The 144,179-nt window shown below is 41.8% G+C and overlaps 4 protein-coding genes, 2 long non-coding RNA genes and 3 other non-coding genes across 17 annotated transcripts; 4 read left to right on the forward strand and 5 right to left on the reverse strand.

Annotated features, from left to right (window-relative positions):
* Positions 1 to 5,548: 5,548 nt before the first annotated feature.
* PDIA4 (protein disulfide isomerase family A member 4) lies at positions 5,549 to 40,125 on the reverse strand. Of its 2 annotated transcripts, none has more exons than XM_061586385.1 (10): positions 39,975 to 40,125; positions 33,669 to 33,849; positions 27,892 to 28,097; positions 19,744 to 19,882; positions 18,646 to 18,851; positions 16,747 to 16,905; positions 8,487 to 8,638; positions 7,292 to 7,448; positions 6,851 to 7,084; positions 5,549 to 6,193 (listed from the first exon to the last, which is right to left on the reverse strand). In XM_061586385.1, exons 1-10 carry the CDS (start codon positions 40,033 to 40,035, stop codon positions 5,778 to 5,780), a joined length of 1,911 nt encoding a protein of 636 aa, XP_061442369.1. In that variant the 5' UTR covers positions 40,036 to 40,125; the 3' UTR covers positions 5,549 to 5,777. The 2 variants fall into 2 exon arrangements, with proteins under 2 accessions (XP_061442369.1, XP_061442368.1); XM_061586384.1 differs by lacking the exon at positions 39,975 to 40,125 and adding an exon at positions 37,072 to 37,576.
* LOC133365076 (uncharacterized) lies at positions 37,665 to 45,990 on the forward strand. Of its 3 annotated transcripts, XR_009758105.1 has the most exons (4): positions 37,665 to 37,762; positions 38,530 to 38,735; positions 40,875 to 41,056; positions 45,823 to 45,990. It is a non-coding gene; the product is annotated as an uncharacterized LOC133365076 (long non-coding RNA). The 3 variants fall into 3 exon arrangements; XR_009758104.1 differs by lacking the exons at positions 37,665 to 37,762; positions 38,530 to 38,735 and adding an exon at positions 39,637 to 39,873; XR_009758103.1 differs by lacking the exons at positions 37,665 to 37,762; positions 38,530 to 38,735 and adding an exon at positions 40,012 to 40,169.
* On the forward strand, positions 41,243 to 41,314 carry TRNAA-CGC (transfer RNA alanine (anticodon CGC)). The gene has a single exon. It is a non-coding gene; the product is annotated as a tRNA-Ala (tRNA).
* On the reverse strand, positions 41,682 to 41,752 carry TRNAG-GCC (transfer RNA glycine (anticodon GCC)). The gene has a single exon. It is a non-coding gene; the product is annotated as a tRNA-Gly (tRNA).
* A 10,060-nt stretch (positions 45,991 to 56,050) lies between the features above and the next one.
* Positions 56,051 to 64,621, reverse strand: LOC133365175 (uncharacterized). Its single transcript, XR_009758119.1, has 3 exons — positions 64,284 to 64,621; positions 57,626 to 57,822; positions 56,051 to 56,706 (listed from the first exon to the last, which is right to left on the reverse strand). It is a non-coding gene; the product is annotated as an uncharacterized LOC133365175 (long non-coding RNA).
* LOC133365706 (small Cajal body-specific RNA 13) lies at positions 56,808 to 57,081 on the reverse strand. The gene has a single exon (XR_009758298.1). It is a non-coding gene; the product is annotated as a small Cajal body-specific RNA 13 (non-coding RNA).
* Positions 64,622 to 64,732: 111 nt separating the features above from the next.
* On the forward strand, positions 64,733 to 72,395 carry GLRX5 (glutaredoxin 5). Its single transcript, XM_061586674.1, has 2 exons — positions 64,733 to 65,176; positions 70,189 to 72,395. The coding sequence occupies exons 1-2, from the start codon at positions 64,870 to 64,872 to the stop codon at positions 70,365 to 70,367; spliced, it is 486 nt and encodes a 161-aa protein (XP_061442658.1). The 5' UTR covers positions 64,733 to 64,869; the 3' UTR covers positions 70,368 to 72,395.
* Positions 72,396 to 74,912: 2,517 nt separating this feature from the next.
* On the forward strand, positions 74,913 to 110,716 carry PIGA (phosphatidylinositol glycan anchor biosynthesis class A). Of its 6 annotated transcripts, XM_061586151.1 has the most exons (7): positions 74,926 to 74,974; positions 78,429 to 78,531; positions 97,068 to 97,851; positions 99,587 to 99,719; positions 101,462 to 101,594; positions 104,172 to 104,378; positions 105,138 to 110,716. In XM_061586151.1, exons 3-7 carry the CDS (start codon positions 97,131 to 97,133, stop codon positions 105,384 to 105,386), a joined length of 1,443 nt encoding a protein of 480 aa, XP_061442135.1. In that variant the 5' UTR covers positions 74,926 to 74,974; positions 78,429 to 78,531; positions 97,068 to 97,130; the 3' UTR covers positions 105,387 to 110,716. The 6 variants fall into 6 exon arrangements, with proteins under 6 accessions (XP_061442137.1, XP_061442135.1, XP_061442138.1 ...); XM_061586153.1 differs by lacking the exon at positions 78,429 to 78,531 and having other exon boundaries at positions 74,913 to 74,974; XM_061586154.1 differs by lacking the exons at positions 74,926 to 74,974; positions 78,429 to 78,531 and adding an exon at positions 95,565 to 95,585.
* LOC133364993 (carbohydrate sulfotransferase 14-like) lies at positions 83,074 to 95,211 on the reverse strand. The gene is given in 3 exon segments (XM_061586157.1): positions 83,074 to 84,704; positions 84,706 to 86,261; positions 94,818 to 95,211. Coding segments are annotated over 2 exon segments (1,098 nt in total). The 5' UTR covers positions 85,356 to 86,261; positions 94,818 to 95,211; the 3' UTR covers positions 83,074 to 84,256.
* Positions 110,717 to 144,179: the final 33,463 nt, after the last annotated feature.

The raw sequence follows: 144,179 nt of genomic DNA on the forward strand, positions 1-144,179 counted from the left end.
GCATCATCTGCATATAGTAGTAACGGGCAGGATGTAGAGGCAATTTTAGGAATATGAAAATCATTGGAGAGACACTGTACTGCCAGGTCATTTAGATATAAATTGAAAAGGAGAGGTGCTAAAATGCAGCCTTGTCTGACCCCTGTGAATGTATGGATGGGGTTTGACAGGCCGCCGTCATTACCGCAGCAAACTCAGAGGGAAGTGTTCTGATGTAATTTGTATATCAGGAAAAGAAGTCTTTTATCGATAGTGGTATTTATTAATTTGTGCCAAAGTTTGTCCCGGGGTATGGAGTCAAATGCGGCCTTTAAATCTATAAAGGCAGCATGGAGACCAGGACTGTTATGTTTGTTATATTTTTCAGCAAGATGTTGCAAGATTATACAATGATTCAAAGTGGAGCAACCTTTCCGGAATCCTGCTTGCTCTAAGCCCAGAATGTTTTGGTCATCAAGCCATGACTGAAGTTTTGTTTTCAGATGTGAGGCGTATAGATTTCCAATAATGGAAAGCAGACTAATCGGGCGGTAATTGGAGGGGTCTTGCCTGTCTCCTTTTTTGTAGATGGGTATAATGGTAGCTTCTTGCCACAATATTGGAAAATGACCCGATTTATTAAAGTTGGTAAAAAGCTTTGCTAGGAGGGGGGCCCACCAATCCTGGTTATCTTGCAGAAGTTCAGCAGGGATGTTATCTGGGCCTGGTGCTTTACCCTTCTTAAGGTCCGCAATCAAATCCCTTATTTCGGCTTGATTGACAGGCGGCCAATCCGGAAGAAGGGAAAGTTCAAAGGACAAAGAATTTATTGGATTGGTTGGGTGTTTAATCCGATACAAAGAGGTGAAATCACTTTCCCATGTCTGAGGAGAAATAGCGTGCACGGCTATGGGGTGGGATCTAAAGGCCTTCGTAATAATAGACCAAAATCTCTCCGAGTTATTCTGTCTTGATGCAACAATGAGATTGTTCCATTCCTCTTTGAGTGCTTGTTGTTTTTTACGGGCAAGTGTTGTCTTGTACAGTCTCTTGGCTGATGGGAGACGGGTCCAACATCTGGAAGGCTATCGATTCCTTACCACTACACTAAATGATTTAGGACCAGGATAGCAAAAAAATCACCTGCTGCCAAATACCTACCAGGACAACAAGCTCCTCAGGCAAGGTCCTGCTGTCTCATCCCACAAGAGGGCCAGCTCTGTCCAGGCTTTGAAATCTGTTCTTCTAGGAAGTTTGCTCAGCCTCCTTGTTTGTCTGTGCTTAGGCATCAGGTTAAGTCAGTATGCTCACTCTCTCTGTATTTGATGTTATTACTGTGGCTTCTTGCTAATGTTACAGTTTGTTTCTGTGGGTGGTTTGATTTGTTGTTTGTATCTATTGCCACAAACAAATGCATATGCCAATGTAAAAACATGCCTAGAACCCAGGGACAAACTAGGTATCCCTTCTGCTATGTTTTACATACCTTTAAAAACATGCACGTTTTTCCTATAGCTTCTGAAGCAGCCCTCAGCTTAGCCTCCTTGCTGGCACTAAGCTAGCTTTTTATCTCCAGCACTTTTCTTTTTGAAGTGGCAAAGCGTGTGCCCCTGCCCAGCTGGAATCCTGAGGTGGAACATTACATTCAATATTTCCCTCAGCACTGAAAGTTTCTTAGTAAGGACCAGCCCAACCTTGTCAAGTACAGAAGCTGACTGGACAGGCAGTTGTATCTTACTTCAGCACTGATGATGGGACTGCACTTGAAGATAGTGACCAAGCCGTTGCCTCACTCTGCTTAATGGTAGGACTATTCATATAGTGTGTTTTGAGGATGAGGATATGTAGGCAAGAGATTAAACCACAGAATTGCCATTCGAGATAGTTCTGTAGGATCTTAACACAAATCGGTTGTGTTACTTTGTGTGGGTAGAACAGCTTCCAGTGCAGTCACTCTCTCAAACAAACCAAAAACCCAAGTCTATTAATTTACATATTACTTACTTGCCAAAATAGCTTCTAATCTGCTTCTCCCTCAAGATGGTTTCCCTAATGAAAGGGCATCCTAGAACTGTAATAAAATGTTATTTTGGAAAAGGGGACAGAAGCAGTTTTTAAAAAACTTAATCCAACAGTTTCACTGTCTGAAAAACAGCAAGGAAAACAAGTCTTCAACAGTAACGATGAGGCTGTTGAATAACATCCATTTTCCTTTCCTTTGTACATAGAGCTTCCAGTTTCTCTACATTGGTATCAGCAGTTAGAAGCAACGGATTTATCTGGAAAAATTAAACAAAACGCTCCTCGCCTGCACGTATGCCGTATCTCATACTGCAGGCACATTTAGGAAACAATGCCCATTAATTCTTCCAGTTAGTGAGAAAACTGCCAGGGCAGTTACTAGCATGTATACCAGCTGACGATATAGGTAGTATTCTTGAAGACAAGCCTTTTGAGCCTCGCGTAACCCAGTTGCAGTAATAACGGGCCTTACATAATAGATTTAGAGCTGGTTCATGCATCCAGCAGAGTAGGGGCTCCAAGTTACTGAGTTTGGCCTATATGTTTTATTCATCACCTCAAAAGTAGCTATGTAAGCAAGGCTGTGATAGATGGAAGTCTATGGTGGAATTTCCCTCATTCTTGGCTACTTGTTCCATTCAAACCTGCAATGGGATTTACTTCCCTGAAATGCTTAGGCTAGATAACCATGGGGGAGAAGGGAAGGGGAGGCAGGATTGATCATTTGCACACTTATTGAGTCCAATGGGATTGCTTAGGATACGTGAAACTGATCAGGGGAAAAGGGGAGGGTAGGAAAAGGGGTAGGAAGGGAGATTGGGTGGGGCACTGGGCAAAGGAAAGCACTGTTGGCAGTATTATCTTTGGGGTTCCCACCCTTTTTATTCTACAGCAGACACATGTAGTCTCCCACCCAGATTTAAACCAAAGCTGTCACTGGCCACCAGGCATTTATTCCACTTTAAACAGTCCTGGCTTCCCCCAAAGAATCCTGGGAAGTGTAGTTTGTAAAGAGTGCTGAGAGTTTGTTTGGGGACACCCTATTCCCCTCACAGAGCTACAATCACCAGAATTCTCTGGAAAGAGGGGCTGACTGTTAAACCACTCTGGCCACTGGAGCTCTGTCAGGGAAATAGGAGTCTCCTCTCAGCACCCTTCACAAACTACACTTCCCAGGATTCTTTGGGGGAAGCCAGGACTGTTTAAAGTGGAATGTCTGGTGTGCATGTGACCACCTGATTAGCCAACTCAAACAGCTGTTAGTTTGCCTTTTAAAATACTGACATTGTACTGAGCATGCTTGCGCTATCATAAGACTCCAATGTTAATTTTATTAAATTAACTAAAATCAGCCATATATTCTAAAAAACTTTTAAACTGCAGAAGATGACAGTCAGAGTATGGGGCAAGGTCAGTAACAGTATTACAGGTACTCTGAACATGGCTGATTTTTAATTAATTCTAACAAATTATGAGACCACTGACAGAAAAAAGTCCAACAGAGGTCTGGATTTTTTTTCTCGTTTTACCCTTTGAACTCTAGATTCTCTGAGTGTTTTGTGTATCGCCATGAAAACGTAGAGGGTTGTTAAGCAAGTGTTTGAGAGTTCAGGACTGTTAAATTTTGTACAGTTTCATTTTGAAATGAGCTTATGGGAAGCAGCAAAATGGCATGGGGGTATTTTCAATTTAACATTGTGGAATGTGAAAAATCCATGCTGACTATAGTATACAGCCACTCTTGTGGCAGTATAATCAGTTTTGACAGCAATACCAGATATATGGAATGAACATCTATACATCTAGGAACGAAAAGAAAATTATTTTTAAATCAGACAACCTTATGTATCCTTGTTTCAAGGGCATTTGCAATAGTTTTGCCTATTTTCTTGAAGTGAACAAACAAGGAATATGAGGCCCTATCAGGTATACAGCTTCATTTGATTAGATAATGCTTGTGTACAGTGTTACATTCAGCAAAGATATTCAAGTTGGAATTCCTCCAATTTCATTCATCTTTCCCCCCTCACTGTGCTGTCCCTCCCACAAGCAGCTCCAGAAAGTAGCAAAATTGGGCAGTTGCTATGGCACCAAAACTAGCAGAGGGGCCACTGCTGAAATAGCTGTACCAGTTCCACTTTTCATAAAGAATCCCAGCAGATTAGACACAAACCCAAAGAAACATCTACCTACTTCTTCTACCATACCTAAAGATCCCCCAAATCCCAGAGTCAGCACTGGTCTCTTCTCCTTCCCTTTGGAGGAAAATACCACTGAACCAGAAGCACAGGTATCTTACTTTTGTCATGGGCCCCACCGAGAACTCATGGCAAAGCAAGCAGGAAGAAGGCTGGGATCCTGGGGAGGGCATTAGTGTCTGCAGAGTCTGGCTAGCAACAGCCCTGCCCCAGAGGTGCCTATTGCTGCCCGAGGAAACAGCCCCTGCTGCCCGCAACTGCGCTCCTGAGTCACCTCCGTCACAGCTTCTGGGGGGAAGGCGCAACCAGAAGAGGAGGCTGGAGAGGACTTGATTGAGTTGTCTCCACCCGTCACCAAGGATATGCTGGTGAATGTGCAGGTGTGAATGAAGTGAGGGGTCTCATCACCCCTTGTGAAGAAGTGCCCATTTGCTTGCCCAGTCTGTGTCTGGGAGACAGTTCCTGCACAAGTAGAGACCCCATCCTGAGTCTACTCAAGTGGTCTCAGGCAGTGTGTCAGGTTGCTGCACCTTTGAGTGACCATGCCTAGTCACGTCTTGTATAGTTGCAGAATGTTGTGTAGTCTTTAAGACGAGTATGAAACACTCTGATCTTAAGTTTCATATTTAACATAACAAAGAAAACACACCAGTGAGTCAGAGTCTAAATCATCCCTGCCCACTGCCAAATTTGGCCTTCAAGGCCGATCCTTATAAGGATCTGGCCTACGGATATAAAAGGATTTCCCACCCTTGTTCACACAGCCATTCACCAAAACGAAACTGACAGCACAGTCCTATGTATGGTTACTCAGAGGCAAGTCCCATTGTGTTCAATGGAGTGCATATCTAGTAGCATAAAAAAAAAATCTAAGGATGTCATCATGCTGTAGTTCACAGCTCCATCCGCTAACAGATGATGCTACAAACTACAGTGCAACAAAAGCCTTCTAAATATTGCTGCACCATTCCAGCAGTGTCAAAGTATGGTGGCCAGCAATTGATGTTCCTCCTAACTAACAATTTTTAAAATGGTATGATGCATATTTAACAATCTCAGAGCACTTAAGATTGTGTGTGGTTGGTACAATAAGGCACAGACACCATTTTCATTTAGGATTATTCTGTTCTGTACCAACACATACAAAGTGCAAAACCTTGAAGCATTTGTTCATATATTGCCATAGGTCTGGTCCAAGCACAATAGAGGTGCTCTTCCCTTTTATATCTCCATCTCTGCACTAAGAAACAAAGAGACAGAAACAACCTTATTTGGCAAAGATCTGTTTGATAACTATTAAGGTATTAAAAGCTTTGCTATGGAGTACTGAGAGAAAAAACAAGTTCAAGTTAGTCACAAAAAATAAATGTATTTTTCTCAGAACAAAACTGTTTAAACTAATAAAAACCATTCACATCAAAGAGTTCAGTGTTCAGATTTCTTTTGTAATACAAAAATCTCATACTGCATTGTTCTGCTACCCCCAAATCCTCTTTGCTTCAGTTGCTAAGTTGATTTCCCTAACCAAACTTTCAGTAACTCTGCATTGACTCTTCAACAATTATCCTTGTTCCCCTCCTAAAGCTCTTCTTTTGTCCTACTTAGTTTGGTGGCATGTTCTTCTACAAATTTGCTCAAGTTCTCCAGATCTCGTTCCCCACTTTCTAATTTAATAGGATTCTTTTTCTTATTACTAGGAGCAAAATAAATTGTGGGGAATCCTTCTACTTTGTAATTATCATTGGTGACATCATTAGCAGTAGCATCCATTTTGGCAATGATCAGATTTTTCTGGGTTTTGTATTTTTTACCCAGTTCATTATAGATGGGCTCAAGCTTCTTACAGTGTCCGCACCAGGGAGCGTAGAACTCAATGAGAACATCAGCATTTGGATCCATCACTATAGATTCAAATGTTTTACCAACTACAATCTTCACAGGACCCTTGTTATTTTTTGGTATTGGTTGGGATTTCACGATGGGTTTCAGTTTACCTACAAAAAAGAACAGAGGAACATTGTCATAAAATACCAAGTCCATTATGATTACCCTTGCAGAATTACTTCACAGAAGTTAGCAACAACACTACTAGCACATATGAGCTACTGCCAAAAAACATCAACAACCATCTCAGCTTTTGTAAAGCTTCTCAGCCTGCTAATCATGAGGGAATTCTTACGTGTCACAAGTGATCATGCAAGAAGCTATTTGCAAACCTTAGACCACAAGGTTGTTTGATGGAACTTGCCTTTCACAGCATTTGGGATACATAACATATTGGTCCTGTGGAAGAAAGAAATCCAAAATCTTGTGTGTCCCCCCTCCAACCCCACTTAACATCCAACCTGGCAAACAGTCATGAAGGACTGAGAGCTAGTTCACTATTTTGTGACATTTTGGGTAGTTTAAATAAAGGCAATTTCCTTACAATGACAAAATAATATCAGGCATGCAAAAGATAGGAGTAGATATTTGAAGGTATTTTTGATGAAATTAGACATTTGAAGGTCAAAAGGCCCTGAGTTTACAAGGTGCTTTTCTCCAGCTTCTGGGAGAGAAAGTACTAGCTTCAAGAAATTACTCATGGGCTAGTGAACCTACAACCAAGTTTAATGAAGCAAAGGTTTGTCCACAACCCAACCACAATTTACCTTTTCTGAATGAGGAAACAAATTCTCTCAGCACATCAGCGTCAAACTCTTCTGGTTCCATGGCATATTTCTTGCCACCTTCATCAAAGATAGCAGCATTGACATCCTCTCCACTGTCAATCAGTCCCAAGTCCTTCATTTCAGAAGAATAATCTTCTTCATCCGCAATTGCAAAAGTATATTCTGGGAAATCCTTAGCCACTTCTAAGACTTTATTTCGCCAGTACTGAGTAGCTGAAGAAGCCAAACACACAATGAAGTTAGAGACGTTTGGTTTGTTCTGCACCAGGGATTATATCCAACCAAGTCATTATTTTGACTAGACCCACTGAAATCCGTGGATTAGTAATGACTAAAACTTTAAGTCCACTTATTTCAATGGGTATACAAGTATGTTTTGATTGGATTCAACCCCAGGTTGACAACTTAAGTTATTCTTACCAACGCGATAATCAAAGCTGAAGTCTACTGTATAATAAACTACCACCAGAGGTCTCTTAGCATATCTCTCAGCATGGCTGGCAGTTTTGCGATGACCAGCAAGAGGCAAGGCATGCTTCACCACATGGTCTCCCACTTCAGTGGCATCAGTGGATTCCTATCCAAAGCAACAACACAAAAACAGACAAGGGACACTTAGAAGAGATCACAGCACAGAATGCCATGCGTGCACAGACCCTAACGTAAAAAACTGAAGAAACTTACAGCATGAGGGCTCTTAACAGTGTTTTACACTGCTTAGCCTCAGAAAATCTGAGTGGAAGGACATAGGGTGAGCTACAGAATTCAGGATTTCATCCTTCGCTACAGATCAACTTTGGTAACAGGTTCTGGCTATAATATTATGGAGCTCACTTCTAAGTAAATTCTGAGAGTCAAGCAGCTTATTCCGAAACATGATGGCTCCCTCCTTTCCCACAAGACAGATTTCTATCTCCTCCTCTCCACTGAGATTTATCTCTTCTGCATCCTTGCTAGGAGCCATTTCCCATTTTCTCAGGTTGTTCTCTACATCAACTGACAGCGCAGATTTTACAATCTCTCACCTCAGAACTCTCCAGGTTTGCTTCACTTGGGCATACTCAATTATCACATGTTCAGTTCAGTTGCCTCAGCTCCAGCTTTGATCCTTAAGAGGAAACCGTTCACCATTTGTAGAATTTAGGAGGAAGTTTTGATCCAATACTTATTTCACTTTTATGTGTGTGTCTGTATAGCTCTGAGTTAAGTCTGTGCAATTCCAGGAAGAGCCTTAACATCTTTACACAGAGTCGCAGTTTCACAAACAGAATACAGAAAAGTGCAACATGAAACAGCAAAACCTGCTGAAACTAAAGGCCACTGTCTGAGGTCTGCATCAGTGCATTAGAACTTCTATGCTTAATAGAAATAGTACACTAGGTTTATAATGTAAGCTGAAGCACCAAGAATCAGGAAATACAAATGAAATATAGAAATCTGACTTATTTGTATCTAATATTAAATTGTATTTTTAAATTTTTTTGTGTGTTTTAAAATTTGTATATTTGTTTTGAATGTTTTTAATTGCTGTATACTGCTCAGAGAACTTAGGCTATGGGGCAATATATAAATGTAATAAATAAATAAATAATATAGCCTTGTCATAGCTACTCACTTTAATATCCAAAACATGCATTTTAGGCTCATATTTTGATTGAAATCTTTCAGGCTGCATCACCACCAGTTTCCCAAGATCCACTTTCAAAAAGCTTGAAATCTCATTGCTGAAGGTATGATGGAACTTGTATTCTTCTCTTAGGTTGTTAGCTGAAAACAAATTATATATATTATTATACAGCCACGAGAGTGGCTGTATACTATAGCCAGCGGGGATTTTTCACATTTCGCAATGTTAAATTGAAAATACCCCCATGCCATTCTGAGGCTTCCCATAAGCTCATTTCAAAACAAAACCTTACAAAACTTATAGTCCTGAACTCAGAAATGCTTGCTTAACAATCCTGTCAATTTTCATGGCGATACACAAAACAGTTAGAGAGAATAGACAGTTCAAAGTGTAAAAAGAGACAGAAAAACCTCAGAGCCCTTTTGGACTTTTTTCTCTGAGAGTTCTCATAATCTGTTGAAATTCATTAAAAATCAGCCATGTTCACAGAGTATTAATTCTAATACTGACGTTGCCCCATACTCTGACCTTCATCTGCTGCAGTTTAAAAGTTTAAAAAATGCCCGGCTGATTTTTAATTAATTTAATAAATTTTGGCTGGGACCCAATGATAGCGCAGAGCATGCTCAGTAAGAACCAACTGTCAGAGTTCTAAAAGCCTCACAGCTGCTGGGCTTGCCTAATCAGGCGCCACTCCCACACCAGACTTTGATTTCATGTGAGACAGTCATGGCTTCTGTGATGCGTCCTTCCCTGGCTCTCCCTGTCAGGTTCCTACCTGCTCGTGGTTACTGCCTGTCTCTAGGCACCACCAGGGACTCCACCAGTCCGGACCGCACTCTCTTATGGTTTACCTATCCGCTCTAGCACAGATCTCAACAGATCCCCCTGCTAGGCAACCACCAGTAACGTCCCAATACTAGTATTCCCAGAGACTCTGAATACTGGTATTGTTATTCTCTTCACCGCTGCCACCATTTGTTACAGTTCCCCTTCAGCCTTGGTCATTACCTTACCCTCCCTTCTGGTCTGTGAAACCCCAGCCAAGGATCAGGCCTTTGGTAAACCAAATTAAGTATTTATTAAAGACAACAAAGATAACAAGATTAACAAGATTTCTTCTTAAGGCACATAAGCATATGGTTTTACTCAATACTAATCCGAACTCCACCTCCCTCCTGGTAAACAACTCTCTAAACCCCACCAAGCAACCCACTCAGTTCTCTTCTCCCCCTAGATTCCACTCTCCCTCTTCCTTTTATACATTCAGCCATTTTAAACACTCAGCCAATCATCTTGCATTCTACTGCCCATTCACTCCCCCTCTTTCACTCCACTTACCATGTATCTTCTAAAACAACAACACTTACCATATATACATTAATATAGGAACATCACATTCCCCCCCCCCTTACACAACAGCAGAGTATTATTCCTGTTCCAGGATTTATACGTCGCGTTAACAAATAAAAGTCTCTATGGGGAAAATGTCTTTCTTTGTTCCTCTGTCTGGTCACGTCACTGCAGTCCCAGCCACTTGCCTGGAAAGTCCATCGGCCAGTACATTGTCCTTGCCTTTTATGAACTGGAAGTCCACTTGATAGTCCTGTAGGGCCCAGGACCACCTCTGCAGCATAGTGTTATGGTTTTTCATAGTCTGCAACCATAACAAGGCCCGATGATCCGTAGCCACTGTGAATCTTCGTCCCCACACGTATGGGCGCAACTTGTTCAGTCCCCACACGACCGCTAGGCACTCCTTCTGGACCGACGAATAGTTTTTCTCCCTCGGCGTCAGCTTGCGACTCAGGTACGCCACTGGATGTCTGGTGCCTTCTCTCTCCTGCAGCAAGACGACTCCCAGCGCGAGGTCCGACACATCTGTAGCCATGATGAATGGTTTCTCATAGTCTGGTGCTATTAATATGGGTCCTTGGCACAAGGCTTGCTTCAGTAGATCAAAAGCCTTCTGACATTCATCCGTCCATACCACACGCTCAGAACACTTCTTCTTTGTTAATTCATGCAAGGGGGTTGCTATTTCCCCAAAATTTCTCACAAACTTCCTATAAAATCCAGCCACACCCAGAAATGCCCTTACTTGTTTTTTGGTTAAGGGGATCGGCCACGCTTGTATTGCCTCCACCTTGCTCCATAAGGGGGTGATTTTCCCACTCCCTACCTTATGTCCTAAATAGATTACTTCCTTTAGTCCAAACTGGCATTTCTTAGCTTTTATTGTGAGGCCTGCTTTTCTTAAGGCCTCCAATACTGTTGTCAGGTGTTGGACATGCTCAGGCACCGACTTGCTAAAAATGGCCACGTCATCAATATAAGCCACTGCAAAATCTGACATGCCTCGCAACACAGTATTGATTAGCCTCTGAAATGAACTTGGTGAGTTCCTTAATCCCATGGGTAAGGTCACAAACTCATATAACCCATCTGGTGTACTGAAGGCAGTTTTGGCTATGGAGTGCTCGTCTAGTTCCATTTGCCAAAATCCTTTACAGAGATCTAGTGTAGAGATAATGGTTGCTGCCCCCAATAACTCTAACATAGCGTCTACCCTAGGCATAGGATACGCATCTGGGACAGTAATTTTATTGATTAGCCGATAATCAATGCAAAACCTTGTCGTTCCATCTTTTTTCGGAACCAGGACAATACTTGAGGCCCAGGGACTGATGGATTCCCTGATCACTCCTACTTCCAGCATATCTTCCACCTCCTTTTTGATCTCATTCAAAACTTTCCCATTCACACGGTACGGAACAGATCTGATTGGGGCATGATCTCCAGTATCAATGGAGTGTATAACTATACTGGTTTGGCCAGGTTTGTTGCTAAAGAGATTCCTATAGGGTTTCAAAACTCTCAGAATCTCTTCTTTTACTTCCTCCTTCACCTCCTCTGACCATTCCACTTGATCTACCCCTCCTTTGTCTTTGCTTTCCTGTCCCAAATCTGGAAGTTCAGGCCCACTTCCCTCAGGGAATAAGGTAACTTGCAACACCTGTACATCCCTGGTATGGTAAGGCTTTAACATATTTACATGAACCACTTTGCTTTTGTTTAATTGGTCTGTGGTGATTACATATGTCACTGTGTCAAGCCTTTCTCTGATGGTATATGGTCCTTCCCAGTTAGCCTGTAATTTGTCATGTTTCCTGGGTATGAACGCCATAACCATATCTCCCACATCATACACACGTTCTCTGGCTGTTCTGTCATACCAGTAACTTTGCTTCTCCTGTGCATGACTCAAATTCTCTTTCACTACTTCCATCATTGATGTTAATTTATTGCGGAATTCCAATACAAAATCTACTACAGAAGTTTTGTACTCTCCCAGAGTTCCTTCCCATGAATTTTTTAGCAGTTCCAAAGGTCCCCTCACTTTTCTAGTAAACATTAGTTCAAAGGGTGAGAAGCCTGTTGACTCCTGAGGGACTTCTCTGTATGCAAATAAGAAGCATCCCAACCATTCATCCCAGTCTTGTGGGTGATCTTGAACATAGCTTCTTATCATGCCCTTCAAAACTCCATTGAATCTCTCAGTTAGCCCATTAGTGGTGGGATGGTAAGTAGTGGTCTTTAGATGTTTTAGACCACAACATTTCCACATACATTCCATCACTTCTCCCATGAATACACTGCCTTGATCTGTCAGCACTTCATGAGGGAAACCCAGCCTCATAAAGATTTTTAATAAAGCCTCTGCCACTACAGGGGCTTCTACAGATCTCAGTGCTTCTGCGTCTGGGTACCTGGTGGCAAAATCCACCACCACCACTAGATATTTCTTGCCATGCCTTGTGGGTTTGGAAAAAGGGCCCACCAAATCTATTCCCACTCTATAAAAGGGTTGTCCAATTATAGGAAGGGGCTTTAAGGGTGCCTTGGTCTTTACGCCACTTTTTCCCACCTTTTGGCATATTCCACAAGATAAACAATGTTGTTTTACATCCTTGGAGATATTTGGCCAATAATAATGTGCAGCCAATCTCCTCTTGGTCTTTTTTATTCCCAGATGTCCTGCACATGGGACATCGTGGGCTACCTCTAGCAATCTGGTTCTGTATTTGCTAGGTACTATCAATTGCTTCACTGGTTCACATTCATCCTTTCTCTCAGCAGGCATCCACAGTCTATATAAAATCCCATTCTCACACACAACTTGATTCCTCAGTTTGTCAGTGAAAGGAATCTGTTGGGTCAGCGCTTGTTCCTTTATCTGCTTCAGACTTATATCTTTATGCAGCTCTTCCCTGAAATGCTCTGTCTCTTCCCCAGAGACCACTTGATACAGTTTGTCTTCTTCAGCAGGCCTGCTAGTGGTTGCTATGGTGACCTGAGGCTGGTTAACAGATTCCACCCTGTTTGTTTCAGCCCCCCTTAATATGGCTTCTTTTTCTCTGCCAATTTGCTGTCTGGTCACTACATATATTTTCCCCTGTGCCCCCATAACATCTCTTCCCAGTATTACTGGTTCTTGTTGCTGGGCATTAATACCAACTTTATATTGGCCCTTTCGGCCTCTCCATTCCATTTTCACTAGGGCCACAGGCAAACTCTCTGGTTGACCCCTCACTCCTTGGATAGTCACTGTTTCCTGAGGTAATATTTCTTCAGATTTTATTAAATCTGGCCTCAGTAATGTCTGAGCAGCACCAGTGTCAAGCAATGCCCAATAAGTTGCCCCTTGTACACTCACTTCCTCTCTCAGACTTGAATCAAGGTCTGTTACTTCTGTCCAGTTTATCTGGCAAAACTGAACCTTTTTCGCTGTTTCTAAAGCCTTGGGCTCTGTTTTCACTGCCCTTGTCTGAGCAGGATTATTAATGGGGTTGGCAACCTCACATTGAAAACGTAGGTGCCCTGGTCTACCACATTTGTAGCATAATTTCTCCTCACTTTTAGGGTACACAGATCCACTCTGGGGTGTCCTGTGCCCTTCAGATTTTAATGGAGGACTCACTCGCTGTGGTACCACATCCCTTCTGCCAGCACTATATGGTTTGGGTTTAAACTCTCTTGATGTTTTCCCCACCCAGCCAGTTCTATTGGAGGCGAAGTGATCCGCCATCTCTGCGGCCTCCTGCACCGATGTAGGGGAACGGTCTTTGACCAGGAGCCATTTCTGGTGGTAACTGATGGTATAATTGATCCAGTATCATGAGGCTTTTCACCTCTTCCACTGACTGAGCTTTGGCACTACTCATCCACTTTCCAAATATATCCATCAACTTTGCTCCCAGTTCCACAAAAGACCTCCCTGTCTGTATCTGGCAGTTTCTGAAAAGCTTTCTAAAATAATCAGGCCCCAGTCTGAATCTTTTAAACACTGCTTCTTTGAATTCAGCATAGGTGACAGGCCTGTCTGAGGGGAAATATTGGTATACCTCAGCCAATTCCCCTTTAATCAGGTTTGATAAATACTGCATGTATTTATCTTCAGGTAGCCCCCACAACTGAGCTGCTTTTTCAAAGGTGCTGAGGTAAATTTGAGGATCTTGACCAGGCTCATAGACAGCAAAGTCCTTTGGAGTAATTTTTATTTTTGCTCCATCTCTGTCTTTCCTTGTCTCCTCAGAGTGAAATTTCTCTCTATCAAATTTTAACTTTTCTACTTGTAATTCAGCATCCAATGCTTGTTGCTTCTCCCTCTCCTCAAACCCCAATCTCATTCTCTCAATTTCCAACTCCCTCTGTTTTTCCTTCTCTGCACCTTCCATCCTCAATCTCTCAGCTTCCATCTTCAATCTCTCAGCTTCCATCTTCAATCTCTCAGCTTCCATCTTCAATCTCTCAGCTTCCAACTCCCTCTGCTTGTCTTTTTCCTCAGCCTCCCATCTTAACTTCTCTCTCAAGTACTCTATATAAGCGGGATTGCTTAAATATCCTTCTGGGGTCTCTTCCCTGACAGGTTGTTTTTGCTGGGCAGTAGCAAATCCTATAAGTGCTACCCTCAATTCATCTACCCCTTTACCCTCGTGAGGTAAATTGAATGTTATGCACTTCTCCACCAGCTCCTCTCTTTTCATTTTTATGTATTCAGCCATGGTGTTTGAGTTCACTCACTCTTTGCCACACACTCTTTGCCAGTCACTCTCACAAGAAATCTTGTTTTGTTATTTCTGTTTGCCACACCACTGTTCTGGATTCTCTAGTATTCGTATCTGGATTCTCTGTTGTTCATATCCCACCGCTACTGACACCACATGTGATGCGTCCTTCCCTGGCTCTCCCTGTCAGGTTCCTACCTGCTCGTGGTTACTGCCTGTCTCTAGGCACCACCAGGGACTCCACCAGTCCGGACCGCACTCTCTTATGGTTTACCTATCCGCTCTAGCACAGATCTCAACAGATCCCCCTGCTAGGCAACCACCAGTAACGTCCCAATACTAGTATTCCCAGAGACTCTGAATACTGGTATTGTTATTCTCTTCACCGCTGCCACCATTTGTTACAGTTCCCCTTCAGCCTTGGTCATTACCTTACCCTCCCTTCTGGTCTGTGAAACCCCAGCCAAGGATCAGGCCTTTGGTAAACCAAATTAAGTATTTATTAAAGATAACAAAGATAACAAGATTAACAAGATTTCTTCTTAAGGCACATAAGCATATGGTTTTACTCAATACTAATCCGAACTCCACCTCCCTCCTGGTAAACAATTCTCTAAACCCCACCAAGCAATCCACTCTTTCTCTTCTCCTCCCTATTCCACTCTCACTCTTCCTTTTATACATTCAGCCATTTTAAACACTCAGCCAATCATCTTGCATTCTACTGCCCATTCACTCCCCCTCTTTCACTCCACTTACCATGTATCTTCTAAAACAACAACACTTACCATATATACATTAATATAGGAACATCACAGCTTCCCTCAAAGAATCCTGGGAAGTGTAGTTTGTGAAGGGTGCTAAGAGACTCCTATTCCCGAGAGAATGGTTTAACAGTCAGCCACTCTGATTGAAGGTCTGTGAGGGGGACAGGCCGTCTCCTAGCAACTCTCAGCACCCTTCACTAACTACACTTCCCAGGATTCTTTGAGAGAAGCCATGACTGTCCAAAGTGAAATAAAGGCCTGGTGTGGATGTGGCCAGGGTTTAAATTTGGGTGGGAGGCTACATGTGTCTGCTGTAGAATAAAAAGGTGGGGGAAAGCCTGAAAAAGAACGATTCTGTTTCCTTTTGGAAAGGAAAGGGGCTTCCCTTCTGCCCAGTGCCCACCCACCCAATCTCCTCCCCTCCCACTCCCTGCCCCTTCCCTGGGTCAGTGTTGGACTAGGACCTGGGAGACCAGGGTTCGAATCCCCACACAGCCATGAAGCTGACTGGGTGACCTTGGGCCAGTCACTGCCTCATAGCCTCAGAGGAAGGCAATGGTGAAATCACCTCTGAATACCATTTACCATGAAAACCCTATGCAAAGGGTCGCAATAGGTGGGGATTGACTTGAAGGCAGTCCATTTTCATTTTCAAACATGATTGCATAGAAATAGATCCCACTGAACTCAAAAAATATGCAAATGATCAAACTCACCTTCCCTTCTCCTTCCTATCCCCTCCTCTTGCCCCTTCCCTCCGCCTTTCTTTGCCCCTCACTCCCCATCCCCTTCCAATCCCCTCTTTCTCCTTCGCCTTCCCCCTCCTCCCCTTCCTCCTCCCCATGGTCAGTTTTACCTATCTTAAACATGATTGCACGGAAGTAAATACCACTGAACTCTATAAGCATGCAAATGATCAAACCTGCTCTCCCCTCCACCTTTCTTTGCCCCCCTCCAATATGCTCCTTCCCACTCCCCCTCCTCCCCCCCCATGGTCAGTGTTTCCTATCCTAACCAAGATTGCATAGGAGTAAATCCCATTGAAAATAAGCATGCAAATGATCAGACCTGCTTTTCCCCTCTCCTCTCCCTTCCTCCTCCCCTGCCCACTCCCTCCCTCCCTCCCCCAGTCAGTTTTACCTATCCTAAGCATGATTGCATGGGAGTAAATCACACTGAATGCAAATGATCAAACCTGTCCTTCTCCTCCCCTCCCCATCCTGCCTCTTCTCCTCCCAGTCCTCCCCTCTGCATTTCCTCCTCCTCCTCCCCTCCCCATCCTCTGTGGTCAGTTTCACCTATCCTAAGCATGATTGCAGGGGAGTAAATCCCATTGAACTCAATAAGCATTCTCAGAAAGTTTTACAAAGCACTTTCCAGGTATAGGTACTGACAAATAAAGGAAGGGCTTACCAGCATCTTGATACAGTTGGTAGGCTGGATCCTGGTCTCCTTTAAACACCCCAATAACAATAACATCATCTCCATCTTTCACAAGTTCTTGTACCTGTTTGATAGCCTGTATCTGTTTGGATGGAGGGCCAGCTTGTTCTATCATGTAATCAACAATGCCTGGTAACAAAAAGGAACACACAGTCCTATGTTATTGCTTAACAAAAAGCATTAGGTCAGTAGCATTTTATTGTTTTAAGTGAAGAATGGCCATGTTTTTATAAGGGTTCTCTTCCCTGAAAGAGGCATTATGGCCACTAAAGCTGGATGGCAACAACATGTTGCAAAAACTTTGGCTTTGCCCACCCCTCCCCTCAACAAACGGAGGATGTGGCTTTATCTTTGCTAGTTGTTTTAATGTATGCTGCTATTACTTATGCTTCATTGTTGTTTTATCTGTTACTGTTTTTAATGCTATCTGATAAACCACCCTGAACATTTTCAAATTGAAAGCAGGAATATATATATATAAAAACAAAATTTATTTAGAAACAAATACAAGCAGAATTAGGACTAAAAACAGTTTAAGATGCTATTATTTTAAAGTACAAAGTTTACCCAATTTTTCAGGTTGGTTCAAAAACATTACCTTTGTGCTATAGTTACTGTTTGTCTGAGGATGGTTTCCTGATGCTCTGTTAATGTCACATTTTCATAATCATATAAGCACTTCCCATACCAGGGTCAGCAGCTCTGATGGGAGTGAATCAGAGAGACGCTGGTGTGGAAAGTACCCAAGCTATGTGGAACTTGAAATGGTACCAATGCAACATGGGAACAGCAACTAAGGTAAGTTGGAAAAAGGAAAATATATATTTAGCCCCAATATGTAGGCCTAAATTAAGGGTACCATCCTACTCAGCAACTAGAATTGGCTTTTGATTTACAGCATTTTGCCAATCTATAAATCAATCACACCCTAGAAACATTGAAGCTATTGATGGAGTAAGTTTTGACGTCATGCTAGGGCCTTCAAATTTGCTCTTATCTGTGCTTATACATCAGAACTCCCTATTGTTTTTTCAAGTTTGTACCCTCTTGACCAAAATTAATAAATCACCCAAATAGGAGCCCATTTAAGCATGTAATCAATCCTGGGCAAATGTAATTCGTGATCTGGGCAATTACAAATAAGGCTAGCAGTAGCTCAATCACTTTCACTATATTTTCAGCTGCCATAATTTGGAAAACTGCTCTTGGCAATCTCCACACTTACCCAGATATTGTGTGCGCCCATGTATGTATGTGCCTTAGAAAGGCCAGGGCCGTTTGCATGGGGATGAAAATGTAGTCTGCTAATGGTTTTCAAATTATAATCTGGAAAGCCCTGCGGTTCCTCAACCCTGACGTGGTCAGCAGGAAAGTAAGTTATAGTGGACAAGCTTCCCAAGACGAAAACCTATCTGACATGAAGTTCAGTAATCCTAGCTGTTACCCTGTATGCAGAAATACTTGCAATTTGCTGAGGTTCTGGGATAGATCTGTAGGGGTTTCTCAATAGGTGTGGAAAGTACTCTCCAAGGCTAGAAACTTAAACCCTATTATGTGAACAGGCCCCCAAAGAAATAAGATTCTGCTCTCTTCCTCCATTGATAATTTTCATGGTTAAGCCATAAACTATCTATAACATTTCAAAACAAACTGCACATAGTGACTAATCACAGACCAATTGTAGGGAGCATGAATGGTGTATTAGAAACAAGTAATGCTGCAGCACACTGAATACAGCTCCAATACAGAAATTCCAGGGTAGTTTTTATTTTATATTTAAAAAAAATATTGAGAGTGTAAAAGAAACCACAAGGAGGAAGAAATTCACAGGTTCATTGGAAAGAAGAAAGAGAAGGTGCTTTACTATACCATATTTTTCTCTTGGGCCATTGTAGTCAAAAGGTTTCCCCTTGCGGAAGATCTTGAGCATTGGGTACCCCGAGACATCAAATCTCTTTGCAAGGTTTGTTTCAGCAGTAGCATCAACTTTAGCAAGGAGGATAGGAGGAGTTCGCTTGCTAAGCTCCTTAGCTGCTTTCTCATATTCTGGAGCCAATCTCTTGCAGTGTCCACACCTAAATAGGGGAAAGAAAGGGCAAGTCACACTCAAAAGCTCTCTAAGTGATCTTTAAAGATGGAAAGAAATTTACTCTCACAACTGGAGAAGAGAGGGATGAGATAATCCTGGATTTGACCCTGATATTTTAAACTTTGTGGGTCTGTTGAGGCAATTTATTAAAAGCTAATGCCTTGATTGGGCCTGATAAAATATCACAACATAAATTTACACAGGTTACAACTGTGTAAATCTATTTTACAGGTAAGTGGCCTGGAGATGCAGCAGGTTTGAGAATATTTGTCAATATTTTCTACTGAATGCACAAGCTCACATAAAAGAATGGGAAGCTGTAGATAATGGGCTGTTTATCCATTCTGATGTGGCTTTAATAAAATGGATAAATATATGCGAAGTTGTTTATCTAGTTGCTCCTTTAAATATTTCAGACCTAACACATGCAGTGATAATCCAAATCTGCATCAAGATCTAAGAGACTGAATGGATACTTGTCAATATTCAAACATAGCAAACAGGAAGGCAGAAATAAGCAACAATTTTGCAAATCCTCATCTCAAAATATTTGAAGTTTTAATTTAAGTAGAATGCATGCCACAAACCTAACAAGACTACATTATTTTTTTACGCATTAAAGGCCAGACACAAAACCAATGATGGTCATACTCCAAGTAGACCCACTGAAATAATGGGATTAAATCACTTAAATCCATTTACTGTATTTCAGTGGGTCTATACTGAGTATTAAAATACTGAGTATTAAAATACCACAGGAAAAGGATTCTGCTAAAATTCTGCATCAGGGCAGGGTACACAAGGTCTACTCATAATTTCTCTATCAAATGAAGGAAGGCATAAAGCCTGTGAAGACAAAAAATACCCTTCCTTCTTACCATGGAGCATAGAATTCAACCAGGATTATGTCAGCCTCATTCACGGTTTCATCAAAGTTATTGCTAGTCAACACTAATGTGGCTTCAGGTGGAGGGATCCAATCAGGCTGTGAAACGTCTCTCACTTTGGCCACAATTTCTACAAAAAAAGGAATAAAGAGATACAAAGAACTAATTTTTATTCTGAACTAGCAAAGTAAGTTATTAGGACAGGTGGGGTATATGCAAAGGGAAGGATTTTTTACTGCAAGGACTCTTCATCCCTATAACATGCATCTCATCCCTATAAGGACCATAGCAGAGGCAACCAGGTCATTCAATATCAGGGCAAATTTTGTAGTTACCACAAAGTACTCTCAAAATGGAGCTTTTCATCCAGACTCAGAGGAAGGCAATGGTAAACCACCTCTGAATAACGCTTACCATGAAAATCCTATGAACAGAGTATCCAAAATGCAACATGAGATAGTGCTGGAAGATGAGACCCCCAGGTCAGAAGGCACTCACCGAGCTACTGGGGAAGAACAAAGGACAAGTACGAGTAGTGCTGTGACTAATGATGCAACTGGGCCAAAGCCAAAAGGAAGCCCAGAGGTTGATGTGCACAGATGCGAAAGGAGTGTCTGAAGTTGTATGACGTACACAATAGGAACGTGGAATGTGAGAAGCATGAACCAAGGAAAGTTAGAAATTGTCAAACAAGATATGGAACGTAGCAGCAATACAATACGTGGCGTGAATAAATTAAAATGGACAGGAATGGGACATTTTCATTCAGGCAACTACAAAATATTTTATGCAGGAAATGAGAAATTAAGAAGAAATGGGGTTGCTTTAATAGTGAGAAGTGATGTAGCAAAAGAAATTAGGAGCTACAACGAGCAAATGGTATCAATGAGAGTCAACGGGAAACCTATCAACATAACCATCATCCAAGTCTATGCTCCAACAGCAAATGCAGAAGAGGAATTGGAGAGATTTTATGCAGAAGTACAGGAAGAAATTGATCACACACCAAAACAAGATGTGCTGACAATCATGGGGGACTGGAATGCAAAAGTAGGGAACAGAGAAGAACTAGGAACTGTGGGAAAATGGGGCTTAGGAGATAGAAACAAAGCAGGAGAGAGACTTATTGAATTCTGTGAAGCCAATAATTTTTTTTTTGCAAACACATTTTTTGAACAACCAAAACAACGAATATACACATCGACATCACCAAATGGTTAATATAGGAATCAAATTGATTATATAATTGGAAGCAGAAGATGGAGAAGTTGCATATTTTCTGCGAAAACAAGACCAGGAGAAGACTGTGGTACAGATCATGAACTGCCAATACAGAAAATCAGAGTAAAGCTAAAGAAGAAGTATGAAAGAATCATAACGCCAAGATACAATTTAAACAACATTCCAGAAGAATATAAAGAGCAAATAAGGAACAGATTTGAGGCCTAAAACTTAGTTAATAGAGAACCAGAAGAACTATGGATTGAAGCAAGCGACATTATCACAGAAACACCTAAATGCAGTAATACAGCGACTAGTATTATATGGACAAAGAGAACTATTACAACAACTATTGTATAAAAATAGAAGAGGGCAACAAAAAAGGTAGAACAAGAGCTTTTTTCCAAAAGATTAGAGAAATTAAAGGGAAATTTAAACGAGTAGGGGTGTTGAATAATCAACAGGGGAATACACTGACTGACTGAGATAAAATAAAAGGAAGATGGAAACAATACACTGAACAACTATATAAAAGAGATGCAAGGATGACAGATTCATTCGCGGAGGAACCATATTATGATAAATCAAATAATAAATAAATAAATGAACCAGAAATCTTAGAAAGCGAGGTGGAAGCTGCTCTTAAAATACTTGGAAGAAAAAAAATCACCAGGAATAGATGGCATACCAATAGAGTTGCTACAGGTTACTGAGACTAAATCTGTCCATATTTTGACCAAAATTTGTCAACAAATATGGAAAACAAAACAATGGCCAACAGACTGGAAGCGTTCAATATATATCCCAATTCCAAAGAAAGGGGATCCCAGGGAATGCAGTAATTATCGAACTATTGCCTTAATATCCCATGCAAGTAAAGTAATGCTCAAGATTCTACAACAAAGGCTCTTACCATATATGGAGCGAGAAATGCCAGATGTCCAAGCTGGATTTAGAAAGTGAAGAGGTACCAGAGATCATATCACAAACATATGTTGGATAATGGAACGGACTAAGGAATTTCAGAAGAAAATCACCCTGTACTTTATAGATTATAGCAAAGCCTTTGATTGTGAAAAACTATAGAATGCTTTAAAAGAAATGGAGGTGCCACAGCATCTGAGTGTTCTGATGCACAACCTATACTCTGGACAAGAGGCTACTGTAAGGACAGAACATGGAGAAACTGATTGGGTCCCCACTGGAAAGGGTGCAAGACGGGTGTATTTTATCACCCTATTTTTATTTAATCTATACGCAGAACATATCATACGGAAAGGGACTGGACCAAGATGAAGGAGGTGTGAAAATTGGCTGATGAAAGTTAAAGAGGAAAGCAGAAAAGCAAGACTACAGCTGAATGTCAAAAAGACTAAAGTAATGACAAAAGATAAAGGTGTCCCTGCACTTGTAGTGCGAGTCCGACTCTTAGGGTGACGTCTCGCGACGTTTACTAGGCAGACTGTATATATGGGGTGGGATTGCCAGTGCCTTCCCCGTCCTTTCTTTACCCCCCAGCATATGCCGGGTACTCATTTTACCGACCACGGATGGATGGAAGGCTGAGTGGACCTCGACCCCTTTTACCGGAGATTCAACTTCCTCCTTCCGTTGGAATCTAACTCCGGCCGTGAGCAGAGCTTTCGGCTGTGTTACCACCGCTTACCATTCTGCGCCACGGAGGATCTAAAGTAATAACAGAAGATTTATGTAACTTTGAAGTTGACAACGAGGACATTGAACTTGTCAACGATTATCAATACCTTGGCACAGTCATTAACCAAAATGGAGACAATAGTCAAGAAATTAGAATAAGTCTAGGACTGGGGTGAGTAGTTATGAGAGAACTAGAAAAGGTCCTCAAATGCAAAGATGTATCACTGAACACTCAAGTCAAGATCATTAAGACCATGGTATTCCCTATCTCTATGTATGGCTGTGAAAGTAGGACAGTGAAAAAGTAAGTAAGAGAAAAATCAACTCATTTGAAATGTGGTGTTGGAGGAGAGCTTTGTGCATACCATGGACTGTGAAAAAGACAAATAATTGGGTGTTAGATCAAACTAAACCAGATCTTATCACTAGAAGCTAAAATGATGAAACTGAGGCTATCATACTTTGGACACCTAATGAGAAGGCATGATTAACCAGAAAAGACAATAATGCTGGGAAAAACAGTAGAAAAAGAGGAAGGCCAAACAAGAGATGGATTGATTCCATAAAAGGAGCCACAGACTTGAACTTACAAGAGCTGAACAGGGTGGTTTATGACAGATGCTACTGGAGGTTGCTGATTCATAGGGTTGCCATAAGTCATAATCAACTTGAAGGCACATAACACACACACACAGGAGAAAAGTATGACAGCCATTTCTTTATGTGGAAATAAAGATGTATACTAAAGGATAATATTGCAATGCAGGCTAAATATGTTCCCTGCCTATTCCTATCCACATACAAACAGAATTCAACATGGGTCTAAGTCATGTTACAGTATGACAGCACACTGGGTACTGTTTTAAGAAATAAAATATACAGGGGAACAATCTCTGTCTACATGCCACCATCAGTCTTCCAACTACCCATTTGGGAGAGCTACAAAACTGGTAGGCCTTGAACTTCCACTTTGTGACCCATTGAATTAAAGATGTATGCAAATAAGTCCTTATTCTTAACTGACACTGATGTCAAATTCTAGACTGCAGTTCTAATATTGTACGTAGAAAAGAATTTATTACCAGCAGTACTCCAGATTTATTCCTAGCTGACATCCTCTAGAAAATCCTTCAGTAAACATTAGTTATTTTCCCTGGTGATGTTGCAATGCAGTTAACCTGTTAAAAGTTTGAATCCAAAATATTCTGCATTAGGATTACTTTTCACATCTCAGTAATGTAGTAAGTGTCCTGTGCATCCTTTTCCAGGACCTCTTCCCCAAAGGGAGATGAAGATGCTTCTGAAATGGACATAGTCCCCTTCACAACTCCCAGGTTGTCCAGAACAATATATGGCTGTCAGGTTGAAAAAGGTTGTTTGGGTTTAGAAGATTGAATGCTTTAGGGGTCCATAATAAGGGTCTTTGGGGAACTCTTGTTTGACAAGAGAGTTAGTAAAACTCACTCTCGTAGTAATATCTGTAAGGGAGTGCCATTGTTGGGAAAAATGGTCACACAACCACATGGCATCCTGTGCTCCCAACAAGAACATGAAACTAACACCAACTTCCTGAAGTGTGTGGTAAATCAGTTCTTAAGATCAAGGCAAATGTGAGTTTTGCGCCCATCTATTGGTGTCAATGGTGTACAATTTGAAATATAAAGGTTTCTATGTTTTCATATATTACAATCAAGAGAAGTCACAGAATCATAGAACAGAATCATAGAGTTGGAAGGGGCTTATAAGGCCATCGAGTCCAACCCCTTCCTCAATGCAGGAATCCAAATTAAAGCATACCCAACACGTGGCTGTACTTTGCCTCTTGAAGGTCTCCAGTGTTGGAGAGCCCACCACCTCCCTAGGTAATTGGTTCCATTGACTTACCGCTCTGTTAGGAAGTTTTTCCTGATGTTCAGCTGAAATCTGGCTTCCTGTAACCCATTATTCTGTGTTCTGCACTCTGGGACGATTGAGAAAAGATCTTGGCACTCCTCTGTGTGACAACCTTTCAAGTACTTGGACAGTGCTATCATATCTTCCCTCAGTCTTCTCTTCTGAAGGCTAAACATGCCCAATTCTTTCAGTCTCTCCTCATAGGGCTTTGTTTCTAGTCCCCTGATAATCCTCGTTGCCCTATGAACTTGTTCCAGTTTGTCTGCATCCTTCTTAAAGTGTGGTGTCCAGAACTGGATGCAGTACTCAAGATGAGCCCTAACCAGTGCTGAATAGAGGGGAACCAATACTTCACACAATTTGGAAACTATACTTCTGTTAATGCAGCCTAATATAGCATTTGCCTTTTTTGCAGCCACATCACACCGTTGACTCATATTCAGCTTGTGATCAACAACAATCCCAAGATCCTTCTCGCATGTACTATTGCTGAGCCAAGTATCCCCCATCTTATAACTGTGCCTTTGGTTCTTTTTCCTAGGTGTAAACTTTGCACTTATCCCTGTTGAATTTCCTTCTGTTGTTTTCAGCCCAATGCTCCAACCTATCAAGATCCCTTTGAATTTTGTTTCTGTCTTCCAAGATATTAGCTATCCCTCCCAATTTTGTATCATCTGCAAATTTGATAAGCATTATCTCCACCTCCTCATCCAAGTCATTCATAAAAATGTTGAACAGCACTGGGCCCAGGACTGAGCCCTTTGATACCCCACTCGTTACCACCCCCCAGTTTGAGAAGGAGCCATTGATAAGCATTCTTTGAATACGAATCTGTAACAGACTGTGTATCCACCCGATAGCTGTTCTGTGCAGCCCATACTTACCCAATCAAAAAATAAGGTAAGATTATCTCAAAAAATGAGATATTAGTCAAACAGGATTTGTTCTTGATAAATCCATGTTGGCATCTAGTGATCACTGCATTGTTTTCAAGGTGCTTACAGATTGACTGCTTTATAATCTGCTCCAGAATTTTCCCAGGGATCAATGTCAGACTGACTCATCTCTAGTTCCCAGGTTCTCCTTTCTGAAGATAGGGACTACATTAGCCCTCTTCCAGTCATCTGGCACTTCACCCATCCTCCACAATTTCACAAAGATAATAACAGTTCCAAGAGTTCTTCAGCCAGTTCCTTCCATATGCTGGGATGCAGTTCATTGACCCCTGGAGATTTGAACTCATTCAAAGTGATTAGGTATTCCTTGACCATTTGTCTATCAATATCAAGCTGCAATCCTGTCCCTTCACGTTTGCCAGGAGGGTCATAGACCCTCTTTTGGGAAAAGACTGAGCCAAAGTAGGAATTGAGCACTGCTGCTTTTTCTTTGTCATCTGTTATTTTGCCATCCTCACCGAGTAGCTGTACCACCATTTCTTTTCTTGGTCTTTTACTATGGATGTAAAGTTATCTCCAACACAAATCAGGAACTTCTTGAAGGGGCCATATTTGCAGAATTTGTCTCCCAACAGGTAACAGAGTAATTGAAGTTCCCCATTACTCTACCTTATCCCACCTTGAAGCAATGGAAATTTGCTTTGAAAAATTTCACCCTCATCTTCTCCTTGGTTGAGTGGTCAGCGGATTCGGTCTTTAGGTGAAGAGCTTGAGTATATTAGAAGTTTAAGTGTGATTTATTCCATTTAAATGGTAAAGGAGTTGGGTGATATAAGATTTTAGTTTAAATAGAGGGGATATCAGAGATTAAGGGTACTTTTAAATAAAGCATAAGGAAAAGACCTCAGATAATTAAAAGACATTGTGGGGACCATGGAACATTTAATAAAGGCAAACAGAAGAGAAATATTAACTGTCTCTGTACCATTGGAAGATTGCAAAGAACGACCTGTTGCTGTCCCTAGCAAGCTGAAATGAAATGATAGGGGCTATAAAATACCAAAACTAAAGATAATATAAGGTATAGTTTAGATGAAATCATTGATATAAGGTTTATATGGGTGTAGATTATAGGTAAACGTAATATGAGAATAGATATAGCATCAGATAACGCTTTAATGAAGAAGGTCACCTTGGTCAACCCTCTAGAGCTTTCTCTTCCTATCTCTTGCTTTCCAACTCCGTTTCTGAAGCCACTTATCTATTCTGCAGCCCTGCTTTGCACCCCTTTCACCTTCACCCACATGTCCATGCCTCCTCCTCCTCCTCCTGTGCAACTTCCCCTAGCACACTGACCACCCCCATGGTAACCTCCTGCACCTTCCTCCTCCTGCACGTTGCAACTACTAAGCACCCTTTTCACCTTTCACCCAAGTACAAAGTCACCATCCCCTCCTGTTCTGCAGCATCTTTTGTACCCCCTTCACTTTCACCTCATTCCCATGCCTCCTATTTTCTTCTTTTGAAACCCCCACCTGCACCCCCATTTTCACCTTTACTCCTTTTTGTCATCCTCCCTTTTCTCAACTTCCCCTTGCACACAAAACACCCCCATTTCCATGCCTCCTCCCCTCTCTCCTGTTCTGCAGCCCCCTTTGCATCTCCTTGTGATGATAGATGTTGCTGAATCTTTAAGATAACAGAATCTTAACAAGCAGTTTAGAGAAGATGAAGTTCAGCTTTACATATAGGGGTGTTTGCTTGTTAATAAAATACCTGTTCTAAACTACTACATTGGATCTGGAACTTCATGTTAAAGAGAAAACATGATACCAGGAATGAAATACATTGTGTGAAGATACTATGAAGGTACTTTGGAATACCTGAGGGCTCCACCCTCTCACACACAAGGCAGCTGAGGAATTGAAAAGGGAGAAGTACAGCAAGAACAGAGGGACACTGAAAGGAAAAAAGTGGTGGTTTAAAACAACTGCAGAGGTTTCAGTGAAGCACAAATTGAGAGAGACAGAGAAAACTAGAAGTTTTGAAGAATGGCAGAGGTTTGAGTAGAGCAAGCAAGGATTTGAGTACAATGAGAAGGGAATTGGGAAATGCTGCCCTGTGTTAGCTTCCCTGCTGTACTCATCTCTGCTTTCTCCTGGTTAAACCCCCCCACAATATTCCTTCCCTGTCCATCTATTCAGATCTCTCTTATTGTTTTAAACTATCACCTTTCCCTTATCAGTGTGTCTCCCTTCTTGCTCCCATGTTGCAGCCACTACTGTTGTGTAACCTCTCTTCTCTTTTGCTCCTCTACCCCACCCTGATGGATGCAAATCCCAGGATTGTGATTTACTCTGGCTTCACGCAAGTTCAGGGTTGTGATGTGGCGCTACGAATCCTGCAATGTGGGTTGAGTGACAACATTTTATGCTTTTATTATATGCAAGATAAGAAGCCTGGTACTGCTTACCTGCTTCTGTTCTTGAGCCTTCATAATCCACAGGCTGCCCTTTCTTCAGAATTTTGATAGTTGGGTAGCCACTAACATCAAAGCGACTTGACACAGCAGAGGCTAATGTAGCATCTATTTTGGCAACTGGGATGGGAGGATCATTTTCTTTCAGTGCTTTGGCTATTTTTTCATATTCTGGTGCAAACTGCTTGCAATGTCCACACCTGAAGAAAAATAAAATAATTTCAAGTAAGAGTTTAACTTTACTACTAAATTTCTGCAGCACCATTTTTCAGAAAGGATAGGGCTGATTTTATTGCAACGCAGTAGTTATCTAGTCGGTTTGACCAGCTCTGCTCACATTTTGGGAAGGAACAAAGGTTGCTGCCAGGAAAGAGACAGTCTATCTGGAAAGCAAAATTCTGGGTCTCTCCAACAATTGGGGTTTGTGGGCTCCAGGCGTTAGTGAAGCTGTGTGCACCCAAGTGCTTCCAGGCTGATCCAATTCAATACTTTAAGGAACTGTTCACACTGCTACATTCCTCCATTTGATCATGTGTGCAGCTACACATCAGCGCTAAGAAAGATAAGCGTGCTTAGTAGATTTTAGATGCTTTCAAAATGATAATTCAATGGGCTGTACATGAGGTGAGCTGTCAGCCATCTCTGTGATGGCAGGTGAAGGAAACAGTACAGCCCTCTTTAAAAAATAATTGAGAATTTTGTTGAAGTAGTGCAGAGTATACACAGTCTCAGACGCATGAGTTGAGTTTGAGCACAGAAGACATTTAATTAATTGATTGATTGATATCCTGCCCTTCCTCCCAGGAGGGGCCCAGGGTGGCAAACAAAAGCACTAAAAATTCTTTAAAACATCATAAAAACAGATGTTGAATGTATTAAAAAAAAGCTTTAAATTTTTTAAAAAAGATTTCAAAACATCTTTTTTTAAATAAAGGTTAAAAACATACTTTTTAAAAAGGTTTAAAAACATATTAAAAAGCAATTCCCACACAGACGCAGACTGGGATAAGGTCTCAACTTTAAAGGCTTCCTGAAAGAGGAAGACCTTGAAAAGATAACAGAGATGGCATCTATCTAATATTTAAGGGGAGGGAATTTCAAAAGGTAGGTGCCACCACACTGAAGGTCCATTTCCTATGTTGTGCAGAATGAACCTCCTGATAAGATGATATCTACAGGAGCCCCTCACCTGCAGAGTGCAGTGATCTACTGCGTATATAAGGGATAAGACGTTCTTTCAGGTATCCTGGTCCCAAGATGTATAGGGCTTTGTAAATCACAGCTAGAACCTTGAACTTGCCCCAGTAACAAATGGGCAGCCAGTGCAATTCTTTCAGCACCAGGGTGCAATGTTGGCCATACCCTGCCCCAGTGAGCACATTACAATAATCCAGCTGAGAGGTTACCAGTGCATGGACAACAGTGGTCAGGCTATCCCAGTCCAGAAACAACCATAGCTGTCTTACCAGCCGAAGCTGGTAAAAAGCACTCCTAGCCAGAGGTCACCTGGGTCTCTAGCGACAAAGATGGATCCAGGAGCAACTCCAGACTACAGACCTGCTCTTTCAGAGAGAGTACAATCCCATCCAAAGCAGGCAACTGACCAATTATCCGAACTCGGGAACCACCAACCCAAAGTGCCCCCGTCTTTCTAGGATTCAGACTCAGTTTACTGGCCCTCATCCAGGCCACCACCAAGTCCAGGCAGCGGTGCAGGGCTTGCACGGCCTCTCCCAATTCAGAAGTTACAGAGAAATAGAGCTGGGTATCGTCACTGTACTGCTGACACCTCACTCCAAATCTTCTGATGACCGCTCCCAAAGGCTTCATATAGATGTTAAACAGCATGGGGGACAAGATGGTACCCTGCAGCACCCCACAGCACAGCTGCCAGGGGATCGAAAGACAGTCACCCAATGCTATTCTCTGAAAACGACCTTGGAGATAGGATCGGAACTACTGTAAAACAGTGCCTCCAATACCCATTTCACCAAGCTGGCCCGGAAGGATACCATGGTCAATTGTATCAAAAGTCGCCAAGAGATCAAGTAAGAGTAACAGGGTCGCATTCCCCCTGTCCTTCTCCCGATAAAGGTCATCCATCAGGACAACCAAGGCTGATTCAGTCCCATAACCAGGCCTGAACCCAGACGGCAATGGGTCAAGATAATCTGTTTCATCAAAGAGTACTTGCAATTGCTGCACCACAACCCTCTCAATAACCTTCCCTACGGAAGGCGGTATTTGCGACCGGTTAGCAATTGTCGCAAATCAATGGGTCCAGGGTGGGCTTTTTCAGGAGCGGTCGGATCACCGCTTCTTTCAGGGCAGCTGGAACCACTCCCTCCTGCAATGATGCATTGACCACACTCTGGATCCACTCGGTCAAACCCCCTTGGCAAGCTTTAATAAGCCAAGAATGTCATGAAATTGTAAATTTCTATGCATTTGGTAATCTAATTTTTAATATCATGGCTCAGTTACAAAGAACTCTGGGAGTTACATCTTGTCGGGAAACAGGCCTCTGGAAAGGGAAAAATGTTAAGTTTCGTTTCTAGCTTCAAGCAGTTAGGGAGGCCTGAACAGAAACACCTGGTTATTTTTGCTAATCAGTGAGAGCCTGGTGCTCCAGGCCATGCAGGCCTGTGAAGGTTGAGAACACCGTTGGGAGGGGGACCTGCAAGGCGCGAAAAAGTGAAGAAGCATTGAGAAGGGATTACATCAGAAAGCCTGATTGGTTAATTAATTCTGGACCGTTGGGTTTCTTTTTCCTTAAGTATAGGGTTTGAGACCCATAGCCTTTGTTCCCTTCGGTTGTTCTCGCTGAACTGCTCCCTAGGTGTCCATCCTGCTGGTGGTCACCTAAGTGGGGTTCCATTGTTTCGTACCTGATGCCATTCTCTCTGAGGAGCGATGAGATTACAACTAACTACCTCCTAAGTAAGCAGACAGGATAGCTAGTTTGTTATTTTCTTGTTGTGTGTTGAAACCTCTTATGTTGTACCTGAACCCCTGGTTGGGTGTGTGGTTTTGAGGAATTGTTTTGCTGCTATATTTTGATATGCACTTATATTTTTTAATAAAGCTACTTCTATTTAACCTGGTGTGTTCATTGAGGGTAAGGGTGGTTCTGAATCCAGCACCTTGACCATTTGACCACGAAACTACCAAGGACAAAGAAGTTAAGCCTAAGTATATTTGGGGGTTTTACCAGAGGTTTCTGGACAAGGAGTGTAAGTTTGGCTCTTGTCATATTGAACCTTGGTTTACCTATTTCTGGGCTCTGAGTTCCCCTAGTTCAGCGTTGAACCAGTGAAGGGGTGGTGGCAGCCTATCTTCTACCTTGCAGGGTTGGTGTTGCTTTGCACAGCCTTGGCAAGGAGAATTTGGTGATTGGGTTCCAGATCAATTGCCCTCAGGGTGGGAATTGGGTCTGAAGCATGCAATCCGTGCCCTGTGGGGGCAGGAGACATGACAAAGAAGGGCAAGGGTTGAGAGGACATGTTGCTGGCTGCATCATGGCAAGCACCTTGTCCACGTCATCAGGCTGCATCAACTGAAACTGTTCCCAAGAAGTTGCAGCAGACGTTGCACTGGACACCTCGCTGGGGATTACTTGTGCTCTAGCCATTGTCCAGCTTGTTTCATTGCCCTTAGCTCACTGGTGTACCAAGGTGCAAACCGGGCTCAAGAGCCCAACACGTCTCGCTGTTTCACAGTGTGACAAGGGCTTCAACAGGGTCACCTACTCTATCTACTGGGAACTCCCACAGGGCACTCAGGAATCCAGTGGATTCCATTAGTTTTCGGAAAAGGATTATCTTAATCTGTTCACCAATCCTGCAGTGAAGGAACGGAGCCATGAGTCTAAACTTCATCAGGAAGTGGTCTGACCATGACAATGGGGTGATATCCACCCTCCCATCTCCAGACCACCCCTTCCTCCACCTGGAGCAAAAACCAAGTCGAGGGTGTGCCCTGCCCTATGCGTCGGGCTGGTGACAACTTGAGACAGCCCCATGATCGTCATGGAGACCATGAAGTCCCAAGCTGGAACACTAGAGGCAGCCTCAGCATGGACATTGAAATCACCCAGGACTATCATTCTGGGCTCCCCCAATACCATAGCCGAGATGGCCTCTGGAAGGTACACCAGCAGCAACCCTAGTTTACTGTCTCCTTGGCACGACGCCAGGTGCAGGCCCTCACAGCCAGCTCCAAGACAGAGCGGTTTCCTGGTGACAGAGGTGGAAGTTCTATAAACCACAGCAACTCCCCCCCCCTTCCCGTCCCTGCAGCTTGTGCTGGTGTTGCACCAAGTATCCAGGTGGGCAAAGCTGGGTCAGATCAACTCCTCCCAGCTCACCCACCCAGGTCTTGGTAATGCACACTAAATTGGCACCTTCATCCACGATCAAATCATGGATGAATGTGGTCTTATTGTGTACTGATCTGATGTTAAACAACAACACACACAGGCCAGTGGGCACAGCAGATGAGCAACGAGGAACCCATCAATGAGGAGTGGCAGGAAGGAACAAGGAGTAGATAGCCTTGCCCTTATCTTCTATGGTAATTCACCACCTCCCCATGGCTATACTTCCCTCTACCTGTGATCACTGAAATTGGGGTGGCATCACCCATGTCCCTCCTTACTCCTATTAAACACCTGATATGGACCCAAGAAGAGCCCACTAGGAAAACCTACCTGAGCCAACTGTTCCAGTAGGCCTCTGCGAGAATTGGGAGCAGTCAGACCCACTCAATATTTTTCACACATCTACTACGCCTCTCTCTCACACCCAGGGAGGGCCAGCTTTCCACCCGTTACAGACTCTCACTCTGAAGGCATCTGGCGACTTTCCCCCATTATTCTATTCACTGCACAGGCTCCGACCCTGCGCAGGAACTACACATGAGCCATAAGCCCTCCCCACTACCAATCACCTCTAGATTGGCTAGAAAAAAAAGAAGACATAAAGGCAACATGCAGTTATCCCCTTAGATTTGACATATATGCATTCAGAAAATTCATAAGGTACAGACTTCCTTTGAATGTACCACTTCAGGCAACAGAAATCACTTGTGAATGCCCCTTGCCTTGTCAAGGGCTAAGTGCAGACTTAACACAGGCAGTCTTTTCACAGTTGGTTACTGGCACACATGGGATTGTACACTCCCTCCCCAGCCTGAGTTCTCCCTTGCTTTCTAATATGGTCGCGCATTACAGCAGCACCAATATTAAAACCATATTTTTCTTCTCCACACTTTCATGTCTGCAATTTCCTTACAACCAAGAGCTATAGATATACTACAGAGGAAAATAAATCACAAAATGTAGTACATTGATTTAAAATAAAAAGAATACTAGCTTCCATCCTATTTTATGGTGTTATAAGGGAATTTCTATAATATAAGCAAATATAATTAGAAAGTAAGGATTTTACAGACACACCCCTATTTGTCACTTTGCTACCCATCTTAACTAACATTCCCTGTGAATCAGAATTTGACATTTATGTCTGAAGCAGATCAGGAAAAGCAGAGTAACCTGCTTAGTTACCACTGCTTAGTTACTGCTTAGTTAACCACTGTCAATGTTAGTGCCAACATTCTGTTTAGCCATGGTAAGGTGGAAGGAAATTCACACTGGGAGAAGAGGAAACATTTTACAGTATTCACCATGGTAATCACTAGTATATGCATGGCAGGCCATGTCTGCAGCATGAACTTCAAGGAGGAGGATGGAAACATTGAAGCATGATGCTTACCATGGGGCATAGAACTCCAGCAGGACAGTATCCTTGCCTTCAACAAAAGTATCAAAGTTTGCATCATTCAATACCAACACACCATTTTCCTCTTTTACTTCTGAAGTATCGTCATTGTCATCGTCACTGTCGTCGTCACTGTCGTCGTCTTCATCATCAGTCCCCTCTGTGGCAACAAAGTCTAGTGAAGGGGGAGGGAAAATACGCTATTATTCTAAGTTGCCTTTTTCACAAGTGTTTCAAAATGAGTTATAATATAAAAACAAAACATTAAAACCAGAGCTAAGAACAAGAATAAAATAAGAACCTAAAATGCTCATCCATAAATGTATATATAAAAGGGCAGATCAAACACACCCCACCAAAAGGATGAGCACAAAAAGAGGCCACAAATATACATCATAGAATCCAATAAGGGTCAAAAGCCTGTGGAAATAAAGATGTTTCTGCCTAGTACCTAAAAGCAGTGATGGTGCCAGGTGTGTCTCTGGGGAGAGCATACCACAAATGGGGAGCCACCACCGAGAAGGCCCATTCTTATGTTGCCACCATCCCCACCTTCCTTGGAGAAGATACAAGGAGAAGGGCCTTGCACTATGAATGCAGGGTCCAGGTTATTTCATATGGGGAGAGGCAGTCTTTGAGGTCCTGAGCTGCATATAAGGCTTTATAGGTCAAAACCAACACTTTGAATTGAGCCCAGAAACTAATTGGAAGCTAATGTAGTCATGTCATGATTGCATCTGGGGCATGATGGTCTGATAGAAGACCAATCTGGCTACTGAATTCTGTACCAGCTGCAGTTTCCAAACAGTCTTCAAAGGCAGCCCAAACATATAACGCATCACACTAGGTTGTCACTGCAATTCATATTAAATCTATCAATGCAATCCTATTTCAGTGAAGCCAAATGTTTGGAAGGCAACTCATGGGCCACATAAATAGATTCTCAATATGCTCAAAATTTGTGTTAGCAACTACATGACAATAATGGTTAATGAGAAGTGGAATCCTGGTCAAGGAATGGAACTAGAGCTCATCAAGCCCAAGCCATACATTTGAAGCACTTTCAAAGTTCATGATTTCCCCCAAAGGATCCTGGGAATTATAGTTTAAGGGTGCTGGGTAATGTAGCTCAGGTAAACTACAGTTCCCATGATTTTTTGAGGGAAACCAAGTGTTTCAAATGTATGGTGTGTATGCAGCCAACGATATAGCCCGTTAGTTCAAATCAAATTATGAAATTCAGCTCCCCTACCCTTGAGCTTCCCTAGCCCAGTCTCTTAGCCAGGCTCACAGGAGTCCTATTTTGGTTTTCCATTTCTTGTGATATTCCTAGTATAGGCCTGCAAGAACTCCCCTTCCCCCTTGGTGGGCTGATTTTATAAAGAAAAAAGTAAAAATTATTTGTGATAAATAAATTTCTTATTTATTCTATGTATAAAAAGAGCGTGCTAGTGGTGAACTGTCTGGAATTAACAAGTCTACATCAAGCAACAAATGGCACTGTGGAAAATGTAAGAAGAAATTTGTTGCTTGAACATTTGATTATAGTTCAACAGGCATACAATACACATATCATGCCACCTGAAAAACTTATCTATCAACAACAACCCTAAATTCAGGCTTACAATTCAGCCTATATTAGAATGGAGAGGTTTCAGTAACTAATAAGTGGAGAGAAGTAGATAAGCCACGACGGACATTTATTTTCTAGCTGTCAAAGCCCTGACCTACAATCATTTACAGAAGTGTCTAACAACATGTCCCATGTTGCAAGGTACTTGGATTTCCCAAAATTCTTTAGACAAGTTTCAATAGAATATTTGGTTCTATCAGACCCCAAAATGGTAACCTTAGGTTACTTTCTTCAACAAGATGAAATGACAAGGAATGCTGGGATAACAGTGAACTGATTGAAGGAGAAATTATTATTTTAAGACAGAAAAATAAAGGTCTTCTACCTTGAATTCTGGTGTTAATCTCAATTTACACATGCAAGCCGAACTGATAACAGGGTTTAGGCCAGTTTAATTACAGGTGTTTAAATTGATATGGTTAAAATAGTAAACATAGCCTCTCCAGAGAACTCATTTGTGTGACAGAGCAAACAACTGGCTTAATCCAGCATGAATATATGCTGTACAAACCCTGTGTGTTGGATTTATGCAATACACAACTCTGCTTTTGCATTTGCAAGAGGAGTCAACGTAAGAAGTTGCCCTGTATCATCAGATCACACCTCATATCATCTGCAGTACTGACTGGCAGTGATTCTCTAGGGTTCCAGACAAGAGACTTCCCATTCCTACTTGGAGATGCTATGGACTAAGCGAGACCATTTGCACACAAAGCATGTGCTCCAGCCACAGAGCTATAGATTTCTTCTAAATATCACTTGTCAGACATTACTGAGGTCTAGCAACCTTGCTTTATATGCATAACCCCAAACATTAATACAAATAAAGCTTGTGTACAAATATTTCATTTACTGCTGTTTTGCTTTCCTTATCCCTAATTTTACTTCCATAAGTCTGTAAGAATCACCTTGCTAGATCAGAATAAAGGTTCAGCATTATTTTCAACAATTTCCAGAGGAGCATCCAGGTTAATCTGCTGCAGCAAAAAATAACAAAGAAAGCAAAGACAACAAAACAAAGAGTATTGTGGCACCTTAAAAAGACCAACAAGCTTAAGCTTTCCTGGACTGGAGTCCATTTCATCAGCTGTAAGGTATTTCCAACAGTGACTGGATACCTGCAGGAAGCAGCCAAGGAAGTTACAGTTCTGGCCTGTTACTGCTGCTAGCATCTGCGCCCAGTAATATACTGCTACTACTTAGCTACTATAGCTAAAGAGAATTTTGGCTTTTCTTAATTTTGGAAACCTTCCAACCTCTAAACAAAGTTCCTCTTGAGAATTCACATTATAAACATAACTGGTTATTTACAAAAAGTATAATAGGTAGACTTGTCAGCACTAAATATTAAAGATGTAGACGCCACACAAAAAGTCTGTAAATGTGGAGAAAAAAGTACTAGACATAATCCTGTAAGCAGACCAATATATTTAAACAAAATACCTTCAGTTCAACAAGCTCTCGCCTTTAATAGACTAGTTCTGATTTCTCACATGCCAATATCGCCTCTCACCTACTATTTAGCCCAATTTATTTTCCTCTAGTTAATTTTTTTCTTAATCACTTCTCACTAGTCAACTTGTTCTTCCCCTCCCGTCCCTCCACAGCAGAAGGCCAAAGGTAGAATCCGAAGACTTCGATCATCCCATCAACAAAAAGATTTGTTACTCATTTGTCGTGGGCTGTCTAGCCCACATGCAGATAACCCGACCACCCCTTCCCTATCTGGATACATCAGCTCTTTTCGGAGGAAAGAACACTTACCGCCCCCTTGTTCTTCAGCTTGGGAGTTGACTAATATAGCAAGCTGAGTCAGCGCCAGAAGAAGCGTTAACAAACACACTTTTTTGAAATTCATCCTTTTACTTCTTGTTCCAGCGTCTAATTCCTTTAGTCTCCCCCCTTCTTTTTATTCCTCCCTTCCACCGAGGCGATCGTTCAGAACGTCGTTCTCTCCGATTGGTTAGGGAACGAGACAGGGGAGCCTGAGAGGTCAACCAACCAACAGAAACTTCTGTCTGACAGGATGTAAGCCACAAATTTCTCTTTGCAGCTGCAGTTTTTTTTCCAAATGAATTGACTGTTTGCAATGCACTATTCTATCTGTAACAGGACCTCCCGCGTATTTTGTCTACTCCGCATCCCTAAAGCTCCCCTTCTGATTTAATTAGCAATGAGAATGCTGTTACACGCGCAGGCGTGACTCTGCCAAGTGGCGTGCGTATATGTGCGCGCAACCTCTGCGGATTTTTTAAAAAAAACTACAAACTTTCTCTGAGGTGCCTCTCTCTGATTGGTTAACTTGAAAGCTACCAATCACGACCTGCCACTCAAGTAGAAATGCAAACAAATCCTGGGGCGGAGAAGCTGAGGAACAAGAAAAGTGGACAAAGGAAGCGAGAGGAGGGCTGGCGAGATGGAGAGAAGCCACTTCTCGCGTTGGGATTGGTTTTAGGTTGATGAGGTCACAGAGAGGGGCGTTGTTTGTCAGGCGGGAGCCACGTCAGTTTGGGCTGTAGAACGGGAGTGGGAAGGGATGGTGGGATCCTCTGACTGGTCAACGTATAGCCAGGACATAAAGATGATTTAGTAAAGAGAGGCATGCGGGACCTGAGGCATTGTGGTCCTGCTGTGCTACAGAACCCTATTAAGTAAGACAAGAAGTGCAGACAGCGGGGGTTTTGAATAACTGACATGCTTCTAGGTTTTCCGATTTTAAAAAAAAATAAGGGTAGGGAGATCTAGCGGCGCCTCTTCTCAGAAATGAAGGACAGAAGGGTTCCACTTTGTATGTTGTTATAGGATGCAGAACTGGTTCTCTTAAAAGAATGCTCTACTGAGTGTATTTTCTAAGATTACTGGTTTTTTAAAACTTAATAGTACCATGAAGGTGACATACGGGAGAATTTGCATGAAAAACAGGCAGCTTGATGGGTCTTATCTGAGGCCCCGCCAAGAATTAGGTTGCTGTAGACAGCTGATATTAAATAAAACCACGGATATCACTTCCTGATAGTGAAGCCAAGGTTGCCAGTACGAACACTACCTGTTGGTAGGGAAACTGTTTGCCAGCAGGGAAAGTGGAACAGTACTTTGTAAGAGGGAAGTGTAATCGTAAGATCATGGGGGAAAAGGGTGTGGGATCGATAAAAGATAGGACAGATACAGAATGGCAAGCAGGTCACTAGAGTAATAGAAAGTATATGATGGCTATTTTTCCAGGTGGTTTCAAAACACTTAGTTTCTCATTTGCTGCATCATATCCTGGTATAGTCTTCACTACCACCATTATTGAAAACATTGGCAATTTCACCAGTTAAGGTACATGAAACTTGGAATGGGAAGTGGCAAAGTTGATATGAGGGGAAGCAAGCCCTACAGCAGCCTTGCAAGGGAGTGAAGGAATCTCCGCAGTGTGGCATGGAAAGGTAATAATAGAGAAGTGAGATTATAGGCAAGCAGCTTTAGTAGTGGTCTTAAAGGATCTTTTGCCTACAGAAACTAATAATTGTGACTGGAAAATCCAGCAATGGACAAGCTACAGTACAAAGCCGCAGGGGAATAAAACCTACAGTAATTAACTCCATGACAACCACCATTAATTTTATTGTCTCAAAAGTACAGTTTTGCTTTTGGTATGTAATAACAGTAGTTACATTGGTGTCAATTGGTAAAATAATAAAGGAAAACAGTAGTTTTGAGCCACAATTAAAGGATAATCTGCTGAGGTTTTTTTCTTAAAGAGCAGAATATCATGACATTAATATTTCCTGTTTGACTGAAATGCATGCCATACATCACACTGCCATGACTTTACTCACTGCATTAGTTGCAAATGTAGCAAGCTGGCAACGGTACCGCTTTCTGTACAAACATAACAAAACTACTGTGTTCCTCAGTGTGAAGCTATCTTTGCAAAAGGCTTGAATACATAAGTGATTTTTTTTTCTTTACTTTGGATATGTGGATGATGGTGCCTCCACAGCAGAAATTGTTCTTGGCATGCCTTCTCTTGTAGCTGAGTTCTTATGCAAATACCAATCCAAGATCTGACATACTTGCTTACAATGTTGCTGCATTCCTTCTAGTTTTCTTTTTTGCATTCATTTAAAACTGGATTCCACCCACAGCAGAAGTTCCTTGGTTGTGCTGTATCCTCACACAAAAACACCTTCGAATACATTCTACCCTGTTACCTGGTGACAAGTAGGTGCAATAAATAGGATATTGTTTCCCTGTTGCTTTAAGAGTGTAAGAGTCAATTTGGATCAGCCCAAAGGCTTATCTAATCCACCATCCTGTTTCCCACAATAGCCAACCAACCTGCTGCCTCTAGGAAGCCCACATACAGGGCCCGAGGACAATAGCCCTTTCCCTTAGCAACTCCTATGACATACTGCCTCTGAACCTGGACTAGTAGCTACTGATAGCTTATTTCTCCATGAGAACACATAGACACATAGCATTACTGGCTAAAGTGTTAGGACTTCACACATGAGATCTGCTATTTGTAGAGAGGGGCTTGGAGACACACCAAGGGCTGAATTTCAATTATTCAAAGCAGGGGTAAGCAAATGCCAATGGATATTGAGCATCTTTATCAAAAACATAGTCTGTCTCAAGTTCTAGTCTTGAGTTCCTTATGTGTAGGTCAAAGTTGTACTTACTTTGGAGTAGGGCTAAACTTTTGGTCCCACCTCCAACAATCGTGATTATAAAGATATTCATGCTTGTTTGTAGGGGGCTGAGCACAACTGGAACACCTGCACAACCAGTTTAAGCTGCTTGGATGCAAAGCAGTCTGAAGTTCCTCCAACAAGGAACAAGCTGAAACTGAGCCCTTATAGTAGCAGTAGCAGCAGGTACAGCCTAATTGTTAGCACTACCTGAGCAGCAAGATACTTAAAGGGCCCAGCCTGCTGCAGTAGTCTCCTACTGTGAGAGTGGAGGAGCCTCTTGGGGTTTCTGTAATGGAGTCCTCTAAGTCCAGACAATAAGTGTGGGTGGATGTTAAAGAATCTCCTTCCCAAATGGCAAATGCAAAATGTGAAAACTTTGTGAAGAGGCTTAGGCATGTCTCTTGCTGTGCAGGAGCTGGTGTCAAGGCACTCATTAAGAATTCACTGTATACTTAAATTACAGTACAATGATATATGTGTCCACTTCAGAAGGAAGTTTCTTTGTATGTAATGGGGCTTAGCCCCAGGTACATGGGTACAAAAAGATGGCAATCCATTGTAAGGGATCATGATTCAGATACAAAAACTATGCACTACATGAAAAGGACTATTGCCCCAGATTTTTTAAAAATATCAATAAACTATGTTGTCTTTTGCCTTGTTGCTGTAAGTGTGTACACTTAGTTCATTGCTGCTTAAATGGTAGGCTGAATGTACAGAAAAATAATTAAGAACATTTACATACAGAACAGATAGAGTTTATGACTTGTTATGTGCAGAGAACTAACATTTTTTGGCTTACTGGAAAAATGTGTTCCTTGTGGGTGAAGCAGCTGGGAACATGTTAGCTTGTTCTTAACCTAACTTCTTCCTATCTATCTTTCGTAGAGTATGTGTGTGTGTTTTAAAGAAGATTGGCAGAGGTCAGATCCCTTTCCTAATAACGAGCAAAAGCAGAAGATGTCTCTAGCTTCATTTCAGCACAATGAACTGATAACATGATTTTCAGAGCCTGCCTTCTTGTAGGAGGAGCTTTGCAAAACGCAACTTGACACCTGAGGGAATTTACAGTGAGTGTTCTTTTGTATCTGTTTTGTAGTGTTTCACGCACAAGGGTCCTGGTTGGTGGGGCTTGGCTATACTCAGTTCCTTGCCCTTTCATGCTGAGACAAGTACACAATTCTGAAAGGATTATTCAGAAGGATTCCTAAGCACTGAATGTATATACTTCACTAAGGAAACACAGGCAGCTGCTAGGGGATGTAGCTCAGTGGTAGAGCGCGCGCTTCGCATGTGTGAGGTCCCGGGTTCAATCCCCGGCATCTCCAGTATTTTTTTATGATTCTGCTTTCCCCCCCTAATTTCAATTTCCACTCTCTGCCATCACATACAAAGCACTTATACTGTTATCTATTGGGTTTATGTATTTCTAGAACTGTTTGAAAGAAATTGCTTAGATCACTGTAGGTACATGCTTATATGTGAGGGGTTTCCCCTCATTTTAGGCAAAATGGTTTTTCTTGATTTTTCCAGAAGGTAAGTTTAGTGAAAACGCTTGTTACTGTAAATTATTTAAATCTTGTGCATGTGTGTTTTATAAATATTTATTTTTATATAAATATAATGTATACATTGTATAATAATATAATAAATAATAATAAATTAGAACTTTGCAATGCAAAAAAAAAAAAAAGTTGCATTGGCCAGGAATCGAACCCAGGCCTCCCGCGTGGCAGGTGAGAATTCTACCACTGAACCACCAATGCATATGTTTAAATGGGGCGTTCAAATGATTCTTCTGGGGAAAGTGTTTCTATCACACTGAGCTAAGATGCTTTTCAAAGCAGGAAAATAAGCTGTGCTTGAATCCTGGCAAGATGGAGGCACTGGGTGAATGGTTTCTGTGTCCCAGAATTTGGTCAATTGCCTGCCTTGGCTGGGGTTGCACTCCCTCTGAAGGAGCAGATATGCCATCTGGGAGTGCTTCTGGATCCAGCTATGTCACTGGAGGCCCAGGTAGTCTGTGGCTAGAAGTGCCTTTTATCAGCTGCACCTGGTGAGACAACTACGACCATTCCTGGACCGGGAGAGCTTGGCCACAGGAGTTCAGGCATTGCTGACTCCAAGGTTGGATCAAACAATGCACTCTATGTGGAGCTTCCCTTGCACTTGACTCAGAAACTGCAATTAGTGCAGAATGCTTCAGCCAGGTAGTGAAACCTGCATGTAACACCTCTGTTCAAACATTTGCACTGGCTGCCACTTTGTTCAAGTTCAAGATGTTACTACAAGCATATAAAGCCCCTTAAGAGCTTGGGACCAGTTTATTTGCAACACCGCCTTACCCCGTATGTGCCTACTCGAGCACTTTGCTCTACAGAACAGTGCCACATTATACTCATTCCATATTTATAAGAAATTCTCTTAGCACGTACTCTTTGGAACTCCCTGCCTATTGACATCAGGCAGGCAGCTTTGCTGTGTTCCTTTCAGCGCCTGCTTAAAACCTTTTTGTTTAGGCAAGCGAACCCAGATACATAGGTGTTGATGTATTTTTTAAAATTTAGTTGCAGTTTTAATTGTTTTAAAAACATTTTTAATTACTTGTTTTTAATTGTTTTATTGAAGATTTTTGATGGGGTTTTTTTGTAAACCACTTAGAGTTTTTTTTACAAACAAGCAGTATATAAATTTTGTTTAAAAATAATGGGATAATAAACCTCCATTGTTCTTGAATCCATAAATTATAGAATTTAATTTTGTTATAAAAAGTAAATTCGGTGGTTTCATGCTGGTGTCATTGTTTTAAAAGTTCTTTTGTTCAAGAATGGCCCCTTTCAAATCAGCAATAGAGTGTCTTGGAAGGTTAAAATCTTCATTTCTTGCCTCTAAATATTGCCCTTTTTGATATCAGAATTGTGTCCATTTATTCTTTGCGTAGACTTCAAACTAGAAGTCTGAAGGCTTCTACTTTATTGCACTCATGTCCTCTATGCCACACAGTGCAAGACCAGTGCAATTTTTTCCATCCCTTCTGCAGATTTTATAACCAGGAAAAATGTTTCCTGTTTATTGTTGCCATTAGCCCTCGCCCCACTCATGGCAGCTGCTGTCAAGGAGAGGGGATATTTATAGCTGCCATTAGGAGGTGATGCCATTGTCTTTTGCCAGTCTCCTTCAATAGGCTGGGTGTCATGAGGGCTGGGAGATCCTGACCATTGTGAGACAAAATTAAATGCAACCTCATGAGGGCTGGGCTTTCAGTCCTCTTGCAACACTTGGCATGAGGCTATAAAAGGCCTCATCCCAACACTGCTCACCCTCCATTCTGGGCTGTCAAGCTGTGCAATATGTCATGGCTGAAGAATCTGAGGGTTCAAACAGGCACAAGGCCGGCCTGCCTTTGGGATTACTAGACAGGACCTTGTTGGCCCCAGATTTGCTGGGTGGGGAAGGTGTGTGATTGACCTTCTTCCCTCAGGACTTTGTAAAGCTGCTTACACTCAAGCAGGCTTGGGGCCTTGGTAACCTCTAGTTCACAGGGGAAACTGAGATTGCCCCCCTCAGTGCTTCATAAGGCTTCTCAGAGCAGCTGTTCCACTCGCACGTGAGCACGATTGAGCTTGGGCTTTTGCGAGGTTTGCTGACATGGGCTGGGAGTGGCCCCTTTTTTCTCCCGTAGTGCCTCATGAGGTTCCAGACCACCTCTTATGCCTGCCATGGGATGTTGCAGAAGCAATGTAGCCTCTGCCTCCCCTTCTTTACTCCAGTGGGCTGATTCAGTGTCAAGTAGCCTGGAGGGTATAGTGTGGGATATGAATGGGTTACAGCTAGTGGGAACAGAAGGGGAGGCGAGGGCAAAGAACCTTCAGTTAAAGCAGGTGTTACGAAGAGGGCAGGTGTAGGGGAAAGGGTGACCAGATTAGCGGCAATGGCTGACACACTCAGGGCCTTGTCTGTCAGCATGGGTAAGATGGAGCAATGTTTCAGAACTCAGGATGAGCTCGTGGATGGTAGTAGCACAGGACCACTTCCTGAATAGATAGGGAAGGGGAAAGGGGACCCTACTGATGGAAAAGCTTGACAAAATGCTCAGTGTTTCACAGAACTTAGCCAGCAGTACGGCTGTGGTTGACTGTCAGGCAAATACTATGGCCCTAGGGTATAAGTGGATCAGTAACCCTCATGAGAGCTCTGAATCCCAGGCAGATGGGTGAACAAGATGGAGCACTCATACTGGTTGTGTGGTTGGTGCCAGCTGCAGCTCATACGGCCAGCGGATGGGAACTTCACAATGTACCAGGACCATCCAGCATCACAGGTGTGACTGTTGGTCTAGATGGTCAGATGGAACCAGGAGGAAGTTATGCCCATGCTTTGCTTTCAGCAGTCTTTGGTATAGGCCAAAATTGCAATATGGTTCCTGGAGCTACACCTGACACAGGTACTTTCCTCCAAAAGGGACTGTCTGGGGGAGCCAATGAGACCAATCGGCTGTTAGGTTGTGTCATTTATGGGTGTGATGGTGGAGACTACGCCCTGGCATGCTCCTGCCCAATTCAATACCAGGGTATTACATTCATGGCACACCTTTCCCAACTGGGCCAGTTGGTGTGAGGAACAATTTAGAATGAGAGATGCTATGAACCCATCTCTACGGTGGTATCTTAAGTGTAGTGAACTGTGTTTGGGCAGGCAAGGCCCATCTCAGGTAAGGAGCAGATCACGTAGGTTTGCAATGAATTTAAAAGCAAATCTAAGAACCTGGGGAGAATACCAGAGGCTTCAATGCACGTTGAAGCAAACTGTCAGCTGCTTGGGGACATTATAGTTAAATCAAAATACTACATTTACAAGGACTCTTTTTACCAGCTGCGGCAGTATAAACTTGGTATTGTTTACAGTCTCTTCATTTATCTCAATGATGACTATGTAACTTTGCATTCAAACTTTGTGTTCTGGCACAATGCACGTCTTCATGGTACAAACACCTTTGTCTTGCAGCTGTACGTACCCTACAGTTAGATTCTGTCAGATCTGTTAACAAGAGAGAGAAAAAATGCATTGCTCTAGTTTTAGGGATGATAATTAAATTGGTTAATAATGAAGATAAGACAGTTTAGTATCCTTACTTAGCATCTTTTTCCTTCCAAGTGTTCAATTACTTCATTACATTATATCAGTAAAGGTTACAACTATGGCAGTTAGGCTGCTCCTGTTTAGACCATATTTACAATTGGGATGGGGTGGAGCTGAGAAACATTGGCTTTGTCAAAGGTCTCCAGTAGTGAGGTCAAGGAAAAGCCCAATGGCTGGCTTAGGAAAGATAGAAAGCCATTGAGCCATAATTATAGGGCACTAAAGTGTAAGTTGGCTCAACTGCATCCCGCCATTATAACAAGAAATTGGTGGGGGGCAGTAGGGTCTGCGGCTTATAGTTAGAAAATGGTTTAATGGATTGATTTGAAACTGGGGAGAGGTCATTCTGAGGATGGTCTATGCCAAATCTGGGATAGAAAAGAAGCAGCATATTTTGAAAAGTTAAACATAGTGACTTGGGTAAGTTGACAAGTGGTATGTGTTTCCTGGGGTAGTTTTAGGGAACGATTTCTCCATTTATCTTATTACGTTAAAATATATTTTATTGCATTTTTATGTAGCCATTCACAGTGTACAGAATACAATAGATTAAATCCAAACAATATAGTAAATAAAAATGATACAATAAGCAATATTAAAGGTGTGTCAGTGGGTACTAAAAGTTAATTGTGGATTGGGGTAGGTACCATAGACATAATAGTTAAGGAATTTAATGACTATCTTATTTTTATTATAGGGTCTATGGAAGCATGAAGTTCTGGTTTGAAACCTGCAAGCACATTTCTCCATTTATATTGCATCTTTTAGGAAATTGGTAATTGCATTAGGTCAAGGGGAATGTCTGATATCTTCCATTATCTATACATTGTGTAACATGTCTGTAGTTTTTATTAAAATAGCATTTTTGAGGCCTGTGTTATTCAACTAGAGTTGACAAGGCTGCCCCCCCCCCCGCTCAGTATGAACCTCATGGAAGAGAAGGTTGAATCAAAGGGTGGACAGGTAGAATGGCATGTTGAGTGAGAGTGAGTGACAGGCAGAGCGAGGTTGGAATAGACAGTTAAAAGGGTGGTTGTGCAAGAGACAGAAGAGGATTTGGGCTGGGGTGAGGATATGAAAGAACTCCAGCTGAGGCCTCTCAGTGTTTACAATTCAGATAGGCTGGGATATTTCTTCTTTTCTTACTTATTTTAGAGCATTTGTACACCACTTTTCAGCCAAAGAGACTTCTAGAGCAGCTTACATGCATTCAATTAAAACAAGACAGTCCCTGCCTTCAGGCTTACAATCTAAAAGATACAACACAGAAGAAAAGAGGACCAAAAAGGGTGTGTGTGTGTAAAACAAACTAGGACAGTTCTTAAACTTTTTTAAAAATTAAATATATATCCCAGCATTCCTTCTAAAAGGAGCCAAGGGTGGCATAGTAGTTCTTACAATGACTAGCTGGAAACCGTTGAGGGGCAGGAGATCCCTGGTGGAACTAATCTTCCAGCAGAGACCTCCCCTTGAGTTTCTAGTTTTCAACTTCAAGTTTGCCTGATGAGAGTTATCAGTATAGCCTTTTCAATATATAATCAAATTCAATTACCAAAACACCTTTTGGATGAATCATGTTGTATTAGGGCTTTCCATGCTCACTCAAGCTTTAAAATCCTGGGACGTTAGAGGTGTTAAGTGCTACACCTTTAATTGATGTGTTATTTAGGCAATATTGATACATATGGTATGGTATATTATGTGATTATAGTGATTGGGTCAACTAGCCTAATCCTTCCCACCGCACCTTTCAGCAAGGTGGATGTTGCTGCTCCTGGAAACAGCTATCGCGTTCTTTTGTTTGCTCAATCCTGCTAGATGCCAGTTCATACCCTGATTGGATGCAGGTAGGAGCTGTGGACAAAAAGTTCCTTGAAGTTGCAGGGCCCTAGGTAGACCTCACTGAGGTTAGGCCTATGGCAACAGCAAGAGTCCAGCCACAAGTTTGTATTTGTGTGTGTTTCTGTTAATCTGCAGCAGTGGCTCCCAACCTGGGGGCCACAAAGTCATCACAGGGAGGGCACAAAGAGCCAAGAGATTTATTAATTAAAAATTAATGGCTGGTCTGCTCACCACCAACTTGTGAGTCTGCCCTGCAAATGCACACAGCCGGTTCAGCCTCCCCTCCCTCCCTCCTTTCCAGCTGGCAGTCAGTTCCCACCACACAGAAAGCTGAGCAGCATACCACTCAACCAAGTGCATTGAGAGAGAGAGCCAGCGGGGCTGATTTAAGCTCCAGCCCCTCTCCCTCACCCCTTTTGTCAGTGAGAGAAGATTGATCAAGCTGACTGGCTATTGCTGCAGAGACAGAGGGACCGCAAGAGGAAGCCATCTGCTAAAAAAGTAATGGCACAGAGTCCTGGAGAATCCCTTCATGAATACACACCTGGGCACTTATTAAAAAGTCACTGTATCGTTAATTATAATACAAGGTATACATGTCTACTCAGAAGTAAGCCTCTTTGTATTTAATAGGGCTTAATCACAGGTAAATCCAATTGCAGTAATTAGACCAGACTATGATTCCGTTGAAGCTGTACTACTATTTTGGGGAGGGGTCAGAGGGCTTTACAGTACAAAGGTGCATCATTCTGGTTACAAGAAGTAAAAATATGTGTCTATAAGGACTTTGGCTGAATCCTAACCAGGTATACTCTGAAGTCGTATAGATTTCAGTAGATCAACAGCCATATTGGGCAGGTTTAGGTAACTTCATTACATTTTGCTGGTAATAGTAGTAACTTCATTACTTTTGAGCTGTAACTGTAACATTTCCAGAGTTACATTTGGGCATTACTTTGGGGGGGGGAAGCCTGTGACGTCCTTCCCTGGCTCTCCCTGTTAGGTTCCTACCTGCTTGTGGCTACTGCCTTTCACTAGGCACCACCAGGCACTCCACCAGTCCGGACTGTCCTTTTTGATGGTTTCTCTCTTTGCTCTAGCACAGATCTCACTAGATCCCCCTGCTAGGCAGCACCACCAGTCACGTCCTATAACCAATGTTCCCAGAGACTTTGCCTGAGTCTCTCTCTATCTGGTTACTTTTGTGACTGCGTGCTTATGCTGTTCCCAACCCCTTTGTATCTATAGAGATAACTCATATAACTTGGGGTTGCTCTGGATACTTGTAATGTTATTATTTCTCCCTTCACCGCTGCCACCATTCGTTACTGTTGCCCTTCAGCCTTGGTAATTACCTTGCCCTCCCTTCTGGTCTGTGAAAACCCCAGCCAAGGATCAGGCCTTCGGTAAACCAAAATAGTATTTATTAAATATAAAAGTAATCTTGTTATTTCTGATAATGGTACATAAGCATATGGTTTCATCTATTCCTGTGATACTTGACTTATGATTAACTAGAACTCCCACTCCCTCTTTCTCCACACTCTCCTAACATCCACTACCAAACACCTTCTTTCCCTCACATTCACCAACTCTTCCACCTACTAACATCCACCCAGATTCAACTGTCATTCTTCCATTTATACTCTCAGCCATTCAAACGCTCAGCCAATCATCCAGCATTCTACTGCTCATCTACTCCCCCCTCCTCTTTCACTCCACTTACCATATGTCTTCTATACAAACAGCACTTACCATATTTACATGAATACAGGAACATCACAGAGCCCACCAAGGGGCAGGCAGAGGTTGCAGCAGCAAGCAGCCAGGGTCCTAAAGAGCTGCTGCTTCCAGTTTTCTTTCCTGCCCTTCCTTTCTTGTGAGGAAGATATTCCCTGGAAGCCCTTTTGTGCAAATCCTCCTCCCCATGGCAAATGCAAAGCCTTTCAAACAGTCACTTGTCCAGACACTTGTTAAAAATAATTGTGTAGCTGACTTACAGTGCAATATATACAAGTCTACTCAGAACTAAGTCTCTTTATGTTTAATGGAGCTTACTCACATTTGTGGGGGGGAGAGAGAAAAAATATGACACTTTATAGTACAAAGATGCATCAATCTGGTTAAGGCAAGTAAAATTTGATACCTGTAATACAAGGACTAACCTGCAATCCAGTAATTGTCTACTCAGAAGTAAGTCCCATTAGGTTTAATGGGACTTACTCCCAGGCAAGTGTGTATTGTGTACACACTTACCTGGGAGTAAGTCCAATTGAACCCAATAAAGCTTACTTCTGAGTAGACATATATTGCAGCCTTAGTTTCCTTCTTTCCCATTTTAATTCTGCCTTCTGTATCTTCACAACAACCCTATGAGGTAGATTAGGCTGAGAGTGAGGGACTGGCCCAAGGCAATAAGTAACAAAAATTAAAATGTGAAAATACTCATGCTCGGAGTATTTTTGCTGCTCTTTGTCAAAGCTTTGTGTGTGTGTATTTTATGTCTACTGTCTCATAACTTCTTTTTGCCTGAGAATGTCATATTTCATATGGATGTTCTTTAAAAAAAAAAATTGCCCAAATTCTGTGGTTGGTTTTTTTGAAAACTTGAGTTCTTTGCATGGTTTAGGGGTGGCATTGCAGGAGATCAGGCTCTTATGGACAGCTGTGAGGCAGGTAGAAATTAAATGGAGTAAACATTTTCTGTGTGAAAATACAATTATGAAGAAAGCTTCGCCTGTTAACATTCTGTCTGTGAGACATCTTATTACTTGTGCGTGCCCCCTCCCCAGATTTATTTTTGATTTGTGAATGCCATGACCATTGCCATCCCCTCCCCCCATTTATCTTTGCAACAACCCTGTGAGGTAGCTTAGGCTGAGACAATGTACATAAGGGGCAGATGGTAGTTGTAGTTGGTACAGAATTAATAAAGTATAGCCCCTGAAATGCTGAAATGTATTCTGGTGGACTCCAGTCCCATATATGTCTACTCCAAATTAAGCCTCATTGTGTTAAATGGATAAGTATATATGATACGGAGTACTCCAACATATATTTTGGGGTTCAGAGACATGTTAACTTTCCTATGGAGTTGCTGTAGCTGTGAACCTTTCTTGTTTTTTAGTGTTTTGAACTTTCAAGCAAATAAGGAACTGGGAACTAGGAACAAACTTCAGTGTTGTGACAACATAACCAATTATCAGGGATGATGGAAACTGTAGTCCTACAACATCTGGAAGGCACCACGTCGGCTATCCCTGATCTGAAAGGCCCCACAAGTGCCTTCGTTGTTTGTTGCAATACATACAAGAACATAAGAAGAGCCTGCTGGATCCAACCAGTGGCCCATCTAGCCTAGCATCCTGTTCTCACAGTGACCCTAAAGGGAAGCCCACAAGCAGGACCTGAGTGTGTGAGCAGCACTCTCCTCACTCGTATTTCCAGCAACTGATATTCAGAAGCAGAATGACTGACGGTGGAAGTAGAACATAGCCATCATTGCTAGGTGACTGCTGGATTACTTTTGATATGTGCATTTTCTGTTTACCTACGTTATGTCTCTTAAGTTCTGCTTCTGACAGTTCTGTGCATACATGTCTGCCCAATGAGTTCAATAGGACTTACTTCCTGGTAAGTATGTACAGGATGAAGTTACCTCTAAGTTATACTGCTGACAAAAGAGATTACAAAGACAACTAGTAAAGTACTAAAGTTTGCATTTTTCTTTGATGATAGGGGATTGCCATATTGATCACAATGTGTTTTAGCTGAAAGGGCTGCTGCGTTGTTTTTTGCAGGACAACACAGGCATGCCTTCAAGCGCTGCAGTAGAACGCCTGTTCAGTACTGGTGGCAACGTAATCTGTAAAAAGACATTCCTTGTCTGATGTGCTCTTTGAGCATCCCGTTCTTTTGAGACATAACAGAAATGTATTGTAAAGGCAGCATTTCAAGTGTAAAATTTGATTCCAGGTGAATTATATGTGTGTTGGGTTATCATCATTGCTGGGGTGAGGTGAGGGGATGTGAGATTCTGTTACGCCATTCTGTTAATCTTACAGATAAAAACAGTATTCTACTACCCTCTGTGTGTGTGTTCTTATTTTTAATGTTGTTTTAGGCTACTTAGATGTGCAGCAGCCAAGGCCAGCATCTTGTAGGCAATTTTTTTTTTAAAAAGCAACTGAAATGTAACTGTAGTGATTACTTTTGAGTAAAAGTAATGAGTTACTTTCAGAGCAATTGTAATTGTAACGGTAATTGCTACTTTTTTGGGCCATGTCACTGTAACTGTAATTTATTACTTTTTAAAAGTAATCTTCCAAGCTCTGTTTTGAATAACCTAGCCAAGTTTTGGGAGAAGCCGGGCCGCTACAGAAGGGATGGGCTCCACTTGAACTGGGATGCAACCAGACTGCTGGCTCTTAATATCAAAGAAATGGCAGAGCAGCTTTTAAACTGATTGAGGGAGGGAAAGCGGAGCTGAGGAGGGTCCCATTTGCAACAAATTTTGCCCCGGAGATAAAGACATAAAAAATGATGACAATTTAAGTGGGGTAGGCCTAGAACTAGGCATTGTGAGCAATTCAGAGAGACACTGTATATAAGTGTTTATACACTAATGCTTGAAGCCTCTGACCCAAGATGGGAAAACTGGAGTGCTTTGTCTTAGAGGACAGCATTGATATAGGGGCATAACTGAAATGTGGAATGGAGAAAACCAGTGGGATACAGTTATCCTTAGATATAAACTATATCAGAAGGACATATTGGAGGTGGTGTCACTCTATATGTGAGAGAGGGCATTGAATCTAACAAGCTAGAAAACTCGCAAAAGGCAGACTCCTCCACAGAATCGTGGGTAGTGGTTATCAGGCCACAAGAGTAATTTAGTATTGGGGATGTTCTATTGCCTCCTTGATCAAAATACTCAGGGAGATCTTGAAATGAAAAACGTAATTGAGAAAGCATCCAAACTAAGAAATGTAGTAATGGGTGACTTCAACTACCCTGACATAGACTGGTTACATATGTGTTCCAGTCATGAGAAAAATGTAAAATTTCTACAAACCTGAAATAACTGTGACCTAGAACAGTTGGTCATGGAACCGACCAGAGGGGTGGAGACCCTGGATTAATCTTAAGTAGCACTCAGGACCTGGTGCAAGATAGCGTTGTTGAACCAATTGGGAGCAGTGACCACAGTGGTATTAAATTAAATATACATGTAAATGGTCAATTGCCAAGAAAACCCCACACGGTCACTTTTGACTTCAAAAGAGAAAATTTCCCAAAAATGAGGGGATTGGTAAAAAGAAAGTTGAAGGGCAAACCACTCCAAATTACTGGGAAGCACTTTGAAAAATGAAATGGACTGCCTTCAAATCGATCCCGACTTATGGCGACCCTATGAATAGGGTGTTCATGGTAAGCGATATTCAGAGGGGGTTTACCATTGCCTCCCTCTGAGGCTAGTCCTCAGCTGGTGAGGGCCTGCTCAGCTTACCACAGCTGCACAAGTCAGCCCCTTCCTTGTCCGCAACTGCCAACTGGGAGGCAACTGGGCTCCTTGGGACTATGCCGCTTGCCCATGGCTGCAGAGGTGGCAGGGCACGTAACCTCTGAGCCACTACCTGTGGGGGTGATCTTTAGCTGGCCCTTGACACCCAGGAGACATGAGCGGGGATTTGAACTCACAGACTCTGGACTCCCAGCCAGGCTCTCCTCCACAACTGGAGTGTATACTGCAGATCAGTGAAGGTACCACCAGATCAAAGAGGATGCCGGTATGGTTAATGAGCAGAATCAAAGCTCTTAAGAGGCAAGAAGCCTTCCTTCCAAAAAAATGCAAGTCTCGTCCAAATGAGAATAAAAAGGAACACAAACTCCAGCAAAAGGAATGTAAGAAGACAATAATGGATGCTTTAAAAAAAATTGAGGAGCTCATTGCTATCCTTCTCAAACTGGGAGGTGGTATCAAAGGGCTCAGTCCTGGGCCCAGTGCTCTTCAGCATTTTTATGAATGACTTGGATGAGGAGGTGCAGAGAATGCTTATCAAATTTGCAGATGATACAAAATTGGGAGGGATAGCTAATATCTTGGAAGAAACAAAATTCAAAGGGATCTTGATAGGCTGGAGCATTGGGCTGAAAACAGAAGGAAATTTAACAGGGATAAGTGCAAAGTTTACACCTAGGAAAAAGAAAACAAAGGCACAGTTATAAGATGGGGGATACTTAGCTCAGCAATAGTACATGCAAGAAGGATGTTGGGATTGTTGTTGATCACAAGCTGAATATGAGCCAGAAGTGTGATGTGGCTGCAAAGAAAGGCAGATGCTACTTTAGGTTGCATTAACAGAAGTATAGTTTCCAAATCGTGTGAAGTATTGGTTCCCCTCCATTTGGCACTGGTTAGGCCTCATCTTGAGTATTGCATCCAGTTCTGGTCAACACACTTTAAGAAGGATGCAGACAAACTGGAACAGGCTCATAGGAGGGCAATGAGGATGATCAGGGTACTGGAAACAACGCCTATGAGGAAAGACAAAGTCTCATGACTAGGCATGTTTAGCCTGGAGAAGACTGAGGGGAGATATGATAGCACTGTTCAAGTACTTGAAAGGTTGCCACACAGAGGAGGGCCAAGATCTCTTCTCAATCATCCCAGAGTGCAGGACATGGAATAAAGGGCTCAAGTTAAGGATTCCAGATTTCAACTGAACATCAGGAAAACTACTTAACTGTTAGAACAGTACAACAATAAAACCAATGACCTAGGGAGGCGGTGGGCTCCCCATCACTGGAGGACTTCAAGAGGCAGCTGGACAGCCACCTGTTGGGTTTGCTTTAATTTGGATTCCTGCATTGAGTAGGGGGTTGGACTAGATGGCCTTATAGGCCCCTTCCAACTCTATGATTCTGCGATTGAGTTAGCTGCTTTGAGAATTCTAACAGAAGAGCAAGGTATAAATATTAAACCAAATTAATCTAAAAAGTCCATTTCACTTTAGATATCTTTCAGTGGATGTGTTACTCTAATTTTTTTGTGGGGCCATTTCACAAAAATGACTACTTGTGGAAGTAGGTGCCTCTTTCCCCAGCCCCCCGCAAGTGACTTGTTTTGTACTCTATATACACTGTGCATCTTGAAGGCATTATATAAACCACTGTATTCTATATGTTCTCCCTTTAAAAATGGTTGGTGGGGAAATAATAGCTGGCTCTGGAACGTGAAATATAGTACTGAACTCTGAATTTTCCCACCAATTAAAGTTAAGCAGCCTCTTTTGCTGTACTGTTTTCAGCACCAGCTAAAACCCCTTTCTGTTTAGAATGGCCTACCCAAATATGTACAGTTTATATGTATTTTAATATGCATTTTTAAATAATGTATATTTTAAACTGCTGATTTTATTTATATTTTGAGTTTTTAGGTCTTGCTTTTAACTTCTGGGTTTTACTGATAATTCTAGTGTATTTTTAGATTCTATATTAACTCTTTAGAGCAGCAGTAGAATTTTATTGCATAGCCGTAGGCCGTCGCAATGCAGACAGACAAATAAGCGGACAAACAATCAGCACATATTAAAATCTTGCAATAAAATACAACAAATGGTATAAACTTAAAATCACTTAGCGAAAATAAACTCCGCAGATGCTAGCGGTGATACAAAGAGAGGGTAGCCTACTCTTGGTGTGATTTCAACACCTCTCAGCAGGATAGCTGCGCTACAGTCTGTTGTCCCGGCGACTCCAATATAACAAGATGATTAGCCCTTAATTTTTGTGCAGCTTGTGCAAAGTGGGCTACCCTAAAAGTGACTGAATTCTCCTTGTCGGGTAAAAGAAAAGAAATAACCTTTACATCATGGCTATCTCTCTGCTGTTTAATCATATCGCCTAAGAATTTATCCCTGGGGTGTGCGTAGAGAGGGCAGTGTAGAAGGTAATGGGGCAGATCTTCCACCACTGCGGCCCCACAGATGCATTGGCGTTGCTTCCAGGGGATCTGTTGATAACGGCCCAACAGAACCGAGGTTGGCATCGTCTGCAGCCTAAGCGCTGTAAAGGCCTGCCTCAACTGCACTGAGATGGGGTAAGTAGATAGCTTGCCCTCTGCTGATCATATTTGTACAGGCCATACACAACTGGGGTCTACCCTGTTAGCTGAAACAGGTGGGAAGTAAACATTTAGAATGATGAGAGGGCCTGTGGAAATTCCACCTAACCTCAGCCCCTGTATGTAATGGGGGCAGTTCGTATTCAGTACTTGAGTCTTTGCCGGCAGATCAACTGAAATAAAAATACTAAGGCCTCCCCTGCCTCGGCCTTTGGATTTGTGTTTAACTGCTGGGATCGAGGATTGAAAGCCTCTGAGTGATAAGGGGTTTTCTTGCGTAACCCAAGTTTCCTGCAATCACACAATCTTAAAATCTTTAAAAAAGGAACTCAGGTCCGCCTCCCCAAGTTCACTAGCCCAGCCCGTAATATTCCATGAAAGGATGGAGAATTGTCTTTAGAGGAGGGATTCCCAAACTGGTGTGCAGGCCACCAGTGGTTGATGAGTTTCATTCAGATGGTCTGCAGAGTATCTGTGGATGTGTGCTTTATTTTGAATGTATTTTAATTGCTTCTCTTATTTTGTATTTTATAGAATACAGTAATATATAAGCAATGGTTGGTGGTTGTACTGCCTTCAAGTCGATTCCGACTTATGGTGACCCTATGAATAGCGTTTTCATGAGGCTGAGAGGCAGTGACTGGCCCAAGGCCACCCAGTGAGCTTCATGGCTATGTGGGGATTCGAACCCTGGTCTCCCAGGTCGTAGGCCAACACCTTAACCACTACACCACACTGGCACTCCATATAAGAAATAAAAGCAATAAAAATAAAATGAAAAATCATACAGCATCTAGCACAGTGCATTATAATTGTTACAGGAGGCAGAAAAATTATTATGTAGTCTGCAAAGACTCTTAGCAATTTTCAAGTGGTCCATGGGGGAAAAGGTTTGGGAACCACGGGCTTAGAGGTTTTTACAATTAAGCTATGTACAAATTATGTTAAATAAAACAAATACCACATTTCATTTTAATATCAGTGTTAACAGGTTTCTAGCAAAATTACAATTGGAGTGATGAATGAGCAGTTGTTAAAAGTGGGCAACCCTCAATGGCCACATCCGGTAGTGGGTAGGCAGTTTGAACCCTCGTGTCAGTGGTGCAAGTATGCACAGATAATCACATCAGAGATCACATCATTCTCAGTCTGCTAATAGGCTTATTGGTGTACTAAGCGGGATGTGATTTACATGAGAGGGGAGGACACAGGATGATGACACTTACTTGTGCTTCTTCCTCATTGCAATCTCACTTTCTCCAGCACACCAAACAGCTGTTTGTCAGGCTGCAGGAAACATGATTTACAAGGCACTTTGCCTCCCAGCACAATTTGAGGGGGGGGGAGGAATAGGAATAGGCTCCCATAACCTAAAGTTGCAAGAAAGCTGGCATTTGAGCACACTGTTTCACCAGCAAGAGAGATTGACTTTAGCAAGTCTCATTTAATACTTCTGCCTCCATCTTGGATATTCAGAGCAGGAAAAGGCAACATTTGCAAGCAAAAGGCTATAGTACTTTTAAGTTTTTAACATTGTTCTTGACCAGTTGCATTTGTGGCAGACACTCTTCAGTTATGGATTGGAAATGGAAGTAGAAGATTGAGTCACTTAATCTGAAAATACAAAACACACAAAGGGCAATTGTTACCAATTTTTATATCTTCAGAACATAAAATGTACAGATGTCCTAACTGGTTTTAGAGAACCTACTTCAATATGTAGCAGTTTTTAGTGTTCAACAGAAATGCTCCATTTGCTGAACAATATCACACAGCAAATTTATTTTTACTGTTGATAGATGGATAATGACACTTGGACAATCATTATCTCCGTGGCAACAGTATTAGGTATGTCAGAGGAACATTGCACATGGAGCTGATGCTACTTTTTACAGTCCTGCCTCGGCTTCCTCAATCAGATGCTCTTTCTGCAAAGCCAATATTCCCAGAGTACAGATGCAACTGAGGGCAATTCCAAGGCTGCAGATTTATTGCAATTAATGGATAGCTTGGCAAATACTGCAAAACAGTCATGACACATTACAGACCAACAAATTGATTGTGTTGAGTTTTAGAAGAAAGCCCCCTACAGAAGCCATCTACAGACTAACACATCTGTAGGCCCTTGATTGCAAAAGTTCATACTACACACGTGTTGGTCTTTAAGGTAGCACAAAATGCTGTTGCTTTTGCTGTAGTCAATTAACATGGCAATTTTCTTGAATTTATACAAAACACATCTAGAAAAAGCCCTTCAGCGGTGCTGGTTTTCAACAACAGACAGCCAGATGCTTCTGGAAAGCCCACAGTAGGATATCAACCAGCAGTTTCCCTCTCCTATTTGCTCCACACTCCCAGCAACTGGTATTCCAAGGAATACCATTTCTGAACCTGGAGGTTCTATTTAGCTCTCATAACTAGAATGATCACCAATAACGATCTTTCCAAACTAGTTTCATTATCTCTCTGGCAACCCAGTTCTACTATATTCAGCTGAAGACATTTGCAATGATATTAACCAGGTGAGAAGTACCTGCCTCTTTCTTTCCAGGAATCAGCCATACGTTACTAGCTTCTATTCCATTTATGTAGTCAGCTTATTGATCATTGCTGTTGTTTATGCTAAACAACTTTTCAGGCAGGCATTGCAGGTTGGTGTAAAATGTAGGTTTGGATATGTTCAGAACAGATCTTGATGCTTTTTTGTTCATCAACAAAAATGTTTGCATGCTGAAAAGAGAAAAAATAACTTGAAAGCATGGTGCATCAAATTCCTGAATTTCCATTTCTACAAGACTGTCCAGCGCCGGAGATTGATTAATTTGCACTGAAGGCGTGGCTGAGCATGGTTGGGCAATACAGAAAAAAATATCCATCCATAGCCAATAGCTTAGTTTATTTCTATACTGAGAAAGGAATTATTGAATTCCAACTACTTGCTAACTGTTACTAGCCTACAGATAGACATCTCTTGAGGAAGGAACTTGAAAGGGAATCTCCAGTATGAAACTAATTACAACTCACAAAGTAGTTCAGTTTTATTCATTTGGGTCTGAATAGATGCAATGGTTTCCTGTTCCCCTACAGGTGCTGATAACCGATTACTGCTTCTATGAAGAGTCACTGACTATTATGCATATATTCAAGTTCTAATTGAATGATCACAAACTCTTTTTTGCATTTGCCATTTAACTCCAACTTTTAAATTTTTCCTCTTTTATACCCATATGTATATAATCCTGACAATTAAAGATCACATTCTATGCTTCTGATGAAGTGAGATCTAGCCCATGAGAGCTTATACCATAACAAAAAATGTTAGTCTTTTACAGTGTCATAAGACAGCCTGCAGTAATTAATACCAACACACACACAGCTACATCTCTGGAAACGGAATTCTAATTGCAACTTTTCAAGGTGCATCACTTTGCTCTGTACCTCGCATTCAATTACATTAGCAGAAAAGTTTTTGCAGATTAGGAAACGTGGCAAGTTTCTTATTATAAGCTGAGATTTAAACAACAGCAGCTTTCTTTGAAACACTATTAGGAAATCTGAAATTATGTTCTAATTTGCATATGAAATCTATGCAATAAAAATTTCAGATTAATGATTTCTGAAAACCCACATCACTGAGATCTGACAGTTTTGTCATTTGGTACAAAAAAGAAAAGATACTGTCCCAATAGTGTTTTCAAGTATACGTTTCCAAAGCTATTCTGAATTCCAGCTATGCCTCTTATCCATTACATCTTCATCCAATACTTCCACAAGTAACCTGGCCAGGCATACTTATGATTTAAGAGGTAGTTTTTGTTGTGAGCAATAATATACACAATATATTTCTTTACAGAATCATTCACCACTAGCTTAACCTTCTTCTTGTGAATTTCATCAAGGAATAAATGGAAGGCATACATATATATAAGCAGAGAAGCAACGCTCCCTTACTATGCAGAAACAGGTACAGGCATACCCCGCTTTAGTGTTCGCAATGGCACCAGAGAGTATACTTTAAGTGAAAATCTACTTTAAGTGAAGCAAATGTCTTCACTTGTACTGCATGCAATCACCACTAGATGGCAGCGGCATCATGCCAATAAAATGTACGTTATTGCGAAGCGCGCAAACGTTAAGCGGGGTATGGGCACGTATGGAGCATGTACGTTATAGCGAGGCAACGTTAAGTGAAGCAACGTTAAGCGGGGTATGCCTGTACTGAAGAGCATGATTCAGACAAAGTTATCCTGAAGTTGCCTCTTGTTTACTTTGCACATTGAAACAGTTGCTTCAGAAGTTGAAATCTGGGAGGAGAAAGAAACCCATTTTGCACAAATGTCCACATGTTGCCAACCTATCACACGCAGACTTCGTTGTTGTTATGTGTCTTCAAGTTGATGACAACTTATGGAGACCCAATGAATCAGCAACCTCCAAGAGCATCTGTCATGAACCACCATGCTCAGATCCTGTAAGTTCAGGTCTGTGGCTTCCTTTATGGAATCAATCCATCTCTTGTTTGGCCTTCCTCTTTTTCTACTCCCTGCTGTTGTCTTTTCTAGTGAATCATGTCTTCTCATGATGTGTCCAAAGTATGATAACCTCAGTTTCATCATTTTAGCTTTAGTGACAGTTCTGGTTTAATTTGTTCTAACACCCAATTATTTGTCTTTTTCGCAGTCCATGGTATGCGCAAAGCTCTCCTCCAGCACCACATTTCAAATGAGTTGATTTTTCTCTTATCTGCCTTTTTCACTGTCCAACTTTCACATCCATACATAGAGATAGGGAATACCATAGTCTGAATGATCCTGACTTTGGTGTTCAGTGACACATCTTTGCATTTGAGGACCTTTTCTAGTTCTCACATAGCTGCCCTCCCCAGTCCTAGCCTTCTTCTGATTTCTTGACTATTGTCTCCATTTTGGTTAATGACTGTGCCGAGGTATTGATAATCCTTGACAAGTTCAGTGTCCTCATTGTCAACTGTAAAGTTACACAAGTCTTCTGTTGTCATTTCTTTAGTCTTCTTGACGTTCAGCTGTAGTCCTGCTTTTGTGATTTCCTCTTTAACTTACATCAGCATTCGTTTCAAATCATTACTGGTTTCTGCGAAGAGTATCGTATCATCTGCATATCTTAAATTATTGATGTTTCTCCCTCCAATTTTCACACCTCATTCATCTTGGTCCAATCCCGCTTTCCGTATGATATGTTCTGCATACAGATTAAACAAATAGGGTGATAAAATACAACCCTGTCTCACACCCCTTCCAATGGGGAACCAATCGGTTTCTCCGTATTCTGTCCTTACAGTAGCCTCTTGTCCAGAGTATAGGTTGCGCATCAGGACAATCAGATGCTGTGGCACCCCCATTTCTTTTAAAGCATTCCATAGTTTTTCATGATCTACACAGTCAAAGGCTTTGCTGTAATCTATAAAGCACAGGGTGATTTTCTTCTGAAATTCCTTGGTCCGTTCCATTATCCAACGTATGTTTGTGATATGATCTCTGGTACCTCTTCCCTTTCTAAATCCAGCTTGAACGTCTGGCATTTCTCGCTCCATATATGGTAAGAGCCTTTGTTATAGAATCTTGAGCATTACTTTACTTGCATGGGATATTAAGGCAATAGTTCGGTAATTACTGCATTCTGTGGGATCCCCTTTCTTTGGAAGTGGGATATATATTGAATGCTTCCAGTCTGTTGGCCATTGTTTAGTTTTCCATATTTCTTGAAAAATCGTTGTCAAAATTTGGACTGATTCAGTCTCAGTAGCTTGTAGCAACTCTATTGGTATGCCATCTATTCCTGGTGATTTGTTTCTTCCAAGTATTTTAAGAGCAGCTTTCACCTCACATTCTAAAATATCTGGTTCTTCATAATATGGTTCCTCCGTGAATGAATCTGTCATCCTTGCATCTCTTTTGTAGAGTTCTTCAGTGTATTGCTTCCATCTTCCTTTTATTTCACCTCGGTCAGTCAGTGTGTTCCCCTGTTGATTATTCAACATCCCTACTCGTGGTTTAAATTTCCCTGTCATTTCTCTAATCTTTTGGAATAGGGCTCTTGTTCTTCCCATTTTGTTGTCCTTTTCTATTTCTATACAATAACTATTGTAATAGTTTTCTTTGTCCCTACGTACTAGTCGTTGTATAGTTGCATTTAGGGTTCTGTATTTCTATCTCCTTTTGCTTTTGCTTTCCTTCTCTCTTTAACCATTTTAAGAGTTTCTTCAGTCATCCATTAAGGTCTTTCTCTCTTTTTAACAAGAGGTATTGTCTTTTTGCATTCTTCCCTGATAATGTCCCTGATTTCAGTCCATAGTTCTTCTGGTTCTCTGTCAACTAAGTTTAAAGCCTCAAACCTGTTCCTTATTTGATCTTTATATCCTTCTGGGATGTTATTTAAAATATATTTTGGCATTATAAGTGCATTGTTCTTCTTCTTTAGCTTTACTTTGATTTTCGATACGATCAGTTCATGATCTGTACCGCAGTCTGCTCCTGGTCTTATTTTTGCAGAAAGTATGGAACTTCTCCATGTTCTGTTTCCAATCATATAATCAATTTGATTCCTATATTGACCATTTGGTGATGTCCACGTGTACAGTCGTCTTTTTGGTTGCTCAAAAAATGTGTTGGCAAGAAACAAATAATTGGCTTCACAGAATTCAATAAGTCTCTCTCCTGCTTTGTTTCTATCTCCTAAGCCCCATTTCCCCACAATTCCTAGTTCTTCTCTGTTCCCTACTTTTGCATTCCAGTCCCCCATGATTATCATCATATCTTGTTTTGGTGTGTGATCAATTTCTTCCTGTACTTCTGCGTAAAATCTCTCCAATTCTTCTTCTGCGTTTGATGTTGGAGGATAGACTTGGATGATGATTATGTTAATAGGTTTCCCGTTTAATCTCATTGATATCACTCGCTCAGGCCTTGCGTTGTAGCTCCTAATTGCTTTTGCTACATCACTTCTCACTATTAAAGCAACCCCATTTCTTCTTGATTTCTCATTTCCTGCATAAAATATTTTGTAGTTGCCTAATTGAAAGTGTCCCATTCCAGTCCATTTTAATTCACTCACGCCAAGTATTGTAATGTTGATACGCTCCATTTCTTGCTTGACAATTTCTAACTTTCCCTGGTTCATGCTTCTCACATTCCATGTTCCAATTGTGTGCATCGTACAACTCCAGACTCTCCTTTTGCATCTGTGCGCATCAGCCTCTGGGCTTCCTTTCGGCTTTGACCCAGCTGCGTCATTAGTCACAGCGCTACTCGTACTTTTCCTTTGTTCTTCCCCAGTAGCTCGGTGAGTGCCTTCTGACATGGGGGTCTCATCTTCCAGCACTATCTCGTGTTGCATTTTGGATACTCTGTTCATAGGGCTTTCGTAGTAAGAGGTATTCAGAGGTGGTTTACCATTGCCTTCCTCTGAGTTTGGATGCATCTTAGTCTGGTGTCTCAGCTTTGACCATTCCGCCATGGGTGCCCCTGCTAGGAGTCTAGCCTCTTGGTCTAGACTCCTGACGGCATTGCTCTCAGCTTCTTCAACACTCTCAACCCCCCTCACCACGTTAAGGTGTGCATCCTAAAGGGGGACTTCAGAAAGCCCTTAAGTGGCACCCCCAGCAAGTAGCCCAGAGTCTAAGCTTTCACTGAAAAGAAAGTAAGTCCCTAGCCCTACTAGAAAGTAGGTTATGAAACAAAATGTTCAGGTACCTTTCTAAGCCATTTATGTGAAATGGGCCACCTTGGCTGCTTCTGCCTGTCAGTGTAAGTGCAATCAGAGCTGTGATGGATTTGTTTGGACACCAGGCAATAGGAATCCTTGGACTCCTAAACAGCTGCTGTTTTGCCCCCCATTTTAGTGCACTTTCCTGCTTCTGTCTTTTTTCTAGTCCTTGGAATCTCCATAGTTGCCCTTCCTTTCCCCCTCACAACCAGGATGGATTTTTCTTGTGCTGGGCTCACCTGAGATCAGATAGCGCCTATTTATTTCCTTTAACAGTTGTACAACAGGCAGAATTCAACAGGTCAAACCATTTCTAGAATGGAAATACAATTTTGGGGAAAGCTTCACCATGACTACTCTCTCTCTCATTTTGTGTTATGCCATGTCCCCATGGCAGGCATTTTGTGACTGGTGCCCTCAGCACTCTCAAAATTTTGAAATGTGCCCTCTGGTACCAAAAGGTTGGTGATCCCTATCCTACATCCAGGAGGGCCACAGCACACAACAGAATAAAATGTGAAGGTCGATTTCTAAATTTCCCTAGACATTTCAAGCACTAACGTTCCTTCTCAGAGAACATTATTCAATAACAAATAGAAAACTGGAATAATGTTTCTTTCTATAACCCAAGCAAAAAGAAACAGGTCATGATTCTAACTGAGGAAGCTACATCCATGGATTGCGGGCACTCAATTAATATAGTTGTTTTAAATATGATGCCCAACTAAGCATTTTAATCAAGCAAATAACCTTTAACAAGTCAACCAACTAAATGCAAGCATCGAAATCTCAAGGTAGGAGTTGCTTTAAAAGATACATGAGAGGCAAAAAATCAACAAGCGAGACATTTGCTGGCATAGTAAGAGGAAGGAGGAATAGGCCGTTAAGCTGAGGGGAAACGATCCCAGTAATAGCTAACACTATATAGAGACTAAAAGCACAGTGTTAGTCTACGACCTGGGAGACCAGGGTTGGAATCCCCACATAGCCATGAAGCTCACTGGGTGACCTTGGGCCAGTCACTGCCTCTCAGCCTCATGAAAACTCTAGTCATAGGGTCGCCATAAGTCGGAATCGACTTGAAGGCAGTACACATTCACAGGTAAGTAGGTACAGCATTTCAGCCAAAGGTGTGAATCAGCAATCTCCCGATTTTTACCTCCACCAATGGTCGCTAGGTGGCATTTGGCAAGCCACTCTCAGCTTCGGTTCTCCACTCCATAGTAGGATAGCAATAATGACTTTACGTTATGGGGCAGTAGTAAGGATTACAACTAGATAATACATGTAAAATACTTTGAACGAAAGTGTTATACAAATATTAAGTATTAATCTTACTACTTTATTCTACCCACACTGCTCCTCTAGATTATCTCAATCTGTTGATAGTGAAAGTTTACATACAGTGGGAAAACATGCAAATAGCCATCCTACAGACAAAAGCAACATACCGGAAACGGAAGGAAACACGCGCTCACAGCCACTCTTGCTGAACCTTTCCTCTTATAGAGCTATGAAGATGTCAGTAGGAGCATCACACCTTCTAGTTCTGTCCACCTCTCATATGAAATTGACATAAGAGCCCAGCAATTACAGTGCGTTACAGTACAGCACTTCTACGCCTAGTCATGAGCAGATGCAACGCTAGTCTGAACAGAGAAATTCTAAAGGTCCAATGCAATTGGTCGGCGAGGTTAACTAATCCCAATCCACATGCAGAGTTCGCTTTGCTAGTTGGTCAGTGGGAACGAGCAGGAAGTGCAGGCAGCCTAGCTGTCTCATTGGAAGCTTGAAAGTGACTGACAGGAATATCTGCCTTTCATAGAACTATAGGGCAGGGCTAGGTTGTGCAGGCAGCCTCGCTCAAATATAATTGGTAGCTTGAAAGTGATTGATAGTAATAGCGGCCTTTCATAGAGCCTTGGGCGGCGACCCGTAGTTGTTTCAATAGGAAAGGAGTGTTTTCGTGAGGTTCTAAGCGGGCAAGGTCGCCTGAGAAGAACCCTTTTGTGAGAAGGGGTGGCAGCGGCCATAGCCATGAGTGGGTCCTTTTGCCGGTTGCCCGCAGCCCTGCGGCTGTTGGGAGGGCCGCGGCCGTTGGGCTTTTTTGTGCGGCCGTTAAGCCAGGCTGGAGCAGGTGGTGGCGAGGGTGGCGCTCCCAGCAGCGCTTCGAAGGAGGCGGTGGAGCGGCTGGTGCGTGCCCACCCGGTGGTGGTCTTCATGAAGGGCAGCCCGGCGCAGCCCCAGTGCGGCTTCAGCAACGCGGTGGTGCAGATCCTGCGCCTGCATGGCGTCAGCGACTACCGCGCCCACGACGTCCTCCAGGACCCCGATCTCCGGCAAGGTGAATTCTGCCCCGCTAGCCCCGCCCCTCCGTTAACCTCCTTCCACAGACCGCGCCCGGGAGAGTCCAGCCGGCCTTCAGCCCTGTCGGCCACCCGCTCTGACACGTCATTCTTATCTTTACAGCTGCTGGAGACGAAACCTTTCTTCGGTCTATTGTGTGTTTATTCCTCTTTCCTTCAAAAGAACTCGGGCAGCGTACACTCTTTTCTATCCTCCGAGCCCTGCCTCTTATTCGTGTAACAGCCCTGCGGGTAGACTACGTTGAGAAATGGTGGCTAGCTGGGGGATCAACAATTTTTAGTTATGTGCCTACAATATAGGCGCCCCCACCCCGTCCTGTCCTTCTTCCCTATTTTTTCCTGAGAGAAAGGCCTACTGGGGTTAGGGTGAGAAGTAGTGTTGGGCACTGCGCTCGCTCTTTCCCTTGGGAAAGGACTGGTGGGTGGGAACTGTTTGCTGTTGGTTACCTTTGCTTGGGCATATGTGCAGTGCCTTTGAGCAGTGGTACACGTTTCTTTCTCGAGGTAAAGGCCAGGCAGCAGCAGAAGTCTGTGCTGAAGGAGTCCTATGCACTATTACGCAGCAGATTGCGCCCTCTGTCTTTCCTGAAAGAAAGGCTCTGTGCGTGTGTTGGCTGCAACTTTTGGAAAGTACATGGGGCACATTCAGGGAGCAGCAGCATCCAGTGCTGTGGAGTAGTAGGAGGGAAAGTGGTTGCCAGTTTGGTCCTGCATGGCTAAGGCCTTCACAGCACAGCTGCAAAACAACCCCCAGTCTTTCCCTCAACCTTGGAGCTGGGCTGAGTGGAGATCTCCTTGCAAGTGCTTGGATGATTCCAACCCCATCTTTAGCTACAAAATAGGGAAGAAGGCTGGCTGCTCATCATGCTAGCCAGAGAGTGGTGTTGCACTTTACTGTGGTAAGCATCTTTAGTTCATGTATGCAACTGGCCCAAATTAAGCCAGGGCACAGTCTTATGCCTACGTACCTGGGAATAAGACCCATTGAATTCAGTGAATTTCTGAGTAAAGATGAATAGGATTGCACTGCCAGTAAGCATTGTGGTTGAACAGGGATTTGAATCAAGGTCTCTAGTCTAGTCCAACGCTATATGCCATGCTAGCTCTATCTACCCCATCTATGCGTGGCAGTGTAATAGGACAGTAGCAATTAATCTTTTTGAACTCAGGGTGTACTCCAACCCTGAACTACAACATGTGAAGTCCATTTTTAATATCTCAAATAGTTGTCTAGAAAAAAAAGAATTTTGGCAGATGCAGTTTGTCATGTACAGGGGGGAAAAAGAACTGCACCTCCTGAATCACCCTCTTCTACACAACTATTGGTCCTTAAAGTTCGGTCCTTCTTTGTGTCTCAGTGGTTCTTCTTGCAAAAAAAGTAAATGGCAATAACAACAATTGTGGTGGTGCAACTCATGCAATCTGTTGGAGGATGGCCCACTAGTACATCTAATTTCATCACTAATTCAGAACTATTAGTACAAGTTTATATTAAAAGGCTGAGCATTCTCCTCCTGTGCAGTTCCTGCAAAGGAGTGGCTCACCCTGACCTGTAGTGTAAGAAAAGCATGTAGAGATCCCTAGCACCCTTCACAGAATTACAGTTTCCATCATACTTTGTGAGAAGGAGGGCATGCCTTGAATGTGTGCGTATGTGACAGGCAGACTGCACAATAAAATGTGTTTATCTTGTGATCTTTGCAAGAAAGAAAGCCAAACACTTCTGGAATATCAGTAATGGAATTCTTTCAGCGTGCTTCTACTCCTTGAATAATCTCCAGAAACCCATGGAAGAATTTCTTTATTGGATTTAGTGGGCTCCTGGTTTCTGGAGTGCTATAATGTTTCAGTGGCATCCAGGGGCTTAATAGTAATGTAGCAGTATTACTTGACCTTATGTGGTTGCATTGTGAAGTCTTAGTTAGGGGATTGAAGTTTGTGTCAGACCACTTCTAGAACATATGCAACATCTTGTACCACTCCCTAAACTCCCAAGTTCTGTTAGGAAGAGATAAAGAATTTGGACAGAGGTGCATTTGCCAGACAGAATAAAGAAGTATAGAAAAGCACTCGTAACAACATAAAACATTGTAACAAAATGTTTTATGTGCAAAGATGTTTAAGCTTAGGTCCAAAAAGTGCCAAATCTTGTTTAAAAACTTCTGTTTTGTGCATCAGGTAACTCTTATGCAATCCCTGTGAATCTGTTGGCAAGGGATCAATGCTGGAATTTGAAGCTTGAGCGAGTTGCAAGAAAAACCTTAAGGGGGCAAAAAGAAGAACCAGCTGGTATAGTGTTTAGGGTGTTAGCCTAGGCCATGGGAGACCAGGGTTCAAGTTTCCACTCAGTCATGAAGCTCATCAAGTGCCCTTGGTCATTCACAGTTTTTGCCTAACCTGCCTCACAGTGTTGAATGAATGAATCTTTATTTTTACCCCGCCCTTTTTCCAAACTGGAACTCAGGGCGGCTTACAAATAAAACTACATGTAGTTAAAAGCATAGAAAAACATACAATTAAACTATATGCAACCTTAAAACCATGAAACAGGCACTTAAAAAAAGGCCACCAGCTTGGATGGCTTTAAAAGAAGATTAGACAAATTCATGGAGGACAGGGCTATCAATGGCTACTAGCCATGATGGCTGTGTTCTGCCACCCTAGTCAGAGGCAGCATGCTTCTGAAAACCAGTTGCCGGAAGCCTCAGGAGGGGAGAGTGTTCTTGCACTCGGGTCCTGCTTGCGGGCTTCCCCCAGGCACCTGGTTGGCCACTGTGAGAACAGGATGCTGGACTAGATGGGCCACTGGCCTGATCCAGCAGGCTCTTCTTATGTTCTTATGTTAAATACTAAAAAACAATTTAAAATAATACAAATAATGGGATAAAACAATAAAACAAACGTTGTAGAGCCCAATCCTAAACACCTTCTATCCGAAAAGCCTGTCGGAATAAAAAAGTCTTTGCCTGCCAATGGAAGGATAGCAAGGAAGGGGCCATTGGTGCTTCCCTAGGAAGAGAGTTCCAGAACCTGGGGGCAGTAACCGAGAAGGCCCTATCTCGCGTCCTCACCAATTGCGCTTGCGAAGGTGTTGGGACTGCGAGAAGGGCCTCTCCTGTGGATCTCAAAGCCCGGGCAGGCTCATATAGGGAGATACGGTCTAAGAGTTAGCCTGGACCTAGGCCGTATAGAGCTTTATAGGTCAAAACCAGCACTTTGAATTGTGACCGGAAACAAACTGGCAGCCAGTGGAGCTGTCGTAACAAGGGAGTTGTATGGTCCCTGTAACCAGCCCCAGTTAGCACTCTGGCTGCAGCTCTTTGTACCAGTTTAAGTTTCCGAACAGTCTTCAAAGGCAGCCCCACGTAGAGCGCGTTACAGTAATCTAAACGGGATGTAACTAAGGCATGCATCACTGTAGTCAAATCAGGCGTCTCCAGGAACGGACGCAGCTGGCACACCATTCTTAGCTGGGCAAAAGCACTCCTGGCCACTGCAGAGACCTGGGCCTCCAAGTTCAAAGCTGAGTCCAGGAGCACACCCAAACTGCGAACCTGTGTCTTCAGGGGGAGTGTAACCCCATCCAGCACAGGCTGAATCCCTATTCCCTGATTTGCCTTTCGACTAACCAGGAGCACCTCTGTCTTGTCTGGATTTAATTTCAATTTGTTCACCCTCATCCAGTCCATCACTGATGCCAGGCACCGGTTCAGGACCAGGACAGCTTCCTTGGCTTTAGGTGGAAAGGAGAAATAGAGTTGGGTGTCATCCGCATACTGAGGGCACTGAACCCCAAATCCCCGGACAACCTCTCCCAGCGGTTTCATGTAGATATTAAATAACATGGGGGACAAAGCTGAGCCCTGAGGGACCCCTGAGGGTTGTTGTGAGGATAAAATATGCTCTACCATGATGAGTTCCTTGGAGAAAGGTGGGATAAATTCTGGGCTCCTACTGGGAGGAAGGGCGGGTTTATATAATAAATAATATAAATAAAATAAATTTAATAATAAAAATAAGAGTGCAGCGACAATGTCATATACTAAGTAGCCACAGAATGTACAGTGACAGCTGAAAAGAAAAACAGGATGGATGGAAGGAGTAGAATGTCTTGCTTGGGAGGAAATGGATGGCCAGAACCCTGAACAGGATCACTGCTTTTAGGAGGAAGGATACACTGCAACATTTTTTTTTGCAGGCCTCACTTGTATATTTTCATTTATTTTTAAAATGTAGGTTGCAGGTTCTAAAATAGTGGGAAGCAATCATGCTGAAGCAATGGTTTCTTATACCAGTGTTTCTCAAATGTTATGAAATCATTCCAGATCCTACTCCCTATCTTGGAATATTGTTGTGTGTACACAAACCCTTTTTTTACTGAAAGCTAATTAGCACAATAGCTAAAATATGGGGTTCAAGTGTGGAAACCCCCAATTCAAATTGCTGTGAAACTCCACGGTTTGTCATGGGCAAGCTGCTCTCCTCAGCCTAACCTGTGGCATTGTTCCGCTACGCAATGTGATCAATAATCCCTACATAGCTGTTTTCCCACTGCGTGTTTCCTGAATGACCCTGTATAGTTTCACATTTCTCTCTCATTTTCTTCCTCTTTTCTCTTTCCTCTTGCTACTTCTATGTCTAATCTGAAAGCACTGGGTCTACAACATTTTTTATTTTGAATCCACTTAACTGTTTTCCCCAATTCCAGTGGAGTCATAGCCTATGTTTGGAAGTCTCAAACCTTATGTGGTGCTGCCTATTTAAATAGTGCTTCACAGAGTAGCAAAGGACAGCTCCCTTGCCCTAAAAGGAGGGGAGGGAGAGAGAGGACAATAGAGACTTATGGCCAGTAAGACTTGCAAAATGGCTATGGCTTGTGCATTTCCTTTTTTATCTGCAGCGTAGTCTGCCTCCCTCTCTCTGGACTTGCAGAAACGCTGTTATAAATTGTCTAATGCATTTGGGAACATTTGTCTTTGTTTCGATTCAGGAATTAAAAACTATTCCAACTGGCCTACTATTCCTCAAGTCTTCCTGAATGGTGAATTTGTGGGAGGCTGCGACATACTTCTCCAGATGCATCAAAGTGGGGACCTGGTGGAGGAGCTTAAGAAATTAGGGATTCGCTCTGCGCTTCTGGATTCGGAGAAAGACCATGGCAAAAAATAAGCAACTGTTTGCTGTGACTTTGAGAAAGACAGCTTTGATAATTTGGTACCAGAAAAGCCTTATATAATTTAGCTCAAAAAGGCAACTTTTTAAACTAACAATGAGGTTTATCACTAAGCATTCTGTTACCTGCTGTACAATATGATAGGCTGATGTGTGAATATTCTGTCATGACCTTTTTTATAAGCACAGCGTTGTAAATCAAATGTTTTGCAATCAAAGTAAATAAGCAGTTCACCTCTGTTTTTAACTACTTTGTGTGCATTTTGCTTGAGTCACCAAAAATTAGAAGACCTTTTTTTTGGGGGGGGGGGTGCTTCCATACTAGCTGATATTCATATGATGCCATCATTCAGTTGTGGTTTTGCTGTGTTTTCTTTGTGGTTATTCCATATTTTCCCCAACTGCGAATATATGAAAGGGGAAAAAAGAACTGTGCTAGTTGTGCAGGTGTAGTTGGCCCTAGTACTACCCTTTCTTCTTCTTGGAGGTGGAATTTTGAATTGCACAGTGGCTATTTTTAAATTGGTGTTAATGCACCAATCTGAAATTATGCAGATTAAGAAAACTCAGAGAAAAGGAAATGACAAGCATTTAAGGATGGAGTGGGGGGGGGGAGGTTAAGAAACTATTTCCTGAAAAAACTCCAGGAGACAATGAAACAAATTAAAATGAATTGATCAATTAAATTTAAAGTGGTTGCTTTGGGAGAAGTAGGAGAAGAGGAAGCAACTGTTAAATCTGAAAGCATTTTAGGAGAGAGGGAGTAAAACTTATGTCCAGCGTGTCAAATTCAACAAAGGTGCCTCTGCTTATACCTTTGTCTTGAAAAAGACTGGGGAAATAGAGACAGGTTGAATTAAGCAAGCTCAGGGTCATTTGCTACCCGTCTACTGTAAGACTTTCCCAACAGTGTGTCTCTCTCTGGCCTGCCGAATCTCAAAATGCTAGCACTCGGGAAAACTTCGTTAAGAAGTGGGAATTACTTCTGAGTAAATTTGTGAAGAACGGTCTGGCTGTTTCTCCCCCATTGCAAAGGTTATTGGACAGGAAGAAAAGAGCTGAAGCTAGCAGAAAAAGAAAAAACAGGGGTCTTTAAATGTCCCTTAGAGGACATCTGAGTAATCAAGCAATTGTTCTTTAATTAGCACTATAATGGCAGGAACTGCTTTTAAAAATCTCATTGGGGGAGGAAGTGTTGAGAAATAGTTGCCTTTGCTGGATGTGAATTGTACTCTGCTGTACTCATGTAGCTATGGTACATTCACTAGTGTGGACAGAACATAGCTGGATGTTTGTTCCAAAAAGGCACAGTACCTCCTGCAGTGTGGAAAGCCAATTGCAATTCTGCTTGTAACTAATAACAGTAAAGGAGTGATTGGGTAGGTCTAGGATCTGTCCATTTGGAAGCATCCCTGGATCATCTTTATATCTTGCAAATTGTGTTCTGTGTGTAAATATAATGTTTGGGTTTACTTTGCTTTTTAGTGAAAGATGGAGGAAGTAAATATCTTTATTTTACTTATGTGAGGTTTAAGAACCCAATTGTCCATATTTATGGATACATATTAAAGAGTGCGGTAAACTACATTTAAAATGTTGATTTCTTAGCTTGAAAACAAATAGCACAGAAGTCATGATTATTGTTAACAAGTCTGTTACTGGGTTTTGGGAAACAGTGAGAAGTTTGGATTAAAAGTTAGACAGCAATTTATACCTCTGTCCCAAAGTCTGCCTCAATTAATAGTCTATAATCAGTGCTTTATATATGAACTTTTTTGTTTGATGGCTCCAAATGGAGCATGATATTTTTGGTATCGCAAACAATTTCTTGCTATTATAAATTTTTATATAAGTGTACAAATCACTTGGGATACTCTCTTGAAACCAATTATCAGGTGTGTAACATTTTGAATTTTTTGTCAAAAGTTATGCCATGGACATGTTTTCAAAACCAGAGGTAATTCCTGCTTCATTGAAGAATACTATCTTGAAGATGAAATGAGAAAATAAAATTGCTTCATGTTTGTTGTTGTTATGTGCCTTCAAGTCGATTACGACTTATGGCGACCCTATGAATCAGCGACCTCCAAGAGCATGTGTCATGAACCACCCTGTTCAGATCTTGTAAGTTCAGGTCTGTGGCTTCTTTTAGAGTGTAAAAAAAAAAGTGAAGAAGGCAGAATATTTGCTTGAATGTCTTTTGAAAGCCTCCATATTTTGGGCTGCTTAATATTTGTTTTTAAGCAGAAAAATATATTCTGTTCTTCGAAAACGTACACTGTGCAAGTATAGTAATGGATGGACTGCCTTCAAGTCGATTCTGAATTATGGCGACCCTATGAATAGGGCTTTCATGGTAAGCAGTATTCAGAGGTGGTTTACTATTTCCTTCCTCTGAGGCTGAGAGGCAGTGACTGGCCCAAGGTCACCCACTGAGCTTCATGGCTGTGTGGGGATTTGAACCCTGGTCTCCCAGGTCATAGTCCAGCACCTTAACCACTACACTACACTGGTGTATAGTAATACTGGTGTATAGTAATAGCCCAGGAAAACATGTTCCTCACCATTTTTAAATGTGGAAGAAGTGTGTACTTTTGGATATAAGTAATCTGATAAACTGATCTATTATTGATCTATGATTCTATCAAGTTTCCTTTGAGATAAAGGGTGTATGAAATGAATGTTAAAATCTTGTTTATTAGGGATTTCTTAATTTTTTAAAAAGTTATTAGTATGATGGAAAGCCTTGACTGAAAACAGTAAACGGGGAGCAGAACTTATAACACAATCCTAACCATGTCTACTCAAAAGTAAGGCCTATTGAATTCAGTGGGACAAGTGTGATTAAGAGTACACCTTAGTCTTTCAAACTGAAACTTTAGAAGGTTCATGTAGGAGCTATGCCAGCCCTCTCTTTTAAATGGCCCTTTTAGGCAAGACCATAAGTAGGAGTCTGTGGGTGTTGCAATTCCATAACAGTAAAGAATGTGGTGAGTGCAGAATTAACCTTCCTGCAAATCTGTTTCTCATTTTTTTTTAAAAAAAATTGAGTTTCTAGCTCCTACAACTCTAGATATGCTTGGAAATGTGTGGACAATGCCTACTGAAATTGCATTAAGCCTGAAGGATGGCTGAGAAGATTTTCAGTGGTGGGAGGGGAGGTTACAAAACCAGAGTAATAATTGGTACAGGATAGCATGGAATTTTGGATTGTCTGGTTCTATAGAAATTATAGTTTTGTTTCCTATTACTGATCTTAATTAACTCAGGACTGCCATGTTGATTATTTTATCACTGGTTGCATCTTATTCACACAAGTAATCTGGAAATACCCTTTGCTATACATGCAAAATGTGCAATCTAGACACATTTTGGGGGACAGGGGAAATCGTAGATGTTACTGCCAAATAGCAAGAAACCCTACATCTTGAGTTGGATTCAGTAAATTCCCAGAAGACCTAGCCTTTTGCCTGTTGGTTATCCCATTTACAACTAATTCTAAATATGCTGACTTATTTCTAAGTCATTTTAAATTCAGTCAGGCCTATTCCCAAGTAAGTATGCATAGGATTACAACCTTCAATATTTTCAGCAGTTTATTCCAAACCAGATTTATTTCTTTTAAGGAATGTATACCCTGCCTTTCCATTTATAAAAAATGCAGCTTTCAAGATGTTCATTAAAGTAAATACTCCTAACAATAAAACATAAGTCAAGAATAAACCAAAGTTAATAGGGATTCAAATCCACAAAGTGCTGTGGGTTTTTTTTAGGAAACCTGATAGGGGAACATCTCGCCTTTATCTGTACCTACAGTAAGAAAATCAGAATAGGGAACTACATATGGTCAGATTTACCCAAGGGAAAGAGAACACATGAAATCACAAAAATATGATGGAAACAGTTTGACCAGTGGGTAGAAGGGCAAAACTGATGCTTTTCAATGCATGTCAACAAAGCCTTCAATGAACATATGCACTGTTAGGACTGCATCACACAATATGAATAAAATATATTTTCAGCATCTCTGTGGAGAAAATGCTGCAATATATACAGGTTATGCTGCCATTCATTAAATGGAGCATCCATTTGGGAATCAGGGATAGTGGTGGAGGTTCTTGGCAGAGATGCAGGCAAGTGGGGAGAAAGATGTGGAGTGAGAAAGCAGTATATGGTGGAAAAAGGAGTGTGCAAGTGGATGTAAAAGGGGCAAAACTGTAAGCCCCAAGCCATTTCTCCCTGCCTCTTGCCAATGAAGACAAGGAGGACGGGGGATACTGCTAAACTTTCCTGCTCTGTTGTTACTCGTTTGCTTCTAGCCCAGCCCAGCCCAGCCCAGCCCAGCCCTGCTTTTCTCAATGCTGTGTAGGGTTGCCAGGTCTCCGGTTTTCTGCCGGAGTCTCCGGCAAAAAGGGGCCATCTCCAGCCTCCGGCCATAGTTCCTTTGAAGAGGCTAATCTCTGGCTTTTGAAAGTCTCCATGAGCCACGCATGCGTGATTGACGCTGTGGCTGGCTGGCTTCCCGCCCTTTCTCATTGAGGGCGGGACAGTAAGTGGAGAGACAGGAGGAGGACCAGAGCACCTCGTCGTTTCCAGCAGAGGGGGTAAGAAGGCCTCTCTGTCGCAGGTGTCTGTTAGGCCTCTGGGGTAAGCAGGCCGCTTGAGAGAGAGAGAGAGAGAGAGAGAGAGATGCAGGCAGGCAGGCATTGCCTGCCTGGGGTTTGCCTGCCTGCCTGCCTGGGGTTTGCCTGCCTGCCTGCCTGCCTGGGGTTTGCCTGCCTGACTGCCTGCCTGCCTGGGGTTTGCCTGCCTGCCTGCCTGGGGTTTGCCTGCCTGCCTGCCTGGGGTTTGCCTGCCTGCCTGCCTGGGGTTTGCCTGCCTGCCTGCCTGGGGTTTGTCTGCCTGACTGCCTGCCTACCTGGGGTTTGCCTGGCTGCATGCCTGGGGTTTGTCTGCCTGGCTGCATGCCTGGGGTTTGTCTGCCTGGCTGCATGCCTGGGGTTTGTCTGCCTGGCTGCATGCCTGGGGTTTGCCTGCCTGCCTACCTGGGGCTTGCCTGCCTGCCTGCCTGGGGTTTGCCTGCGTGCCTGCCTGCCTGCCTGGGGTTTGCCTCCCTGCCTGCCTACCTGGGGTTTGCCTGCCTGCCTGCCTGCCTGGGGTTTGCCTGCCTGCCTGCCTGCCTACCTGGGGTTTGCCTGCCTGCCTGCCTGGGGTTTGCCTGCCTGCCTGCCTGGGGTTTGCCTGCCTGCCTGCCTTCCTGCCTGGGGTTTGTCTGCCTGCCTGGGGTTTGCCTGCCTGCCTGCCTTCCTACCTGGGGTTTGCCTGCCTGCCTGCCTGCCTGGGGTTTGCCTGCCTCACTGCCTGCCTACCTGGGGTTTGCTTGCCTGCCCGGGGTTTGCCTGCCTGCCCGGGGTTTGCCTGCCTGCCCGGGGTTTGCCTGCCTGCCCGGGGTTTGCCTGCCTGGCTGCCTGCCTGGGGTTTGCCTGCCTGCCTGGCTGCCTGCCTGCCTGCCTGCCTGGGGTTTGCCTGCCTGCCTGGCTGCCTGCCTGCCTGGGGTTTGCCTGCCTGCCTGGCTGCCTGCCTGCCTGGGGTTTGCCTGCCTGCCTGCCTGCCTGGGGTTTGCCTGCCTGCCTGCCTGCCTGCCTGGGGTTTGCCTGCCTGCCTGGGGTTTGCCTGCCTGCCTGGGGTTTGCCTGCGTGCCTGGGGTTTGCCTGCCTGCCTGGGGTTTGCCTGCCTCACTGCCTGCCTGCCTGGGGTTTGCCTGCCTGCCTGGGGTTTGCCTGCCTCACTGCCTGCCTACCTGGGGTTTGCCTGCCTGCCTGGGGTTTGCCTGCCTGCCTGGGGTTTGCCTGCCTGCCTGGGGTTTGCCTGCCTGCCTGCCTGCCTGCCTGGGGTTTGCCTACCTGCCTGCCTGCCTGGGGTTTGCCTGCCTCACTGCCTGCCTACCTGGGGTTTGCTTGCCTGCCTGGGGTTTGCCTGCCTGCCTGGGGTTTGCCTGCCTGGCTGCCTGCCTGGGGTTTGTCTGCCTGCCTGGGGTTTGCCTGCCTGCCTGCCTGCCTGCCTGCGGTTTGCCTGCCTGCCTGCCTGCCTGCCTGCGGTTTGCCTACCTGCCTGCCTGCCTGGGGTTTGCCTGCGTGCCTGGGGTTTGCCTGCGTGCCTGGGGTTTGCCTGCGTGCCTGGGGTTTGCCTGCCTGCCTGCCTGGGGTTTGCCTGCCTGCCTGGGGTTTGCCTGCCTGCCTGGGGTTTGCCTGCCTGCCTGGGGTTTGCCTGCCTGCCTGCCTGGGGTTTGCCTGCCTCACTGCCTGGGGTTTGCCTGCCTCACTGCCTGCCTACCTGGGGTTTGCTTGCCTGCCTGGGGTTTGCCTGCCTGCCTGCCTGCCTGGGGTTTGCCTGCCTGCCTGCCTGCCTGGGGTTTGCCTGCCTGCCTGGGGTTTGCCTGCCTGCCTGCCTGCCTGGGGTTTGCCTGCCTGCCTGCCTGCCTGCCTGGGGTTTGCCTGCCTGCCTGCCTGCCTGGGGTTTGCCTGCCTGCCTGGGGTTTGCCTGCCTGCCTGGCTGCCTGCCTGGGGTTTGCCTGCCTGCCTACCTGCCTGCCTGGGGTTTGCCTGCCTGCCTACCTGCCTGCCTGGGGTTTGCCTGCCTGCCTGCCTGCCTGGGGTTTGCCTGCCTGCCTGGGGTTTGCCTGCCTGCCTGGGGTTTGCCTGCCTGCCTGCCTGCCTGGGGTTTGCCTGCCTGCCTGGGGTTTGCCTGCCTGCCTGGGGTTTGCCTGCCTGCCTGCCTGCCTGGGGTTTGCCTGCCTGCCTGCCTGCCTGGGGTTTGCCTGCCTGCCTGCCTGCCTGCCTGGGGTTTGCCTGCCTGCCTGGGGTTTCCCTGCCTGCCTGCCTGCCTGGGGTTTGCCTGCCTGCCTGCCTGCCTGCCTGCCTGGGGTTTGCCTGCCTGCCTGGGGTTTGCCTGCCTGCCTGGGGTTTGCCTGCCTGCCTACCTGGGGTTTGCCTGCCTGCCTGCCTGCCTGGGGTTTGCCTGCCTGCCTGGGGTTTGCCTGCCTGCCTGGGGTTTGCCTGCCTGCCTGCCTGCCTGGGGTTTGCCTGCCTGCCTGCCTGCCTGGGGTTTGCCTGCCTGCCTGCCTGCCTGGGGTTTGCCTGCCTGGCTGCAGGAGTAGGCTGCACTGAGTTCAATGGAACTTACTCCCAAATCAGTGGGTATTGGATTTTAGCCTTAATATCCCTCTCATTATCAACCTGGAAGAAAAATTTGGAAAAGCTCTGTGATACTCTTTCCAGCCTAGGGGGCAATGCTGCAGTAGTATCATGACTTCAGGTACTGCCTGCTTCCACTGGTCTTAGAGGCAGCATGGTGACGTCTGCAGCTTCTACAAAAGATGAGGGTATTGCACAGCTGTCTCTGTAGTACTCCACTTACCTCATTAGTTTTCAAGCCACAGCTCTGATCTGGTCTACACATATCATAAATTTAGGAGTAGAATTCTGAGGTGATAGAATAGTCTGTATAAGTTTAGACTGCAGGTGGAAGGGGCGGGAATCAAATTTTCTAATTCACCTAGAATACTAGCACAGTAGAGAACAGATGAAGACAGCACCTTTCTCTCTGAAACATAATTACTTGCAAGGATGATGTTTACACAGGGAGAGCATTCTTAAATGGCATTTTCTACCCATAGATTTAGATGGTATAGTCTTTTCTATGATTACAGACTTCTATCTCCTGGTGCAGTGTATTGTTGTTGTTACGTGCCTTCAAGTCAATTATGACTTATGGCGACCCTATGAATCAGCGACGTCCAATAGCATCTGTCATGAACCACCCTGTTCAGATCTTGTAAGTTCAGGTCTGGGGCTTCCTTTATGGAATCAATCCATGTCTTGTTTGGCCTTCCTCTTTTTCTACTCCCTTCTGTTTTTCCCAGCATTATTGTCTTTTCTAGTGAATCATGTCTTCTCATGATGTGTCCAAAGTATGATAACCTCAGTTTCATCATTTTAGCTTCTAGTGATAGTTCTGGTTTAATTTGTTCCAACACCCAATTAATTGTCTTTTTTGCAGTCCATGGTATCCACAAAGCTCTCCTCCAACACCACATTTATCTTGCTGTAGATAGCCAGGACGAGGTCCAGAACATCCAAGAAGCACGCACAGCAGGATCTTGGTAGGCATGCCTTTATGGAATCATATGGCTTCCTTTATGGAATCAATCCATGTCTTGTTTGGCCTACCTCTTTTTCTACTCCCTGCTATTTTCCCAAGCATTAGTATCTTTTATAAAAGATTATTCTTATTTTGTATAATCTTTTATAAGACGTTTCATCTTGATGCAATTAAAAAGCATTCAATTGCTTCGGCAGGCAAAAAAGTCATTAAGTGGTCTGCCAAGACCCACAGCAATGTTCAAGTAGTGGTGGTGGTGAGTTTGCAAATCCCTGGTCTATCGCCTTGCTGTCTGGTTGTGAGCTTACAGGATGCGTTTGACTGGCCAGGGTTGGATGCTGAGTTTGAAGAACATAAGGACAGCCCTGCTGGATCAGCCAAAGGCCCATTTAGTCCAGTGCCTTGTTTACACAGTGACCACCTAGATGCCTGTGGGAAGCCCACAAGCAGGACCCGAGTGCAGCAGCGCTTCCTACTTCTGATTCCCAGCAAATGGTACACAGAGCCATATAGCTTGTGATATCAAGGGCCTTTACTCTGATCCAACAGGGCTCCTCCAGCAGCATTGTGGCATACTTGTGTGCAGGGCTGGATTACCCACTAGGCCCCTGCATTAGTGCCTGTGAAACTCCTACAGGTCTACAAGAAAGTTTGGGTTCTACAAAATAAGTTAATTAATGCAAATTATTGTGTGATGTAGCAGGAATAATTTCCCTAAAGGTGTTTAACTGTGACCTGGCAGACCAGGGTTCGAATCCTCACACAGCCATGAAGCTCACTGGGTGACCTTGGGCCAGTCACTGCCTCTCAGACTCAGAGGAAGGCAATAGTAAACCACCTCTGTCTGAGTACTGCTTACCATGAAGACCCTATCTGGGATCAACTTGAAGGCAGTCCATTTCCATTTTGCATCACCCTAAGCTTGAGAGAAAGAATGACCTTGTCACTTCAGATGGACCTAGGAACACCCTATTTTAGGTAAGATTTCTATTTTAATCTCCAGAGAATTTTTTTTTGAATGGTATGCTCCAAGCAACTGTGGTTGATACAATGTATCATGTTTAATGACATCACTAGGGCCCGCCCCGTGACGGCACTAGGGCCCGCCCCGTGACGGCACTAGGGCCCGCCCCGTGACGGCACTAGGGCCCGCCCCGTGACGGCACTAGGGCCCGCCCCCATTTTCTCAGGTTTTTGGATGGTTCCAACCTGGCAACCCTAATGCTGTGACACACAAAAAGAGCTAGTTTCTTTCATCTCCAATGTGAACAGCAAATTATACATTTGCATTGGATTCCTCTGACGTTCAGGGCGGCTTACAAGGGTATCCCCACCCCCAACAGCCCTGTGAAATAGGTTAGGGGGTGTGTGTTTGTGAGTGAGAGAGAGGACTAAGAACATCTAATATACTTCATGGTTGAGTTGGGATTTGATGTTGGGACTCACTAGTCCTAGTCTAGTCTTTTAAACTAAACTATTCCCATGTATTTCAGCTGCTTGCTCCTGTGTGCCAACCAAGCCCTGTTCTGCATATTTAAGATAATAAGGTGGATTGTACCACTTCAGGCTAAAGCTGGAGGGGTGCCATGTAGACAGGAAAATATCCTCCCTCCCTTCACAGCTAAAACTGCTGCCTGGGCCACCTACCTACACGTTGCTTGTAGCTTTTACTTATCTGCTTTATGTTAAACAGGCCACAGCAATACATAATTTAAAAAAAATATATATTTTACAGAATATCTAAATTTGCCCTAAGTCTTGTATTGCGTTGAATGTAGTTAATTCTATTAAACAATATCTTGATAAGTGGTTCTGGAGTGGAATAGCATGAAAAAGAAACTGGATAGCATTTTGTGCCTCTGCATTTTACATGGGTACATCCTCAAGCCAAAATGTACCAACTTCCCACTCAGGAGAAAGCAATTCATTTTTTTTCTCCTTACCCCCGCTTTGCTTAACAGCTAACCTGATGCATAGTCGTGGAGAACTCAAAAACATGCTTACTATTTTGTGACATTTTGGTAGGTCCTAACAAAGATATGCCTGACTGGATTTTGAATTTTCCTTATTAAGAATATTATATATGGGACCCACCTGGTACCTACTATGGTAGCATCCAAGAGGGTCTGAGGAACTGAGGCAAATAGTGATGAGAGGTGAATTTCTAGGCTTAATTAAAAAAAAACTTACAAATTGCTGCATCCAAATGGCATTCACCCAAGAGTTCACCCAAGGACTCAAATGTGAAATTGCTGATATTTTAATATCTAAATTGCCCCTAAGATCAGACTCCATATCTAAGAATTGGAAAGTGGCCAAAGTAACACCAATTTTTAATCAGGGATCCAGAGGGGATCCTGGAAATTACAGACTAATTAGTTTAAACATCTGTTCCAGGAGAACATATAGAAGAGCAAGCCTGGCTGAAGCAGAACCAGCATGGTTTGCAACCTCACTAACCTATTATGGTTATTTAATATAGATAGAAGTGATCCAGTTGACATAAAACACTAAAACTGCAATTCTATATGCACTAACTTGAGAGTAAGCCCCTTTGAACTCAGTGGGACTTCCTATGTAAAAATATACTTAGGATTCACGTTCAGTGACCACCTCAATACACAAGAAAGAAGATTACTATTTTCTGAGCTCAAGTTGCAGGAAGCCAGATTTTGACTGAACATCAGAAAAAACTTCCTGTTATAGAGCAGTATGACAATGGAGCCAATTCCCGAGGGAGGTTGTGGGCCCTCCCAACACTGGAGGCATTCAAGAGCCAGCTGGACAGGCACCTGTTGGGTATGCTTTAGTTTGGATTCTTGCATTGAGCAGGGGCTTGACTTGCTGACCTTACAGGCTCCTTCCAACGCCACAGTTCTATAATTCATTCATTCCTTGAGGCATACACAATGTGCACCATTATTGGGGGAGAACTTGCAAAGTTCTCAGTGTCTCCCCAGCAAGAAATGAATAACCTTTCAGAGTCCAGCTTCAAAAGTAATCCCACACACTACAGGCTAGAGGAGGGGTTGAAAAATTAGCAGTGCTCCCCCACCCCCCAAGTCTAAAGTAGTGATTGTATGTTCAGGCAGGATTTTCCTTGCCACCACAGTGGCCCATTAAAAGGGCTTGGGGCAGTGTAGCGGCCGCAGCAGCAAATGGATGTGAGTCCTGTGCTTGATTTCAGGCCAAAGGTTCTACTCCCTTTTTGACTGCTCTCACCACCTCTGCCTTGACCAGCAATGCCACAGGCAGAAATCAAACTAGGGTGCTGTTGGGTTACTCTCCCCTTTGCCATATGTGTGTGTGACACTCTTGCTGGTGCCTCCCCCTTCCGCTCAGGTGACCAGTAGTGGCTGTGATCTGGCTGTGCCCAGGCTGGTACAGTACATTAATCTGTACCACACAATCTTTATATATATATAAGGGTAATCAGAGCTGCAAATGGTATTCAAACAGGTTATTCACAATCTCTTTCCTAACCCTAAACCAGCCCAACTACACAATCCAAATGATCAAGAGAGGAGGACTGGGGGGGAGGGGCACAGCCAACAAAGCAGTGTGCAGACAGAGGTTCACTGCAGCATCTTTCCTGTATTATACTACTGAGTCACACCTTTAGTTCATAGGGGTCCAAATATAGCCCCTCACTGCCAGACCTCTCTGATCCTGCTCTACACCCTCCCTGAAGTGTTTTGTATGGCTGGAATGTTTCCTTGAACTATAATATCTTGTGCTTGCCAGAATGGTAGGTGGAGAGATATGGGGTGTGTGCGAAACCTCGAACTTTTGTGTGACTGTAATGCAGTCTACTGTAGAAAGGCTGGAGTCACATCACATCTACTGCTCTACTTGCTTTTGTTTCTTTTGCCATGCATCACTAGCATGTGGCTCCCAAGGTTGCCCAAGAGGAAAAACAGTCTTTCAGCTGCTAAAGGTTCCCCACATCTGGTATATAGATATAAACACTCCTGTGCCAACATGCCCATGCTCTGCTGACAGAAAAACAGACAATAGAAGAGTGAATGGAAAATATGGTAGACAAAAGGGGATGCTGCTGACCCTAGGGTATCCAAGACCAAAGAACACCAGCTAAAAATGATGCCATCTAGTCTGCACTGGTGCAGCATCACCAATAGATTGGGTTTGAACTCCAATCCTATCAGGAAGTGTAACCTGTAGAGCTGAAAGCAATGAACTGTGCTGTTGCTTATGTTTAATTCTTTTCCTGGCAAGTGGAAAGCTGAACCATCCAGCACCCCTGCTAGTTTAACAAGCTATACTTTTAGATCACATACTGTATCTTTTTAGCACAGTGGCTAAAGATAGCTGTGGGGAAGGGGAGAAGCATAAGATAAAGGAATTGGTTTGCTTGTAACACAGAAAAACCTTCCAGCTTTCAAAAAATTACAAATGCTGGGTGTTGCCCCTTTCTCCAAACCACATAATAAAAGGAAAAGCACAACATCCAAGAAAAATATTACATACAAACTTTATTAAAAAGACAGACACTGAATAAACATTCATGAATCATTCTGTCTGAACTTTTTCATGTTTAATAACCATAATGCTTAAATAAAAAGCTGTGGGAATGCATGCAGATCATCAGAACTTAATCTGACTTCAACATATTCCCAACAAAATTAGGCTTTCTAACTACATTGTATCTATTACCACAGAGATAATCTTTGAGATAGGATTAGGAAAACAGTCGGTGTTAACAGCTTAACAAATAAAGCACATATATTTTCATGGAGAAAACAGAGGAAACATGATAGCACCTAGTAAACTACTGCATCAAGGAAGATACAAATCCCATTATCTGAAGCTACGGTATACAAAGCTCCCAATTATTTGAAGAGGGTTTGACATGCATACATACACATCTCTACTGTTATTGACGCGCTTTCACATATTTTGCATTTCCCCTATGCTCAGTACTTTAAAGGCTGCAATCCTTAAAGCTCAAATAAGCTCCAGTGCACACAATGATATTGTAAATATGCATAGGATTGCTCTGTAAATGCTATTGCTGATAAATTGTTGAACTAGCCAAATAAGTGCTTGAGATATCAAATCATCATAATCCAGTAATACAAGTCACACGTTATTGTCTGCATTATTTCAGGCAGGGGGATTTGTGGGTAGAAATGCTTAGGATGAGGATGTTACCTTTTTATTATACAAAATAATGCAAACAATATTTGACGTAGCCCAATTCTATATATGTCTCCTCAGAAGAAAGTCCACTGAGCTGAATGGGACTTGCTCCCAGATAACTGAGTAGCAAACCACAGCCTTAATATCTCTACCAAGATCAATAAAAAAATAAAAGGTCCCTGAATGCCACTGTGGTTCGATACTGGAATAAAAATACAACACTGTATCAAATTGCTGCTTTTGCATGACAAGATCTTACATGCCAGTGAGTGACACACCACTAGCATACAAATCAGGGATGCTTGGGCCCTCTTCCCAAAGCTGTTGTTGCTATTACAATTTCTTTTCAAAATGTGACTGTCCTGCAGTTGAAACTCCGATAATTCTACAAAAATGTTTTGTTCCTAAAATATACAAAAACCACAGTTAAAAGAAAAACATTGTGCTTAACTCAGCAGCACATATATTGTAAAAAAAGGTAGAGCAAGCAGCAAAGCATTTGATGTCAAAAGAGTATAAAATTAGGAAACTGCATAGAACACGGACTTCTTCACAGTGAAAAAAATTCATTGTCTGCAAAATTCACTGCTAACATTTGGAAGAGGGTAGGCAAACAAAGAAAAATCCAGAATGTACTTTGGTAGTAAGTCTTTTATAAGCCCCCTCTGAGCGTTACACAGATAATAATGCAATGTTTCAGGAGTCACTGGCTTATACCATGATTGCCTTTCTGGGAACCGTATAAGAGAGGGTGCTTGAACCCTTTCAAGAATGTAATTGGCATCCTCATTCAGTCTCTCATATGATCCGATGAAATCATATCTCACTGCACAGGGCTGGCATAAATTGTAGATGGGCATCCAATGTTCATTCATTCTCTCCACCTCTTCATCTAAGAGGTACTGAAGAAATTCAGAGAAGGTAACATCATCTCCTGTGCTTTTCCCAGGGTTTTTCCTATATCTTTTGACTATTTCCACACCATACTTTAACTGATATTCTTTGATCTCTCCATTTATTCCTATAAGCAGACAAAAGTCTTTCCATTGGGTCCCGGACAAATATGAACTTGAAATAGCGCTTTAGCCGGTAACGGATCTCATCTGGCTTCATGTCACTTAGGAAAACCAAGTCCCTTTTGTGGTCCATTTTAAGCTTCACATTCACATTCTCCAGGGCACCATCCAAAACTTTAAGGATTCGTTTCCAGTTGGAGCAGACAACTTTGGGGACATAGCAGAATAAAAAGTGACGTTTGTCACTAACCAGGATGTGTTTGAGCACTGTTCTCCTCTGTACTGGTGAGAGTTCCCAGATACCGTGAGGCATGTTTTTTTGTCCACACATGGTACGAATGGTTCTATTACAGATTTCCTGCAGCAGCTGGTAATCCATGTCCTCTGGTGCTGTTGCTGCTCTGGCACTGCCAATGTGCCTCCAGGGCAGCTCTCCATGGGAAGGATGTAGTGGTGGAGGCTTCATCTCTGCCAAAATCCCCTTCTCAATCATAAGGAGTACACCGCTGGACGCCACAATTATGGCAAACATCAACATGGAAGGCAACAGTATGGTGCCATTGGTGCCACGTGAACGGGTCCTGGCAGAAACTGTGGCCTGTTGAGCAAAAGAGGCCCTCATCTCTTTGCCTCTTGCCACCATAGGCATCAGGGGCGTAGGAAACCTGACCTGGAGGCGGGTGCAGTGTTGATGTGGCCTCAAGGTCCAACAGCCACTAAAGTTGCTTTTGATGGATGGGAGATAAAGGGCCAGGCTTATAGTCCAATAGCGTCCCTATTGGCAGACTCCTTGATTAACCAAGCGCAGCTCTACATGCGTCTTCCGAAGAGCAGCGATAGGGCCCAAAAGCTTCCACCCTGCTGCCTCCCATGCGGCGCAGAGCACAACAGGACAATGTAACGGAGGATTCCAGGCGTCTCCATGCGCTTCTCTGTTCGCCAGGCTGAGCCTATCGGATAGCTGCAGAAAGGAACCGGATGCGCCACTTTCCTTCAGCATCTGGGAAGGGCTGTTACTCTAAGGAAGGCTTCGCTGGGAGGGCCTGCCCCGATGAGTAGGAAGTTCGAACCGCCCCCTCCAGCTCCTCTTTCCTCTCCTGCATCTCTTTGCAGACTGGTCCCTGAAGCGTTCCTGCGGCTGAGTGGGGAGGGCGGAGGTGATGCTTGCTGGATACACCCCCCCCCCACTTCACTTGGGAATTGAAAGCAAGCATCTCACGGTCCCCTTATGGAATTGCTGTTGGTTATTTTCGTCGGAGTGAATCGGGGGTTACGAGGTGGAATAATTACCTGCATTTTAGGAATTGCAAAGCGTATTGGGAATCGTTTGGAAAATACTTTTTGTTGTGGAGACAACGTTAAGGAAAAGAGGGGGATTTTGCAGCCAGACCCTGTGTACAGGGTCCGTTTCAGACAGTTTATGGGGACCTGACAGCAATATGCCTCCTTCGTTTGAACTCCACGGTGATGCTGAGAGTTTGCAGCAGCCTCTTCCCAGCGTACTCATTCAGCCTCTGCCTCTCTGTCTCTGGTTGCTGCAGCCGCAGGGAAGATTCTAATAATAATAATAATAATAATAAATTTAATTTTTGTGTCACCTATCTGGCCGAAGCCACTCTAGGCGACGTACAAACTAAAATTCAGTAAATTACAATACAATACAGATAAAATACAATAAAATCAGAACGATCATTAATCACAGCAGCATGAAATCAGTTAGGGCGATCTAAAATATCCCAAAAAAGTTAGCCCTCCCCGGAATTCCTGAAGGCCTGTCCAAAAAGCCAAGTTTTTAATGCCCGGCGAAATATATCCAGGGAAGGGGCATGGCGAAGATCGAATGGGAGGGAGTTCCAGAGAGTGGGGGCCGCCACTGAGAATGCCCTCTCTCTAGTCCCCACCAACCTAGCTGTTTTCGTTGGTGGGACTGAGAGAAGGCCCTGTGTGGCTGATCTGGTTGGGCGGCTTAATTTGTGGTACTGGAGGCGCTCCTTCAGATAAACTGGGCCGAGACCGTATAGGGATTTAAAGGTTAATACCAACACCTTGAATTGGGCCCGGAAAACAACTGGCAGCCAATGTAGGTGAAATAATACTGGCGTGATGTGATCACGGTGGCGGCTGTTTGTAAGCAACCGAGCCGCCGCATTCTGCACCAGTTGTAGTTTCCGGACCGTTTTCAAGGGTAACCCCACGTAGAGCGCATTGCAGTCGTCTAATCGAGAGGTGACCAGGGCGTGTACCACCAGTGGGAGCTGATGAATAGGGAGGTAGGGTTGCAGCCTCCGTATGAGATGTAATTGGTACCAAGCTGCCCGGCTCACTGCCGAAATCTGAGCCTCCATGGACAGCTTGGAATTAAGAACCACCCCGAGGCCCGCACCCACTGCCTAGAGGAGGGGTCCCAAACGGTGGTCTGTCCCAATCACCATTGGTCTGCAGACTTCATTCAGGCAGTGTGTCTATGGGTTTGTGGTTGAAGATGGGAGATGGTACCTCTGTCACCTTACTGGTTTTAATTGCACTTTATGTGTTCTTCTATTTCTCCTACATATTACAGCTTGAATTTTACAATAAGTACAATATATAAGAAATAAAAGAAGCAATACAAATACAATTACAAACCATACAGCACTTAACAGAAAAATAATTAACTGGCCTGTCAAGACTGTCAGCAATTTCAAGTGGGGAACCACTGAGCTCAGGCATGGATGTGGGTAGCTGAGGCAGCTTTTTATGCCAGAAGCAGCCACCTTCATCTCCTGGTTTGCTCTCTTGTACTCTCCCTCTGTGCAGCATGTTTGGTGGGACTGGGTCCAGCAATTCCAGTTTATTTATTTTGATGCCCACAGGGAGGAAGAGAAAGTAAGCAAGCACAGGTATTTATTTAATCTGTTATTTGATTTATACCCCACCCTTCCAGCAGGAGTCCAGGGCAGCAAACAAAAGCAATAAAAACACTTTAAAACATCATAGAAACAGACTATAAAATACATTAAGATACAATATCTTTAAAAACATTTTTAATAAGCTTTCAAGACATCTTTAAAAAAAGTTAAAAACATATTGTTTTTTAAAAAAGGTTTAAAAACATATTAAAAAGCAATTCCAGCACAGATTCAGACTAGGATAAAGTCTCAGCTTAAAAGGCTTGTTGAAAAAGGAAGGTCTTCAATAGGCGCCGAAAAGATAATCGAGATGGTGCCTGTCTAATATTTACAGGTAGGGAATTCCAAAGGGTAGGCGCTGCCACACTAAAGGTCTGTTTCCTATGTTGTGTGGAATGGACCTCCTAATAAGATGGTATCTGCAGGAGGCCCTCACCTGCAGAGCACAGTGATTGACTGAGTATATAAGGGATAAGATGGTCTTTCAGGTATCCTGGTCCCAAGCTATATATAGGGCTTTGTACACCAAGACTAGAACCTTGAACTTGGCGTGGTAGCAAATGGGCAACCAGTGCAATTCTTTCATCAGTGGGGTGACATGTTGGCGATACCCTGCTCCAGTGACCAGTCTCACAGCCGTTTTTTGCACCAGCTGCAGCTTTCGGACCAACCTCAAGGGCAGCCCAACATAGAGCACATTACAGTAATCGAGTCTAGAGGTTACCAGTGCGTGGATTACAGTGATCAGGCTATCCCAGTCCAGAAATGGCCACAGCTTTCTTACCAGCCGAATCTGGTAAAAAGCACTCCTAGCCACTGAGGTCACCTGGGCCTCTGTCAACAAAGATGGATCCAGGAGCACCCCCAGACTATGGACCTGCTCTTTCAGAGTGAGTACAACCCCATCCAAAGCAGGCAACAAAACAATTATCTCAACTTGGGAACCACCAACCCACAGCACCTCCATCTTGCTAGGATAGGCAGTAGTGACTGTTCACTTTGGGTGGCTTTGCTGGCCCCAGTCCTTCCTACCATGCGGCCCAAAGAGAAAGGGAGGAAGCAGGGAGGATTGAATATAAGGAGCAGCCGCTGCTGTCTCTGATAGGGAAGAGTGCAAGTGAACAAGTGAGGATGTAGTGGCCCCAGAGAGAGAGAGGGCAGAGGTAGCAACATGTGCTCTCTTGCTTAGCTGCACCACTTGGCCTAATTCTCCTCACCTCACTGCCCAGAGGATATTATTTTTGGTTACAGTTATAGACTGCTCTTCAAATGGTCCAGGGGTCGATTATAAAAATGTCACAATTAAAACAAGTACAATTTACATTAAAGTCATAAAATTAAACCACCATCTTGTGACAGTGCTGTTCTGTGTCATAAATGGATCCTATACTTGTCATTTTATTTTTGAAAACAAAATATTTCCTTTAAAAAGGAAAAATAGCCCACAACTACAGATTATTTATTGAGACGTGCATGGGAGGTAATAAAGAAATAAATAAAGTCCATTCTAATTTGCATGTATAGTTTAATAAAGAAATTTCAGACACTTACTCGTGGAAACTTTGAAAAAATAATGGAGAGTGGGATTTTCTTTTAAGTTGGGTATATCAGAAAAATAGGAAGTACAACCATGTTAACCATTTGAACCAAAATTGATGGGTTGAGTTGCATGCCACATTGGCTTGATACTTATTTGGAAAGTATGTGGAATTTACACACCTTGGCTGAAACCACTGAATAAAGCCAATCATAATTTAAACTACTCAGAGCCAAATACCACTGTGAAACAATTTTATCTTTCTCTGGCACCAAGTAACTCATAGGATTGTTGTGAAGATAAAAAATAGATATCCCTATTTACAATACCTTGAGCCCTTTCAAGAATAGTACCCTGGGCCAGGAAAGTGATCTCTCAGCCGCTTTCGATACCATCAACCATGGTATCCTTCTGGGACGACTGGCTGAGTTGGGAGTGGGAGGTACTGCATAGCGGCGGTTCTGCTCCTACTTGGTGGGTCGGCTCCAGAAGGTGGTGCTTAGGGAACATTGCTTGGCACCCTGGACTCTCCAGTATGGGGTTCCACAGGAGTCAGTTCTGTCCCCCATGCTGTTCAACACCTACATGAAACTGTTGGGTGGGGTCATCCAGAGCTTTGGAGTGTGCTGCCATCAATATGCTGATGACACGCAGCTCTATTTCTCCTTTCATCTTCTTCAGGTGAGGCTGTCAATGTGCTGAACCAGCTGCAACAATGGACTGGATGAGGGCTAATAAACAGGCTCAATCCAGACAAGACTGAGATGCTGCTAGTGGGTGGTTCTTCTGACTGGATGGTGGATGTTCAACCTGTCCTGGATGGGGTTGCACTCCCTCTGAAGGAGCAGGTTCGTAGCTTGGGGGTTCTCCTAGAACCATCTCTGTCACTTGAGGCCCAGGTAGCCTCGGTAGGACAGAGTGCCTTCTACCAACTTTGGTTGGTGGCCCAGCTACACCCCTATCTGGACAGGGATAACCTCGCTTCAGTTGTCCATGCTCTGGTAACCTCCAAGTTAGATTAATGCAATGCACTCTATGTGGGGCTGCCTTTGAAAATGGTTCGGAAACTGCAGTTTGTGCAAAATGCAGCAGCCAGATTGGTAACAGGGACCAGATGGTTTGAACATATAAAACCAATTCTGGCCTGCTTGCATTGGCTGCCTGTATGTTTCCGAGCTCGATTCAAAGTGCTGGTTTTAACCTATAAATCCTTACATGGCTTGGAACCAAAATTTCTGATGGAACGCCTCTCCCGACACGAACCCACCCGTACACTATGGTCAACATCCAAGGCCCTCCTCTGCGTGCCTAGTCCGAGGGAAGCTGGCAATGAGAGGGCCTTCTCAATGGTGGCCCCCAAATTATGGAATGATCTTCCTGATGAGGTGCGCCTGGTGCCAACACTGTTATCTTTTTGGCGCCAGGTCAAGACTTTCCTGTTCTCCCAGGCATTTTAGCATGTGTTTTTAAATTGTTTTTTTTTAAATGTATTTTTAAATTTGTATATTTGTTTTTAATGTTTTTAATTGTTGTAAACCGTCCAGAGAGCTTTGGCTATGAGGCGGTATACAATTGCAATAAATAATAATAATAGTAATAATAATAATAAATTTTGTAGAAGATTGTAGATATGAAAAATGCTGTTCTAATGCTGAACTATATTCTAATATTCTAAACAAATAAAAATGTATTTTGTGAATAATGAATTTAAAAACTTATTTAGAAAAACTAGTATTCCCATCTCCCAATTCTGCCTTTCCATGTGCTTTAGTAATTCTTACATGCCTTGTACACCATACAACCCTGGTTGATCATAGATTTCCCACAGGGACATACTGTACTTGACTGAATTGACACCAAATGACCATTGTACTGCATTGATTCCAAGTGGTTATTTGGAAATGCAATATATTCCTATTGCCATTCCAAAGGAACCAATGCAATCATTTGATATGTTTGACCATTTGATGTAATGTTTTGTAGCATGACCCTTCCCCTTTATCAGTGATTAGGGGAAAAGAGTCAGAACAAGAAGCTTCTGGGGAAGGATGAGACCAGCAACTCTTTCTTTTTGGAAATGTAGCCACTAGTGAGACTGCAAGAAGGGGAGGAAACTGCATTTTTGAGGGACTTGTGAGCAGTTTGGCTGGTTCACTATGACATTATCACCTCCTCTGGATCCCTGCTTTGAATTAGAATATTTAAGTAGGTGGAATAACAGCAGCTTGGTAGGGGAGGGGTAACAAGCAAGGTGATCAGCTGGGGAGGGGCATGAAGAAGCTGCAGTGGAGCATCTGTCCTGAAATGGGAGGGGCATGGAACAATGGGGAATTCACTTTAAATAAAATTTCAGCAGTGGCATTTCTAAAATGAGATACTTCCAGTTAGAAAAGCATGTCTGGAAAATCACAGCCACTGTTCCCTAATCCAAACTCTGTATGTATCCTGGAGAGAGCAAAGAATAAGGAACTGGGAGTGTACTCCCCAAAACAAGTTTTGGACTACAGCAAATTATATACCCACTTTGTGGCCTCTGTGAGATTGTATTAAATCATGTCCAGTCCAATGCTTTCCACGAGTGCAGGACATACTTTGTTTATTATTGGCTGCAGGTACTTGACAGTGTCTTGCACCCAAAGGAAGCACTGGACACTCTTCAATGCCATTTCACAGAGGAAACTCTTCTGGATGTTCAAAGCTTATTTTGGGTGTACACTTGCTTATTCATTTCTCTCTCCAGGGTTTTAAAGTTAGTGTTGATATCCATGCAGATGTACTTTAAGTGAAGCAACTGATAGTATATCTTTATGGGGATGGGAATACATGCCTGTGCAAGTGCATTTGACATATGCTTGGAGAGGGTGCTGCTGGTGAGGGAAGTGGCGTGCCTGTCAGAAACATCTCTGAAAGAACACACATTTATTCCCCCTCCCCCATATTTATGTTACATTGTTCAGTGGACTCAGTTGAATGAAAATGCTCTGGTATACTTTTACACGACAAGTGTGCTAGTTAATTATGTAGCTTTATAAGATGAGGGCTACTAACCCTAATCTTTTTTTAATTTTGGGTGTGTGCGTGTGTCATATGATTCAATTTATGTTTTAGCAATACACTATTAGCCTAAGTGACTGACCACTAGTCAGTCCTTTCTCATCCTATTTGGATTTGGAGCTTTCTAAATATGCTTTTTGTTCTGCTCTGACTGCTTCTGCTTATTCATTGAATCACAGTAAAAAAAGGGGAGGGATGTTAAATGCAGCCTCTGCTTCAGAGCTTGATTGTGCTTTCCATTCTATGCTGCCTGTCTGCCTACCACAGCCCAGCTCCAGGGACATGCCCGCTCCCTGCTTCTCCCCTCTTAATTCTTCTGCCGTACCTGCACTATACATTTTAAGGACTATTATACTAGTTTAAACAGTCATGGGTTCCCCCAAAGAATCATGGGAAGTGTAGTTTGTGAAGGGAGCTGAGAGTTGTTAGGAGACTAGTTCCCTAACAGCTACAATTCCCTGGGAAGAAGGGATTATTAAACCATTCAGTAAATTGTAGCTCTGTGATGAGAATAAGGATCTCCTAAGCACCCCTAAAAACCTACAGTGCCAAGGATTCTTTGGGGAAAGCCATGATGGTTTAAAATGCTATAATATGGCTTTAAATGTATAGTGCGATTGCTGATGGGGATGACTGGACCTAGGCAAAGGGGCTCTTCAGCTGCTGCAGCCCTCTTAAACACAATGCTGCCGCTTAACTACTTAAGGGGAACTCAAAGAAAACGCAAGGTACATATACACTGAGGCAGCCTCTCCTTTCCCCAAAGCCTAGGGTTGCCATATTCCAGTTCCACAAATCCGGGCAGGTTAATTTGCATATTATGCAAATTATTTGCATATTAATATTTGGATTGTCCAGTTGTTTTGTTTTTGTGCCTAGGAATTACCACCAAAAACTGGGGAAAGATGTGAGAAATCTTTTTTTTAAAAGCAACATTTTTAGCCTTAAATGCCTAGACTCTAGTTTCCAACACTATGGAGTATTTATTGATTGATTAAGAGAATTTATATCCTGCCCTTTTGCTGTTAAAAACAGAGCTCAGCACAGCTTACAAATATAATAAAAACAATAAAAATACACAATCAATATAAAAACATAATAAAAACACAAAATAGCAACAAACATAAGGTAAGTCAGGGCAGCAGTACGGTTAACCATATATGATATATTTCAAAGATGTGGTGGGTGGAGAAAAACAAGAAGCCAAAATGTTAGGAAAAGGAGTCTTTCACACCACATGCTCAGTTGTAAATACTGTTGCAGCAAGCTTTACAAGTTCCTCCAGTATTCCACTGGTGCAGGCACTCAGACATTCAAAGTATCTGTATGTTTCTTAGGTTTTATAAAAGCAGAGCTTTGCTTAACTCAAAATTTCTTCTCCCTTTGATCAACCACATCTACACAGGTTCCACCTCCATACTCAAAATGAAACTGGGCCTGGAAGTGTGCAACAACCCCACGCATAACTTTCTAATTAGATTACCAATGCCAGGATGTCTGTCTTATCGACTACTCTCCTGCTCCCCCCCCCCCGGGCATCATAAAAGACCCAGTCCTGGGCTCAGAAAGAAAATAAATATCTGGTCCTCTTCAAAGTATTGATAAGCCTCTTGTTTTAATTGAAATAATAATTATAGATTCTTGTTCTTATCACTAATGGGAGTTAATTATCTTGCATATGCTGCTGTTGCTTCTATGGCTGTAACGGAGTGAGGTTAAAGATAAGTGAAATGCAAATAGGAAAAAAACAACACAAAAGGCAGTAACACTTTCCTAAATGTAATACCATACCAACCACAACAAGATTCCTATGAGTAAGGCAGAAAACTAAGCATCTCACAACCAGTCAGGATTCCTAACCAAAAAACAAAAATATGATAAATGAAGAAATATTTATATAAAAGCATGACTATCAAATATATTTATTATTTACACAAACTGTAAAGATATTTATAGCGCAATCCTAGGTTTATTTATTCAGAAGCAAGTCCCAGCGTATTCAGTGGGGTTTACTCAAACAGGGACAGAAATGCAACTTCAAGTGATAAGCAACTTCATTCACACAACCCAAAATTCCAAATCATGCCACTTTACGCTGTTTTGCAACTGTTTATACTTGTTTTTATGGTTATTGGATTTTAAATGGCTTTATTTCTTGTTGTGAGCTGCCTTGGTTTCCAACCCTACCTCACAGGGGTGTTGGAAAGACTCCATACACGCACACGCACACACTGCAGATGTATAAATACATACAGCCCATATAATAGTTTATTGTCAAACCAGTTGGTCATTGCAGAAAAATCTGTATTCGTTTTTAAAAAATCAGTATTAGTTTCCTACAGAATAAAAACTGTAATACCTAAGTAAGCCCTGCCTACTTGCTTTAAAATAGGACTGGAGGGCACAAACACAATTCTTTTTTACATTCACGCCAAAGTCCCATTGATTTTCAGCACATTCATAACCACGTCTACTCAAAAGTAAGTCCTGTTGAATTCAATGGGATTTACTCTGGGCATATGGGATTAGCATTGCTTTTACAAAAAGCAAGTATTGGGAAGGTTTTCAAAACACTGCCCAGGATCTGACTCCTGCACACAAGAGGAAAAAAACCTGAAATGTATATACTTACCCAATTTATGAGATTTTCAGATAAACAGGGGGTGAAACCACCATTTTGTTTTCTAGACACTGCCTAAAGTCAATGAAACTGAAACACAATCCCTGATTGGCTGCAATCCTGAACGGGCGGGGTTAAAGCTACGAAGTGCTATACAGTACTGTTTAAAGAAAGATTTAACAGTGGGGGGGGCGGCTGACGTTTTTATGTATATCTCGAAACAGGACCACCTAGAAACTTTTTTTTTTTAAATTAAAGCTGAGAATCTGGGCCACCTAAAGGGCTAGCCGGGCGCCGGGTGGCATGCATAGAATCCGGGTAAAACCCGGCTAACCGGGCAATATGGCAACCCTACCAAAGCCACACCTTTGCTGGAGTCAGAGGAATTTCTTCAACCTGTCTTGCATCTAGGAAACTGAAGGGTTAATACTATAGAGATTACAAGGCATGCCTAGAAAATGAGACTAAGCTGTGGAGAAGGGGAATTTAGAACATGGCCTTTTAAAGAAGCACACAACCTAGATACAGTCTAGAGGAAAAGACAGAGATAGTGGGGTGGTGGAAGGCAGTCTGTATGAAACCTTTATTATTAGCTGAACTAATAAGAAGGGAAAACCTCAGCGTTGGCAGCTGAGAGAATATCCATACGCAGCATTGTGCCAGAGACGACTGCTAGAAAATCTCCACCAGTATTCGGATTGGGTATATTGCACCACATGCTTCAGGGCTGTCCTCCTATTGGTCGCTTGTCGCGTTCGCTCTCAAGAGCTGTTACACGAGGTGAGGGACTACCGGCTCCGTATGTTCCCGCCTTAAATGAATCCGGAAATGTCACTGGCTGGGGCTGTGACAGGGTGGGCACAGAAATGCGGGAATCAAAGCAGCAGCTGAGCAGCAGGATCAGATGTCGGAGCTGTGGTAGAACTGCAGAGGTGAGTCAGGTTAATCTCAGGAAGGTTAATCTCAATTTCCAGTGAAGTGCTCCTCATTGTGGGGGAGAACTGTGCCTGTTTTTCAAGCCCAGCCACCCACCGACCAAAGCGAGGACTCGCGCGTCTTATATGAGCATCGATGCTGCTGAAGGTCTCGTTCTGTGCGGGCATCGTTGGGGGTGTTTGACATGTTTCCATGTTAGTATATCTACAAGGATTGATGCAGTATTGAGGTTTTTAATACAAACTGGAGGATCTGAACAGAATGCTTAAGATCAGTTTAGGAACTGGGAATGGATAACAGACTTGTAGCCACGTCCTGCATATGTTTACTGAGCAGCTTTAGGCGGCTATCCTGTGCACACTTACTCAGGACAGGAGTCAGCACCATTTTCTGACTAAACATACATCAGATTGCTCTGTTAGAGATTGCTTTTGATTAGTTCCATTGCTAGTGATCTGTCCTTAACTTTCAATTCATAGGAATCCTAAAGTCATGCAAAAATGCAGCTACCTGCAGTAGGATGCAGTGAATTAAATGGTAATGGCTTTCCCCAGAACGAGGGATGGGAGTAAATGCTATTGGCTATTGGCCAGTTTGGCTGCCTCACTGCCCATCCAGCCAGTCTGTGAGGTGCAACCCTGCAGGGGACAGCTTGGCTTTTGGCTCTAGGCGCAACATCTTCGCCATCCTCGCTGTGCTCAGGATCGCCCTCCCAAAGGCCCCATTTGGCCACAGATTGCTTTCATTAATTCAAGATGGTTTCTCCAGCACACTGAGAGCCAGTGTGTCATAGTGGTTAGAGTGTTGAACTATGACCTGGGAGGCCAGGGTTCAAATCCCCACACAGCCATGAAGCTCACTGGGTGACCTTGGGCCAGTCACTGCCTCTTAGCCTCAGAGGAAGGCAATAGTAAAACCACCTCTGAATACCACTTATCATGAAAATACTATTCATAGGGTCTCCATAAGTCGGAATCGACTTGAAGGCAGTCCAAGCTGCTGCAAATTTGATAAGCATTCCCTGCATCCTCATCCAAGTCATTAATAAAAATGTTGAAGAGCACTGAGCCCAGGACAGAGCCTTGCGGTATCCCATTCGTTCCCCTCCCCCGTTTGAACCATTGATAAGCATTCTTTGAGTACCATTCTGTAGCCAACTGTGGATCCACCTGATAGTTGTTCCATTTAGTTTCCACATTTAGCTAGCTTGCTAATCAGATTATCATGGAGTGCTTTGTCAAAAGCTTTGCTGAAGTCGAGATATATTATGTCCACAACATTCCCAGTCTTGATGTGTAATGTGTGTTTTCCTGTTTGCTGTCTTAGGTAATGAATGGGGCCCATACTTCATATTGAGTGGCTACCACTTGGACTGATTGCTCATCTAATATGGCCTGTAGAAAGGGAGGAAATCACAGGCAGTTTTTCTCCTCCACTGCTTCTTCCACTGTGAACTGTCATAACTCTCCATCATGTGCAAGTCAAATTCATAGTATTTGCATGGTGTCTGACTTCTTTTATCCAAACATGGGAGGAGTAGAAAGCCACATCTACCAATTGTCACAGTGCCTCATTGAAAGAGGGCATAAAGTTATCGTTGTCACCCATGCTTATGAAGACCGCAAAGGCATTCGTTACCTCACCAATGGACTGAAAGTCTATTATTTACCATTAAGAGTCATGTACAACCAGTCTACAGCAACAACTCTGTTCCACAGTCTGCCTCTGCTCAGGTATATATTTGTACGAGAAAGAGTCACCATTGTCCATGCACATAGTTCATTTTCTGCTATGGCTCATGATGCACTGTTCCATGCCAAGACAATGCACCTACGGACAGTTTTTACAGACCATTCCCTTTTTGGATTTGCTGATGTTAGCTCAGTGCTTACCAATAAACTCTTGACTGTATCACTATGTGATACAAACCACATCATATGTGTTTCTTACACAAGCAAGGAAAACACTGTGTTGAGAGCAGCACTGAATCCTGAAATAGTTTCTGTCATTCCCAATGCTGTTGATCCTACTGACTTCACTCCAGATGCATCTAGAAGGGATAAAAGTGCAGTAACTGTTGTCGTTGTCAGCAGGCTTGTATATAGAAAAGGTAATGAGTGCCAATCTGTAAGTTGCACTTAAATATTGTTGCTTCTTTGAAATGTTACAGAGTTGATCAGAAATTACCTTGTTGTTTGAATCTGTATTTTAAGTGCCTCTAAATTTTGCTGCATGACATCATGGCTAATTTTAAGACCTGGCACGTGAAAATCCAGTTCAGACCCCATGTAGTTGCCTGTGGATTCACACACAACGTGGCAGGAATTGCATGGGGCTGCCAATTTAAACTTGCATGTAGGGCTGCTGTGATTTCATATGAATATGGTGACTTGAGAGAGAGCTATCATAACTGCATAGTCTACCCTAGAGGAAGGTACCTAATAAATACAATTGACATTGTCCTTCAAACTCTTTTGATACACAAACATACGAAAGAAATAAAAATTCAAACCTTCTAGGAAAGAGAGGTGTTTAAAACAAAAAACCTAGGATAAGCAGCAAATGCAGGGCCTTGGTTCATTTATAGCAAACAAATCTCTTCAACTTCAGCACTGGCACATTGCATGGGAAACATCTTTAAATAACTTACTGTTATGTAAGTGTCAGACGAAGTCTGGGGATGCCAATCTTGAAGTCCCTACTCTGCCAAGAAGATCACTGTGTGACCATGAGCCACTTCCTTTATCTCGGCCTATGCTATTTCCCAGGGTTTTCCATAGTATAAAATGGGGTGAGGGAAGAACCATGTACAGCTCCTTGAATGCCTTGGAGAAAAGGCAGGATATCACTGACGTTATTTTGGGGGGAATAATCCTGAAAGTGCTGTGTGATAGCTTACATGCACCAATACAAGGCATGTTAGTGTTCCACATATACAATATTTATTTATTTATTTATTACATTTATACCCTGCCTTTCTTTTCATCATAGAAACCCAAGGCGGCTTACATATGGTTCCCAGGCGGTCTCTCATCCAGGCACTGACCAGACCTAGCCCTGCTTAGCTTCAGCAGGGTACTGGTCTCATGTACCTTCAGACCAGTTTCATAAGTGTTTCCTGTCTGAGCAATGCAGTTTTGACTGTTGCTGTAGATTTTATTTGGTCTGTTGTTTCCTGTTCTACTCCTGATAGTAGCCATGCTGCTTCACTGCTCGTAACTTTGGGTTTTATATGTTCTGGCTAAGACTGTAATCCTAAACATACTTACATGGGAGTAAATCCCACAGAACTCAAAAGGATTTACATTCTGAATAAAGAAATAGAGGTTAGGGCTGTAAGTGCTTGGTGGAAGTAATTGTTCAAACTACTTTTTCTTCCTTGGCTCTTACGTTTTGCTGTAGCTCTTCTGCAAACATTGGTCTAACTCACGTTTTCTCTGTTAATCCTCCCTGCTACCATGGGCAGGCCACATGATAGTTGGCTGCTTCCTGAAAGACTTGTCCTGTAGCAGATACTTAGAGATAAAGCACCACTGAGGTTCCATGACAGGAATAAGATTTTTTGGAGTTGAGATAAAATAGTCAACTTCTGGAGCAGTAAACTGTAAAGCTGGACACATTCAAACATCAAGGAATCCAATACTTTAATAATAATTGTTATTTATCTCATTTAATAATAATTGTTATTCATCTCATTTGCAGTTTTGAAATTTTAAATGTAAGGAAAATGTATTACTGCTTTTTTGTTCTTTTGATGCTGACTAGTCTGATGAAGTGCTTTGTCATGAAGATGACTGTAACTGTTCTGCTGGAATAACAACTGGCTCTAAATATTATGTCTTCAGGTATAGATTTACTTAGTGGTATTATTCCTGAACTTTGTCAGAAGTATCCGGACTTACATTTTTTAGTTGGAGGAGAAGGACCAAAACGAATCATATTGGAAGAGGTACGGGAAAGATACCAACTGCATGACAGGTGTGTGCCTTGTGTTTGTTTTAATACAGCTGTGTTGATTGAAGGGACAGGAAGAATTGGGAGTGAAGTGAGAGGGAGGTTACAAAGGAGCATGTGCATATAATGGCTAATGTCATTTGCAGATAGTTTCCATCAGCCTGCCAGATGCTGAGCTGCACTTGGTACCATGTGGTCATTTTCTACAACATTATTGTTTTGAAAGGGCATCCTCAATTCTGAAAATCTTCAATTAGTGTTAAAAATGCTGGGAATCATTGTTTTATAAAGTTATAAAATATACTTTGGTTATTATTTAGTTTCTTCCATTTATGAAGTTTGGTGAACATGCGAGTGAGGGCCAGTGTGATAATCCTCTCATATGCATAACTCTGTGTGCAAGTTGGGATGGATCCAGAAAGTGAATGGATCATTACCCCAAATGTGCAAGTTTGTAATCAAGAAGGTGTTTGATGGTCAAGCAGTATTCAGTTCTTCTTAAAAACCCTTTCAAAAAGTTCTCTTGATCAGTTTAACTAAGATGCCAGTTTGTATTTTTCTTAAGACATTTGTTTTTCATCTATTCTTTATTGATCGGCTTTGAGTTTCTTCACTGAGCTATCCAATACAACCCCAAGGTCTCGTTCCTGGTCATTCACTGCCAGTTCAGATCCCATTAGTATACATGTGAAATTTGGATCTTTTTTTGCCCCAATATGGATTATTTTACTCTGAATTCACACTTTACATTGAATTGTATTTAGTGCCCCTTCACCCAGTTTGGAGAGATCCTTTTGGAGCTTCTTGCAATTCCTTTTTGTTTTATCCACCTTTAACAATTTGGTATTGTCATCCAATCTGGCTACCTCACTGTTCATCCCTAGTTCTAGACCATTTATGAACAAGTTAAAAAGCAAAAGTCATTATACTGATACTTGGTGGACTCCGCTTTCTACAACCCTGTCTATGCCTACTCTGTTTCTTGTTTTTTAACCAGTTACTGATCCATAAGAGGATCTCTGCTCTTATGCCATTACTGCTAAACTTATTCAGGACTTTTTGGTGAGGGACTTTATCAGGTCTTTACATGGCACCAAAAAGGTCTTAGTGTAGGCACTAAGACAAGCCTCACTGCAGAGGGGGTTCCATAATCCAAATTCTACCTCTGGGAAGAAGGGTGGAATGTAAATTTAATAAAATAAATGAAATGGTGAAGAAGGAAAAAGGTATGTATGGGAGAAAGTGATCCTTCAGATATCTATGCTCTGATAATCTTCAGGCTGGATTACTGTCCTGCATTATTAATGAGGCTGACTTTTAAAACCGTATGGGAAGCTCAGCTGGGCCAAAACTGGGCAATGAGGTTATCAATGGAGACCTGGATCATCATCTGCAGTGACTTCCAGGTTTTTTCCAGGCCTGATTCAAAGTGCTGACATAAACTTTAACCCCCCCCCCCAATTTTAGGGCCAGGTTATCTCTGTGGGGACATTAAATGTTGGTTGAATTATGCCTATTATGAATTCTAACTGAATTAATTCTGTGAACCAATGCCATTGTGCAGCTTGTTTTGATCTGCAATGCAACCTGAGTTAAACACTGTTCAGACCCATTGGTGTCAACAGTGTAAATAGCTAGGTACGTCTTTAAACCTGTACAACTGAATCAGTGGTGCAAATGCTTAACATTGGCTATGATTATACCTGTGGTTATGAAGACTTTTTAAAAGATTACCTTTTAAACTTGTTTTCTGCAATTGCACACAGAGTCCGTCTCCTGGGAGCTTTAGAACATCAGGATGTTAGAAATGTCTTGGTCCAGGGACACATTTTCCTCAACACGTCTCTCACAGAAGCATTTTGCATGGCAATTGTGGAAGCTGCCAGTTGTGGATTACAGGTAAAAAACAGTTTTCTTAGTTAGAGAGACCAGTTGGACCATTTTCTTAACAGTATAATATAAAAATATATATTAACAAACAGATTTTTAAATAACGCATCTGGCAAAAGTATTTTACAAATAAACAACAATCTTCACTTATAACTAAAAGTTCTTTGCAAATGGGGAATCAATTTGCATGAGACTTCCAGTTTGATTGTCAGTTCTTGGTATTCATCGTGTAGAATCTTAGAATGGCTGGCTTGCGTAGTTCAGGAAGCGCAAGGTGTGATCGACGCCTGCTCATTTGCCTCATGTGCATCTTTGATTCAGAAAGCAGCATTTGGACAACTGAAGGCTCAGCCATTATCCGTAAGGAAACATTAGATTGCCATGTTGTGTATCTGGTGAAGGAGAGATTATTTTTCAGTTTAGAAATATGCGAAAATGAGAGACAGGATATGGAATAAAAATGCTGGAGTAATCTTGAAGTATCAAATCAGTTTTTATTTTGGTTCATTTGGAAGGAGATCATTCATAGTGTGGGTTCAGTTCTGGTTCAAGTAAAATATCAGTTTGAATCTGAATATTCTCAGTTAAATTACACATATGTTTTCTGGGGTGGTGGGTATGGGTTGCTAGATTAAGCTAGGCAAGCAAAAGTGCAAGTCCCAAGCTGATCCTGAATGGGAAGATTTCTGGATTTCTGATTCTCATTTTTTTCTTGTAATGTTTGGCAGGCATAGGCCAAGGAGTAGATGGGGAGGAATCCAACGCCTGTGTCTGTTCCTTAGGTCTTGTTGCCTGCTGCAGATGCTTTGTGCTGTGGCCGAAAAGATGATTCTATAGTGTGGGGAAGGAGTATCTCTTATGTTCAGCATTTGCTTTCTCCTCCTTGCCTTTCTCTGCAGTACAGTGGGATAAGCCCTCTGTGTTGTCCAGAAGGCAGCAAATCCTCAAGGTTTTCTGAGGGGTGTAACTATGTGGTTAAATTTCAATCCAACTGTGCCTTGAGGTTGCACTCTTTTTTGGCTGGGAGAAATCATCCAATTTGGAAGAGGTAGGGAGGATGAGCAGAAGAAAGTGAAGAAGATTCCAGAAGGCCTTGCTCTATAGATCTTTCCCCCACCCACAAAAAGCTGCTCTCCTGATTTAGGCAGGATGAGAGTTGGAAGGCTCCATTAGTAGAGAAGGGCAATTCAATGAAGCCCTCCCTCCAGAAACCAATGGGTATGATTAACCCTGAAGTGTGTATTTCCAACTGTGTCACACTGATCTCAATTTATGACCCACCATAATTGTGTTCTCCTAGGTGATTGACAAACCACCGCTTCTGGCTATTGTAGAAAAACAACAAAAACTATGTAGCCTCTGGTTACTCTTGTGCATAGCTGGTGTTCAGCTTTGTGGATTATGCTGTGCCGGCCTATTCTACTCTATTTAATAGTTCACATATGTTTGTATGAAATTGGTTTAAAGGGTCAGAAATATGGAGAACACTGATGAATTTTTGCATAAGAGTGACCAAATCTGATAGGTGATGGATGAAATGGAAAATAATAATCTTCATTTGTTTAATTTATTTACATCTAACTTTTCCTCAAAAGAGCTTGAGTCAGTTAACAGCAAAAATACAAGCATACATTAATAATTTTAAAACATCCCCTTCCCTCTAATACAAAAGACCAACATGAAAACAGTTTGTCTAACAGTTGTAAGTTATTGAGACTCTGGCATAATGATGGTGGTTGGGGCTGCTCCAAAGGCTTCATAGAAATGTCTTGAGAAATGTGAAGGAAGGAAGAGTGGTGGCCTCACAAAGGCATTTCTTTTAGGCAGTTTCAGGTATAACTGATAAACAGACTAGTCATTTGAGGGAGTAGGAGATTTTTGGATGGCTGAGGATAGTGGAGCTGGGTGAGCAAAGATCTTCATAGGTAGGAATGTGCTGAGTGAGAGGTGGAGAGAGAAGGCAGGGCACAGCATCCAGGAGCAGATGATAAGAAGTCAAAGGAGTGGGATCATGTGGTCAGAGCAAGAGGTGCAAATAATTTTGGTAGCAGAGTGCTGAATGAGAGGTGAGGTGGCCAGAGTGAGGTAACAGAAGACCAGAAAACAAGACAGCAATAGTCAAATTGAGAGCAGTCAAGGGTATGGAGCTGAGTTTTTGTAGAGTGGACAGAGGAAAGGCTGTATTTCTGTAATGTGGGTGGCTGAGAAGTAACCTGGTTTGGCAACAGCCTGAAAATTGGGAATTGGGGAGCAAAGGAGATAGCAATGGTGCTGGACCGGAGTGTCATGAATCTCACAGTGTAACTTTGGGCCATTGAGTCTAACTTACTTAATAGGGTTCTTGTGAGGATAAAAGTGGAGAAGGGCATGTGTGCCATCCAGATGAAGGGCAGGATACAATTTTTATAAATTAAATTTCAGTCCTTCATTTATAATAATAATAATAATAATAATAATAATATCCCACCCTTCCTCCCAGGGTGGCAAATTTGGAGATGAAACATACATTATTATGTGGTAGTATTGATATGTATTTGAAACATTAATTGCCCAACGAGCATAATAACATTTTCCCTGCTGTTTTAGGTGGTGAGTACAAAAGTTGGTGGGATTCCTGAGGTGTTACCAAATAATCTTATAATCTTGTGTGAACCTTCAGTGAAATCTCTGTGTAGTGGATTGGAAAAAGCAATTAGTCAGCTGAAGTCAGGATCACTTCTATCTCCAGAAGTCATGCACAGCAAAGTTAAAACTTTCTATACTTGGAGGAATGTTGCAACGAGAACTGAAAAAGTAGGTAAACTTTCATATTCTGAAGCTCGTATCTCTTCTAGATCTTGAGGGACCTGTGGCGCTCATCAGCCTGAATGAGCATGACCAATATTCAGGGATAATGCTAGTTGTAGTCTAGCAACATCTGAAGGCCAAAGGTTCCCTCCCCTTGTTTTAGTAAGTTCAACAGGCAGGCTGAATGTTTTTCAGAGTGTAGGGTGAACAGCTCCATAAATATGTTACTTATTTTATATAATACCTTGTTCTCACATTACGTAGCAGAAATGAGTTCTCACATTTGTTGTGTTGGTAGCATGATTTTGCAAGCCTCTTTAACATTGTCTTCACTTAGGAACTTTTCCACATCTCCTAGTAGCTTTGCTATTTATCTTCTCAGTGTGAAAATTCTTTTAACTGACAGTCTTTGTCAGGACCGTCTTAGTCTACTGCCAACTAGCCAGAATCCTTCATATAGCATTGTATACTGAAGGGTGGGGAATGTACAGTATATAGGTGTGTTGCCTGAAAGCAAAATTCTTGAGCATCAAGACCCTGTGCTTGCACAACTGCAGAACAGTATGTGGACTTACTACCAGAGGAGAGATGCTACCTAAACCTCTTTCTGAGACCTCACATAAGCCCCACAAGTGCATGTGTACTTGCATAAGAGTTCCTTGTTTTGGGCTTAGAATATAATCAGTATTATAAGAGGATGTCTTGGCTATTAAACAACACAATCTAACCATTGCAGGAAACCCTAATGTATTTTTTCTTTCTTAGGTGTATGACAGAGTGGCAGGTGAAACTGTGTTGCCAATGGGCAAACGACTTGACAGACTCATCTCTCACTGTGGCCCAATGACTGGCTGCATTTTTGCTCTTTTTGCTGTGCTCAGCTTTCTTTTCCTGATATTCTTGAGGTGGTTGACACCAGATTACCTTATTGATGCTGCAATAAATGCTACAGGTCAAAATGGAGCATGGACACGGCGGCATTTCCCTGATAAAAGCAAAAAAGGAAAAACTTAAAACTGTTAAAGGTGCTTATAACTGGAAGTCCAGACTTCATTCTCCTACACTTTAGTATTGGCTGTTAGATTTATATTCATCAAGTGACAATGTTTTTATAAATTATTGGACAGCTTTCTTTGATAGCTGGAAAGAAACTCGGTAAGATGTTCTACCTCAAATAAGGATAGTCTAAAGCGCCTTAGGATAGACATGCTTGCCAAGATATGCAGCAATAGCTAATCAATTTCTTTCAACCTGAATGATTTTGTTTAAATATGGCGAATATCATTGTGACCATTAAAGAAAAAAAAAGGCATGGGAGAAGTAAGGGAAATAGATGGCTTTTTATTGCTTTCCTTATTTTTAATATATTTACATTTCCCAAACTCCAAAGATGAATCTTCTGTTCCGGCATTATATAAGAGGAGATAAAAATGGTAAGTCCGGATGTCAGGTCTGTTTACTGAGTACAAGATCCTGGAAGAATCAGACACCAGTATGAGACATGTCCCATAGGGTTGATAGGACCTTTTCTGTATTTAGATATCTTGTCTTCTAGAATGGTATGAAACTATGCATATTTGGCACTTTTGGAGCGCGTTTCCTGAATATAAATTTTGAAATGCATCCTTTGGAAGAAACTCCTTGTTGCTGGTTTTACAATTTACCTTTTATGGGTTGGTTTGGACATAATGGGAAACCATTATGCCACATAAACAAGCGGAAGAGATTCTTGGGTTCACATGTCCCCACTTGTTTGCAAGGAAGAGGAGGAAAAGGAGGAGACTGGGGAACTGGGTTATAATTAGTTGAAATAAACTAGATCAAACCATGATTTCAGTTCTTGGTTTGATAACAGTACAAAGCTATACAAGTCTTCTGAGAAGGAAATTCAGTTGGGCTTCCTCCCAGGTAATTTACACGGAATTACAATCAAAATTCATGAATTACAGGGAATGGTGTTTTGTTTAAAAGTAGAATTGGATGCTTCCAATCTCTTCCTCATGCACATGGCTTCCCATTATATGTGACCTGATGCTACATTTTGGCTACTTTGTTGTTTTTAACATCCCAAGTTACCAGATAGATATGATTGTGTGTTCTGACATGTGGAGTCATAGTGCCTAATTCATCTCACTGTGGCTTTTAGCTGCCTCCTACTTCAGACTTGCAGGCAAATACCATTGGAACAAGGCAAGCATACTTCCTTATTCCCAGGGACTGAGTGTGTTTCTTTCTTGGCTAAGGTTGGAGGAATGCAGATCAGGTTTACTACATGGGATTAGAACTGAGTTGCTGCTGCTTATTTTGAAGGGTGGCTCTTCTTATCGACTCTGATAATCTGAATGCAAAATGAAGTGATCATGTAAAAATGATTACTGCATGTGCTGTATAGGTGCTGCTGGAGAAAAATCTCTGTATGGACGTTCTAAGCTATAAGAGTTCAGGGTTTGTTTGTTTTTAAAAAAATCCTATTCTCCATGCAACACTTTTCCTGCCATCTTCAGCTTAAAGCTACATTCCTATGCATCCTTACTTTGGAGTAAGTTCAGTGGAATTTGTTGGCTATGTTTGCATGTAATGCTAAGCCAGAAAATAGGATCATTAAACCATAATGTGCACAAGTGTGCAGTGCTCAAGTACTCCTTCTTTGCTTCTCCATTCTGTGAACAGGGAAACCAATCTGCAAAGTGGCTGGCTTACTATGCCATCCAAACCTGGGATCATGGCTTGTTTCTTCCAAACAAACCACAGCTGATATGCCAGCAACAAACTAGAGCTTTAAGTTGGTTAGCGATCATGATTTGTTTGGATTCAGATGTCACACTAAACCAGACTCTTCATGGCCTATTTCCCAGTACGCGGAAGCAGGAGTGCATAGGCTGCCTACACCAGCACGTAGCTTGAGCACAGTATGGTTTAATAAACTATACTTCCTGGCTTAGCATTGCATGCAAACATAGCCAGTGGAACTTGCTTCCAAGTTAACATACCGAGGATTGAGCAGCAAGTTGGTAAATACCATTGGAAATCAGTTAGTTCATTGAAGTCCAGTCATGAAATACAGTGACCTAACTTCCTCTACCCTTTTTAAAGAAATCTTCAGTTCACCCAAGTAACCAAATATTTTAGATGAAATATTTTCCTTTATTTTCAAAGTATTTGAACAATGTTTTTGTGGCCCTCAGGTGCGTGCATTTACTTCTTTTATGGGTTGGGGTATGGGTATTGCTGCCACAGGCTACAGTTCATTTTCTCTAGGTGACCTTTGTTTGCTGGCTTACGAAAAGAATCTGTACAAGTTAGATCAACTAATGGAAAGCTGAAAATGAGCATCTTTTATACATTGGTGAAAGCGGCTATGTTATATATGACAGAAAAAAATGGATTTTACTGAAATTGATGATGAATTAGTGTATAATGTACACGAATTTTCATAGTACATGATTTAAAGCATTTAATATTTGATAGCGTGTTTTAATTACACATGTACCAGCAGCGCAATCCTTTGCAAGTTCATTCAGAAGTATGTCCCTCTGAGTTTAGTGGCGCTTGTTACAAAATAAATGTACAGCCTAGGATTAATATGCATTTGCATAATCTAGCATTATCATAATGCTTGCATGAAGTTCCTCTGCATCACAATGGTTTCCCATTCATTCAGTGTTTGGATATCATCTCTCTGTGCAAAGGAATGGAGGAAAATTGGAACCCTCCAGTTAAATGAATATAGGCACTGACATGCACATGGCTCTCTGAAATCTCAGATTTGTGGCCCTTTGCTGTAATCCATTGAAAAATGCAGGCACTTGGACCCTATTGACTGTGGGAGACATATTATGTCCACAGGTTATTATGTAATAGAAAATACACTTGTAATCAATCAGTGGATCAGGGCTAGTTCTTGAAAGTAAATCCCAATGAAACAACTGGAATTCTTTCCAAATTGTTTCCTCAGAATTTTTGTGTTTTGAGGTACATCAATAGGCAATATTTTTTAATCTCTGCATGATAAAACTTCAGATCCATGAGAATAGTATTCATTAATGGTTGTAGCATGCAAAGAATATTTTTTCCTGTTTACAGAGCTAAACATGACAACCATGGGACTGTCCCAATATGCCATTGGCCCAACACATGTAGCAGGGCATACTCTAGATTTGGTTTTTGCATCTGGACATGGAGTTGGTGATCTGAATATGGGGAGCCTTACATCAGTCCCTCTGTCATGGACAGATCACTGCTTGCTGAAGTTTAGACTTACAGTGGCTTTTCCCCTCTACAAGGGTGGGGCACCCTCTGCAAGGGTAATGGATCCGGATGGTTTCCAAAGGGCTCTGGGGAGTTTTCCGGCTGATAAGGCTGGCACTCCTGTCGAAACCCTGGTCGAGCTGTGGAATACAGAAATGACCTGGGTGGTTGACATGATTGCTCCTGAGCGCCCTCTCCTGTGTAGAGCTCATATGGCTCCATGGCATACCCCAGAGTTTTGAGTGATGAAATAATATTGGAGATGGCTCGAGTGCAGATGGAGACAAACTCCTAGTGGATGCGATTATACACTGGTAAGTGCCTATGGTAAGCTGTATTTAAACAATATTTGCTGCCACTATCAAATCATCAACCTGCCGCCCAGCGGAGCTCTTCAGAATTGTCCGGGGGCTATTACACTCTGGCTCAAGGGACATGGTAGAACCATCTGAGACCTGCTGTAATGAATTTGCTAGGCACTTCCAGGATAAAATCTTTAGCATCTGCCAGGACTTAGACTCCAGTGTTATAGCAGGTGAATCAAACGAGGTATCCAGAGCACAGCCTTGTCCCAATTTCTTGAATGAGTTTCAGTTGGTGCACCTTGAGGATGTTGACAAGGTGCTTGGACAGGTTCGTGCAACCACTTCTGTGCTGGATCCTTGCCCTTCTTGGCTAATAAAAGCTAGCAGGGATGGAACGGCCAGCTGGGCCAGGGAGGTGATTAATGCTTCTCTGCGAGAGGGGGTGGTCCCTGGTGGCCTGAAAGAGGCGGTAGTGAGACCACTCCTGAAGAAACCCTCCCTGGACCCAGAAAATCTTAATAACTATAGACCGGTAGCAAATGTTCCATTCCTGGGCAAGGTCCTTGAACGAGTGGTTGCGGGCCAGGGCCAGACACTCTTGGATGAGACCGATTATCTGGATCCATTTCAGTCAAGTTTCAGGCCTGGTTTTGGCACAGAAGGTATGATTACCTTTGTCGGGAGTGAGACGGGGAGTGTGACTTTTGATTCTCCTTGATCTCTCAGCGGCTTTCGATACCATGGACCATGGTATCCTTCTGGGGAGACTGGCTGAGTTGCGAGTGGGAGGTACTGCATTGCAGTGGTTCCGCTCCTACTTGGCAGGTCGCCTCCAGAAAGTGGTGCTTGGGGAACATTGCTCGGCACCCTGGACTCTCCAGTATGGGGTTCCACAGGGGTCAGTTCTGTCCCCCATGCTGTTCAGCATCTACATGAAACCGTTGGGTGCAGTCATCCGGAGCTTTGGAGTGCGTTGCCATCAGTATGCTGATGACACGCAGCTCTATTTCTCCTTTTCATCTTCTTCAGGTGAGGCTGTCAATGTGCTGAGCCAGTGCCTGGCTGCCACAATGGACTGGATGAGGGCTAATAAACTGAGGCTCAATCCAGACAAGACTGAGATGCTGCTAGTGGGTGGTTCTTCTGACCGGATGGTGCATGTTCAACCTGTACTGGATGGGGTTGCACTCCCTCTGAAGGAGCTGCCTTTGAAGATGGTTCGGAAAGTGCAGCTTGTGCAAAATGCAGCGGCCAGATTGGTAACAGGGACCAGATGGTCCTAACATATAAAACCGATTCTGGCCCGCTTGCACTGGCTGCCTTTATGTTTCCGAGCTTGATTCAAGGTGCTGGTATTAACCTATAAAGCCTTACACAGCTTGGGACCACAATACCTGATGGAACGCCTCTCCCGATACGAACCTACCCGTACACTACATTCAAGATAAAAGGCCTTCCGGGTGCCTACTCCGAAGGAAGCTTGGAGAATGGCAACAAGGGAGAGAGCCTTCTCAGTGGTGGCCCCCAAACTATGGAATGATTCTTTTGACGAGGTGCACCTGGCGCCATCACTGTTACCTTTTCGGCGCCAGGTCAAGACTTTCCTCTTCTCCCAGGCATTTTAGCATGTGTTCTATATTGTTTTAAATTTTTAAATTGTGTTTTAAATTGTTTTTAAAAGATGTATTTTAAATTGTATTTGTTTTTAGTTATTGTAAACCACCCCGAGATCTTCGGCTATGGGGCGGTATACAAGTTTAATAAATAAATAATAAAATAAATAATTAGATAAAGTATTTGAGTGATGGGAAAGTAGCTTTGCAATGTGTAGATGAAATAAAAGGTTTAGGGTTTTTTTTCTTTTTCTTTCACGATTAGAAAAAAAATGCTCCTCTCATAGTGTACTGCGTTTAAGTCGATTCCGACTTGACCCTAGGCTGAGAGGCAGTGACTGGCCCAAGTCACCCAGTCAGCTTCATGGCTATGTGGGGATTCGAACCCTGGTCTCCCAGGTCGTAGTCCAACACCTTAACCACTACACCATACTGGTCAGACTTCATTATCATTAGATTAGAGATGTAGATTAATACCTTATTATGGAAAACTGCCGCCTACAGATTTGCAAATTGTTTATTGAAGGAAATGATCTTTTTAAAAAGCACTTGCCAGATACCATTTCACTTTAATCTTGCTACAACTACTTTATTCAAACTTCTTTTGTACAAAGAATTAACTCCCCCCCCCCATTCTTTCTATTGCCATATGCTGATGGAACTCTATGAACAGATATAAGTCATGGGAAAATGTATCTAAATATTTTGCCTTGCCAATTTTTGTATGGCACAGTAGCTTGGAAACCTTCTTCAAGAATTCTTAATTATGTAAGAATAACATGATTTAGCTGTAATGTGTGTAACAGCATTCTCTTAAGTCAGTCTGCAAAGAGAATGTCAAAAGTGAATAATTGTTCATAAGAGGGTTTTGAACTTTTGCTCAGTAACTGCATTTGACCATCACTGTGCTGTGATTGGGTTTATGATAGTTTTAGGCTACATAATTTTTCTGCGATAAAATCCTATATTGAAAACCCAACTACACCAGTTAAACTCAACAGGAAGATGTTAACTCCCAGCAAGATAATTTTTATTGAAAAAGTACATTTCTAGTAGCAAAAAGTGAGCTCAAATAGGCCATATGTGTGGCTAGATAATACATCTTGCTGTTGGGGAAGAGCGCTGTTTGCATCTGATGAGTAGGAGTGCGCAAATATAATGCTTCTACAAAACAAACTGGCAGTTATGACTTGAAGAAAGTCATAATTCTGTTTCAACAAGGAGGGCTATCTAAAGCTATATGATATGCTTAGATCTTCCATCTCTGTAAACATGGTGTTTACAGAGAACACCTGAATTATGGTGTCTCTTGTGGAAAAAGCACAGTTTAAGAAAGCAGCCTTTTGTACCGCTTTGGTAATAAATCAGTCACATTTGTATCTTGCCCTTTATCCAACATGCTGTGGGGTGGGGATACAAAAACTTTATCTGAACGGGGGGGCATTATCAGAGGGTAACCCTAGCCCATTGGGCCTGACCCACACATTTTTGTGCTGAGTGCAAGAAAAATGAAAGACAGTGCTTATATAGATTAGAGAGGCAGTAAAGGCAAGCAAACAAAAAGGGATTGTGAAGAGCTCCAAAAGGACCTCTCCAATGAGTGAATGGGCAGTAAAATAGGAAATGCAATTCAATGTAAACAAGTGTAAAGTGATGCATATTGGAGTAACCCCTCCCCTTAATTTCACATATATGCTTATGGGATCTGAAGTGTCGGTGACTGACCAGAAATGAGACCTTGGGGTAGCAGTAGATAGCTTGATGAAGATGTTGACCCAGCATGTTACAGCTGTGAAAAAGGTAAATTCCATGCTAGGGCTCATTAGGAAAGGTATTGAAAATAAAACTGCTGATATCATAACACTGTTATACAAATCTACGGTGCAGCTGCATTTGGAATACTGTGTACAGTTCTGGTTGCCTTGTCTCAAAAATAATATTGTAGAGCTGGAAAAGGTTTAGGAAAGAGCAACCAAAATGATCAAAGAGATGGAGTGACTCATATGAGAAAGTTTGCAGCACTTGGGGCTTTTCTTTAGTTTAGAGAAAAGGTGATAATTTAGAGAAAGAGGCATGATAGAAACATATAATTATGCATCACATGGAGAAAAGCTGGACTAGATGGGCTATTGTCTTTGTCCTAATCCAGCAGGCTCTTCTTAGGTTCTTAATGAAAAAACAAAACAAGGATGATCTCCAGTGATGTGGTTATCCCCAACACATTAACTTGAAAGTAAATTGTTTTGATTGCAAAGGAACTCCTTTCTAAGCCTTTGGGTAGGGGTAAGAACTATTGCATATGAAAGTTTTGGGTAAAGACTACTTCTAGGATGCATATTATGTCTGTTAAAATCTGAACCACTGAAAAAATAGTTTTTGCTATGAAATTCTATAACAAGTCTTGGATAGAACACTTTCTGTAATTTTGGATAAATGGCTTGACCAGCTCTTAATTTTCAAACAGCTTCATTGAAATACGCACTAGAAGACCTTACTTCCTGTGCCTTTGCTCTCCATGAATAGTATGAGAACAAGAGGACTTTGAAATAACATGTTAAAGAGGTTCTTGAAACTGTAGAATGGGCCCTTTTGGGAGATTACCTCAGGTCCCTGTATCTCCCTAAAATAATAGGATCTTGAGGTAATTGGTGAACTTACAAGATCTGAACAGGGTGGTTCATGACAGATGCTCTTGGAGGTTGATTCATAGGGTCGCCATAAGTCGTAGTCGACTTGGAGGCACATAACAACAAACGAGGTAATTGGAGCTTTCCTCCCCAACCCAATCCTGACATGGAAAGAGTTTAATGCCTCTTAGCAGAGGATTTTAATTCGTATTAGATTTGTGGGAGCAACTGCTCCCTCACTTGCTGTATTATTGAACCTGGTTTGGAAAAAGCTGCTACATTGTTTTACTGTCCTTGACTTTAACAAAGGAAAAAAGATGTCTTGCTCTAGTCCCCTTTCTAATGTGATGGTGTAGTGTTCCAGGCCACAGACCTTTTGATACAGCAGACTGCATAACCACACCTATGCATAAGGATGTTTGCATGCTCTGCTTTCCAACAGATGTTGCTGGGTAGGAGTTCTTGAGAAGACAGAGTAAATGTAGGAAAGGAGGGGTGGGGTCCAAGCTCAAAAACCTTGAAACACTGTGCTAAATAACCTTTTCTGCAGCATAGACTGTCTCATTGTATAGTGTGACAAGGATTTTTTTTAAAAAAAGGAAATGTTTTTAATGGTTCTCATAGCCCTTTAAGGGTATATTTTATGTCTTGCCTTTTTTCCCTCTGTTTTGTGGGCTTTGGTGGTCTGTATGAAAAATAAATAACTTTTATGCTAGCTCTTTCTTTTGTCTTGATACCTTCTGCCTATGTTAACTTTGTAAGCATGATTCCCCACCCACTGACAAATGGCTGGAGGGCCAGCTCCTTTCATTTAAACTGTGTGAGCCTGCATAGCCTTGCACTCTTATTTCTGGGTTTGTGTTGGAATTCAAGAAATACTGTTCTTCAACCTGTTCTTTTTTGATCGGGTAACCTTCTTGGTAGACTGTGGGAATGCTGTGGACATAATATATCTCAACTTCAGCAAAGCTTTTGAAAAAGTCCCCCATGATATTCTGATTAGCAAGCTAGCTGAATATGGGCTGAATGGAACAACTATCAGGTGAATCCACAGTTGGCTCCAGAATCATACTCAAAGAGTGCTGATCAGTGGTTCCTTCTCAGACTGGAGGGAGGTAATGGAGTGGGGTACTGCTGTGCTCTTCAACATTTTTATGAATGACTTGGATGTGGAGGTGCAGGGAATGCTTATCAAATTTGCAGATGATACAAAATTGGAAGGGATAGCTAATACCTTGGAAGACAAACAAAATTCAAAGGGATCTTGATAGCATGGAGCACTGGGCTGGAAACAACAGAATGAAATTTAATAGGGATAAGTGCAGAGTTCTACACCGAGGAAGAAGAACCAAAGGCACAGTTATAAGATGCATGGCTCAGCAATACTACATGCGAGAAGGATCTTGGGATTGTTGTTGATCACAAGCTGAATATGAGCCAACAGTGCGATGTAGCTGCAAAAAAGCCTAATGCTATTTTAGGCTGCATTAACAGAAGTATAGTTTCTAAATTGCATGAACTATTGGTTCCCCTCTATTCAGCACTGGTTAGGCCTCATCTTGAGTACTGCGTCCACTTCTGGACACCACACTTTAAGAAGGAGGCAGACAAACTGGAACAGATTCAGAGGAGGCAGGAAAGATGATCAGGGGACTGGAAACAAGGCTGCATGAGGAGACACTGAAAGAACTGGGCATGTTTCGCCTGTAGAAGAGAAGACTGGGCGGAGATACGAATCTCTTCCAACTGTACGATTCTGTGAACCTTGGGTCCCTGGCAGGGTTGCCAGTTCTCCGGTTTTTGCCTGGACACTCCAGTTTTGGGGGGGTTCTCTCTGGGTGAGTCATTTTAATCTCCAGACTCTTAGCTTTCTTTTTTTAAAAATTAAGTTTCTGTGTGGTCTGGTTCAAAAAATATAACCCAAAATGTCAGCCCCCCCCCAACTGATGTTAGTACCAGCTGCTCTAATCCCTGCCCTTTCAAGTTTTCAGTCCATAAGTGAAGTCAGGGTTGTGATTGACAAGATTTGTTCACCACCTCCAGGCAATACCTAAACCCCATTTCAGGTTCTAAGAACAGTTTCCTTTTCCTGCTTGTCTCACATCAGGAATTCAGTAAATATATAGCTTTCAGAAATAAGGAGTATTTTTTCTGTATTGACTTGGGACTTGATTCTGAGTAAACATATATAGGATTGTACTACAACAGAAGATCACGGCAGGATCTTGGTGGGCATACACAGTAAACAATTTTAGTTATAATTATAATAAAAGTGTGCATGCAGGGTTTTTTTAATTACTTGCAAAAATGGCATGTTATATGTTTTATCTTTCAAATAATTTTTGTACAGAAGTGTACATGCTCAGTGTTATACTTTTCTATTTAAGGAATCAAACAATTTTAAATTTTACTGGACTGTTGAAGAGGACAGTTTATTTGTCTTATAACCTGTTGTGAAAATCTTCCCAATATGAATCTTTTCTGGGAGTAAAGCTGCAATGCTAATTCCACATACCTGGGAGTTAACTTCTTGAATTCAGTAAGACTTACTTTTGAGTAGACATGGTTAGGATTGTGCTGAAAATCAGTGGGACCTTTGAGTCAATATAGAAAAGGATTATATTGTAAATCTTTCTCTCTTCCTCCAATCCTTTTTTAAAAGCCGTTAGGCAGGGCTTACTTAGTTTTCTGCCAAATAAAAGCAGTGATACCTAATACTTTAAAAAAAATATATATTCTGCAGTGGCCAACCGGTTTTGACAATAAACTATTATATGAGGTGCATGTATTTTTACATCTTCAGTGTGTGTGTATATGGAATACTGCCAACAACCCTGTGAGGGAGGGTTGGAAACCAAGGCAGCTCACAACAAGAAATAAATCCATTAAAAATCCAAAATAGTTGTTTAACTATTTTTGATTTTGTTTTTTGTCTTTGAATGTTCTATGATTTTGTCTTGTATGTTTTATGAAAATCTGAATAAAAATTATTGAAAAAAAAAAATCCAATAACCATAAAACAAGCATAAAACAGTTGCAAAGCAGCTTAAAATTGCATGATTCTGAATTTTGGATTGGGTGAGTGAAGTTCCTTATCACTGAATTGCAGTTCTGTGCACGCTTCCTTGTCTACGTCCCATTGGATACATTGGGATTTGCTTCTGAGTAAACATGCATAAGATTGTGCTCTTTATAGGTTGTGTAAAAAATAAACATCTTTCACATTCATGCTTATATAAATATTTCTTCATACTATGTCTTGATAAGTATCTGATTTCACACTATGGTTATAAATTATTATTTACAAATTATTTCCTCTACATTTTAAGTGTGCCCTTCTTCCTTGGAGTGGTCATGGTCCCACTTCGTTGTTTTCACCCTGAGGGGCAGATTAAGCTGAGAGATGGTGCATAACCCATGGTCACCCAGTAAACTTTGTAGCTTATTTCCATGTTAAAATTTAATTAAAATGATTTATATACATCTTCATGAAACCATTGGGTGTGGTCATCTGGAGTTTTGGAGTGTGTTGCCATCAGTACTGTGATGACACACAGCTCTATTTCTCCTTCTCATCCTCTTCAGGTGAGGCTGTCAATGTGCTGAACTGGTGCCTGGCTGCGGCAATGGACTGGGTGAGGGCTAATAAATTGAGGTTCAATCCAGACAAGACTGAGATGCTGTTAGCGGGTGGTTCTTCTGACCAGATGGTGGATGTTCAACCTGTCTTGGATAGGGTTGCACTCCCTCTGAAGGAGCAGGTTCATAGCTTGCAGGTTCTCCTAGAACCATCTCTGTTACTTGAGGCTCAGGTAGCCTTGGTAGCATGGAGTGCCCTCTACCAACTCCGGTTGGTGGCCCAGCTATGCCCCTATCTGGACAGGGATAACCTGGCTTCAGTTGTCCATGCTCTGGTAACCTCCAAGTAAGATTACTGTAATGCGCTCTACATGGGGCTGCCTTTGGAGACAGTTTGGAAACTACAGCTTGTGCAAAATGCAGTGGCCAGACTGGTAACAGGGACCAGACGGTTTGAACATATAAAACCAATTCTGGCCCTCTTGCATTGGCTGCCTTTATGTTTCCAAGCGTGATTCAAGATGTTGGTTTTAACCTATAAAGCCTTACATGGTTTGGGACCACACTACCTGATGGAACACCTCCCCCGACACAAACACACCCGTACACTATGCTCAACATCAAAGGTCCTCCAGGTGCCTACTCTGAGGGAAGCTGGGAGGCTGGCAACAGGGAGAGAGCCTTCCTGGTGGTGGCCCCCAAGTTGTGCAATGATGTCTCTGATAAGGTGTGCCTGGCACAAACACTGTTATGTTTTCGGTGCCAGGTCCAGACTTTCCTCTTCTCCCAGGCATTTTTTAACAGTATTTGAATAACGTGTTTTTAACTTGCCCATCAGTTTTTATGGGTTTTAATTTGGTATGCTTTAAATATGTATACTTGTTTTTAATTGTTGTAAACTGCCCAGAGAGCTTTGGCTATTAGGCGGTACATAAATGCAGTAAATAAATAAATTAATAAAATGCAGGCAACATTTATGAAGTAATGCAGATCCACATAATACATTTAAAGCACATCTAACTTGCATTTAAAGTGCATGACTGTCAGACCTCCCCCCTTGTGCTGGCCCCGGCATGGATCTCTCACTATCCCACCAGTAGGTCCGTCTGCCAACACATTGTCTATTTCTTTAACATGTACAAAGTCCACTAGATATTCCTGCAGTGCCCACGATCATCTCTGGAGCATACTGTTCTTCATGGAGTCCAGCTGCATCAGCACACAATGATTGGTGATGACGGTAAATGTTCTTTCCCACACATATGGACGCAGTTTGCTCAGGGCCCACACAACAGCCAAGCATTCCTTTTGCACCGACAAGTAATTCCTTTCTCTTGTTGTCAGCTTTCTCCTCAGGAAAACAATAGAATGGTTGGTACCTTCCCCTTTTTGCATCTGCACAACTCCAAGACCAAGGTCAGATGCCTCAGTGGCCACAAGGAAAGGCTGCTTATAGTCCGAAGCTATTAGCACTGGACTCTGACATAGTGCCTGCTTTATCTGGACAAAATCTTTTTGGCACCTTTCACTCCACTCAACTTTGTCTGGCTGTTTCTTTTTAGTCAGTTCATGCAGTGGGGTAGCTATTTCTCCAGACCCCTTGATAAACCTTCTATAGGACCCTGCCACGCCCAGGAATGCTCTTGCTTGCTCTTTATTCAGTGGAACAGGCCAAGTCTATATAGCCTCCACTTTACTCCATAAGGAAATTATTTTTCCACTTCTCACCTTATGTCCCAGATATGTTACCTCGGGTAACCCAAACTGGATTTTTTTTTTTGCTTTAATGGTCATTCCAGCCTTTAAAAATACCTCTAAAACTGTTGTTAGGTGTTGTAAGTGCTCTGGCACCGACTTAAAGATAGTCACATCATCAATGTAAGCTGTAGCGAAGTCTGACATGCCTCTCAGGATGGTACTGATCAGTCTCTGGAACGATGCTGGTGAATTTTTAAGCCCAGATGGGAGAACTGTGAATTCATACAGCCCATCATACAGTGCTAAATGCAGTTAAAACCCTTTACAAAGGTCTATGGTGGAGATTATTTTGGCTGCACCCAATAGTTCCAGCATAGAGTCTACATGCATGGGATATGCATCCGGAACTGTAATTTTATTTATATACCTGAAGTTGATACAGAATTGCATTGTTCCATCCTTTTTAGGAACCAACACAACTCTAGATGACCAGGGACTAATTGATTCATGTATCACACCCAGCTCTAGCATTTCCTTAACTTCCTTCCTGATCTCTTCCAGCACTTTTCCATTCACACGATAGGGGGTAGACCTTATTGGAGGGTGATTGCCAGTGTCTATTGAGTGTTTTGCAACACTAGCTCTACCAGGTCTATTTCCAAAGAGTTCCCCATATTTACACAAGACTCTAATGATTTCCTCTCTCACCTGATCATCCCCCTCCTCTGATCACTCCAGCTGATCTAAACCTCTCTCTATCTTGCTCTCTTGCACCAAATCCAGCAGGTCAAGCCCACTCCCTTCAGGAAAAAAGGTGATTCTGTTTCCTGACTCCTAACTGAGCAGAGCAGAGGGAGCTGTCTCAGTTGGTCCACAGGTGAGGAGATATAAGTAAGCCAGCTTTCAGAGTGCAAGCGAACAGAGCATGCAAACAGGGAGAGCAAACAGGAGTTTGACAAAGGAGGTCAACAGAGGAGGTCAAGGGGGAGGTCCCTAAAAAAATAAAATTAAAAAATTACTAATTCTCCTTGTACAGAGCACTGCATACCAGTGGGACTCTCAAGTTTATCGTGAAGTAGGATAGGACAAAGCACAGGCCACTCCAAAACAAGTAGTGAGAAAGAAATGAAAGGTAGAAGAGAGTATGAATGGGAAGGGTCCTCCAGTGGTTGTGACCTGCAAGCTGTGTGCCATTTGTTTTCTTGCCTGAGAACAACATGGCGTACACGTGCAACAAGTGCAAGCTCATGGCACTGTTGGAAGAAAAAGTGAGAGGCCTGGAACGGTGGGTGGCCACACTGAGAACTATAAGAGAAGACGAAGAGTTCATAGAATGCTGGAACAACAGCAACAAAGAGAAGTGGAATTGGAAGAGCAACAGCATGTGGTAGCAGAAGAGACTGATTTGGAGAGGAACAACAAAGTGGAGGAAACTGTGGAAAAGGGTGACAGGAGCAGAAGAGCTAGAAGACACCCTTCACCAGTGGAACTATGGAACCGCTTTCAACCACTCAAGGATGAGACTGGAGTACAGCCTGTGGTGGAAGAATTACAGGAGACCCCGTGTGACAACGAGCAAGAGACTGAAGCTCAATCAAGCAAGGTCAATGAAACCATGCCCCACAACAAGAAGAGAAGAGTACTAGAAGTGGGAGACTCCCTACTGCATGGGATTAAAACCCAAGTACGCTGAGAAGATCCGTGGACTTGCCAGGTATGCTGTCTACCAGGAGGATGGATTAGAGATGTGACAGAAAGGTTGCCATCACTCATCAAGCCCACTGACAGGTATCCCTTTCTCCTTATCCATGTGTGAACAAATGATACTCCCAAATGGAGCTATGAAGAAATCACACCAGACTTTGAAGCTCTGGGAAGGAAACTCAAGGACTTTGGGGCCCAGATAGTTTTTTCATCCATCCTTCCAGTACTTAGAAGAGGAGTAGAAAGGGAAAGAAAAATACTCCATGTGAATGAATGGCTACGAAGGTGGTGCCAACGTGAGAGATTTGGATTCTGGGACCACAGGCTATGGTTCCTGGAAGATGGACTTCTGGCAAGTGATGGGCTGCACCTCACAAGAACTAGGAAGAATGTGTTTGGCCACAGCATGGAGAAGTTCATCAGGAGGGCTTTAAACTGAATCCTAAGGGGGAGGGAGACTTAAACTTGGTGGTAACGACTGATGAAGGCTTCTGCACAGTAACAAGGTCAGCTCTAATAGGGCCCAGTAACAATCCTCAGAAAAATGTAGTAAGGAAGCCAAGTCATAAATCACATGGTCTTCAATGTTTGTATACTAATGCGCAGAGCATGGGAAACAAGCAGGACTAATTTGAACTCCTAATACAGGAGGGTAATTATGACTTGATAGGTATAATTGAAACTGACTCCCATGACTGGAATATAGCAATTGAAGGATATAACTTGTTCAAAAAGAAGAGAAGGAATAAAAAGGGAGGAGGAGTCACACTCTATGTTAAAAATACACATCCCTGCACAGATATACAGGAACTGGAGAAAACCAGTGGGATACGGTTATCCCTGGATATAAACTATATTGGAAGGACAGGGCAGGACGTATTGGTGGCAGAGTTGCTCTATACGTGAAAGAAGGCATTGAATCCAGCAAGCTCGAAACCCCAAAAGAGGCAGACTCCTCCACAGAATCATTGTGGGTGGTGATACCATGCCCCAGGAGGGACTTAATACTGGGAACGATCTATCGTCCCCCTGATCAAAATGCTCAGGGAGACCTTGAGATGAGATATGAAATTGAGGAAGCATCCAAACTAGGAAATGTGGTAGTAATGGGTGACTTCAACTACCCGGACATAGACTGGCTGCATATGTGTTCCAGTCATGACAAAGAAGCAAAGTTTCTACATATTCTAAATGACTATTCCCTAGATCAGTTGGTCATGGAACCGACCAGAGGGATGGCAACCCTGGACTTAATCCTCAGTGGGGACTGGGACCTGGTGCGAGATGTAAGTGTTGTTGAACCGATTGGGAGCAGTGACCACAGTGCTATTAAATTAAACATACATGTAACTGGCCAATTGCCAAGAAAATCCAACACGGTCACATTTAACTTCAAAAGAGAAAACTTCACAAAAATGAGGGGATTGGTAAAAAGAAAGCTAAAAAACAAAGTCCAGAGGGTCACCACTCGAAAATGCTTGGAAGTTGTTTAAAATCACTATATTAGAAGCTCAACTGGAGTGCATACCGCAGATCAGAAAAGGTACCGCCAGGGCCAAGAAGATGCCAGCATGGTTAACGAGCAAAGTCAAGGAAGCTCTTAGAGGCAAAAAGTCTTCCTTCAGAAAATGGAAGTCTTGTCCGAATGAAGAAAATAAAAAAGAACACAAACTCTGGCAAAAGAAATGCAAGAAGACAATAAGGGATGCTAAAAAAGAATTTGAGGAGCACATTGCTAAGAACATAAAAACCAACAACAAAAAAATCTATAAATACATTCAAATCAGGAGACCATCTAGGGAGGCGATTGGACCCTTGGATGATAAGGGAGTCAAAGGTGTACTAAAGAACGATAAGGAGATTGCAGAGAAGCTAAATGAATTCTTTGCATCTGTCTTCACAGTGGAAGATATAGGGTAGATCCCTGAACCTGAACTAACATTTGCAGGAAGGGATTCTGAGGAACTGAGACAAATAGTGGTAATGAGAGAGGAAGTTCTAGGCTTAATGGACAATATAAAAACTGACAAATCACCGGGCCCGGATGGCATCCACCCGAGAGTTCTCAAAGAACTCAAATGTGAAATTGCTGATCTGCTAACTAAAATATGTAACTTGTCCCTCGGGTCCTCCTCCGTGCCTGAGGACTGGAAAGTGGCAAATGTAATGCCAATCTTCAAAAAGGGATCCAGAGGGGATCCCGGAAATTACAGGCCAGTTAGCTTAACTTCTGTCGCTGGAAAACTGGTAGAAAGTATTATTAAAGCTAGATTAACTAAGCACATAGAAGAACAAGCCTTGCTGAAGCAGAGCCAGCATGGCTTCTGCAAGGGTAAGTCCTGTCTCAGTAACCTACTAGAATTCTTTGAGAGTGTCAACAAGCATATAGATAGAGGTGATCCAGTGGACATAGAGTACTTAGACTTTCAAAAAGCGTTTGACAAGGTACCTCACCAAAGACTTCTGAGGAAGCTTAGCAGTCATGGAATAAGAGGAGAGGTCCTCTTGTGGATAAGGAATTGGTTAAGAAGCAGAAAGCAGAGAGTAGGAATAAATGGACAGTCCTCCCAATGAAGAGCTGTAGAGTTGGAAAAGGTTCAGAAGAGGGCAACCAGAATGATCAAGGGGTTGGAGCGACTCCCTTACGAGGAAAGGTTGCAGCATTTGGGGCTTTTTAGTTTAGAGAAAAGGCGGGTCAGAGGAGACATGATAGAAGTGTATAAAATTATGCATGGCATTGAGAAAGTGGATAGAGAAAAGTTCTTCTCCCTCTCAATACTAGAACTTGTGGGCATTCAAAGAAGCTGAATGTTGGAAGATTCACGACAGACAAAAGGAAGTACTTCTTTACTCAGCGCATAGTTAAACTATGGAATTTGCTCCCACAAGATGCAGTAATGGCCACCAGCTTGGATGGCTTTAAAAGAAGATTAGACAAATTCATGGAGGACAGGGCTATCAATGGCTACTAGCCATGATGGCTGTGCTCTGCCACCCTAGTCAGAGGCAGCATGCTTCTGAAAACCAGTTGCCGGAAGCCTCAGGAGGGGAGAGTGTTCTTGCACTCGGGTCCTGCTTGCGTGCTTCCCCCAGGCATCTGGTTGGCCACTGTGAGAACAGGATGCTGGACTAGATGGGCCACTGGCCTGATCCAGCAGGCTCTTCTTATGTTCTTAGTATTGACATCTTTGGCAATATTTGGTCAATGGTAATGTGCAGTTAGTCTCATTTTTGGTCTTTTTTACTCCTAGGTGTCCCGAGCAAGGAATATCATGTGCCATTACTAGCAACTGAGTTCTGTATTTGCTGGGCACTATTAACTGTTTGACTGGTTCACAGTTTATCTCTCTCTCTTTGGACAGCCACATTCTATATAGCACCCCATTTCCCCACACTGTTTGATCCCTCAGGCTCTCTGTAAAAGGGACTCCTTGTGGTAGGGCTTGCTTTCAAGCTGGAATCTTGTTTCAGCTCATCTCTGAACTCCTGTGCCTCTCCAGCATCTAGCAACTCAGTACTGGCAACAATGTCTCATTCTCTCTAGGCACACTAGGGGTTGTTATGGTGACCTAAGGCTCAGTTACAGGCTCCACCCTGTTCTGTTCAGTGTCGGGCAAAATGGCTTCTGCAGCTTTGCCAATCTATTGCCTTGTCACCACATAAATCTGCCCCTGTGATCCCATCACATCTCTACCCAAAATTATAGGCTCATGCTTGTTGGGGATTGATACCCACTTTATAAGTTTCCTGATACCCACTTTATAAGTTTCCTCTTTTCCTCTCCAGTTCAACTTTATCACTGTCAAAGAATTGTCCCCCTGGGGTTCCTTGTCCTTAGTTCCCCAAGGGGTGTTCTTTGCTTCCGAGAACAGTCCCAACTCCTCAGGGTCTCTGCTTCTCAGGCAAAAGCTCTCCCTCCTTCAGGAGTAATTATGGTAGAGCTGCCACCACCCCTCTTCCTGGTTCCTTTTTCTGAGAGAAGGGATCTCAGAGGCCAATGTGAATTGTAAGGGATTGACCCTCATTAACCAACGGTAAAGTAGCGTTCAGCAATTAAGGACTAGATTTAGAATCTTTAGTTCCAAGCCAATACACACCATTTATATAAGGATAGTTTATTTAAAGGTAAATAGAATGGTATATACAAAAGAGAACAGCAGTTTGATTCCTTAAAGCTAATCACCCTCAGACTGGCTACATGAGGTACATTGGCATAACAAAGAAGACTTCAATACAGACAAAGAATACAACAAAGATCTATCTAAGCTAAGATCCTATACTTACAGAAGAGCTGCCTGGTTCCCAACTGGCATTTCTCTGTCAAACTTCAGTGAGTCGAGGTAGATGGAAAAAAGGAACAAAGGCTGAAGGAGCATCCTTCCTTTTTTATGGAGTTTATCGGTCAACAAGGAGGGGGGGAGGCAAAACGCCCTATTCCGCCCCTGCTGTGATCCACTCGTTTGAAGATAAGGGGGCTAGACAGCATCACCCAGGGGTCCTGATCTACAACACCCCCTCTTCCTGACTTTTGATCTCAGGAAGCTGATGAGAGATAACAGCTACGGCTTAGTTTTATCTTGCAAGGTTGCAAATTGTCTGTCTGACATTGAGCCGTGGATCTCCCCCAGTAGGAAGTCCTAGGAAACCATAGGCTCCCAGAATTCTCTCTGGTTGACCCATTTCAGCTTGACCAAAGTTAGCTATTCTTGACAATCATGGCCACCGGAATGCCCTCTGGCACACTCTTCACACCTTGTATTACTACTTTTTCCTGAGGTGACATTTCCTCAGCTTTCACTAGATCTGGCGTCAAGAGGGTCTGGGCAGCACCAATGTCCAGTAAAGCCCAGTATGTAACCCCTTGCACAAACACTTCCTCCCTGAAGCTCGCGTCAAAATCCTGCACATTTGACCAGCTTATTGAATTTTCTTAGCTTCCCTCTCACTCTGCTCATTCTTTATTGTTTTTACATGAACAGGATTTCTGGTAGAGTTGCTAGCTTCACACTGGAATCATAAATGGCCTGGTTTACCACATCCAAAGCAGTCCTTTCCCTCCATTTTAGGATTCACAGACCTAGTTTGTGGTGATCTGTAGCCTTCAGATATTGTTGGAGGGTTTACCCTCTGTGGTACCACATCTCTTATGCCAGTTTTTATTGGTTTTATTTTAAAATCTTTATGTGCCTTCCCCAACCAACCTGTTTGGTTTGATGCAAAATTATCTGGCAGCTCTCCACCCTCCTATACAGTCTTAAGGGAACAATCTTTAACTAGAAGCCTAATCTCTGGTGGCAGTTGATGGAATAACTGGTTTTACACCATGAGGCTTTTTACCTCCTCCACAGATTGAGCTTTCACACTCAACATCCATTTTTCAAATATGTCCATCAATTTTGCCCCCAACTCCATAAAAGACCTCCCTGACTGTAACTGACAGTTTCTGAAGAGTTTTCTATCAGGCCCCAATCTAAATCTTTTAAACACTGCCTCCTTAAAATCAGCATATGTCATTGGCCTGTCTGAGGGGAAACATTGATACACCTCAGCCAATTCTCCTTTAATTAAGTTTGATAAATACTGCATATATTTATCTTCTGGCAATCCCCACATCTGTGCTGCCTTTTCAAAAGTAGTGAGGTAATGGAACCACTTATCTAGGGAGGTGATGGGCTCTCCAACATGTTGCATTCAAGAGGCAGCTAGACAGCCACCTTTCTGCTATGCTTTTATTTGTATTCCTGTATTGAGCAGAGGGTTGAACTCGATTCTATGATCTTTTCATTCTGTCTATTTTTCTTCTATGTTATGTTATTGTAATTTTTTAAAATATAGTAAATAAAATGAAATAATATATGCCAGGAAGGTAGTTGCTACCATTGGACTTAGCAAAAGGCTACACAGCAGGCCTAAGCAAGTATAAGATGGCAATTTTTTACACATTATGGATTGATATCTGAGGACTGGGAAAGAAAGGCTATCATATTACAGTTTCCAGCCATTTCATGCATACAAGCATTTCACAAATAGTAATCCTCAACCAGATATTGCTATCGCCAGGTGCCAATTAGTGGGTGACACATGTCCCCCAAGTATTTTTCAGATCAACTTAGATCATGCTGACAGTCAAGACACTAATGTTATTCATTGATAATACTTTAATAGGGTTGTTTCTTTCTGGGATTAACTAAATATATGTATTTTACTACACAAGCAGCATTAAATGAAAAGATAACAGTCATTATATTAGTCCACTTTTACTACTACAGAAAAAAATGCTACCAAGGGAAAAAGAAACAAGACTTCCATCTTGTGGAGTCTTATGTTATAACACCTGTTTAATTCATTATGGAAACCAGTTCATTTTCTATATTCTTGTCAGCAGAGGAATCGTACATTTTCCACATATATGGAATGTCCTTTAGACCATCTCCCTAAGGATAACACTATTTTCATAGGGAGCTCATAATCTACCTTTTGCACCATGAGCTTGATTCAGGTGGTCCATGGCATTATCCACATTAAGTGTTTATTTTAATTCTTAATGTATTTTATTGCTGTTTGTTTCTTATATTGTATTTTCTTTTATTTCAATTTGAATTCTATGGAATGCAAATTGTAACACATTATAAGAAATAAAAGAAGCAATAAAAACAATTAAAAAGCATACAGCATCTAGCATGTGAATTACAATTGCTGCATCAGGCAGAAAAATTATTAAGTGGTTCACCAGGACCATCAGCAATTTTCATGTAGTCCATGGGGGGGGAAAGTATGGGAACCACTGCCCCTGAGAGAAAGATCCTATCCATATTAGCATTGTTTTACAGTTCTGCTTCTTGCTTTCTCATGAATCACAAAGTGCATTTATCAACCTGTAGTTATCCCACTACTTTTGCCCCTTATTGCTGGAATTTTTCATATTCATTTTGTGGCAGCTTTTTTACTTATTGTGTTGCCCTTATGCTGTTGATTTCCAGGTGAGGCAACCACACACTATCACTTCTGTTTCTACTCTTTGGGTGGGACTGGCTAACTGCAGAACTGGTTTGACATCCTTTCTCCCCACCATCCTACCCCATCCCATTAACCATGTTACTTTCAATGACTGGATAATCATCAAATTTATTTATTTATTGAATACTACTTCTTAATGCATATCTGCACAGCTATACTTAATTTGAAAGCTTATAATACACCACATTCCCCCTCCAATAAAAGATAAGAAAAGCTATCTTCTCTTTTGCAGTTTCAGGGGCTCCCGCTTTAGATAATAGAACCAACTGTGAGTTCATATGATTAAACACACGCACACACCAGAGAGCAGCAGTGAAAAGAGAAGAAAAATATGCCAAAATTATGAATTGGCTTCAAGCATTAGGAACAAATTTAGCCGTGACAAGACTGAGGGAAGATATGACAGCAGTACTGTATAGCACTTTGTAGCTTTAACCCCGCCCGTTCAGGATTGCAGCCAATCAGTGAAGCCAGGGTTGTGTTTCAGTTTGATTGACCTGAGGCAGCGTCTAGAAAATGTCATTGCAATGCCAGAAAATGGTGGTTTCCCCCCCTGTTTATCTGAAAAGCTCATAAATTGGGTAAGTATATACATTTCAGTTTTTTCCCTTCTTGTGTGCAGGAGTCAGATCCTGGGCAGTGTTTTGAAAACCTTCCCAATACTTGCTTTTGTAAAAGCAATGTTAATCCCATATGCCCAGAGTAAATCCCATTGAATTCAATAGGACTTACTTTTGAGTAGACATGGTTATGAATGTGCTGAAAATCAATGGGACTTTGGAGTGAATGTAAAAAAGAATTGTGTTTGTGTTCTAACTTTTTCTGTCCCCCCCTCCAGTCCCATTTTAAATCAAGTAAGCAGGGTTTACTTAGGTATTACAATTTTTATTCTGTAGAAAACTAATACTGATTTTTTAAAAGCTAATACTGATTTCTCTGCAATGACCAACTGGTTTGACAATAAACTATAATTATATGGGCTGTATGTATTTATACATCTGCAGTGTGTGTGTGTGTGCATGTACGGAGTCTTTCCAACAACCCTGTGAGGTAGGGTTGGAAACCAAGGCAGCTCACAACAAGAAATAAAGCCATTTAAAATCCAATAACCATAAAAACAAGTATAAACAGTTGTAAAACAGCGTAAAGTGGCATGATCTGGAATTTTGCGTTGTGTGAATGAAGTTGCTTATCACTTGAGGTTGCATGTCTGTCCCTGTTTGAGTAAGCCCCACTGAATACACTGGGACTTGCTTCTGAATAAATAAACCTAGGATTGCACTATAAATATCTTTACAGTTTGTGTAAATAATAAATATATTTGGTAGTCATGCTTATATAAATATTTCTTCATTTATCATATTTTTGGTTTTTGGTTAGGAATCCTGACTGGTTGTGAGATGCTTAGTTTTCTGCCTTACTCATAGGAATTTTGTTGTGGTTGGTATGGTATTGCATTTAAGAAATCATGGTACAAAATGGCCTGAATCAGTATAAGGCAGATTCCTTGGTTCCTAAAAGTGGGAAGAGACTCAAGGGCCACAGTGACTCCAACATTTATTTATGTATTTTTATTTACAACATTTATATACTGCTTTATTGTAAAAAATCTCAAAGCGGTTTACAGAAAGAATTAAAACAATAAAATTATTGGCAAAAGTGTTAAGGACAGATCTTAAAAACATTCAAAGTAATAAAACCAACAATGAGTTAAAAACAGATTTAAAAACACAATAGCTTCCACATACCTGGAGAGGCTTGCCTCAAGAAAACTGATTTTAGCAGTTGCTGAAAAGAGGCGTCTGCCTAATGTCAATAGGCTAGGAGGTCCAAAGCGTAGGTGCTGCCACTTTACAGGACTGATCTCTTACAAGAGCAGAACAAGTACTATGTGGCATCCATAACATGGAAAGCACAGCTTGAACTTGGCCTGGTAGCAAATCAGCAACCAATGCAGATTTCAGAGTAGAGGTATTATGTGCTGATAGGATCTCACTCATGTCAGCAATTGTGCTGCAGCATTCTGCATTAACTGCAGTCCCCAGGTCAGGTTGTGCTGCATGGGGATTTCTGTGACCTTGGCTGACTGGCTGCTAGGATTTTTTTAGTTTTGGTTTTTGGTTATGAATCCTAACTGGTTGTGAGATGCTGAGTTTTCTGCCTTACTCATAGGAATCTTGTTGTGTGTCACCTCTACACTGCATCAGCAGTGCCGGTGGGGGGGGCTGGAAATTCCTGGGTGGTTAGCAGGGAAGCAAAGTCCTTAGCCGGCAGTCTGGTCATAAATCTGCCAGGTCTAGGAGGAGGGGAGCTGATAAGGTCCAGGCTTGTCTGAAGCGTACTTGCCGAGTCAGGAGTCCAGAAGTGAGGTCAGTAGAGGTCCGGGATCAAGTGCCAAGGGGTCAGTCCGAAAGAGGGTGCCAGGAAACTAGGAACACACAAGCCACGCCTGACATTGCAGTCAGCAACAAGCTGCAGCCAAGGTGTGCCTTATAAAGAGCAGGATGGATAGCAGGTGTGAGCCCTCAGCATTTGGGCCTTAAGGAGACAGGCCTGCCTCTCTTCTGCCTGACCTTCTGCTGTCTACGTTCTGCAGGTGAGGGGGGAATATCCTGTTCACTGTCTGTGTCTGGCTGCAGGGCCTCTGCTGTCCCTGGGGTGCTCTGCAGCTGAGGGGCAGAAGGAGCTGGATTCTCAGGAGGCTCCTCCGTGTCTCCTACTGCTCCTGGGTCTGCTGCTGTTCCTCCCGAGTCGTCCTCATCTGAGGAGTCCTCTGACGGGGCCATGACATTGTGGTTGGTATGGTATTACATTTAGGAAAGTGTTACTGCCTTTTGTGTTGTTGTTTTTCCTATTTGCATTTCACTTATCTTTAACCTCACTCCATTACAGCCATAGAAGGAACAACAGCATATGCAAGATAATTAACTCCCATAAGTGATAAGAGCAAGAATTTATAATTATTATTTTAATTAAAACAAGAGGCTTATCAGTACTTTTCTTTCTGAGCCCAGGACTGGGTCTTTCATGATGCCCAGTGGGGGGGGGGGAGCAGGAGAGTAGTTGATAAGACAGACATCCTGGCATTGGTAATCTAATTAGCAAGGTATGTGTGGGGTTGTTGCACGCTTCCAGGCCCAGTGGAACCTGTGTAGATGTGGTTGATCAAAAGGAGAAGAAATTTTGAGTTAAGCAAAGCTCTGCTTTTATAAAACCTAAGAAACATACAGATACTTTGAATGTCTGAGTGCCTGCACCAGTGGAATACTGGAGGAACTTGTAAAACTTGCTGCAACAGTATTTAGAATTGAGCATGTGGTGTGAAAGACTCCTTTTCCTAACATTTTGGCTTGTTTTTCTGCACCCACCACATCTCTGAAATATATTGTATATGTTATGGTTAACTGTGCTGCTGCCCTGACTTACTTTATGTTTGGTGCTATTTTGTGTTTTTATTATGTTTTTATATTGATTGTGTATTTTTATTGTTTTTATTATATTTGTAAGCTGTGCTGAGCTCTGTTTTTAACAGCAAAAGGGCAGGATATAAATTCTCTTAATCAATCAATAAATACTCCATAGTGTTGGAAACTAGAGTCTAGGCATTTAAGGCTGAAAATGTTGCTTTTAAAAAAAGATTTCTCACATCTTTCCCAAGTTTTTGGTGGTAATTCCTTGGCACAAAAAGAAAGCAACTGGATAATCCAAATATTAATATGCAAATAATATGCAAATAATATGCAAATTAGCCTGTCCGGATTTGTGGAACTGGAATATGGCAACCCTACTTATAGGCCCCTTCCAACTCTATTATTCTATGATTCTGAACTGTCAAGAACAGCTAAGCTTGGCTAATGTAAAATGGCTTAGCCTGAAGGGATTGTGGGGAATATCTTGCATAGGTTTCTGGGATCCTTTAAACTGGGAAAAATTAGGGCATCTCATACAGTCCATCTGCAGCTTTTTGGTCTAAAAGGGAAGCAGCTGTATCTTATCTGTACTGCCTAGTACCAAGGTCAGGAGGCCTGAGTAGCAGTAAATTAGTAGGCCTGCACTTGCAGTGAACCTTTGGACTATTCCTTCATCAAGAGGTGTCATGATTAGCTAATTGGCCCTCTCGCTGTTGCTGGGCAAAGAGGGGCTATCCTTCAGCTAGTTGCCCTGTTCCATCTTGACTTACCTGTGTGATATCTATTGGTATAAGGAGCCCAGTTCTTATACTTTCCTGTTTAATTTACATTTAATTAATTTAGGCTAGATATTTAATTTAGGCTAGATAAGCTTTGTTATTTTATGTCTGTGTGGAACTTCTCACTGTATTAGATGTTGACATAGATGTTGTGTGTGCCTAATTCTGTTTAAGAGTATTTGGCTTAAAGGAATTGTATGCTGCTCTTTTTATATGCACTTATATTTTAACTAATAAACTACCTCATATTAACTGGTGTGTGTGACTTGGGAGCATTTTTGAAAATGAAGAGGGAAGAGCTGGTGCAGAAATGTACAGCCTTTCATTTACCTCATGAGGGTAGAGGGGTGAATTGTGTGTAACACTAATCCGTTATACATCAGTTCAAAGCCAAGAGGATGTGAAAGAGGAGACCCCTAAAGGGTGCTCAAGTAATTCTGCCTATGTGGAGTATTTAAGAGAGGAGTTAAGATGGGAACGTGAGGAAAAAGAAAAAGATATATTGAGATGATGAAACTAAGAATGGAGTCTGAGGAAAAAGAGAAACAGCGGTTATTAGAGGCTGAAAGGTTAAGAATGGAGGCTGAGATGGAAGTGGAAAGGTCAAGATTAGAAAGGGAGAAGTTTCAGAGACAGGGCTTGGACTCCAAGGAAGATGGTGGCGTAGGGTGAGAGCTCCCCGGCCTGACATATCATTAATGCCCTTAATCACAGGAAAAAACGGTTTGTTCATTTATCAAACAAATTCCCCTTGCTCTGGGGAGAGTAGAGAAATAAAAACATGGACCTTACAGGATATTTTAAACCAACAAGAAGGATGATTTCAAGACCCGCTCAAAACAGACTCCCGATTAACTCTAAAATGATGACAAGCATGAGTAAAATCTCTATGGATGCGCAAACAGAGGTGGAGGTGGGCACCCCTGAAACAATTACGGGTACAATTGAGGAGCAAATTTCAAAGCACTTTCAAGATTTGACAGCTAGCTGTCTGTCAATACTAGAGGAAAAACTGAGAAGTGTGACTAAAAGAATAGACATGGTGGAAAGAATTATGACCCAAATGGAGGAGATGCTTAGGGATCAAGATACCAAATCTAAAATGTTAAAGAAAGACCACATAATTATTCACTAATAGGGAAAAAACCCTGCAGTTTAAGAATGTACCTATAGCCCACAGATATGTCTATCAAAGTTTAAAAAGCAGGGAAATTGGGCAGCTATAGTGAACACAGCAGGGGAGCAGGAGACATGACCTCCTCTTTGAGAGATTAGATTGCCCTACAAATTTGTCAAAATGCTAACAAAATTTTGGTTGGTCTTTCACAGTCCAATCCACTTCCTGTGTAGCGTGGAAGAATTTGGTAACATGTGCCTCTAAGCATATGGTGAGTGATGGCAACATCTGCCATCTCCAAAGATGGAGAATTACATTTTTGTATGTTTGTTGGTGTTCTTCTTACTTTGCTTCATTTCTGTGTTACTATTGTTTCTACAGAGAATCTAATCTAGAAAATTTTATTTCTCTCATTGAATATATTTTGTGTTATGTATTAAATATATTTTCATTAATTTCAAAGCCTTTTTATTGGTCAATGTCATATGATGGTGAAGACAGCATTTGTGTTTCAAATTGGAGGTTATGTTTCAATTTTGACTGTTTTATTTGAGGGTTCTGTCATGCCAGCTTGCCCCAGGCCTGCCACTAAAATGGCTGCAGAGCAGGGAATTGTGGGGTTTTCCTTTTTGATATTCTTTTGATAGTCTGGGACCCTGTAAGGGTAACAACTGGTTTTGCTAACAGATGTGAGTTGGCAGTTTTACTGCCTCAGCTGAAGGTAATTACAAGGCCCAGCTAACACCTTGTTATCAGTAAAGGGCCTGGTTCCGTCAAGGTCATAAACCTTGGGAAGTTTTAGGGAGGATGTGCCATATGGCCGGTGAGTGATGAGGTTTTTTTACCTCATTGTGAAGCCCTTGATTGGTTAATTACCTCCGGCTGTTGCTAAGGCTTTTGCCATAAGTATGGGCAAGAAAATCTAAGTTTTGTTCCTTTTTTGGATTCCATCATGCCTACCTGATGTGACCTGATTAGGAACCATCTTACCATTAGCTATCCTGACCCATATCTCTCTGAGGGGAGAAGGCTAACCATCTACAAGTCTCTTAGTTTTGTAAGTATAGAACAGGCTAGTTAGACTTTGTTATTTTGTTTTTTTGTGACTGAACTCTCTTATGTATTCTGATGTACCTTGCCCCTTTGGGTGTGGTCTTTAAGGAATTATATTGCTGCTAAACTTGTGCACCTCTTTTACTTCTTTTACCTTTTGTACTTTTATTCTCCTATTTTTTATTCTTTAATAAACTTAATTCTATTACCAGTGTGTGCTCATTTCACAAGGAGGCCAGTCCTAAATTCAGTCCTTGCCATCGACCACAACCACCGTGTAAAATTAAAGTGTTTTGCCTGAGGCTTTTGGGAGCAAGGAGTGCATCTTGACTCTTGTCCTGTAAAAGCCCTGGTGGGTGACTGGGCTCTGGGTTCCCCTTTGGCTCAGAGTGGCTAACCAGAAAGAAGGGTGGTGGCAGTTGACTACCTTGCAAGGTTGTTGTGAGCATGCACAGCCTTGGCAAAGAAGGATAATTGCCAGGATCAATTGCCCTGGGGTGGGGATTGATTCCTGGGACAGTGGAGTATGGGGGGAGTACCCCAGGCCATCCATTACAGGTTCGGATAAGGCAATTACTGAGCAAGTGGAAAAACTCCTGAACTTGGCCATCCAGACTAGACCCTGTATGATTGTCAATGGTAATTAAATAACTTGAGTTGTTTATATAATCCAGTTAATTGCTCATTGTACCCTGTGTTACTATGTAGTCTTATTTTATAACTCCCAGCATTATGTTTTATATTTGTGGTCAGTTGACTGTAAATAAAGATTGATTGATGCTCAGTGGAGGTTATGTTCTATTTCTATGTTGGGTGCGTTAACAGTTGAGTCTGAAACGGCAGTTTGATGTAAAATCAGACTGATTACAATATGTTGCCACTTCAGCAATGACTCTAGCTGTTGGAAAAAATCCCTCCAAAGGGATTACACACACGGCATCTACAGAAAAAGAGGTAGCAAATGTATTAAAAATATTACAGTTGGGACAACCAGAAGGAGAAAGAGAATCAAAAAAAGGGATCAGGTTGGAGAAGCAGAATTAGAAGAGGACAGTGAAGATTTTGAACTGATCAGGCGAAAAAGGCAGGACAGAGGAAGACTGGAAAACAGAGGAAAAGGAATGTGCCCCTTCATGCAGGATTCGAGTCTGCAATGCAGTCTTGGAAATCTTCCAAACACATGCAGATGAGAAGGAGTATCAGATCATCATCATAGTTTCAAACAGAGTTATATCTAAGTTGAGCTTGGGCAAAAATGTAAACTAAAGGTCCTGGTTGGCTTGGGTGAGTTTGAGCCACTTCCTCCCCCCCATTAATATTATTTTATTTTATTCCCTTCCCCCCCTTTTTAAGGGCATATAAAAATAACGATGGAATTAAAGACTGGGATAAGGTCTTGTCCCATGTTATCATCCTGTGAGGTAATAGGTCAAATCCCTGTGAGGTATAATTATTGTTTTAATATTTCAAAAGCTGGAAGTAAAAATTAATTTACTGGGTAACCTGAGGGGAAAGAACCTCTGAGGGAAAAAAAGGAGGGAGAAAGATAAAAGAGGGGAGGCACAGGAAGGGTTAAGCAGTTAAGTTACAGTTCAGTGAAAAGAGAGAGTTAAATTAGAAGAAATAGGTGAGGTTATATTCAATATTAGTATTACAACATGAGAATTTCAACACTTAAAGGGATGGGCACGGTCATTAAAAGAAACAGATTAGCCAAACTAATAAGAGATTTACACCCTAACGTACTGATATTACAAGAGACACATACGGTCAAATTGGCAGATGGATTCCTAAATGGCACTCAATGAAAACAAATTCCTGGCAAAAAAGACCAGTAAGACCAGAGGGTGGCACTTCTTTTTCATGAAAGTCTTGATTTTGAACCCAGCAGACAAATGTTAGACCCTCAGGGTAGATTTATCTTTGTAGAAGGAATGTTGGAAGGGAGTTTGAAAACCATGTTTGTGACATGCTATGCTCCAAACAAAGGACAAATGCAATTTTTCCAAAAATTGCTGAGGAAGCTACACAAATTCACAGAGGCAAATATAATTCTAGGGGGAGATTTAAATCTGAATATGCAGGAGTTTAATCCTAATAAACTGACAGAAGGACAGGACACTAAGAATTTATAAAAACTCAATATAGGGGAAAAATGACCCCCAATTTAAAACAGGTTGTAAATTTCTATACTCTGATACATAAAGCAGGCTTAAGGGAAGTATGGTCAGAGACTCATCTTGAAGATTTTAGCCATTCTCTTTACTCTAGGAACTTTTTCTAGGTTGGATGCCATTATAGTCTCAGAAGAAGTACTTCCACTAGTACAGCATATAGAGATAGGAACAATTCAAGTCACTGACCATGCTCCAGTAATTGCAGAGATAATGAGTAACATATCTGAAAAGCAAGTCTGTCCAAGATGGAAGTTGTACCCAACACTTCTCTCCTGTCTTCAAAGTAGAACTAAAATTCAAGAAGGGCTAGAGAACTATTTTATTGTTGTTGTTGTTGTTGTTGCTGTTATAAAATTTTATTTATACCCGCATTTCGGCCAAAGGCCCTCAAGGCTGCTTACAAGAAAAATGAACACAGGTATAATTTTCTTAACCATTTTAATCTTTTAATCCGTATTTTTTTAATTTTTGTCGTATTGTGTTTTTGTAGTGTTTTTTGTTGTTTGTTTGTATATGTTTTTATGATTTTTATTATGATATATTGTATTTTATCTTGTTTGTTCACCGCCCTGAGAGCTATTCTGCTAAGGGCGGTATATAAATTGAAATAAATAAATAAATAAAATAAATAAATATAAAAATACAGTAATATACAATATAAACAATACAATATATAAAAATTAAATTAAATAGAAACAACATTATAATTATTGGCACTGCCAAGAAAGAGGAGGTGGTGTTAGCGGGGGCGACAGTTCTCGAGAGACAGAAGGGCGACAGGCATTTATTACAGTGAAGATAATATGGATGAAAGAATCAGGGAAGAAGCAGTGATCAGAGGGCAGAATATAAGTGAATGGGGGTTTATTCAACATACACATAAAAAACAAAAAAAGAAATTAGAGAGGGAACTACAAGACTTAGTGGCTTGTTATAAAGCAATGGGCTTGCAAAATATCAGACAAGAGATAGAAAAGAAACGATCAGAAATTAATTTAGCTGAAATAGATAAAACAATGGTAAACATGCTTTGTTGTAAACAAAAATATTATGAACACGAAGGCAAAGAACAAAACATTTAGCTAAGAGAGTTAAAGAAAGGAGGAAGGAAAACTAAGAGAATCCAATGCCCTCACAAATAATAATACACAAATAGGAGAGGAACTAGTTAAATTATATGAGGAGCTATATAGCAAAAAGAAAAGTGGCGGAGCAGAATATACAAGATGACATGGACAGGGTCAGACTCCCAACATTAACAGAGATAGACAAAGTAACGCTTGAAGATTCAATCCCAGAAGAAGAGGTAGGGGCAGCAATAAAGGTATTAAAAGTAAATAAAGCACTAGGACCCGATGGATTCATCAATAATTTTTATAAACTCTTATGGTACCATTCTCATTTCTCACATGACTAGATTATATGACACAATAGTGACAGGGGCAAGGATGCCCCCAACTTGGTCTGCATCACATACTGTATTGCTACTGAAACCAGGTAAAAATCCAATTTACCCTACAAAACTGACACTTACCATAATTACTGTACAACATTTACAGGGGCATCACACAGCCACATTTATTATTTTATTTATTATAGTTATATTCCACTGTTCCTCCCAGAAGAAGACCAGGGCAGCAAACAAAAGATAAAACTAAAAACATATTTAAAACAAAACATCTTAACATCTGAAAAACAAAACATTTTGAGACTTCCCGGAAGGAGTGCTGGCTGGTGATTGTCTCTGAGTGAGCTCTATCTCAGAGGAAGCTTATTTCAGTTAAAAGCCAGTCAAGAGGAATTTTTGACTGGCGTAAATGTTCTCCAAGATAAAAGGGGAACCGAAGAGATTATCCACGGAACTCCGTCGAGCTGTAGATTGCTAGATTTGATCAGGAATCACCCTGAGATAAGAAGGCTTTTCTAGCAGCGGAAGACTGAGTCTGGATTTCCAACAGGCTGTGCTGAAAGTAAGCGAGACGTTTTTTTCTTTCTCTTTTAAAAACGTTTTTAACGAGCTAGCCTCCTTCTGTCTAAATCTTATCAACTAACTTAAATTACTATCGTAAAAGAGACTTGTTTACGAATCGGCAACTCAGAAACTTGGGTGAGTCACACTTTTTTCGTATTATACAAAGCTAAGGAAGAAGGGAGCAATTCAAAGAACCTGCTTTATTTTTTATGACAAAAAGCTGGCTTAAAGCTGGAATTACAAAGATTAAACGGATAAGAGGCAACTTATTAGATAAGATGATTTGATTATTTGAAGGAAATATATCTGAGAATATATATATATATTTTTTGGATTAAATTTTTTTTTTGAACGAATCTGCTGTTCGTGTATCTTACTAACTGCTGGATGCTGAGAACTGGATTTGTTTTACATTCCTGAATGTGCTGGAGATAAGAACTGTGTTGGTTAAACAGGCCTGGAATATTAACTTTTTTGTTGCTGGGAGAAAAGAAACTGTTTGCCTCTACATTGGCTAATAATAGAAAAGTTTTTTTTTTCAAGAATGACAACTAGGAAAACAGCCAAAGTTTTGGAGCGAAGAGTTTCAATTGATACACAGGAAGGGATGGACATGTTCCAGAAAATTATGGAGGGATTTAGTGATTTTAAACAAGAGTTGAAACAAGAGATGAAACAGGACAGACAACAACTTAAAGATGAATTTTGCAATATGAAAAAGGATTTTAAAGATTTACAAGATCATATTAAAACAGAAGTGGGTGAGATTAAAAATAACATTGGGCAATTAACACAGGATGTAAAAAATGTTAAAGATAAGGTGCAAACCTTAGAGAATAGAATAGATATTACAAATATGGAATTGGAAAAAAATTTGGACTATATTGCTGTTATGGAACTTAGAGATAAAGAACATTGCTTGAGATTCCGTGCAATTCCTGAGGAAACAGGTGAAGATATCAGAGAGAAAATTGTTAATGTTTTGGCAAAATCCTTCGACAGGAACGAAGATCGGATGGAATTTGAAATAGACAAAGTTTATAGAATTAATTCCAGATATGCAACAATAAAAAAAATCCCAAGAGATGTGCTTGTTTATTTTTTAAAAAAGAGGACCAGAGATATGGTTTTGCAACATCATTTTAACAATGTCTTCAAAATTGACGGTAAAGAAATACAGGTGATGAAGGAAATTCCTGTTAGGCTTCTACGTAAGAGAAAAGATTACGCTTTCTTCACAGAAAAACTTAAACAATGTAAAATTCAATTTAGATGGGATGTTCCAGAGGGAGTGATTTTTACATTTAGACAACAGAAGTATCGATTAAATACTGTTCAAAAAGCAAGGGATTTCTTGAGAAAAGCTTCAAAAGACATGGAAGAAGATAAACTCAAGGATATGGATATAATTCCTGGGAAACAAAGTCAACAGAAACAGGTAGAGGAAGAAAAGGATGATGATGGATCAAAGGGAGCAACAGGCACAGACTTTTCTAAAATACATGCTTAAAAATGGATTACAAATATTTAACTTGGAATATAAATGGAGCTAATTCGTCGCAGAAGAGAAAGAAAGTATTTCATTATTTGAAAAAATTAAAATTGGATATAATTTGTTTACAAGAAACTCATATTAAGAAGACAGATTCTAAATATTTAATTTGTAAAAATTTGGGTGAAGAATTTATTTCGGCAGGATTAAAAAAAATGGTGTGGTTCTTTATATTAATTCACAATTGTCTCCTAAATTGATATTATTGGATGATAGTGGCAGATTTGTGGGAGTTGAAATCACCATTCAGGGTACAAAAATTTTGATAGTGGGCATTTATGCTCCTAATGAAGATAAAACAAGGTTTTATACTGGACTTATGGAAAAACTATCAGAGTTTGCATATGATCATTGGTGTGTCATGGGTGATTGGAATGGGGTAATTTCACCAAAAATGGATAGACTTTCTGAGAAAAATATTAAAGAGACACAGGGCAAATTGCCGAAGATCTGTTTCGAATTGATGGAAAATTTAGAATTGGTGGATGCTTGGAGATATATAAATGACAATGCAAAGGAATTTACTTACTTTTCAGAAAGACATAAAACATTTTCGAGGATTGATATGATTTGGATGTCTAAAAATTTAGTGGAAGATATTTCCAAGATGGATGTGTTACCAAAAACCTTTTCGGATCATAATCCAGTGATATTGACTTTTAAAAAAAAAATCTTGGATTTAGATGGAGACTAAATGAATCTTTATTACAGAATGATAAAATAGTGCAGGAATGTAAGAAGAAATTAAAAGAGTTTTTTGAACACAATTTACATAAAGGAACAGATGAAAATATTGTTTGGGATACAAGTAAAGCATTTATGAGGGGATATTTTATTAAATGTAATTCTGAATTAAAAAAGAAGAAACAACAGAAAATGCAATTGATCTTGGAAGAAATAAAACAAAAAGAGGAAGAATTGAAAAAGAATCCAACTAAAGCTTCTACTGTAAATCAAATTAAAATGTTACAGAAACAAGTGTCAATGTTGACAGTTAGAGAAATTGAAAGGAAATTAAATTTTGCTAAACAAAGGACTTTTGAATTTGCAAATAAACTGGGGAAATTGCTAGCATATAAATTAAGAAAAGAACGACAAAAAAATCTTATTTTAAAGATACAAGAAGGAGATGAGATGTTGACAGACAATTTAAAAATCCAAAGGGTTTTCCATCAATATTATTCAACTTTGTACAAGTGTCAGGAAATTCCCTCAGAAAAAATAGAAGAGTATATATCCAAACAGAATTTGCCCAAAATTACAGATCTTCAGAGACAAGCTATTAATGGTCCTATTACGTCAAAAGAAATATCTGAGGCTATAAGTAAAATTAAATTAGGAAAGGCGCCAGGACCGGATGGACTATCAGCAATGTATTACAAATGCTTGGAGGAGGAACTTTTACTACCTTTACAGTATACAATGAATTCTATTTTACAAGAGGGGAAGATACCGGATAGTTGGAAAAATGCCAATATAACATTAATACCTAAAGAGGAGCAGGATTTAACTAAAACAAAAAATTATCGGCCAATATCTTTACTGAATAATGACTATAAAATTTTTACAATGATTTTGGCTGAAAGAATGAAAATAATATTGCAACAATTTATTCAGGAAGATCAAGCGGGGTTTTTACCTAAAAGACAATTACGTGATAACGTCAGGAATGTTTTGAATGTGTTGGAATATCTAGAACAACGAAATGACATACAAGCTGCTTTGATTTTCTTGGATGCTGAGAAAGCATTTGATAATTTGAATTGGAAATTTATGTTTAAGGTTCTAGAGCAAATGGACTTTGGAGATAATTTTATAAAATGGATCAGATCGATTTATACATCACAGAAGGCACAGATAATTGTCAATGGGGATTTAACGGACTCATGTGAAATACAAAAGGGTACAAGACAGGGATGTCCATTGTCCCCCCTTCTATTTATTCTGGTTTTAGAAGTGCTGCTTAGAGACATAAGGCAAGACAAAAGGATTTCGGGAATAAAGATAAAAAAAGAGGAATATAAATTGAGAGCATTTCCTGATGACTTGATAATTGTATTAGAAAATCCCTTGGAAGGAATCAAAGTATTGATGGATAAATTAGAAGAATTTGGACCATTAGCAGGATTTAAGATCAATAATCAAAAAACGAAGATGCTGGTGAAAAATTTATCTTTAAGAGATCAAAAAGAGTTAATGGAGAAGATAGATTTTAAAATAGAAGAAAAGGTGAAATATTTAGGTATCATTATGACAAATAAAAATTCAAAGTTGTTTCATAATAATTATGAAAAACTATGGACAGAGATTAAGAAAGATTTGTTAAAATGGGATAAATTACAGTTGTCATTAATGGGTAGAATATCTGTAATAAAAATGAATGTATTGCCGAGAATGATGTTTCTGTTTCAAACAATACCTGTCATATCCTCTGATCTACCTTTCAAACAATGGCAAAAAGATATTTCTAAATTTGTTTGGCAGGGGAAAAAACCAAGAGTTAAATTTAAATTATTACAAGACGCCAAAGAAAGAGGAGGGCTGGGATTACCAAATTTGAGACTTTATTTTGCTGCTTGTTGCTTAGTCTGGATAAAGGAATGGATTCTATTGAGGAATAAAAGATTATTGGATTTGGAGGGTCACAACCTGAAGTGGGGATGGCATGGATATCTATGGTATGATAAAGTAAAAGCTAATGTGGATTTTAATAATCATTTTATAAGACGTCCTTTGTTGAATATATGGAATAAATACAAAACAAGGTTTTTTTCGAAAATACCACTATGTGTTTCAAGTCAAGAAGCATTTTATAGAAGAGAAATGGCTGGAAAAGAGAAATGGTTAACTTACCAAGAACTATTAGAAAATGTGCATGGTGAATATATAATGAAAGAGAGAGAACAACTAATAAAGGAAGGATATAGTTCACAATGGTTTGCCTATTTACAATTGTTAGAAAGATTTAAAATGGACAAGAAAATGTATGGGTTTGAAATAAATAAATCTGATTTTGAAATAGGTTTGTGTACAAATGATGAATGCATAATTGCAAAAATGTATAAATTTTTATTAAAAATGGACATGGAAGAAGAACAAGTAAAAGAGTGTATGGTTAAGTGGGCAAAAATTTTTGGTTATAATATACAAATGGATCAATGGGAAAATATGTGGAAAAAAGGTTTGAAATTTACATTATGCTATAATCTTAAAGAATTTTTTTATAAAATGATGTATCGTTGGTATATGACTCCAGAAAAGTTGTCAAAAATGTATAGTAATGTTTCTAATGTATGTTGGAAATGTAAACAACAAGAAGGATCTTTTTATCATATGTGGTGGTTGTGTAAACAGGCAAAATTATTTTGGGCACAGATAGGTAGGATGATGCAAAAAATCTTAAAGATAAATATTCAGTCAAAACCAGAATTTTTTTTATTGGGTTTTATGGATAAACAAAAGGAAAAGAAGTATGGAAGAATAATATTATATATGATCACGGCAGCAAGATTACTATATGCACAAAAGTGGAAAATGGAATCGATACCAACAATGGAAGAATGGCTATTGAAATTAATGGACTTAGTTGAGATGGACAAATTGACATGTCTTATTAGAGAAAAAATGACAGATACATTTCTTAAGGAATGGAAGCCTCTTTTGGACTTTTTGTTGAAAGAAAAAAATGAAATGATAATGGGATTTGACGATTAATTAAGATAGACTTTGGAAAAAAGTGAATTTCGTATGTTCTAGGAGACAGGTTTGATATATATTATATAATAGCTGATCTGTAACAAATCGGAAGTCAAGTTTTTCTTTTTATTTTATTTTTTTCTGTTGTATTGTTTTTGTTGTATTTGTATTTGTTTTTATAAAAATTTGAATAATAAAAAAATTATTATAAAAAATGAAAAACAAAACATTTTAAAAACTTCTTTAAAGAAATCTTTAAAAAATATTAAAAGCAGTTCCAACACAGATACAGACTGGGATAAGGACTCTACTTAAAAGGCTTGTTGAAAGAGGAAGATCTTCTGTAGGCGCCTGTCATTCATGCATTCGGTATTCATTCTGATTTAATTGCAGGAAGGTTAAATGATGTCATGTTAAGCAAATGTTATGTTATACTTCCACTACATTTTTCCATCACTTTCTTTAAAACAAAAGTCTGATTTTGTGCAAGAGCACCAAATCTCTTTTAATTGCACAACCTGAATTTGCTGGAATGCACTTGAACCCCACCCACAAAATAGCAACAATCTGGAAGTGGAAGCCTGACTGAAGTCTAAAACTGCAGCACCCAGAACTTGAACTCCTCCCTGGCCCCAAACAGTTTTCATATAAGAATTTCCACCATCCGGACTTCCCAGGAGGATCCCTACGCCTGTGCAGCCTCTGAGACGAGCTCTCGTCTTGGATGAAACTTTTCCAGTTTAAATTCAGTCAGAAGGCTCTTTTCTGACTGGGAATAATTTCTTCCGGTTAAAGAAGAAACGTGAGATTTCCTACATAGCTTTGTTTTGATTGTTGGAGTCTGGAATTCGTCAGAATTGTCTGTCTTCCAGCAGCTCAGACAGAGCGAGGATTTTTATGCTAGCTCAGCTGGATAAGTGACCCGTTTTTTTATACGGATTAACAGGCAAACATCCTCCTGTCTACATTCATCATTTTCTTATCTATACAGCTAAAGAGATTTGTCAAAGTAACAGCAATTGAGATAACCTAGGTGAGGTAAGACTTTCCTTTTTTTATTCACGGAACTAAGGGGGAAGAAAATATAAATAGCGTATCTTTTTTTTTATTGCAAAAAGCTGACATGGAAAATAGCATTCTAAAGCTTAAACGGATGAGAGATTTCTGATTGAAAGAGATAAGACTGGGACTATTTTTCTTGATCTACTTTTTTTTTTCTTTTTGACGAATCTGCTCATTCTCTCTGCTACTAGCTATTTC

The sequence above is a fragment of the Rhineura floridana genome, chromosome 10 (genome assembly GCF_030035675.1).
Source record: "Rhineura floridana isolate rRhiFlo1 chromosome 10, rRhiFlo1.hap2, whole genome shotgun sequence".
NCBI classification, from domain to species: Eukaryota; Metazoa; Chordata; class Lepidosauria; order Squamata; family Rhineuridae; genus Rhineura; species Rhineura floridana.

Bases quoted from the DNA above. Each gene is read 5' to 3' on its own strand.
- PIGA (XM_061586153.1), top strand. From the start codon at position 97,131: ATGGCCTGTAGAAAGGGAGGAAATCACAGGCAGTTTTTCTCCTCCACT. The intron at 101,595-104,171 runs GTAAAAAACAGT...CTGCTGTTTTAG, and splicing joins CTGCCAGTTGTGGATTACAG to GTGGTGAGTACAAAAGTTGG. The intron at 104,379-105,137 runs GTAGGTAAACTT...TTTCTTTCTTAG, and splicing joins TTGCAACGAGAACTGAAAAA to GTGTATGACAGAGTGGCAGG.
- PDIA4 (XM_061586384.1), bottom strand. From the start codon at position 37,165: ATGAATTTCAAAAAAGTGTGTTTGTTAACGCTTCTTCTGGCGCTGACT. The intron at 19,883-27,891 runs GTAAGCAGTACC...CTTTTTTTGTAG, and splicing joins AGGCTCAAGAACAGAAGCAG to AAATTGTGGCCAAAGTGAGA. The intron at 6,194-6,850 runs GTAAATTGTGGT...TCTTTTTTGTAG, and splicing joins TGTTTCCTCATTCAGAAAAG to GTAAACTGAAACCCATCGTG.
- GLRX5 (XM_061586674.1), top strand. From the start codon at position 64,870: ATGAGTGGGTCCTTTTGCCGGTTGCCCGCAGCCCTGCGGCTGTTGGGA. The intron at 65,177-70,188 runs GTGAATTCTGCC...GTTTCGATTCAG, and splicing joins GGACCCCGATCTCCGGCAAG to GAATTAAAAACTATTCCAAC.